The sequence below is a fragment of the Pinus tabuliformis genome, chromosome 5_2, assembly GCF_031772625.1.
Source record: "Pinus tabuliformis cultivar Carrire ecotype Pingquan chromosome 5_2, CPIR1, whole genome shotgun sequence".
Lineage (NCBI taxonomy): Eukaryota > Viridiplantae > Streptophyta > Pinopsida > Pinales > Pinaceae > Pinus > Pinus tabuliformis.
This window is the reverse complement of record NC_142306.1, coordinates 110,071,416-110,215,594: the sequence shown is the minus strand read 5'-3', so window position 1 is coordinate 110,215,594 and position 144,179 is coordinate 110,071,416. Positions and strand designations below refer to the sequence as shown.

The window sequence follows — 144,179 nt, the reverse complement described above, 5'->3', positions numbered from 1 at the left end:
TCATGGTGGCTTTCTTGAAAAAAAAGAATAGGAAACTGAATCTAAGCCTAATGAAGCAAGGTAAATCACATGAAGATTATCTCTCATCTAGAAGAGCAGATCCTTTGGCAGCCAAGGACATGGGAAAAGCAGTCATTGATATAGAGAAAAAGGAAGACATAAACCTTCAGAGACAACCAAGGAGACCTACGACAAGAACAATGGCATGACAAAGAGACATCTTCTCCTCAAGCACACAAAGACCCCAATGACCCCATAGCTGTTAGTTTTGAAGAGAATAGGGAGTATTAGCTTAAACGGGTGAATGAGCATTTAGAGAAGCTTTTGAAGAAGGCAAACAGAGATGTCACCATGCAGAGGAATATGGCTAGACATTATTATGCAAGGAACATGGTTTCTAGGGTTAAGGTCAAGAACATGAAGGGAAAACTCAAGAAAGCCCTTAAGAAGCTCAAGAAGAGGGAAAACCTTGACATTTTAGCTGATGCGTCCTTAGTGGCTTAAATGTAGCTTAGAAAACAAGAAAAAGCAACAAAAGTTTGAAATTTTGAAGAATTTTTGCACATAGTTAAAGGGTACTCTATAGAAACGCAGCATGTGCTCGTTGCGCTTTTTCCTAGAGGCTCCAAATGAAGATTGGAAAGCATGTGGTTGGGGTCCTAGGCCTCTCTACTTATACATCTGAAGTCTCCAACAACTTCATTAAAATTAGGGAGGCTAGCTCCCAAACTCGAGATAACTGGGTTCTTTGACTTTCACTTGCTCAACTACCTTCTAGTCCTCATGATTTGGCTATTTGCACTCCGAGTTGATGGAGGAATATCTGAATGGAGGGGTAGTAAATGAGGAGGATTTACCTCCTATAATTCCTCTCCCTTGTCCCCTTCGAGTTTTGAGCAAGGTATTTTCCAAAATTCCTTACTTTTATCCTTTAATCCCAATGATGAGGCTCATTAGTGAACAAGTCCCTAAATTATCTCCTCCTCCAACTCTTCATAATCTGTCCAATATTCTCATAATATTCCACAAAAATAAATAATATTAGGCACAAATATTCAATTATTCATAAACCTTCCTAATGAATATATTAAAGTTAAAAATAAATTATCTAATGCAAAAATAGAGGTTTAATGTGCTAAAGGATGGTCATATGACTTAAATTATGTTTTAAATTAGAGGCATGGGCCTTAATTTATGTCTAATTTAGATGCCCATCAGCTGGTCTATGGGAAAAAGGCCTTGTTGTCCATTGAATTTGAATATAACACATTAAGGATGGCAGCCCAACTAGATTTGGATCTTAGCAGTGCACAAAAAGAGAGATTGTTCCAATTGAATGGCTTGGATGAATTCAGAATGCAAGCCCTCCTACAGACAGAGGTAGTTCATCTTCAGAGGAAGATCTAGCATGATAAAAATATTAAGGAGAAGCAATTTCAAGAAGGTGATTGGGCATTGTTATATGATTCTAGGTATAAAGACTTCAAGGGCAAGTTAAGAACAAGATGGCTCAAACCTTATGTTGTAGAAAGATGCCATGATAATGGTTCAGTGAAAATTAGAACCATAGATGAAGAAGCCATTCCTTTGCTTGTTAATGGACACCGACTGAAAATGTACAAGAGACCTTTATCAAAACAAGAGTTCGTTGATGGTATCAATAAAACAATGATGATGGTGGAGCAAGTTCTAGCTCCTCTCTCCTCAAATCACTGAGAAAAAAGAAAAAGAATAAGTACTCAGGTGAAAACCTCCATGAGGCGCCTGAGTCCCATATTTGGGTTGAAAACCTCTTGAGGCAACCCAGTGATGAAAAAAAAAAAAAAAAGAGGAAAAAATAACAAAAATAAAAAGAGAATAAGAATATCCCTGGGTGAAAACCTTTCTGGAGGCACCCAGGGAAAACAGTTAGGGTGAAAACCTCTCTGACGCAACCTAGTTGTTTTTCAAAAAAATAAATAAATAAAATATTTATCATGAAATTTCCATTTGCAGGTGGGCGAGAAGGACAGTCAAGGAGAAAAAGAGGATGCCAAGGAGACCCATGCCTCTCACATATTCATTTTCTTCACTCCTTATCATGCATCTCTCCATCATTTTTGTCATTTTTCCACTCCATTCCTTCGATTTATGCAAGGACTATGTTTTCTACAGGATCCCATGTATTCCTACAGGATCCCCTGAAAACCTATAGGATGATCCTGTAGGAATTACAGTGACCCAGAAATCCTACAGGAAGCAATCCGAAGGCATATGATGGACTTGTCAGGCCCCTAAAATTCACTCTATTCATGATCTAGCACCTCACCTCATCCACCATCATCATCCCTGCACTCACCATTCAAAAAAAAAAAAAGCCAGTTTCAACAGTTTCTTCCAGTTTTCAAAAAAAAAAAAAGAGGAAACAGAGAGGAGTAAAGAGAATTACCTAAGTATCCTTTTCTCTCCACACTTCCACTCCTTCCTTCCATCCATGTCACCATCCTCACAGCCCGGCAAGCAAAATGATTAAATAATTCTGAGGGAGAAGCAGCTACAGGACATCCTGTAGGAAATCCTGTAGCAGCCTATCCCACAGAATACCAATCACACCAGCAACAAGTCTTCACCATGATGATCCTCGAGCTCCAAAGTAGCAGCATCAGATCTTCAACCACAAATACCTGCAAAAACAGAGAAGCCATTAGAAAATAGAAAGAGGAGGAAGAAGAATGGCATGCAACAAATATACACAACAGCACCTCTGGTCTTTGACAACTATAGCATAGCATTGAAACCACAGGTAAGTATCCCGCTCGCTCTCTCATCTACATCATGTAGTCAAAAATTGTAAGGGTTAAGACATAGTTGGTTTATAAGTGGAAAGGTGGCCAGTTAACTTGGCCACCTTCGTTCAGTCAGCACATGCACAACCGGGTGTCCTCTCACATATGGCTACAACCAACTCAAAGACATAGAAGGAGTAGGACAAAACGCGATTAAACTACGGATCTATGAGTTGGGAGTTGATTACGAGGAGTGGGAAATGATGAGGTGGTAGTGGGGACCAACGGTCCAAAAATGGCAATGTACCTTTGCTACCAGCACACCACCTCACCCTGAATCACCATAAGAGGAAATAAAACATCGTTGCCATGCATTCATGCATTTCAACTCCTCAAAACTCCCTCACTCAAGTCACTCTCATAACCCAGGCCACCCACCAGAAGCAAAGATCCATCGTTCACTACATAGGAATTCCTACAGGAGAATGCACAAGAATTCCTACAGGATACACAGAGACTGTCTACAGGATTGGCAGAGAAGAGTTCAGAAGGGATATCATGGGAGTTGGCCACTGCAACCAGTCTAAAGAGGTAGGCTCTAAAATTACATTCCCCTTTGCAAGTAAATGAACCAAGAATACTCTAAATTTGAGTGAATTTAGCAATTGTGTGAAGGTAATTAAATACACATTCAACTCTGTTTTGCTCCTGCATTTGAACATTTATTTTAACCTTCTCATTTTCTCCTCAAACTTCACCAGCAATATGATAGTAGGGTTTAATAGGAGAGAGCCCACAAACACCGTGAGAATCCAACAACACCCTCAAGTGCTTGAAATCTTCACAAGACATAATTGGATGGGGTTTTTTGAAAAAATCAGAGAGTATGATGATGAGGTGGCTGAAGAATTTGCTCTCTCCCTCACTCCACACACTAGAATCCATGCCACTATTGTAATAAGGGGCCTCATTATAGATCTCACCCTTGAGCTCATCAGCAAAGTCAACTTCTCCTAGGAATACCATGGAGAAAAGAAGAAAAAGGAGATAGCCAAGTTTCCAAAAGAAAATTCTTTTTAGAAGGTGAGGAACCCACTGAGGACAAAAATTGAGTAAGGGGGGAAAGTCTACCATATCCATGGAGTGAGGTAGGCTACCAACTAATCAAATACATCTCATGTGAGGGTAGATATAGTGTTGTCTATGGATATCTTTTCAGGATCCTTGAAGAATTAAGATTTGGAGTAGAAATACCCCCTCACCAAAGGCTCAGCATACCATATTTCTTGCTTCAATCACTCATTGACTCAAGCATCAAAGTGAAGGAGGGGAATTCCAAACAATTGGCTCACCATGGGTTGATTAGGATCCTCATTGAAGATGCCCTCCAAAACCTCAGAACCCCTATAACATGGTCAGTTTTCAGAGACATGCTAGCAGAGGATGACATCAAAGCTCTCACTTATGATGTTAGTCCTACTGTCAGTGAAGAGGAAGTAAAACAAGAAGAGGAAGATATAGAGCAAGATAAGGATGAGATGGATGAAGAAGGAGCTGACACAAAGGAACATGATGAAGATGAAGAAGAAGAGGGAGAAGAGAAGGGGGAGGATGAAGAAACATAGAAGGAAATTAAGAAGGAAACTAATAGAGATGATAAATATCTACAAGAAGAAGAAGACATCAAAAACAGAGAGGAAGAAGGAAATAAAATAAAGGGGACAAAACACAAGGAGGAGTCACCTAGGGTGTCTCCAGAGGCCACTGAGAGAGAGGCAGCAGTTTCCCTCACTACTCTTGGCACCCCACTCAAGCAAAAAGGAAAAAGGCAGAGGCAGACCCCACTATATTTTAGGACAAGAAAGAGCACAAGAATAAGACAGGGGAAGCCACAAACATCAATAAAAATTCCTATTGAGATTGAAGATTCCCCTACATAAAAAGACAAAATGCCTTCCCCTAAGTCCCCTATCACCTATGTAAGGAGGCCTGCTACTAGATCAACTTCCTCAAAGGGTAAGGCAATCCTACAAGATCCACAACAAAATCTACAGGAAGAAAAAATAGTCCTACAGGATACTCTATTGAATCTACAGGAGGCACAGAAATTGGAAAGAAAGGTAGGGGAGCAGCAAGAAGCTAAAGAGGAGGACCCAAAGATAAAGGAACCCAGCCCCCAACCTAACCTGGACTCCTATTACCGATTTATTGAAGGAGGCAGGGTCATACCTCAAAAATTTTCCATCCCATTGTTCTTCGAGCTTGAGAAGGAGAGGGCCAGAACTCACCAATGGATGCAGATCGCCAAATAAAAGGGGGTGGAAGACATTGGGCACATGGAGGAGAAACTCAAAGAAATGGGTAGAGAGCTAAGTGGCTTAAGGGACAGAGAAGCTATAATGAGAAATCAACTTGAGACAGAAAATGCATGGCTGAGGGGACAACTACAGGAAAGAGAGAACCAACTAGCATGTATGGCCAGCCTCTCCTTGGAGGCAATCCAGTGTAGGATGCCAGCTAAATCCTATGCTCTCTACCTCAAAGAACAATGGCTGCAGTTTCATATTAAGACACTAGCACAGAGGGGAACCATGCCATTTTAGGACTACAGGCAGTTTATTGATCTTTGTGATCAAAGTACACTAGAGGATAGGGCCAAAATGGCTGAGTTTTATTTGCACAACATCTCCCTCATAGACATGAATTTTTGGGACCCTAATGCCAATCTAGGAGATCTACAATTAATGGCTTTGCCATCATGGATGAACCATGAGGAGTCAAGAGCTGCAGAGATGAAAAGGATATTGGCCAGAGAGAAAACTGGACATCTATTGATCAGAGCTGAACAATCAAATCCCATGGCCCTCATCAGTACCCATAATTTGATTGCAAATGATCCTCAGCTGGCACCTAGATATCTTGCTACCCAAGAGCAATCAATTTCACATTTTGAGGACATGTTTAGGCTGCTAGCAGATGATAGTATACATGCTTGCCTAAGGAGATGGAACACACTTCCATACATCTTAAATATAAGAGAATATCAGTCCCCTAAAAGGTTGACAGAGGAACTCAACATGACACCTATGTATAAGAAATCTATGCAAAGGTTGAAGGTCAATTGGATAGGCCTAAAACTCAATCCACCACTACTCTTAGGGATGCTAGAAGGGAGAAAAGAAGAAGAATAAAAGAGGCAGTGGGAAGAGGTAGAAAAGAAAACAAGCTTCTATGAATAGGAAGAGGAGACCACAGCAGAGGCATGGGATGTCAGAGAGGCTACCAAAGCCATGAAGGATATGGATATTGACTAAGTTGCTCAGAGGATGAGCAACACTTTCAGTAGGGGGTGATGATGAGCCTTATCATTGGGTAATTATATGGGCCTTAAGTCTTGATGCAGAAAAACTGCATCTTTACATCATTCGCACATGGACCTATGGATTATGGGCCCACGTATACATCGGAAGCATTTCATCAGTGGACTTCATAGAAAAACCAGACCTATCACCATCAACTTCATGTCGTACAACTGGCGTATTCATTTCATCGTTTGACTTTTGTGTGCCCAAAATCTCCACCGTCGATATGTCCCATCTGATCCAACGACTATCGCGTAATAACTCGCACCCACTTGCCAGTTGATCCCCACTGTTGATCAATCCCGCTCAATCCAACGGCTATCGTGTCACCCGCTCGCCAACTAGCTTGGCCGAACTCCACCGTTGATCAATCCCGCTTGATCCAATGGCTATCGCGCAATCTCGCGCTCCAACTAGCATGACAGTTAATACTCTGAAAGCACGTGAGAAAAGTGGTTTTCCTTTTCCATTGTGTGCTACGTGTCACCTGCTAAGGGTAATCGCGTGAATTTTAGGAATTCCGCTTACCACCTTTATGGCACGCGAGATACCACTTCCTGCTTATCGAATACAACCTAGATGCTTAAATCAAAACCTTTAAGAAAGACGCTTAACCAAAGGTTTAGCGCTTAATATTAGTATTAACTCTTAATGCTAATGGACAACAATTAACAATAAAAGACATAAACAAAAATTAATACCCGATTAGGGTCTAGAATAGCGAAACACGATTATAAGAGAATTTCTGCACCAGAATAGTGCATCCACACCACACTTAAATTAATTATTCGATAAACTGGAAATTACAAAAAACTATTACATATGCCCCATGGAGTGGTGGCCCTCTACCAAGTCTTACATCGATCCTGGGCCTCCTCTACAAAATACACGAAGACTCTATTTTATAACAGTGGAGAAATAGAGGATTCAATCATTCCAGATCCGATATTCTCTCATAAACTCGCTAAGATCACTCGACCAAATTACAACAAACTCAATCAAATTTGAAGGAAATCTCATCCTCATGCCACACATTCTCCTTTGGAAGGTTCCAAAATTCGATTTTGACTTGGTCGTTGATGCTTCTGAATCAGACTCCTAAGGTACAAAAATTTATGACCTCCTGGTCATATTCTTCTCCATCCCTTAGCAATTCTACCCACATCCTCTGTGAAATTGTCTTTATGATATTTCTGTGAGCTGCAACAAAACCTCTGCAGTAACAAGTCCTCCCTACTCCACGATACCTCACCGAGCTTCTCTCCTCTGAGCTTAGTCTTTCAGCATCTCTCTAGTTCTCTCTTCTTTGGAACCATTTGAGCACTCCTGGCTCTAGGTTGTTGCAATCTTCTCACCTTCTTTTGTCGCTATCTATACGACAATATAAGACCATAAACTCACCAATCTTCAACATAACTGTACCTCCTTCTTTTGCACTCGAACTATTTCTCGCAAGAAACCTTTCCCTGCTCTGATACCACTTTGATGCAGCAAAACTGCATCTTTACATAATTCGTGTGTGGACCTATGGGTTATGGGCCCACGTATACATCAGAAGCATTTCATCAGCGGACTTCACAACAAAACTGGACCTATCACCGTCAACTGCATGTCACACAACTGGCGTATTCATTTCAACATTTGACTTTTATGCATGCCAAATCTCCACCATCAATTTGTCCCATCCAATCCAATGGCTATCGCGCAATAACTCGCACCCACTTACCGGCTGATCTCCACCGTTGATCAATCCTGCTTGATCTAACAGCTATCACGTCACTCGCTCGCCAACTAGCTTAGCCGATCTCCACCATTGATCAATCCCACTTGATCCAACGGCTATCACACAATCTCGCGCTCCAACTAACAAGATGATTAATACTCCAAAAGTACGCGAGAAAAGTGGTTTTCCTTTTCCATCGTGTGCTATGTGTCGCCTACTAAGGGTAATCGCGTGAATTTTAGGAATTCCGCTTACCACCTTTAGCGCGCGTGAGATACCACTTCCCACTTATTGAATACAACCCACGTGCTTAAATCAAAACCTTTAAGAAAGACACTTAACCAAAGATTTAGTGCTTAATCTCAGTATTAACTCTTAATGCTAATGGACAACGATTAATGACAAAACACATAAACAGACATTAATACCCGATTCGGGTCCAAAACGCTGAAACACAGTTACAAGAGAATTTCTGCACCAGAACAGTGCATCCACACCACAGTTAAATTAATTATTCGATAAACTGGAAATTACAGAAAACTATTACATATGCCCCATGGAGTGGTAGCCCTCTACCAGGTCTTACATCGATCCTGAGCATCCTATACAAAATACACGAAGACTCTATTTTATAACAGTGGAGAAATAGAGGATTGGATCATTCAAGATCCGATCTTCTCTCATAAAATCGCTAAGATCACTCAACCAAATTACAACAAACTCAATCAGATTTGAAGGAAATCTCATCCTCATGCCATGCATTCTCCTTTGTAAGGTTCCAAAATTTGATTTTGACTTGGTCATTGATGCTCCTACATCAATTCACCTCCTAGCTTAGTCAAACCAACTATTCTCATAACTTATTGCATACTTTTGATTATATTTTGTTTGTGAGATGAGTTAGAGTTGGATATTTTGCTTTGTGGTCTAATGTGCAATTAATGCAGGATTAAAAGATAAAAGAAAGGAAATTTTTCCAAAGACCAAGGTCAAAACTCAAATGGGACAAGGGAGAGAGATTATAGGAGGTAAATCCTCCTCATTTACTACCCTTCCATTCGAATATTCCTCCATCATCTCGAAGTGCAAACAGCCAAATCATGAGGACTAGAAGGCAGTCGAGCAAGTGAAAGACAAAGCACCAGTTTATCTCAAGTTTGGGAGCCAAACCTCCCTAATTTTAAGGAATTCATTGGAGACTTCAGATGTATAAGTAGAGAGGCCTAGGACCTCAGTAGGATTTGGATTTTTATTGTAAAAATCTACTCTATTTTCGAGTTGCAAGACTTGTGACAGTTTGTTGATGTAATCTATTTTTTTGGTAATAAGAATGAGTTTTGTTTTGAGCCAACACTGAGTTAACTCAAAGGGCTGAAGCTCTTAGGTTAGGGCCCAACTCTAGCAACCAAGGCTCCTCTTTATTGTACATGTATGCTAGTGTAGATTCATAGCTTAATTGTTCATTTGTTTAGTAGATGCATTTCCATTACAGCAGTGAAGATTAGATTAGTTGTGTGATAGTTTGCTTCCATTTGTGTCTTCTTTCAAGTAGCAGGTTAGAAAGGAGAAAAAGGATCACCACAAGGTTGTCAATAGGTGTCTCGGCCTCACTTCCTCCCTTTGGGACCATGACTTGAGTAAGGGACCCTTCAGCAACCCCAAAACACAGATTTCTAGTTCTTGTATGAGCTTTGGAGTTTGTTGTCTTTGATTCAATATTTGGTTAATGTTGCAAGGCAGATTTCATTGTCATCTTTTTCCATCTCCATTTCTGCAATAATATCTCACTCATGCTTTCATTCCCTTCAACAACTTTCTTCATGCATAATATAGGCAATTGATTCATGCTTTTCTAGTTTATGAAAATGTATCTTGTTGCATAGTTCTTGGAAGACACACATGTTTTAAGAAGAGCAGGTACATCAGGAGGATACCAAGACTTCATCACCACCAACCACCTTCCACTTCATCCACCTTAGCTATCCCTTGTTTCACCATCACCCTCACTAGTTTTTCATCATTTTTCATCGAAATTCCCCTTGATACATTGAGTGAATCTAGCCATCTCTTATCTTGGATATTGACTCCTGAGTGCTCCTAGACCTTCTAACACTCCATTCCACCCATCACACACCTTTCCCAAGCTTCCCAACACCTCACAATTAGCTCTCGTTGTATCCTGTAGGTTTCATGTAATTCCTACAGGATCATCCTGTAGGTTTCCTGTAATTCCTACAGGATCATCCTATAGGTTTCCTGTACATCTTGTAGGTTTTCCTGAAACAGCCTGTTTTGAGGCTGAATTGATGGGAAACCTCTAGGAAGTCACAAAAAGCCTCCTAGGACCCCTCCACACCATCCAACCACTTCATAAACCTTCTAGCCATCCTCAAACACCTTCTATCCACTTGTCAAATCCACAAGAACAATTAGTTTGCATACTTGATTTTTCCAAAAAAACCAAAAAAGTGAAAACAGATTTAGTTTTGTTTCTTTGCTTGCACATTAGTATTGTTTGATGCATTTTACTTATGCAACTTAGATAGTAGCATATTTTTAGTGTTGATTTAGCAATTCTGCTTAGCATAGTTGCTTAAATGGTTAATTAGGGTATGATGTGGTTTAGGATTACATGTTGGTTTTTTCCCATTACTGCAGTAGAGTAACTCTCTTAGAGTAGATTTTCCCTTCTTCTATTAGAGAATCAAGATTCTTCTGACTCTATAGAAGTCTGGCTTGGAACCCCAGTGGTCTCTTGTTGTAGGGAAAAGTATCCGACTCGGATGACCCTAACCCACTCTAAGGGTGACAGTTCCTTAGCAACAACTGTAAAACAAACTACTGAAAGTTTACTTCTTTATGAAAGCAAAAGAGAATGGAGGAAGCACTAACCGTTGCCTTGCGCTTAATGTCGAATCCAAACTCTCCTCTTTGGCCGCTTGCTCCTAGCTCTTTGTCTTTCTGCTCGCCCAGCTACAATGAGATCCTGCACAATGACAAAGAAGGAAACTACAAGAGGCATGCAATCATAACTGGTTCATGGATTAGTGTAAACCAAACATGCAATTATCACAATATATAATTGAACAAAAGCACATAGAAGAACCTCAATAGCTTTTATTAATGAAGAAATAAAGGTTCTGAGAGGATTACAACCATTGCAGGCTCCAACCCAGCAACACCTCCCAGCAGAAAGAATTGTTCTTCTTCACCTCTCTCAAACAATCACCCAATAACTCAAGAATGAAACCAACAGCATATCATTACTTTGCACAAAATTCCAGCCCCCTGAGCTCATAGGAGAGAGCTCAATATATAGATGAATTGAGAAAGGATGAGTCAGCTTGCAACTGATGAGTAGCTGCCTTGTGTCCTCTCTCTCTTCAGTTAATCTTCAGTTGATCTTCAGTTCTTGAGTCCACTTGGTGAACCTTGCTTCCACTTGGAGAAACAAAGCCTCTGACTCATCACAAGGCGAAATACCTGATCCAAGTGTCAATTTTGGAAGATTCCAAAGCTATGACTCACTCTGCCACATGTCCAAACTCGCCCAACGCAGGTGGGCTTTGTTCTGCCTGCTTTGCAACGCAGGTACACCATGGAGCAGCTGTGTTTCAGCGCAGAAACCCAGTGGAGCACCTGCTTTGATTTCAGGATTGCTTGTTTTTGAGTGTTTTCAGGTGGAGAACTGATCTGAGAGCTGTTGGCTTGCTGACCTTGTTCCTCTAGGGGTAGGAACATCATGTTTAGGGAACTTTGGATCCCTTGGATTATTGACGATTCATGCTTGCTGCTGCAAGGCACAAAATTGTCTATAACAGATGCCCCCTAAAGTATGAGGTCGTTTATCGGGTGAAATGCTTTATTGAGAGGATCCGAAGTTCATTCAATCTGCTGAGAAGTGTCCTGTAATAAGATACAATACAATACATTATTTTTCATACATTTTTCATGATCTAGCTGAGGCGGGCATTCCCATGCTCAGCTTTATAAATACATTTTGGTACATAGAACAGACGATCGTCTGATGCTAGACTGATAATTCTCTGCCGAATTTATCATCCTTCACTGATAATTCTCTGCCGAATTTATCATCTTTTGAGAAGGATAATCATCTGTTGCAATGATGTACATGTCTTTATGTCCTGAATATATATCGCAGCCCGGATGGATGAAACTAGATCCGGGGTCTTCAATCTCTTCCGATCTTCACTCGATGTACAAGTCGATCCATGTGAGAATTTCTTGAAGTCGAACATGGAAAGACATCGCTTGATTACCGGTCAATAATGTAAACCGTTAACAAGCGCGAGAGGAATCACCGATAAGGATGATGACCCTCAAGGTACAGCAGTACAATCTACATGGTGGGAATAAAGGACTTGGCGTCGACCACCATGCAAAATCTTCTGGTCGAAGGTCATTGATGTATACCTGTCGCCGGAAGTGAGAAACTTGCCATTGAGGCATGCAAGCTTCAAAGTACTGAGGGGGGTGTTCCTAGATCAACTCCTTGGATAATGAGCTGATGTCGACAAGGAGCGATCCGTCAAAGGAGGGCCTTAGTGAATCCCACATCAGTGACACGGAACGGAGCTAGTGATAATGATGAGGTGAAAACAAACTGTGATGTATGATTCAGGGTGGCGGTCATGAAGTGGATGAAGGATAATGTATGGCAGTGGGTGGAACAGGGTTGACTCTTTACAGAACCACATCTCTTGAACATATAACGACACTGATGTGATGGATTGGTAGCATTACCCCAATTGTGGATGGTGTGGCGAGGACCATGATTCTGCGATCGGTGAATGAAACAACCCAACCCGAAGCGGACGGAGGACAAAGTGTCATGTTCAAGAGCGACTTGCTACCATTAATACTGTGAGGTTCTCCCAATTTTTCCCCAGTCATTGCTGACCAGGACCTCTTTATTTTTGTCAAGCTTGAGGAGGATAACATATGCTTGTTCTATAACCTGCCCTTCGGGTAAGCCCATCGCTATGTTTTAACGAGCTTAGCGATAGGGAAACTCGTTCTCGTCTAAAGACAAGTTTGTCGCTATTTAATCATTTTAACGAGTCTAACGACAAGGAAAACTCGGTCCTTTTCATTTTTAGAGAGTCTGAAAAGGCACGAAAAGTTAACTCCAAAATTCCTTTTTCGTCATCTAATCCCTTAAGTCCGAAAAATTATAAAACAATACAGAAGGGATGAATTTTCGGTTGCTTTAACGAGCCGAACAAAACAAGCGCTCGATCTTTTTGTGCAATAATCCCTCAGGTCCAAAAAGATTTAAAATCTAGAGGAGGGATAGCTCTCCGGTCGCTTTAACGAGCTGGAAGGCCAAAACTCGGCAAACTTTTCATATTTTACGAGTCAGTGAAAAGAGCTCAAAGAAGACTCGTCTTTTGAGGAACGAGTGATGAACAGGGATCGCAGCAGATTCCAGGTACAGGTTGGAATTCTCCAATCACGGCAGTGTCACAAGGATGGCTAAGTGAAATCACTCTTCGCAGCTGTTCCTCAAAATGGGTAAACAAACATATGGAGGTGAACGATTGGCCAAATGAACAGATGGAGGTGATGGCATATAAACACGACCAAGGGCTTTTAATATGGCTTTCAAAGGTTACATTTCTCGAGGTTGTTTACCGGTTCATTTTTTATGCGTGAGCTTGAACTGCTAGGGAAAGATTGCTCACATTTTACGTTTATTTTTTAACGAGCATGAACTTCTGCACAAAAACTGCTCGATTCTTGCGTTTATTTTTTAACGAGCATGAACATTGCTAAAACTGCTCGATTTTGATGCCCCCAGCATAAAAATGCATACGAGGCATATATCCTTTAAACCTTAAGAGGACATTTCATTTTTTAATGAGGTTGACATCGTAAAAGAACTATCCTCATTTACTCCTTATTTCATTTTTTAAACGAGGTTGACTTGAAAAAAGGAACTATCCTCGAAACTTTTAGATCCATTAAAAATAGAAGGCTTCATATCCTGTTGCATCCAACTCCGCGAGATTACTTGGCGGTGGTGGGGTAAAAGTGCCCATTGAAGAAGAGCCTTTTGGGAAAATTACTCCGATATATTGGATAGAATGATTGCTTCCATGGATCGATGGAATGCTTCTTGTGTTGGATGGCGGCTCAACTTTGTCGAAGTTGTTGTCGAACTGCCTGGTCGACCTTTTCTTTCGCCATTCAACGGCTGCGGATTCCCACGGCTTTTGTTTAATGTTGAAATTAAAGCATCATCTTGGCGCTTAAAACTTGACAACATCATGACTTGTGATGGGGAAGCATTTCCACTGTCAACCAGATTCTGACTTGGGTCGGGAAACGGATCAGTTAATACGGCTGGAGTGTGCGGATTCTTTACGAATCTCTTAAACTCAGCTTTGTACGGACAATCTGCCGTCCGATGATCGTCGTCACATATGTGACACGGAGGCCGTTTCCTATTCCTAGGAGAGTTTGAAGAATTTTTCTTAGGGGATGACCCACCTTGTTTATTCTTCCTCCCTTTGTTTTGATTCTTCTTGCTTCCTGGTTGATTGATTTCTTTGCCCCTATCTGTCGATACGGCATTTATTTCCGAAGCAAGAACTTCTTCATGTGTATTTTGATTCGAATCCTTACGGGCCTTCTTTTGATTGGTCCTTTTCGGATTCGTGTTTGCTGTGCCAATCACGCCATCGCCGGCATGAGAGTCACTGTTTGATTTAGGAGGAGGAGGGATTGAAAATTCTGGTCTAGGGGCGTCTGGTATTTTGTCATAGAGCGTGCCGGACTGAGTATATACTAAATCCAAGTATTGTGCACGAGCGATAACTTGCTCTTCTGTTACGACTCCTCCCTTTGCTACATCTTCCGTTATAGCCGGAAGTAATGACTTTATAAACCACTCAGCTAAAAGCTGATCAGGAACATATGTTTTAACCATTCTTCGTCGACGTCGCCACTCATGTATATGATCTGATATATGAGTTGCGGTTGTCTGCTTGAAGTTAGTCAATATCTCTGTTCCTGTTTCATACCTTATTGGTAATTGAAAGTGGGTCAAAAATGTCGTGGCAAGGGAGCCAAAATTGTCGAACGAGGCTCTAGGCAATTCTATATACCATTTTGCCACTGGACCTGTCAATGTCCTCTGAAAGAGGCGAAGCCTTATCGAATCGTCATTCAAAGTGTTCGACGAACACCATAGATGAAATGTCATCACGTGATTCGACGGGTCTTCACCTGGATTTCCATTGAATTTAGGAATGTCGGATGGGAGTTTGTGTGGAATCACTGGCCACCAAGGGGCGTAAGCAATTGGATCGTTTGTTAACCGATGTAAATCAGGCAACTCTAAAGTCGCCACGAATGGTAATTGCTGATTCAAGTTAGGTGAAGCGTAACCAGGATACGATGGAATCGCCTGAACAGTCGGTCTTTGCATACCAGCATAATGGAGCTGATGTTGGTATGATGAATACGGTTGATGGACTTGACCACTATAAAGTGGTTGATTTTGACCATTTTGAATATATGGTTGTCCGGTATTCGCAAATATTTGTTGTTCAGAACCTTGGTACACTTGTTGGAATTGCGGCTGCTGGTATTGCATTATCCACAGTTGCGACACCATGGGTTGTTGCGCTACACTAACCATTGGACCAAGATGTGGGGTAGTTGTACCCAACTGTACTTGTGTTGTCCCACCAGTAGGTGATTGTGGTTGGGTCGCAGGGTCAAGTGGTTGTTGCATGAGAACCTGAGCAATCTGAGGTTGACACACAACAGGCATTGTTTGAACTTGCGACACGGTCACAATAGCCGGTGTAGTTGGGATGTTTGTCACAGGTACACACTGTTGCATAGAATATACAACTCTCGGTGGCTGGGATAGCACAGGTACCCAACTACTCGTTGCAATTCCGCCATAACTTGAATAAGGTTGAGAGCTCCCGTATGGATACTGCCCCCCATACGGTAGCAACCCAGAACTCGAGGAAACTGCCTGCCTTGGAGGACTGGATGGCCTAATTAGATTCCCAAAAGGGTCAATTTGATGAGCCTCACCATGAGAGTTACCAGACATTACTCCGGAACAAACAGGAACAGACCATACTGTCGAGATAGTCTCTTGCTGGACTCCTTCTAGCGACTGTGAGCTAGTTGGGACAGATGGTATGCCGGCGAACATTGTTGGATTTGCAGCAGGTAATTCTGTCGTCGCTGTGTCATTCGACACAGTCCTAGATGTCGACGGTTGTTCAGTCATTTTTAGTCTATCCAATTGATCACCTAGTGATTCTACAGGAACTTCCACTGGTGATGGACAAACTTCTGTTGTAGCAGGAAATAGAGCGACCCCTACTCCAAACTGCCTTGGAGTGGATACTTGCGGTTCTTCTATAATTTCCTCTATCGCAATCAAGCCAGGTGGAAGAGGAAGACCGTCAGGTCCGTAAAAGATTTCCGGTGCCGAAGAAGGGGTTGTATCGACCGCGACGGATGTTTGAGGAACAAAACTTTCTGGACCGGTTACAGATGGAACTGGTTCAGTCATACAAGTATTTTCCCCCAGACTAGGATCAGTATTACTGTCCCTTTGTGGCAATTGAACTTCTTCTATAGAGGCAGGGTTTCCGGAAATGTTTGGAGTGACCAGAATCTCAGATGTTGTTGGAACGCTTGTCCTAACTTTTAAACGAGATTTTGAACTGGTTCGACGAGCTCGCTTCGTCCGGATTGTTTTCGATTCCGGAGACAAAGACGGTTGACTCGCAAGCCTCCGAGAACGACAGATATTCAATTGGCTTTCTTCCACGATTGCGGATTACTCGATCAACTAAAATATAAAGGGGAAAATTTGTGTTTCCGATTTGAATGAATTTTATTAGACGCTTTTAAACATAACTTTGCTTTTTCATGTTTTAAGAGTCGAGAAAAAGCTAAAGATGACTCTAGTCACCTTCGATGTATTAACGAGCCCGAAGTGACAAATGCTCAGTTGGACCTTTTCAGTTATAGAGTTTGAAAAGGGCCAAAAGAAACTGCTCTGGAGATCTAGGCAGAGGGTGTGCCAAACCTTTCGCGAAACCACAGAATACGTTTTACGGTACGGGTGGTCGATCTTCGTGAATGTTGTGTTCACTGCATCGCGATCAGTAGGGCGATCGACACGGCTTCCTATGGATAAAGGATAATTGCCTATAGGGGTCTCCCAATATATACGCGACGGTACGTGGGAGCACAAGTCCGTATTAGTGCCACCGACTCTCAGGAGGAATCACCCACCTTCGTAGAGATCGACAGTCACTATGTTTAACGACACCGGAACACGTCTCTACCTAGACCTCTAGATGTTTGCGTTATGTTTCAAATGCGTTGTTAGGTTCATTCAGTATATTTTAAGTTGATCTTTTTAAAGTTTGCCTTTCAAGGTTCACCACGAGATGTATATGACAAATTCCTAAATGCAGCCTAAGATGAGAAGCAAGCTTTTTCAAATCTTTTTGACTGATGAAAATCTTAACTACTGGGGGAGAAGAAAAGCAAATTCTTTTCACACAGTTCATGCAGCACAAACTAATGCACTTTCTCCTAAATCATCATGCAAACTTTTTCAAATGCAAAATGCACAATGCATGTAATTTCTTTTCCCTTTCTTAATGTGGATGGATACAAAAAGAAAGTGGTTATATAACTTTGATTTCGATTTAAAGCGAAAGTAAACAAGTTTGTCCAAAATCAAAAGACACCTTAAGATTCACTTGCTTAATCACTGGAAATACATGAAATCAAACCAAACTAACGAAAGTAAAATGACTAATCAGCTATGGACAGCAAACAAGCTAACTCTTTAGACCAGCAAAACGCCTAAAACAGGTTCAGATCTAAGAGGCCAAAAGCATGACTAGTTTACTTTTCGTTATGGGAAATTGTAAATGAGCAAGAAATACAAAGAACAAGTACAATTTCGTTATATAACAGAGGCGGAATGATGGCAAGTAATATTGGTTTCAAACAAGGTACAAGACTGACACTTAGCAGCAAAACTAAGTGAAAACAGGCAAGAGAAAAGAGGAAACCCCAATTGTACTAAGCAAATTTGGGTCAACGCAGGCTCTGCATAGTCAAACTGGCTCTCAGCGCAGGTAGTCAGTTCGGGACCTGCGTTGCAAAGCAGGTAGCCTGTGTACTACCTGCTTTGGAAAACGAGAATTGCGTTTTCACAGTCTCCGGGTCATAATTTTCTCAAAAATGCACGGTTTTTGCTCAAATCAGAAGCATTCAGTCAAGCAAACTCAAAGGGATGATTTAGAAGGTGCAAAGCTATCACTAAGAGCTTACAAGGATCTTTGTAGATCAGCTCTTCAAATCATGAATCTGCTCAGAAAATGAACAAGAGTAGCTGCCCCTCTACTTCGCTTTTGATATAGTCAAAAGCTTTTCGATTTGGTACTCTTTTGTTCAGGAAATGAATAGCAAAGATACTACAAACACAATCAAATGGATACAATCCCCAGCGGAGTCGCCAGTTTGTTTTAGGGAAAAGTATCCGACTCGGATGACCCTAACCCACTCTAAGGGTGACAGTTCCTTAGCAACAACTGTAAAACAAACTACTGAAAGTTTACTTCTTTATGAAAGCAAAAGAGAATGGAGGAAGCACTAACCGTTGCCTTGCGCTTAATGTCGAATCCAAACTCTCCTCTTTGGCCGCTTGCTCCTAGCTCTTTGTCTTTCTGCTCGCCCAGCTACAATGAGATCCTGCACAATGACAAAGAAGGAAACTACAAGAGGCATGCAATCATAACTGGTTCATGGATTAGTGTAAACCAAACATGCAATTATCACAATATATAATTGAACAAAAGCACATAGAAGAACCTCAATAGCTTTTATTAATGAAGAAATAAAGGTTCTGAGAGGATTACAACCATTGCAGGCTCCAACCCAGCAACACCTCCCAGCAGAAAGAATTGCTCTTCTTCACCTCTCTCAAACAATCACCCAATAACTCAAGAATGAAACCAATAGCATATCATTACTTTGCACAAAATTCCAACCCCCTGAGCTCATAGGAGAGAGCTCAATATATAGATGAATTGAGAAAGGATGAGTCAGCTTGCAACTGATGAGTAGCTGCCTTGTGTCCTCTCTCTCTTCAGTTAATCTTCAGTTGATCTTCAGTTCTTGAGTCCACTTGGTGAACCTTGCTTCCACTTGGAGAAACAAAGCCTCTGACTCATCACAAGGCGAAATACCTGATCCAAGTGTCAATTTTGGAAGATTCCAAAGCTATGACTCACTCTGCCACATGTCCAAACTCGCCCAACGCAGGTGGGCTTTGTTTTGCCTGCTTTGCAACGCAGGTACACCATGGAGCAGTTGTGTTTCAGCGCAGAAACCTAGTGGAGCACCTGCTTTGATTTCAGGATTGCTTGTTTTTGAGTGTTTTCAGGTGGAGAACTGATCTGAGAGCTGTTGGCTTGCTGACCTTGTTCCTCTAGGGGTAGGAACATCATGTTTAGGGAACTTTGGATCCCTTGGATTATTGACGATTCATGCTTGCTGCTGCAAGGCACAAAATTGTCTATAACATCTCTCACTAGCTGAACAGTGACAACAGGTAGAACCATCACTTTTACTTGTGCATACGGAACTGTCACCTCCAAGTTTGTACGAACCTCGAGGTGATAAGTAAAGATGGTAGCCCAGGAGTTGCAACATCCTTGCTACAATACTGACGCACATCATTAGTCCCGAGGGAGACATGTGTCACTCTTTTCTCAGGGCATGTCAGGACCGAAAATGAGCAGAGGATAGTGGTTACAACTGAGGTAGTTTCCCAATATGTGTCTAGGCTCCAGACCTTATATTGGAACATTAGCGAGAGGGCGAATGGCAGACCTGGGGGAGATGGTTGGCAAGGATAGGAGGGATCCACATACCCTAAGTCGATTACGAGTATCAAATACCCATCTTTTGGTTTCATTCAGGGGGTAGCTCTTTAGCACACGTGGCTTCCAGCGATCATTGGTACTACATAGTGGCAGGCACAGGGCATATTAGCATGCATCAGATTAGCCCACGATATATGGAGCCTATATAGCGATCACATGCAGGGACTAGAGACGAGGGCCAAAGGGATTCCATCGGTTGACAAGGTTATGTCGCAGCAAGTCTGGCTATGGGATGCAGGGATTTATTTGATCCATAAATCACTCATGATGAGTAGAGTCGTGGCAGAGAGTGATATAGTTCGCTCTTGGGATGAAACATGGCGATTCACAGAGGGTTTCATCGTATGGGGAGGTAGACATTCTCTGTTGCTGCACAGGTTCAGAGTTAGATTTGGATGGGTAGGCCTGTGTGCCATGGATATGCCGAGGCAGGATGTGTCTCACCTCTTTCATTATTCCACGGTCATCGATTTCCAGGAGAGGAGGATATTGCTTGTGCATGATGGGGAGTATGAGATAGTCAGAGTAGCGCAACATTAGCATGGTGACACCACTCTGGGACTAGTAGGGAAGTGGGGCTTCACAACGCTTCACAACTCAATAACCTTTAGGGATGCACCGACTACTGTAGGGGGAGATCATACAGATCTTCCACTGGGCTTTAGCAAGTCACTGATGGAGCAGGGGACTTCTCGTACTTTCACTGGGAAGGATAGTGAGTGGAGTGAGGGGGAGATTCATGTTGGACAAGATTGCCTGGGATCCTGGTATTGAAGGATTCTTCCATATCACGACAGTGCAGAGGTCAGGCATGATCTAGTGGCACATCTAGTACCCTGGCACATTTTGCAGTCACTGTGGGAAGAAACCATTAGATAGGTTTCTTTCTCAGGCTTTGCTTGAGGGAAAGCAATTTTTGGTGCATTGGAAGAGATCACCGGATGAGGATGCCACCTGGGAGGGTGAGCACATTTTGGATCACCTAGATATGAGGTTGCTTGAGAGAAAGAAACATTTGGGAGGGGAGGAATTGCATGTCCCTTCTCAAACACATTTGTAACAAGGTGCTGCTACACAATTTTGTACAATTTTGGCTAATGAAGAGAACCCATAATTTTCGACTTAGGGACTTAGGAGGCAATTCAACTTTATTTGGTTGCTGGTGGAATGTGGGAGCCACCCACATGGGAGTTTGAATTGGCCCATTCAAATAGCTTTGAGGGAAAGTTGAATAGGTGGATCGAGGGGCCCACATGAGGCTAGGGAGGCCCAAGGAGTTATAAGGAGGGAGCAACTCTCATTTTGGATTCATCCTTATAGCTCACAATCAAAATTACTTGATTGTTCGCTCTGCTGTTTAGTTGAATCAACTGATTGTTTAGCCATGAATCTCTCAAGCAGAAGATTCAACCTGTGCTTTGGGTGACCATCCGTGCCCGCCCTAGAGAGGCAATTCCATAAGTATTTCAGGAGTTCCGGGAGTGTGTTATAGCACTACCATTCAGCCACAATAAGGAGTGTATATTTCTGGCTAGCTGGAGAATACGCAAGGGGAGTTTGAAGTTATCAGTGATCAAGAATTTTCCGGGAGAGTTAGAGGATTGGGAGAGAATCAAGGACCAGCCTTTCTTGCAAGTTTGGAGCTAGCAGAGCCAACATCCCAACTGTCCAATTTACAGTTGCTTGGGCCTACGCAAAGAGCTATCACTAGGCTCACGTGGGAGTTGGAGGAAGGAATTGTAGAGTTGGAGCTGGCCGAGAGAAGTAGGAGATCACTTGAAGGGACATTTGAGGAGGATTGCTAGAGCTAGGAGAGCAGGGATTGACAGGATCAATCACAACAACAGAATTCGAAATTGGAGGAGGGCCAAGTTGTGAAGGGTCAAATTTTGAAGGTTGGAACCAAGGGAAACCCTTTCTTGGTTATTTTGGATTTTGGGCAAGGATCACACTCCTAGATTTATAGAATTTTATGGGCAAATCTAAAGGGTCAAACATGGGTCCCAACTCAGCCAGCAACTAGAGGAGCTAAGGGGAATTTGGGCCAAAATTCTGAGGTAAAAATTTGGCCAATTCCTTCGTGGGTTTTTCTAGGTTTAGGCCAAGGAGAAAATAGATGAAATATCATAATTTTCTGAGCACAAGAAGCAGTGATTCCAGCCCTCCGAAGTCAATAGACAACAGTTTTTTGGGGCAGCGCAGTTCAGTTTGGTGCAGCAGTTGTAGCAACCTTCAGTTAAACATTTTCTCACCTGGGTTTTGTCATGCTTATCCATTGAGACAAGCCCAGGTGCACCATTCTATTTTACTATTGTATTTTCTCCTGAAGAAGTAATAAAATGGCTCAATAGTTCTATATTTTCAGTGTTTCCATGGGTGCTTAATGTATATTTCGTTTTTCTAATTGCTAGATTGTTTGCATGCTTTGTATATCACTTACATTCTTGTTTAGAACATTACATTCTTGATGCGATACTGAAGCTCATCATGTGGTACAATATTGCATGGTTTATTTTCCATGCAATATTGCATTACATGCATAAACATTTGTTTTCTCATGCAACAATGCACCACAATGGTTTTGGTATAATTGTATTTAACCTCAAACTTGTGACCCCAAATGGTCATTGTATTAAGAGTCAACTTCCACAGTGCAATATAAAATATATATGTAATTTCATCCTCAAAATCAAATTACTAAAAATAATAATAACAAAAAATATTTAAATATTGCCTTTAAATAAAAAATAATCAAGATAAGTCAACAACAACCTCACAATTTCAAAATAATAAATGTGAAACATCCTCTTTTATATATATATATATATATATATATATATATATATATATATATATATATATATATATAACGCGTACACTTATCTAAGAAGGTATTAATCCATTGAATAAATACAACTTTCTCTCATAATTGCCATGAAAATCTACCTAAATCTCAAGTGGATGTTCACATTGTTGATTTGATGTACTATTATTACATATAAAGCTGTGATAGAGTTGGAGTTGGCTTTTTCATGAAGAAAATTTATGGTTTGTTTTTATTTATTCATGTATTTTATTATTTATATAGTTTAAATGAGGCATGCTTGACAAAGTTGGCATTCATATTCATGTATATGAGAACAAAAGAAACCAAATTATTTATATAAGCAACATTGTGGTTGCATATCTCACATGTTGAAAAGTGAAAATATTACATTGTTATATATGAAACATAAAAACATTATAGTTCATATAGTACACATTCTAGAATGGTGGTGATAAGAAGTTGGAAAATGAAAAAAAAAACTTATTTTTATTAATGATTGAGACAATATATGAATTGTAAGATGTCTTGTTGTGCTTTTTTATTGACATGGTGTAAACCATTTACATAATTGAGAATCGTAGATAGAGTGCTCATGACAGAGATATATCAATGTGGTTTCAATTGTGAACCAATTTTTGACTGACTCAAATGATATTTTGCTTCTTATTCAATTCATCATTTCAAATAATAGGAATTGTTAACGTTTTTAAATTACTCACAATATTATACTACATTGTACCATATTACGTAATAGTTTTATATTCATGAGTAATGGAGAAATAATTCACACATTATGTATGCATAAAGATATAGTAAGTAATTTCCTTGGTGACTTTAAATGCTCTATTGCATAGTGAAAGTAAAAACAATACAACAATGTAACTCCATATTAGTTCTAAATCTATCAAGAGTTGAGAGGGATCAAGAACATGGAGTTGCAAACCTTTTTTTAGGAAGAAAAACTTAAGAGAGGTTTACACATCAATGGATGTGATCCCTTTCAGTGTTTAGTAGGTCTAGTTCAAATGTCATTAGTAGGTCTAGTTCAGATGGATCTATATAGGTTAAATTCATTTAAAATTCACCCTTTGTGTATGGTTACATACAAAATTAGCGGCTAGTGGGTGGGCTTTGTTGTCCCACATTTTATGGGTTTGGAGAATTGCATAATGATGTTTTACTTCATTTGTGATGATCATGTGAGTTATCTTAATTTAATTCATTCATTTATTTGGATATTGAAGATACTCACCATATCTTATGTCTTATGTTGTTCATGTGTCCTTTATGTGGGATGTGTGGGATTCTACTTTTTGAAAATCATTTATATTTAACTTCAACACATTTTTTCATACTAGTTTCTATGTTAGAAGGGTATAAGGTTCAATATTGACATAATAATACAAAAAATATATGTCATTGATAACTTTGAGGAGGGATAAGGTATCACAAACGTGCCTACAAGGTTTGAACCACTGGTTAGATGAGTAAACCCAACACTTACCAACTACCATGCTACTTGTGAATTATTTCAATTGATCTTACACTCTCGCATATATAACATTTAATGATAATTAATATTGAAGATATGATTAATAAAAGTCAAATCAATGATTTCAACATTATGTAAATAACATGTTTACATGATAAACTTTTGAATTTAAATATGTCATGAATAGAAGCTAAATCCATCTTTTGTAATTTCACACAAAAGTATTAAAACACTTTCTTATATTAATCAATACAATATAGGTTGTTTAGTAAAAGATTCCCATAAACATATAACACCTCAGAAATATAAACTTCCATTAATAGTCATAAAAGGAGTATGATAAGGATATTTCATTGCAATAAACTCTACTTGTATTATGAAAAAAGAATGGAGACAAGTACATGCTTTACATTTTTTCTCGGGCTCATAATAAAATCATCTTCAAATAATCACAAAAAATATGTAAATATTGAAAAATTGAATGACCACATTTCCTTTGAGACATATTCAGTGAGATTATTATAATTAATTGATTATTATTTTTTAAACTTTTACCTTCCTTCCTAATGAAAATTGAGCCTTAAACCTTCAAATAAGGATCAATCCAACATTCATCTTCATCAACTGCTTTGGCCCACCTTTGCTTGAAAATTTCCATTTCAATGTAGGAGCGTTTTCTAACCTACACAAAATTAGACAAACTCAACATTATATATTTCCATTACTCGCGTCATCCTCAACCTGATTGTAGGTTCTTATTATTAGAGCTTAAATGCAAAGCCAACCATTGATTTTGCACCCTCTAATGACTCAAATCTACAATCAGATTACAACAATGGAAATTACTCAAATGTGTCATGAAACAAAAATCTAGATACATACCTCCAATCTTGTATCACCTTGAACTCTAAAAGAAATCTGGATTAAGTACACATTCAAATAATTCAGCAATAATAAATATTTGATGATTGTGGGAGATTATCAATGTATTACTCGCTTGTCTCCATTAATACTTATCTCTAGTTTAACTCAAATATAGAACATTAATTCAATACCAACAGATTATGATTGTGATAATGAACTTACGACATTCATATTGTGTTTTCCTCCCAATGAAGGTATTCCCAAATGCAATATATATTCACTATCAATGATCCCAACTTTTTTGGTCCGATCACCCTATAAAATAAAACCTTTCAAACATATTAGATTTCAAGAACAATAATACAATGCTTATTTTTAAATCTATTTTATTTTGTGTACAATAAATTGTGGAAAAAATATTATTTTAATGAAAAATATATATTTATAGTTAAATAATTACTCTAAAATACCTGTGCACAATAACCAAGCTTCATATCCATACCCCAACCATGGACCAAGTCATTCTACACAAAACAGCAATATCAATGAGAAAATGTTATAGTCAAACCTATAATGTTCCATTTTGTACAACTTGCTAAAGGTTTACAATTTCAAAAATATGCTAATTTACATGTCCTTGTTGCGTAACTTGTTGAGGGTTTATATTTTGAAATAAGAGTCATCATACGTAACTTCTTAATAGTGTATAAAATGTGAAGAATAACTTGTTAGGTTAGTTAATATAACCACCACCAAGGCTTAAGTTTTACGGAGGATCGTGTTTATGTTCACACTTGTGGATGTGTGTTTGATATACATAATGTGGTTGAGGACAAGGGAAAGTCCTACGAAATTTTAGTGAAATAGTTATAGCCACTCAATACTACTCAGTAGAAAAAAGAAAAATAACCAAATCGAATGATACTTTGGATCTCTACATGTTAAATCTAAGCATGTTAACCTCATCATAAATACACTTCATTATACTATTAATGATGGTATTAAACGATTAAATTTTGATAAAACTCTGTTAACACTTACTAATTAATCATAAGTTCATACCCACAATTTAATAAAAGATTATAAAATGAACATAAATTCTTCATTTTTTATTTAATTTAAGTGGTTTATTAATTTCATTTTTTCCTTTTTAAGAAAAAGTTCATTTATATTATAAATTATGTTTCTTATGTTATACGACCCTTTGAAGAATAAAACTAGATAAGTAATGTACATCGCATTTATGTTCCTTTAAAAAAATAATCTTCAATGCTACTTGTTACATCATAAATTGTATAGGGTGTTCGAGGATTAGTTAATGATACTGTGCAGGAACACCCATGAGCTTTCTATGTTCTAGTTGTAGATATTGGGGCACTTTGTTTTACCCATGTTGTTTTGTGTTACCTTCATTACTTACCTTACCCTTGTTCAAACAAAGGAGAAGGTGGCATTGTCGCACGCTGACTTAGGTAGTATCATTTTCATGCTCTTTTGCTCACTTTTTCTTATAAGATTTATTAATAATATATTTTATTATTGGTGGGGTTTCTTCTGCACACATATATTCATTCATTTTACTGCATGCAATACTCCATGCTTGATCATTTAGTGCAGAAATCTCATATATCCTTACTTTGGGATCTTAACATTCTCATAATTATTTTGTCTTACGCATTTCATGGTCAGTCTATTTCTTTCTTAGTTGTGGTGTCCTCTAGCTTGGTTTTGTATTTCCTAGAAGTGCATTTAGATGCATGTCCCCTTTCATCATGTATTCATCACTTAACCTAGGCATCACTCATTATGTCATTACATTTACATTTTTCCTAGACAATTTTCATATGACACGCATATTCCATCATTTATCGACTCATAGAAGGTGCATGATGCATATCCACCCATTTTGGTATAGTTTTCCTTCTTAAATTAACTCTCATGTGTGAATATTGTTGACTATGTTGTCATTGATGTCAAGTTCAAGGGGATCTTGTTGCATATGTTGTCATTGTTGCAGTATTGAATGTACAGTGTCATGGCTTGATGAGTATAATTTCTACAAAAAATGTTCTAACCTAGGTCACAACTCCATGGACTCATCAAGCTAACAGTGTAATGGGCCATTGGAAGGCAAGTTTAAGAGTGATTACAGACTAAGTCACACACAACATGTGATGAGAACGTCATGAAGGGCCAACAATGTCAACGGACAAATCATTTATTGGACCATCGGACTATAGAAGCAGAGCTCTAGAGGGATTTCACCATAGGTTGAAATTGTGGAGTAGGTCAAGTACCGAGGAGGTGAAGCCTCCGGTCATCGCCCTCAATCATAAAGGACCATAGGCTAGCACCTGTGGGCTAAAAACTCATGAGGCCATCGAGTCATCGAGCTCAAACCAAGGAAATCAAAACTTTTAAAAACCTAGCATTCCATAATCCTGAGATGATGTGGATGCTAGGTGGCTTGGAAAATGTGGACACCGCATGGTAGGACCGCTGACATGACATCTTGAGGAGATGACATGTGGCACCCATTTTAGGCACTTTTGGAGGTGGTAGTTGACACATGGAAGGCCCCAAGACACATGGTAGTCCCAGGATACATGGAAGGTTTTGGTTTGTCGATGTAGGTGACATTGCAAACTACATGGAAGCAGAAGTGGCAGGTGACATGGCAAGGTGGGTCCCACATCAAGCTACAAGTCATTAGTATCAGAACTTTAGTCATAAAATTGCAAGCAATCTAGATTATGGCTAGTCAATCCTTCAATATCTAATAAGTCCTTGGCCACAACCCTAGGTCACGGAGGGCCAACAAGCTAAGCACTCATAGGCTAAGAGCCCACTGGGGATCATACCATCGAGCCCTAGGCTGCTTCTATAGCGTTAAACCAAACCGACAACTCAATATCCCAACACATGTGGCAGGACATGTGACACATCCACGTGGATGACACAATGGAGTATACATGGAAAACAAATGATGTAGCAACATATGGGAGTGACACATGGTAGGTGAATTTACTACTTTTGACAAGACAAATGAACTTTTGGCGAATGACACGTGAACAGTTAGAAATGTGGCAAGATCTTATTGCTAGCAGAAAATGGTGTATCAAACATGATGGCAGGTGATGTGGCAATGGATCCCACCTCAAGGAACTAGACCATTGGACCTCTGAATGCAGTTAACATTGGAAGGTGTTCCGAATACCTGATATCTGAGAAGCTTCAGAGCACGATCACAGCTCTCAATCCTGAATGTCCTAGCAGTAAGTTCCTAGGTGTTTATCAGTCTAGAGACTTTAGTCTCGAAACATTCCAAATCATGGTCAATAAGTTGATCCTCGAAGGGGCTTAAGCATGAGGTTATAGCCCCCAATCCTAAGTGCTAAGCATAAGCACCTTGGGGCTTATCAAACATCAATACTTAGGTCTCAGTTTATAATATATTTTTGTTTTGAAAAATCCACCACAATCTGATTCCTGATAAGCAATAAACACTTAGTCGGGCAAGCTATTGGTCATAGAACTTAGTCATGTGGAAGAGTAATGAAGATAAGATAAAGCACCTTGTTTGTTTAAGCCACTGGTTCTAGCACTCTGTCATATGCATCAACCAGTTTAGAAATCGAGTCCTGAGACCATAAATTTTTTGTTTTCAAGTGCTAACATTCAGTTAAAGGTTGGAATGATCAAAGTCTGAATTGGACAAGTCAGAGAGTTATGAATCTATAAATAAAACAAAATGAAGTGATAAGTAAGAGCTCCTCATGCAAATCCACATGTGTAAATTATGTGAATGCACAGAATGTCTAAGTAAGGAAGGAACAAAGAGAAAAAGGTGTGTTGCTATAGAGGATATGGATTTGAATGCCAAATCAAGCAGATCTAAGAGAGAGAAGATCGAGGTCTCTGATGCATAGGGTGTAACTGCGGTTTAGTTGAGATTTGAAGTTTTTGCATATTAGAGGAAGTGTAGATAAGAAGAACATGCATGCAAAACATTACAGATATGAGGTAGAGCGGGAAAGGAGGTGTTGTGCAGAGGCTGAGATATCATATTGGTTGAAAATTGTTGTTATATGAAAAAATAATTTAGATCTGAACTCTTGTGAAATTAATTGAGAAGTTTAAATATGAAATTGAATTATATTTAAGAATAAAGAGTATTGTAAGGGAATATTTTCATAAAATGTGCCATAGATCAGAGTTTGAGAATGTATGAAAGAGGATCTAAGTGGCTAAAGCAAGTTGGTGCTTGCAAATTAGGGGATCGGAGTCTTCTTCAGGTTGGTGCTTGTAAATATTAAGGGGTTGGTTCCTCTAGTAAGTTGGTGCATGTAAACAAATGCAAGTTAGTGCTTCCAACAAGTGGGTGCTTGCAAAGAAAAAATGGTTGGTGTCTACAATTCTAATGTAAACTAAAGTTGGTGCTTGCATTTACATTAGAACTAAAAGAATATTTGTGGTTTTCTCTCATATGGGTTTCCACGTAAACATCATATGTCAAGATTTATGTGATTGGTGCAACTTATGTGTTGTTGAGTGTGTTTGATTGGATAAATAATATATAAATCTATAAAATACTAATTGAACCCCCCTCTCAGTATTTTCCTAGTTTCCAACAAATATTGCCCAAGTGGTTTGGAATATTTAATTGTTGATTAATCACATCCAAACCTAAGGTTGAAGTGATACATTATTGACCTATTATATTGTTGGTTTTAAACCCTTAATCAAGGCCTTATTCCCTATGTTTTCCACCACTCCCGCCCCACTCCCAACCCCCTAAACCCCCCAACCCAGAAAATGAAAAATGATTTAAGGAATATGACTTGTTTTTCACAAGGAACACAACTTGAGGGTAGGGATCCCCTTTGCACACATGTTGAGGAAATACATAAAAATAAATAAAAAATAAAAATGATTTTCCTCGTGTTAAGTCAATTTGGTTATTTTATCCTTGTTCACACCCACATGTCACACTTAGATTGTCATTTAATTCATTTGGCACACATCTTGAGAAGTTCGTTAAGTCCACACCTAATTTGTGTGCCTACCTTTCATGACCACTTCCACTTCATTAAATCATATTTTTTACTATTGAAAGAGTGGTACGCTTCCCTTGGCTAACTACTGTTTGTAGGCATTGTATTGTAAAAAATGATTGTTTGACCTCTCTTGGAAAGCTCACTTGTTTAGGACCATTATTTTCATTCTAGAAATTAGTTACAACTACATAGCACAAATTCCTAGGGTGCACTTCTCTTTAACATGAGTTTGTTACTAATTAGAGATTCTCTCACATATCTTGTTCTTCCAATTCACATAGTATAAAACTTTGTGGCATTCTTTAGAGTCCTCAAGCCTAGAATAAATTTAATCCTCCTCAAAGGATTAGAGCAAATTCTATTAGCCCAAGTAAGTAGGTGGTAGTTTCTCCCTCTCTCATCCTTTTAATTTTTAATCTTTCAACTTGTTCCCTTATTGAACATTTAAAATTTTCTCTTTGGTACACCTTTAGTTGATATATGTTGTCTATCTTAGAGAATTTGTTGATTCCAGCCATAGTTTATCCTAAGAGATGCATTTCTAATTAAAATTAAGATACACTATAGTTATAACTTATTGTAAATTTCAATTTTCAATATCTATTTTAATTTTTGTGCAATCCAGCTTTGATTTCTAGCTAGTTTATTTGACCTAGGACCTCCATTTTAGACCATAAATTATATTAATCTCATATCATTGTGTGCTAAAAATTTTGACTCTAAATTTAGTTTATTTGACCTAGGACCTCCTTTTAGACCATAAATTATATTAATCTCATATCATTGTGTGCTGAAAATTCCGACTCTAAATTTCTGATTGCATTCTCAATAGCATTAATTGTTTTTCAAATTGAAAAATTATATTTCATTGCTTGTATTTTACTTAGAAAATCATATTTACACATCATAGATTAGGAAAAAAATTAACAGAATATTTTAGATTTTTTCTTTTTTTTTTTTTAATTTAATTTTTTTCCAATAAATAAATTATTCAAAAAATTAAATTCCCAAAACTATTTGAGATTTGACATTTGCATCATGGAACATTTTTCAACCTCTACTATTAAGGAGTTAATTTTGGAATTTTTGTTTAATGTTTAGCATTAGGAAATTATGCCTTTTGTATCATTTTCATTGTTGTGATTTATTTCCAAAATTTGGTTTTTGAAGCATTTTCTTCATATTTATATCATTTATTGCTCAACTCCTTAAATTCCACACATAAAATTGAAGCACTCTTTCAGTAAGACGCCACCAAGATTCAAATTTTAAATAAGTAACCGAAATTCACATATCATGACAAGTTTGGAACCATCACCTACAGATCAACTTGAGCATTGCTTCAATGATAATACAAACAAGCACTTTGGTCCAATCCAACCTCACTAATTAACCACAAGCCATTTTTCCATAGTCATCTACCTTAGGGATACCCTCATTGAGTTGGACAGTAACCAACCTAAGAGTGAGGTAGTGTTATTATGGCAGTAATGGGAAACCTTCCATACTTAAAGAAGAAAGCCTTTTGTACTTGGGACTATCACACATTTGCCACGCTAAATTGTGTTGTAACACTACCCTTTTTCTCTTTCTTAATTTTTAACCTCATGTCACCCTACTTAAGAAGGGAACACATTGACTAATTGTAATTCAAAAGGTGAATGGTCATGATTCATAGAGGGAACAAATTCCTTATGGGAATCAAAGGTATCAACTTTATGAAGTGTCTCCATTCCCCATTAATGGCTTCATGTATAACTACAAACCTTAATGAAGAATGGTTGGTATTCATGTCTTATTTTTTTATCCTCCAAAAGAGGAAAGGGTGAACCTCATTTTTGGAAAAACGATGTTTTCCATCTTGAAATCAATATTTCACTAATTGAGAATGATCTATGCATTACCATCTTTCAAAAAGGTTATTCACATGCTTGCCAACTTTTGGTTTAGATTTATGATTTTTTATTCCTTTTTGAAAAGTATGCGCTTGAATACAATTATCTTAGAGACACTTCATCTATTAACAAGGCCATTACCAAAAAATGGTATTCTCATAACCTAGAACCTAACTTATCTAAAATTGTTTTGCTATAAGATCATCTTGTCTGGAAGACCCTGGCTAATGTCAATCTTGACACATATTTTAGTATATGTTTAGAAACTCCACTAAACCTATTGTATTTTTATAATAAAATTAACTTTGTGAAAAACATAATGTGAATTTAATCCTTATGAGCCACCTAATTTGTTAATATGATATCTCTAAATATAACCTAGATACTTCCATTTAAAAAGAAACAAGTTCTATATACAATATACAAATTATGGCCAACTGGTTTGGAGAATTACCCATCTTCACTATCATACGACGAGTGTTCCCTTTAATTGTACCATAGCACTCTTTTACATTTTTTTGTTAACTACGAGAATCAATAATTCACTAAAGCGATCTAGACTAGGCTTATGATCAAACCTATTAGCTATCATTATAACCTAAGAGCATATCCAAGAGTTTGCAAGCTAGATATATTAATAACTTGTAACTTAGCAAGGTTTGAAGCATCCTAAGCTACATAGGAGTAGAAAAGGGTGTCGACCCTTCTAACCTTATCACAATAGGCCAAGACTCTTCACTGTTGGATTAATGTTCCTATTAATTTAGAAGTATAAAAAATAATACATAAATTAAAAATAGGTACCAACAATGTATTATGAAATGAAGGTTAATATTAATCGTCGTACATGATTATTAGGATTGTGAAAAAAAATGGGGGGAATGATTTAAGAGCTCTCTGTATCTGTATAGGGATTTTGTCCTAGCTGCACCACTGACTAAGCATAGATTCCATGGTCAATCCCTATGATCCACCCTAGCAAGTCGCATATTTATAATAGACTTCTTAACCTTTCGTCTGCTCCATCTCTAAATCCTAACTTAGATTTTGGACACCACCATATTATTCTCCACTGCATTTCAATGTGCATCGGTGCTCCACATCAAGCAGGTACAACGAAGTTAGCTTCTCGAACAGGAATATCAGCTTCAAATTCCTCTCCAACTCATCCAAAATTGAAATCTACAAGGCCCATCTAGGAGGCCTCTCTGTTGTCCCTCATTCTAACTCATGGTAAACTTTGGGACTCACCATGTATAATTCACTCCCATCCAAAACTACACAAATTCATTTTCCCCTAAAAAGGATATTGGAAATACCCTGGATAAATTTCATTTTCAGCTTGTAATTAAATATGTTTCAACTCGTGTAGACATAAACTTTCATAGAGTATTTCCGACATAAATCACATTGGTCACAAAAGAATACACTCGCACATAGCCACCCGATTATGAATAGTTCCCTCCCAATGTAAGACTTTCTTTGAAATTGACCACATCACTCATAGCCCATTACCTAGAATCCAATAGTCGACCAATAATAGGATGTAGAAAATGGTGACTAATAAACTTAGGCAAGAGAAGTAATGCTAATAGATCCTTAAGAAAAATATAAAATAAACATATATATTATTCAAGAGATTTAACATGGAAACCTTTAACCAATAAAATAATAAATATAAATTCACACAATTTTCTCATTGTATTAACATAACAATCCATAATAGGAATATTAGTTTACAATAAATTGAAACTCTGGCAAAAGAAACATAAAAAATGGTCTATTTTTTTCAATAGCTTCACCCTCAAACCCTTGGATGGTGGGGCAACTAGACCCCCATGTTTTCCCATATCTCCCTAATTATAGTGTGACACAATTTACCTACAAAAAACAACACATATTCAACATAGGATACCTCACAAAAAAATCCATCTAGTGGGTAAGAGCCAAGAAAGAACACCACCTAATCATGAAGGAACTTGTAGAACCCTTCATCTCACCCTAGAGATAGGATCCCTTGTCATCACAATCAAGAAGAAACTAAGTTGTATAGGTGCTCCCATAAGAGAATTTGTAGTCCTTGATGCAAAAATACCCCAAGGTTGATGGTTCCTCACTTGGACACAAAGAAAATAATGGAAACAAATCCAATATCTCCATTAAATAAAACATTAAATCATAATAATAATAATAATAATAACAAAATCTAGGGACAATGAAAAGAAACATTTATCCCCACATGCCCCTTCATATTAATCATGCCCTTTAATTTCCTACTAAACATTCATGAAAAAGATGGGTTCAAGCCAAAAAATGGTTGGACACCAAACATATTCCATTTAGGAGAGGAAGAGGAAAGCATAGCAAAGCTAGAAGTTGAGGAGTTGCAATACCCCGTAATTTTATTCTCAAAACATCATGATGAATGAGAATAATTTTCCAAGAATGAAAAGACTAAATTGCCTTCCAACCAAAAAATTGCATGATCTGAAGTCAGCATGGGAATTGATTAGATCTTATCCATGTAACATAGGAATTGACATAAACTTGTGGAGAGAGAAGAATCAATTCCTGGACATCTCTCATTGATCCATAAAAAGGCTATGGGATCTCCCTAATGTTATGAACCCATTTTGTTATTTTTACCTATTATTTGAATGGGTAAACCTATAGAATTTTTACTAATACAACTTAACCATTTCATTTAAAAAATATTAATCAATGCATGTTTGAATTTATAATGCACCATGTGCTATTGCATTTTCCCAAGAATGGAGGCGATGCACCATGGAGTAGTTTGAATCAACGCATGCCTCCTTCAGTTATCATTTAGAACCATTCCCTCTTCAAAATAGATGGAAGTCAAATTTTCTATGGTGATGAATTATCTTTCTCCTACTAGGAAATTTGTAGTGCATCCTCCATAAAGGAAGAGAGGTTCCACACAATTACCAATATAAGTGTATGTTTGTTGATGATTGATCCTCTATTAACCACTTTCACATATGGCATTTGGATTTTCATTCCTAACATAGTACATTTTGTTATCTCATTCTAGTCATGTGCAAGTGTGCAAGCATTGTGAAGAATTGTCGTTAAATTTAGCTAAATTTATGTCTTTCCTTCTTTATTAGAGACATGGCAGTCAATGATGGGAGGATTAAAATAAGCATTTTCCTTTATTTACAATAATCCAACCATAAATCCCCATGACAATGAAATTTTTTTTGCTAGGGTTTATTGAATCCAAACCACTCTTCCTTTTACTAATCAATGAATGGTCACCTCGGTCGAGGGTTCCAACCCCCTCCTTCAAAAACATTCTATTATAGAATACCTTAGGAGATATAGGCAAGAATGCTCCTCGGATAGGCTCATGTGAAATATATTTTGCAAAATCTCATAGATTGATTATATCTCTACAAACTAGGGATCACCAATTGGACCCACTGACTACTGCCCTTGAAATGGATTTCAATGTTAGTGACTAGCTGATATCTGACTCGTAGTGCTATAACAATGCCATGGAAACTAGGGAAATGTATTCCTCAAATGGAGGTAAGGCCAAAATATGTAATTAACATTGACTGAATAAATAACTACATTTAGTTCATGATAAAACATGAAATCATAGGTAAATTCTTGGATTTGTGGCCCTTGGAGGGAACTGTTTAAGCTAGGAGCATAAGGTTTCTTCACTACCTTTTTGAATTGTAAGAAGATCGGGAAAAAATATTTGAATCACCCCTACTTTTTCAGATTGGTTGGTTTATAATTCAAATATTAGAAAGAGAAATTCAATCCTAACAAAGAAGACTTCATGCATGCCCTGGTATAAATCATATTATACTCTCCCCCTCTTGAGTATTGGGATCCAGAAATTTTAGTAGGGATAGGCAATGATATAGGCTCTTTTGTAAATTTTGTGGAAGAAACTAAGCAAAGTCAATATAGTGCTTTCGCAGATAAATTTGTTTATATGAATGTCTCAATCCCCCTCCCAACAACCATTTAACTATCCTATAGGGAATATGACTAGATCCAAATGTTAGACTATGAGTACATTCCCTTTCAATATAATAAGGCCATAAAAAGAGTCATATTTTTAGGTGTTGTCCTCTCAAAAATACACCAAAACTTGTTTATTCCTAGGAGATAAGGATGTTGAAGGTTTTACGAAGATAACATCTCAATTTTTCCCCAATAAAAGGTAGGAAAATCCCCATCAAAAATAGTTATGTGACTCTAAATTCTCAGCTAAATGAAAAGAAACTAGAGGGTCAACCCTCTAAGAAGAATCCTTCTACTAAAGCGGTGATGATATCTCACCATATAGATGATTCAGAGGAAAACAAGAGAAATAAAGTTAACCCTCAACCTATGGCAATGGAAGAGCAAAACATGGAGTCCCTAATGGAAGATGATGATCAAGAGGAATTAGAAACGGGTGATGTGGACTTGGATGATATCAAAATAGGAGAACATATCCAAAAGATTCACCATGTTTTTCATTGCAAAGAAAAAAACCCTTATGGAGAATTGGGTAACTTCTTGTCAAGTCACGGGACTTGGAATCACCTTCAATAATGCAAAGGAAACCAAAAAGACTACAAAGGAAAATAAACAAAGAGGAATAAAAACCAAGGCAGTACTAATACAAAGAAATTAGAGATCTTTTGGTCAATAAGGGAAAAATTCCCTTAGCATGGATTCATTCTTCCCCACCCCTCATCATTTTTAACATAAGTTATCTCCTAGAACATCAAAGGAATAAATGCTAAGGGTATGCAATGACTCTTACATAGTAAAATCATTTTAGAATCTCTTGATATAATAATGATACTAGAGACCAAAATCCCAATGGATTTTCTAACAACCAAGTTGTAGGAAATTTTGGAGGGACAATCAAATGACAGCTCTAGATTCAAGAGGAATGGAAGGGGATTAGCCATGTTTTGGAATCCCAACATTTTTCTACTAGAAAAATTCTCCTCTTCTAAACATAGCCTAACTACTTATTTCAAACCCATAGGTTCATCAAAAGGAGGATTTATCCCAAATGTCTATGGGCCTCAGTGAATGATAGAAGAATGGATTTTCATTAAAATCTCTAACACTTACAACAAATCATTCAGCCAGATAATTAGATCCTAGGAGGAATCTTTAATTTGATCTCCTTCGTCTTAGAATAAAATGTGGAATGTGACATCCAAAAGATAATAGTAATGCATTTCGGTATTTCATCTAGAATCATAACTTTATAGATCTTCTTGAATGCTTCAGTCCTATAGTTATAGACTTATTACCAGTTATGTTTATCGTTATTTAGAGAATAAGAAGTATAAATACTCTCAAGTATATATAGCTTGGCTTGACAGACTTAGAATTTTGTGTTTGTGGATGACATATTTTGCACTTAGGTGGCCAACAGACCTGGTTTCCCACTGGGCAGGTTGAGGCCACATAACTCTCAAACATATGGATGTAACCTACTTTACTTCCAAAAATTAATAGAAAGGTGCCACCAAGCTTACAAAAAAAAAAACATCTTATATACCTTCAAACTATTAACACTATTTTTACATGGAACAACAAGAGGGAAGGATCTCATCAAATTGTTGGGTATGTGTTATATTTTTCCCACGACTACTTCTAAGCGCAGTAGGGGGATCATAGAGACCCCCTTACCAAGGGGTTTGCAAGTGGACAGTAGCCCCCCTACATGGGGTTTAGGGTAGTGCCTCAGGAAAAAAAAATTAGGTGGACCCAATAATAGTTGGGCGGATCTACCATTGGTTTTGTGCATGGTTTTCGCACATGGGTTTTTGGGCTTGATGATTTTTCCATGGTATTTTATAGATTCAGTCCAAGGAACTGCCATTATGTTCTAATCCAGTGTTAATGGATTGGGGTTTATGAATGTGCTTCAGCGTGTATATAATGTATGGTAATGTTGAAATGAATATAATGAAAAATAAATCTAGTTTTCCCAGTTTTGGGTTCCAAAATAAAATCTCTATGTATATTTTTTATGTTATCGCCATTGTATATTTTATTTTTTTAAGAATTCATTAGCAGATAATTTTTGTACAGGGTTAAAACCTACATTCGGTATCATAGTTGTTTTGGCTTTAAGGGTACACCTTTGCAGCTAAGATGTTTGTTGCTCGAGCTTGTGGTAGAACTTATTATAGTGGGAGATCTATGGGATCAATTCTTGCGGTGAAATGAGATGGAAAACAGTGGAAATATAAAGATCGAGAAATTCAATGGAAAGCATTTTGAGTTGTGGAAGCTCAAGATGGAAGATTTGTTGGGGGACAAAGATCAGTGGATTGATGCAGATCCAGGTACGACTCCAACAAGAATGTCGAAAAAATACTAGGCAAAGTTAGATCGAAAGGTGAAGAGCACAATAAGATTGTCTCTCTCAAATTTAGTATTGTTGAATGTATCAAGGGAAGCTACAACAAAGGATTTGTGGGACAAGTTAGGGACTTTGTATCAATCTAAGTGTTTGGTGAACACACTGTTCCTATGGGAAAAGTTATATAACCTGAGGATGAAGGATGGAGACTTGGTGACAAAGCATTTAAATGCCTTCAATACTATGGTAAGTTATTTGTTATTTGTTGATATTGAAATTCTAGACGAAGATGAGTGCATTAGTTTTTTTGTGTTCTCTACCAGACTTGTGAGATAGTTTAGTTGTTGCTATAGGTAGCAATACAACTACCTTGAAGTTTGATGAAATAATCTCATCCTTGTTGTTGGAGGAGATGAGACAGAAAAATATGGAGAGACCGAATGGAGATGCTTTGTTTGTAAGAGGATGGTCCCAAAACATAAACAAAAATAAGTCCTCAAATGGGAGATCTAAATCTCCAAGAAAATCTGTAAAGGTATGTTGGAAATGCAGAAAAGAAGAGCACTACAAAAAGGATTGTAGATCTAAAACTCTTGATAAAGGTAAGGGATCTAACAATGCTCCTTCTGCAGAGGTGAAATATACCTCAGATGAAGGTGGGGATGTGTACTTAGGTTCTTCTTTAAGTAGACACATAGATCACGAGGCATGGTTGATTGACTCAGGCGTTAAGAGGGCAAAGCAATATTAAATATTGTGCACAGTGATGTGTTATGTTATGAATATAATTCATAACAATTGAATAAATAAAATAAATATAAATATTAAATAATTAAATATTAATTAGGTTAAATAGTCATTAATTAAGTGAACTTGATGTCTAAAAGACATGCCCATTCACGAAAGGTCACCTGCTGAGGTAGAAAAGCAAGGCCTCATTGTAACATCTTATATCATCTCATACATTTTTATATATATTAATAAAATATTATTTAAATACTTCATGTATTTTTATATTAAAGTCTACAAGCTATCATTCTTCGTGCATCAACATAAGTTTTTATGCTACATTGGACCTATGTCAGTTCCATCACTGGATAAATATGTGTACTATGTCTCGTTTATAGATGAATTCTTGAGGAATACATGGATATATTTCCTTAGGAAGAAATATGAATTCTTTGACAGGTTTAAATAATTTAAGGCTCTGGTGGAAAATCAGACAGAGAAGAAGATTAAGGTGTTGATGAAAAATACCGATGGAGAGTTCTGCAAGAAGGAATCCAAAGAGTTATATAAGAAGTGCGGTATAGCATAACAAAATTATACTCCATACACACCTCAGAAAAATGGAGTTGCAAAAAGAATTAACAAGACGTTGATGGAAAAGGCAAGAAGCATGCTTAGTGGTGTTGGATTAGGGCAGGAATTCTAAGAAGAGGCAGTGGATACTGCATGTTACTTGTTTAACATGTCACCTTCATCAGCATTAGAGGATAGGACTCCACATCAGGTATGAACTAGTAAGAAACCCTCTCTCTCACATCTGAGGGTATTTGGATGTGATGCATATGTACATGTTCCAAAGGAGAAAAGAACCAAGTTGGATAGTAAATCTGAAATGTGTATCTTTATTGGGTATAAGGATGGTTTAAAAGGTTACAAGCTTTGGAACCCATAAACAAGGAAGGGTGTGTAAAGTTGAGATGTGATGTTTAGAGAAGTGAGAGATGTTATTAAACATGAAATCCTACCAAAGTAAAAGGAACCAAAGAAGATAAAGTTTAAATTGAAGGAGAAAGAATCAAACTCTAGAGAAGAACATGAACCAGAAGAGGAGGAACCACACACTTTGATTTTGAGGAGATCAATTCAAGAGAGAAGGCAACCAAAGAGCTATAGTACATCTTCTTTTTGTTCAATTTTTTCTTTATTTAATACTAATGATGATCCCATAACTATTAGGATGGAAAACCCTAGAAAAGGGCCATGATAGAAGAAATGGAAGCCTTGGACAAAAATAAGGCTTGGGATCTAGTGGAGTTATTGGCAGGAAGGAAAACCATTGGCAAAATATGGGTGTTTAAGAAGAAGATGAATGCAAAATGGAAGGCGGAGAAATAAAAAGCTCAATTGGTAGAAAAAGGTTATTCCCAGGTATTGGGAATTGATTTTGGTGATATTCTTTCTCTTGTTTCCAAGTTATCTTATATTAGATTAATTTTATCTGTTGTTGTTGCTTTTGATTTGAAGTAGAACAAATGGATGTGAAGATGGCATTCCTTATGGGGATTTGGAAGAAGAGATCTACATGAAGCAACCAAAAGGATTTGTAGTGAAGGGTAAGAAAGAACTAGTATACAAGTTAAAAAAGTATTTATATGGGTTAAAGTAGTCACCAAGGATGTGGTATCAAAAATTTGATACATATATACAGGGACTTGGCTTCACAACGAAAAAAGAAGATAACTATGTGTATTTTTAATTTATTGGTGACCGTGCTACTTATTTGGTCTTGTATGTGGATGATATGTTGTTGATTGGAAATGACAATGAAATTATCTAGGATTTGAAGACCCAATTGTCCTATAAATTCTACATGAAGGATCTTGGTGTTGCAAACTATATTTTAGGCATGGAAATTAAGTGAGATCATGCAAAGAGGAAGCTTTGGTTAAACCAAAGGAAGTGTATCAAGACAATATTACAGAGGTTAAATATGCAGGATAACAAACTGGTGAAGGTTCCTATTCTTGTTGCTACAAATTTATTTGTTTAACAGTGCCCCAAGACACAGGAAGAGGAAGAGGACATATCCCATGTCCCATATGTGAGTAAAAGTAGTAGCCTGATGTATGCAATAGTCTGTACCAAACTAGACCTTGCATATGCAGTGGGAGTATTGAGAAAGTTTATGTCAAAACTAGGGAAGGAGCATTGGACAACAGTAAAGCGGGTTTTTAGGTATTTGTGTGGCACTAGTGATTATGGTTTGTGCTACCAAATAAGACCAGGATTGGAAAAAGTGTTGGACATATGTGGACTTTTGATATAGATTGGGTTGGATATTTGGATCATAGAAGATCTACAAGTAAGTATGTGTTTAACCTATTTGGAGGAGAAATCAGTTGGATGAGAAAGAGTCAATCTATAATGAAACTTTCAACTACAGAGTTTGAATACATGGTAGCTACCAATGCAAGCAAGGAAGAAGTTTGGTTACAGATATTTTGTTCAAGTATGGGCTTGGTACAACGAGCTATAAGAATAGATTGTGACAAACAACGTGCACTTTTCTTGGCAAAGAACCCTGCTTATCATTGGAAGGCAAAGGATATTGATGTGCAGTATCACTCTATGAGGGATATGGTTGAATTAAAAAATGTGTTGTTGGTAAAGGTGGACACTTTTAGGAATGTTTCAAATGCACTGACAAAGTCTGTGAGCACTAAGAATTTTTCTTGGTGTAGAGAAGTAATGGGCATTACAGCCTTGGACCAATGACTATGCACTCTTGCGCTCCCATATGTGGAAATAAAACAACAAGTGGGAGAATGATGGGTATTTGTTATATTATTTCCATGATGAATTCCAAGGATGGTGAGCAGACCCAAGGATGGTTTTATGCATGGTTTTTGCGCATGGTTTTTTAGGCATGATGGTTTTTCCCATGGTATTTTGTAGATTCAGTCAAGGTAACTATGGTTATGTTATAATCCATGGTTAAAGGATTGGAGTTTATGAATGCTTTTACATGTATATAATGTATTGTAACATTGAAAGGAATATAAGGAAAAATCAATCTGGTTTTCTCGGTTTTGGGTTCCATTAGAAAATCTTTGTGTATATTTTTTATGTTCTCACCATTATATATATATTTTTGTTTTTAAAAATTCGTTTGTAGATAATTTATGTACAAGGTTAAAACGTACACAAATATCTAACCAACTTGACCATTATTTATTTCATAATTTGTTCTCCTTACTAGTCAGAGCATTGAAGCCTCACTTCTTCCAGAAACAAGATCTGAACACTACCCAGTCTCTTTGAACTTAGATAATGTGAGTCTCGTTCTTAAGAATCTCTTTTGATTTGAAAATTTTTTGTTGTCCAATCTTGACTTCCAAAATAAAATAGCAAATTTGTGAGCAAAGGAAAACAATACTAAGGGAAAACCCATGTACTTCTTCCAAAAAAGACTAAATAACCTCGAGTAGAAGCTCAAACATTGGAACAAAACTATTTTTGGAAACCTATTTCAAGTGCGGAAGGAGTTGGAGAAGAAAATGAAATAAATTCAACCTCAACTCATTAATAAAGGTAGAATAGAAGCTTTGGTTCATCGGGAGCAGCAAGTGGCCTTAGGACTAAAAGAAATATATGCTCAAGAGGAAATACTTTGGCACAAAAAATCAAGAATACAATGAATCAAGGAAGGTGAATACAACACCGACTTTTTCCACCATTTTATGATCCAAAGGTGACACTCCAACAAGATTACCAAGTTAAGTGATGAATAACTCCTCTCACATGTTGATATTCAATCTTAATTAACAAATTTCTTTCAGAACCTTCTCTTTGAACAAAAATCTGACAAATCTAAAGCTTCTCTAAAATTACCCATCATATCACTAATATGGTCTTGAATGAATAGAATGTCAATCTCCTTAGACCTATTACCCTTAAGGAGGTGGAAGCAACAATTTTGGAAATGTTGGTGGGTAAGTCACCAAGCCCAAACAGATTTACCTCTAACTTACACCATTATTATTGGTCCACTATCAAAAAGGATGTCTAGAAACTAGTAGAAGAGTCCTTCCTACCCTAGATGTCACCTTCCTCATCTCATTCCTAAGGAAGCTCATGTTATTGTCCCTAATAAATTTTGTCCCATTTCCCTTTGCAATGTCATATATAAATCCATCTCCAAATTCATTTCTAGTTGTCTCAAGCCCCTTCTCATTATCCTTAATTCTCTATAGCAAGCAGGTTATGTAGAGGGTAGACAAATCTTGGACTGCATAATCTTGGCACATGAAGTTATCCACTCCCTTAGAACTTCTCCCTTTCCTAACATGCTCATCAACCTCAAGATGTCAAAAGGCTTTGATGAATCAGCTCACAATACATCCAAACTATTCTAAAATATCTTGGTTTTAGTTCCTCCAAGGTTGTATAGATCTACAACTTAATCTTCTTATATTTCTTCTTAATTCTCCTTAATGGATCCCCTTCCCCCTTTTCTCCCCTTCTGTAGGAATCAAATAAGGGGACCCACTTTCTCCCTTCCTCTCCATCCTAATAGCTGAAGGGTTAGGAAGAATCATCAAAGAAATTGTCGCCTCTCAGCATCTAAGTGGGATCAACCTTGATGGACCTCCTAACCCTTTATATTAGAATCAATTTGTGAGTGACACCATGCTTATAAGCCTATCTTCAACCAAAGAAGATCATTCCTTCAAACGAATTCTAGATGATTTTATGGAATCCTTGGGTATTACCATTAATCGACAAAAATCCTAGCTCTTCTTCTTCAATACCCCTCTCCCTGTTCAGCATCACATCTCTCATATCCTTGGGTTTTCAAGAAACTCCGTTCTATCCAAATACCTTTGAATCCCCTTCATAGCTTCCACATCAAATAAAATAATTTGGGAATATCTTCTTACCAAACATAATTAAAAAATCTCTTCTTTGACCTACCAAACCCTTAATATTCCAAGTCATTTAGTTATTTTTTCTCAAATATGTCCTTTAAGCTCTCCATATCTATATTTTATCTTCCCTCATTACTCCTAAAAACATTATTAAGATGATATGCAATATTCAAAGAAATATTTTACAAAGGGGAACTCTAGAGAGCAAAAAATGGGTTATGGTAGTTTGGCCCACCTTATGTATCCCTAAGATCAAGATCATTTGGATCATAGAGACCTAGAAATTCTCAGTCATGTCCTCAAAGCCAAGACCTAGTGGAAATGGTTAAAAGGATAATGACATCCATTGAATTATATACTAAAACATAAAATTCTAACACTCAAGAACCCAATGAGTGGATTCAAACTGAAGCATTTCCCAATGGATTAATAATATATACATCAACATGTACAAACAGATCCACCATTCAAAAACATAGCTTTTGGGAGATCAAGGGTGGAAATTTAACCCTCTTTTGGAGATATTCATGGTAGCAACAATAGAGTTTGCAAGATACACCTCATTATGTTCCTATAAAGGATTTCTTCAAAACAAAGCAAGGAATCCATATTAAATTATATTAGAAAACCCATCAAGAAGATTAGAGTTAGTGTAATGAGACCCTTAATTAGGACCACTTTCCTCTGCTCTATAAAGCCAACCTTAAAAAGTTGATTACAGAACTTGAAAAATGGAAAATTTAATCCTCCCCTTAACGATACAAACTCAAATAAGGCTATACACCCAAAGTAATTTTAATATTAAAGAAGCCTAATCACTTGCAACAAACTACTTTGTGCTTCCAAAAAGATATATATGAAAGAAAATATGGAAATTTAATATTTGGCCAAAAATCTCAACCTTTCTCTAGCTTATTGCTCACCACAGGATCTTGGCATGGGAGCAAATTTGCAAAAGAGGTTTCGTTGGACCATCTTGATATATTTTATGTAAATAAGTAGGGGAATCCCTAATGCATCTTGGGACCATGGAGCTCAAACTTTCAGACAATTAGACAAATATCAAGCAAGTATCCACCACACTATTTCCAACCAAAGGACTTTTCCCTTCAAAAACTTGATTCTAAACCATGTTTGACATATATTTCTAGGCTTTATCCTATGGGATGTATGGAAGGAAGGAAATATGCATACCTTTAAAAACAAGGAACTCTCCCTCCCTTATATTTGGAAACAACTCTCTCATATTTTATTGAATCTCTAACAACATGTAAGAGAACTGAAGAGGATCTCCAATGCAACTCAATCGAACAACTCATTCTCAATAATTGTTGCATTCATACTTCTCTTTAATGTACTACATTGGATCCTCCTCAAAGGACCTACTCATCTCTAATATCATGGTCCCTTCCTTCTCCATATTGCTTGAATCCTAAATTCAATGGCGCATCTAAAGGCAACCCCCAACTAAGTGATTATGGGAGAGTACATAGGAACCCTCATGGCATTAGGGAAAATTTTAAGGATGTGAATTTATCCCAGCATTTAGAAACCTTGGTGAATCTTACAAGTCCCTAATATGCAAACTATAAAATGTTTGATGAAATTTTTGTAAAAATATTCAAATTTCTAATGATTTTATATAGTCTCTATAAAATTTTGGCAATTTTAAATATAAAATAATTTTATTCTATAAAATTTGGGCAAAGTTTAGGAAAAATGGAAATTGGTGAATCTTTTTTTAGAAAAAAACATGGAAAATTAGCCCATCTGCAAAATTTAGCCCCTAAAATTTTCCCTACTCAGAACCATCAATTTTATTTACTTTAGACATATTTGCACAACTTCAAATAACGGTTTTGAACTTTGGGCTCTCATTTATGCACTCCAAATTTCCAAGCAACAAAGCTTCACTCAATTGATAGTGGAAGGAGATTCTCAACTAATAATCTATATGCTCATCAAGCTCTAGAATGGATCATCTCCATGCAAAGTATCCACCTCTTGGAAACTATAGCCCCTCCTTGATATTCTTCACTCCCTCCTTCATAATCTATAGGGCATTGTCCCCTCACATGTTATAAGGAATGCCAACAAAGATGTTGATTTCCTAGCCAACAAAGGAGAAAATAATCCTACTATGAATTTCACCATAACCTTGATGCATTTGAATCACCACTCCATCTGATTTTCTTGCAAATATTTGGCATCTATATACCAAGGCCCATGTTGAGTAGCAAGAAGATACGAGAAGGACACAATAGTTGGAAGCAACCCCTCCAATTTTACCAACACACGCTAAAGTATAGGGTCTCAAGCTCTGCTCCCACCACCATACAAATCACAAGCAACAATCGTGTAAATATTCAAGGGGATCATACGGTTTGAGTGATTAGAAATGAAGATGTATAGATAATTTCAATGTGTGAGAAAGTTGAGGGAACTAACGAAAATGCTTGAAATCAAGGGGAGGAATGGCAAATGAGGGAACGCAGAGTAATGGATCAAGAAGGAATACCACCCACTCTCCATGATCATTTGGTAACATAGGTTAATTAATGCCTTAACAGGAGGAGTTAAGAAGGTTATTAAGGATTTCTACCATCATTTACCTCCTTACCTCCTCTATACATACTAATGTCAGCCAGTGTCAATCTCTCTCAAGCCCAAGTAGACAAGTGGATTTTCAATTTCATGGAACATACTTCAAGTTATAAAGGAAAAACTCTTTGCAATCCCCCTCAATGATGGACCAAGGAAAATACAAAATTTATGGATGCAAAGCAATCATTTCATTGCTCCACATTTCTAGGTAAATGTCATCAAGTGTAGTTATTAGAGGAAAAAGTATGAGGTTCAAGAGCTCTCTAAGATAAGGGAAAAATTCAGGCTAATATGCTACCCTCCATTGTAGACGCAGGCTCAACTAGAACTAAGGAAACCAAATATCAAAGGATTTTGAAGCTATATTAGCGCACATAAACTTTCATGGCCCAAACTCTATAGGCACAAGATAGATATTGTAGGAAACTTGTGTGTGTTTGGAGATGTTGTAGAAACATAATAACTTCCTAATCCCCTTGGTTTCGTGGTTGATTAAGAATAATAGAGGCAGAATAGTGGTGGAGGTGCTAGGATCTTCCCAGCACACCCCTATCATTCTCTAGTCATCCTCATATGAGGTAGGTCATATGACTCTTCTTTTATGTTTTTTTTAATGTTTTTTCCTTTGATAGATATTCTACTACTTTGGAGAACAATAGATAGCAAACTAAAGGAGCTTTTAGGCCCAAGTTCCTTCCAGGCATGCTTATAGGAGTTAAGACAAATGGTTTTTGTATTAGAAGACCTAGTTTCCTATTATGTGTAGGTCTTGACATTGTTTTGATTAGACCATGTTTCCCATCTTGGGAAGGCCTAGAAGGTTTGGTTTTCTTTGGGTATGCATGTACAAATTATGCTTATATGGTCTTTTTTTTAGGCATATCATACCATTTTGGAAAATGGTTGATTGGACATAAATCAAAACCTAACTTGTAATATTTTGTGATTTCCTAATGCAATAGAAAACTAACTTACCAAAAAAAAACATCCACCCATACTTTTGGATTTATTTAGAGCCATCTTAGTTTCATGCATATAAGGGGGGGGAGACCTTACATAATGACCTTCTTTGGAGGTTTGTGACTAGTGAATTTGTTCTTTCAAATAGAGTAAAGGAGGACTTTGACTTTTCTTTCTCTCTATTGATAAAGTATTCTTGACTTGTTGCATGGACGAGTTGGTATTCATTGTTTTAAAGAATATTTATTTAAGAAAATAATTTATGGGTAATTTATCGACATATCAAGTTGTAAATTGACACTGGTTGAAACTAATCTATAAGAGGTTTGAAACTATAATTGCATAAAAAAATTCTTGGGGCATGATTATGCTTCCATGATATAGGTGGTGGATATAAATGTCCACCCACCCTTTCCAACAACTCAGAATGGTTCCCCATCTTGGCAAATTTTCTATAGTTTTTCAAGTCCTAAACTTCCAATGCATTTTTAGGCCACAAACAATGTTCTATTGGCCTTGCAATGGCTTAGAGTTGTTGTAGGCTTACGAAAGCCTTCATTGAAATTATTCTTCTGATTGAGATCTTTACAAAAAGCTATTGTGTGCCCCAAATGAAGTTTTCATGTGTAATTTATGGCCTTAGGAAATTGAAATATCAATTAGACTCCTCAAGACCAATATTCCTTTTACCACTTCATCTCCTAGGATTAGGGTTTTGGATCTTTAGGGTTTTTTTCCTCTTAGAGCTTAACATTTTATGTTGAAAATTTCATTTTTACCTGTTGTAATGGTATCTTCATTAATTATAATAGTCAACACCTCCCTTTCTTCAAAGATAAACTGCCACCATTCTAACTAGTTTATGTTGGTTTTCATTTTACAATATTTTCCTATTTCATGAATAAAAGTTGAGTTTCATTGTATTATTTTACTCTCTACAATATCTCTATATGTGTGTTTCCATTCATATTTCTACCTTCCATTTCACACTATTATTATCCAAATTAGTGGTATCTATGCAATTTTCCCTTTTGTTGTTTATTAATTCATGTCAAATGACGACATGGTATAAAATGTTGGGTCTCAAACTAATTTCACTTAAGGAAGACTAGTGTCACTAGCCCAAGAAACCTCCCAAGATGGATGGAAGGAGAGATTACAAATCATGAGATCTTATCAAGTTTTCACTCAAAGAAGGCCTCATTAAACAAAGGAATGAGATCATGGATAGCTTCACCTAGATCCTTCGATAACTACCATTAGGGGAATTTTGAAGTCAAAATTAGGCCTCAATACAAAAATGTACTATCAAAATCAAATTTAAAAGAACCAATAGGAATCAAGATGATGAAGTAAACCCTAGGGGTTAATATTTTTGGAGGGAGAAGAAGAATATTTGACTCTTTTAAATACTATTTTTGACTTATAGTAAAAATACTAAAGTAAGACTTATGAATTTTTAAAGGAAAAGAAAGAAAACTACTTTTTAAATTACATTTTTCACTTATCTTCTTGTAGATTTACTCAAATGTCATGTTTAGGCACTCATTGGATGTGGAATTAAATTCCTCATACAATGAGCACCTACTCATCATGTTTTTGAGTAGGCACACACCAAGATAAATTGAAAATACATAAAAAATAAAAATAAAAATAAAAATGTATTTCTTCAAAGAAACATTTTTTTTTTCAAGTTATCTCAGTGACGGTTTACTCAAAAGAACACAAAGTGGGTACTCACTAGATGAAAATTTTAATTATCCATCCAATGAGTGCATACTCCTAACATTTGAGTAAACCTATAAAGAGATCATTTGAAAATATAATTAAAAACAACAGTTTTCTTTCTTTTCCTTTAAAATTCATAAATTTTATTTATTATTTCAAGTGTTGTTTTATTATTTACCTTAGGAGGCTGATTTTATAACTAAAATCTCCTTAGTGCAATGAAAATAGAGACATATTCAATAAGTAACCATTTTAGTGATAGCCTTCAATATACAACTTAAATTTGGCATTTCTTTATTTGAGGGTCAGATATATGTAGATGCTTTAGAAACATGAATAAATATGTTAGAGGGTTATTGTTCTATTCAAAAATCATATTTACAATGCTTTAATCCCTTCCCCATGTCAAATATTTGTGGGAGAGTTACCAGGAGAGACATGTCAAAGATGAGTTTATAACGTTTAGAATGGAACCCTCTTGGGAAAATTTTGATGATGCCTTTGAGGAGGAATTATACCCTTTCGAAAACTATAATGACTAGTATAGGAGATGGTTAACTTTACATTAGGACAGATACCAAATTTTGTTGGAGTACACAAACATATTTCATGCTTTTCACTCATTTATGGTTGCTAGAGACTCCATGTGACACCTAGTTTGAAGTACCACAATGTCATATATAGGTACATTCAAGCAAAGATGAAGCTCTAGGACATCTCCTCACCAAGAATTACTTATTAATATGATGTCAAAATTAAGAAAAAGAATGTGGGAGTTTGGTTTTACAAACCTAACATAATGGAAGCATGGTAAGGGTGGTGCTAAGCCACAGAAAAAAGGACAAAACAAGGATAGACAACCTCAAGAAAATCAATCCAAGCCATAGGAAAATAAGGGTCATGGGAAGTCAAAGAAGGAGATTGGAAAGTGGTGTGAGTTTCATAAAATCCGCTAGCACGAAACTAATTTGGATTATATAGAAAATGAAATGGAAGGTAGAAATATGAATAGAAACACAAATAAAGAGATATTTAGAGAAAACGATAATATAGTGAAACCCAATTTCTATTAAGAAATGAAACAGGAAAATATTGTAAAATGCAAAGCAATACAAACTAGCTAGAATGGTGATAGGTTATCTTTGAAGAGAGAAAGGTGTTAGTTATGCTCATTCATAAGAATACCATTACAAGAGGTTAAAATGGCATTTTTTAACATAGAGTACTAAACCCTAAGAGGCAGAAGCCCTAAATATCCAAAACATTAACCCTAGGAGATGAAGTAGAAAAAGTGATGTGGGCCCCAAGGAATCTAGTTGATACATCACATTATTGGGGATACAACTTCCACATGCAAACTTCATTCAGGGCACACAATACCCATTGGAAAGATATCAATGAGAAGAATACTTTTGGTGAAGTCTTAGGAAAGCTTATGGAAACCTTAAGCCATCACATAGCCAAAAGAATATTGTTTGGGGCTTAAAAATGTTCCATAACTCTAAGACCAAAAAATATATAGGAAAACTTCTAATATAGGGAATCATTCTAAATCAATGGAAAAGGTGAGTGGCCACTAATATACACTCAAATCATTTCACCCATAGAGGTGGTTTTGAGATATTCCCTTTAGCATTTTGGCTCTAATCTCAAGCTTGGATCTTCTAGATTAAGATCTTATGGATGGTTAATAAAATTTTGTGAAAACATCTTTAATGTCAATGTATTCAATTATTTATTGTGTGATTCATGACATTTTTTATTTTAATGCACTATGAGACTCCATAGGAAATGTCCAAACAAAAACGCGAACCCAATGGATCATTGAAATTGACTCTCTTATGTCCACTAGTTGTTGTTAGGGATTTTTTTGTGTCAAATACTATGACCACAACTATGTTAATAATAGCATCAATAATATGAATTTACTACATATGAACTAAAATATACCCACAAATGTCTACACAAATGTTGAGTTTAATGTATGTATTAATGGTTTGGAAAACTCCTTTATAGAAATGAAACTACAGCCAAATTTTAAGGTAGTACTCATTGGCAGTTCATAAGTAGAGACCTTGAAAGCATCCAACATGTCTCAATTCCAGGAAAAAAATCTCCCCTTAGCATCCATAATTACTTCCAATAGAGTATAAAACTAAATTGAATCATTGATTATATTTTTTGATGCCTTAAATTTTTAAGTGCTATCAACACTACCATATAAAAGATAAATAGCTAACTATATTTCAATGTATATCAAGTATAAAATATTTTGATTACAAAAACAAAACAAACAAAAATCTACCTCTAAACTACCAACCCATGACCCCTAAAATGTTAATCCCCAAACACATTTACCCCTAACACACTGACTCTTTAACCAATAAGACACTAATTTCTACCACAATAATCCTTAACCCATGACACACTAATTCATTAATCCTAAACCCACTAACTTATACCTTATATCATATGACTCATTAACCCTTAACCCATTAACCCATGGTCCTTAATCAACTAGCATCTTATGGTCTTTAACCCACTAACCATCAGTACCCAACACACAAACCACATAAACCCTAAAACAACAAACCATAAACCCAAAAACACTAACCCCAAACACATTAAATTTTTATATCCTAACCCACTAATCCATTAACCCACTCACCGCTACCAATAATGCTTATCCCCCAATCCTCAACCTATTGCCTCATAACCTAATAACCTTAACACTACTATCTCCTAACCCTTAATACATTGTCCCTATGACCCATAACCTTGAACATGCCACCACCTAACCACTAACTCATTTACCCTTATCCAATAACCCTCAATAACTATTCGACTAAAATTTAATCTACTCACCCTTAATTGATAACCACTAACCCCTAATCCATTAACCCACTCATTGGATCCTAACAACTAACTCATTAATCCTTCGCCAACATATTGATCCCTAACACACTAATACATAATCACTAAACTTGAAAAAAAACCTAACCAACTAAAATTGGAAAACCCTTAGCCCATTAGTGTTGAATAACCACTATCCCACTAACCCCTAAATCATTAACACAAAATTGTTAATATGCTAATGTTTAATACCTTCTAAATCCACTAACAATTAACCCATTAATTACTAAACCGCTATGCCTGCTACCCAATATCCATTAGCCACCTTCAATTTAGTTAAAAACATAAGTTTAGACATAATGATATGCATAAGCATGTCTACTATTATGTTGCATTAGTGTTTATATGTGTGTGTGTGTGAGAGAGAGAGTGTGTGTGTGTGGAATTTTTCCATTAAGATACTAGAAGAGAATAATAAAGGAAAGGAAAGAAGAGCCTCTGTGTAATAGAATATGAGAAGACAAGGCTAAAGATAACTATTAAGAATAAGATAGAAGATAAGAGTAAGAATAAAATTTGTTTGATATTTATAAAGTAAAAGTTTTATATAGATAAGTTATATCCAAAAAAAACATAGAAATGCAAATTTTAAATACGAATAAAATTATAAAAACAAAAAATACAAAATTTAACAATTTCTAAAACCTAAAACATATCTAATTAGATAATTATTTCATGTCAACCATATGAATGAAGAAACGGATGGAATGGGAGAAAAAATCAACCTAAAAAAACATTACAAAGTACATATATAAAGTTAACAAAACTTGTAGCCTTGCCATAAAATCTTAATTCTGTTTTGGTCTATGATTTTCATAGATGATATATTTACATGTTTAAGAGGTTTCAAGATGCATTAATCCCGTTAGTTTATCTTTTTGGTTAATGATCTGCGTCCCTGTATCATACATTTTCTTATTTTGATTTAATATTTTGGTAAACTTTCTCTTAATTTGATTTAATATTTTGGTTAAATTTCTTCTTAATTTGATTTAATATTTTGGTTAAAGATTAATAGTTATGTGTGAGAAGTTTCAACCTTAATTTCCCCTATTTGTTTAGTGTTTTCATTAATGATTCATATGCCTATACAATATTTATTAATTTTATTTTATATTTTGAAATTAATTTTATTTTATATTTTGAAAAAAAGTTTATTCATAAATAAGAAGTTTTAAATTCCTTTTACTATCATGGTTTTTGGACTTTTGAATAATGATCTATATGAAGTTTAAATTTTCATTTAAATATTTTTTTTAAAGTGAATATTTTTTAGAATGTCTCATATGGTTTGATATTTTGTGATAAAGATTTGTTTTGTAATGAAATATTTTTCTTAATTTTCATAAAATATGTGTTTTTTATTAAAATAATCATGACTAATATGTATTTGTTGAATTGAGGCTTCTGTGGTCTATATCATAGATCACGTTTATGAGAGATTTTTCGACATAAATCACATGATATTTTATTTGTGGACGCGTTTCGAACCAACTAGTGCCAACCATTGTGGTTCATCGTCATCGTCAGGACAAATTGAAGAATCAAATCTAGATTGCTAGTTAAATAGTGAGAGCAGAACATCCAACGGCTATAATATTTGACCAGGCAATGGCTATATTGACCAACTAACGGCTATTTGACTAGGAAACGGCTAGCTTGGACCAGACCCAGTGGAAAAAAGGGAAAAAAAGGGAAAGGCTTTGTTCGTTGATGTGTTGAGATATTTTGAGATATTTTGACAGCATTTTGTTTCTGATATTAGTTATATACTATTTAATTATAACTTAATTATTAAAAAAAAAAAAATTACTTTAATATGAAAATCAATCTATGATAATATGTTGTTATTAATTTATAATTATAATAAATAATTAAACAAATTAACAATTAAAATAATTAAACAAATTAATAATTAAATATTTTTTTAAAAAAATCCAATTCTAATAATTATAACTTAAGAAAATAAAATCAATTACTTTAATAAAAGAAAGAAAAGAAAATTAATTACTTTAATAAAAGGAAATTACTTAATTTAATATTGATACTAGGGATTAAATATATTAATAATTACTTAATTTAATATTGATACTAGGGATTAAATATATTTATTAATACTAAGGATTTATTCTTACTATATATTACTTAAATTAATTTACTTTTATATTTATAATAAAGAGAAAAATTAATATAATACTTTTTATATTCATATATCTTCCTTTTTTAACTTTTAATTTAATAATTATTTAAATCCTTAAATGGATTTATTTTAATTTTAATTTTTAAATATAGTTTTGCTCCACCCCTTTTTTCACTGGGTCTCGTTCAAGCTAGTCATTTCCTAGTCAAATATAGCCGTTGGTTGGTCAATATAGTCGTTGCCTGTCAAATATTATAGTCATTGGATGTTCTGGTCTCACTATTTAACTATCAAGCTAGTCATTTCCTAGTCAAATATAGCCGTTGGTTGGTCAATATAGTCGTTGCCTGTCAAATATTATAGTCATTGGATGTTCTGCTCTCACTATTTAACTAGCAATCTAGATCTAACTCTTCAACTTGTCCTGACGATGAACCACACTAGTTGGTTTGAAACGCGTCTACAAATGAAATATAATATCATGTAATTTATTCTGAAAAATCTCTTATAAACTTAATATGTATTTATAAAATAATAATAATTAACCACTCAATACCATAAATGGATTTTTAATCACCTTCCGATGTTTGATTTTTTTAGTAAATAAATTTCCTTTACATAGTCTTTGTATTTCAGGTGAGCCATTGAATAATGATCCATAAAAAGTTTAAATTTCCATTTAAATATCTTTTTAAAGTGAATAGAATAATGATCCATAGAAAGTTTAAATTTCCATTTAAATATCCTTTTTAAAGTGAATACCTTTTAGAAGGTCTCATTTGGTTTAATATTTTGAGATAAAGGCTTCTTTTGCAATGAAATTATTTTCCCAAATTTCATAAAATATTTGTTTTTCAATAAAATAATTATGACTAATATGTATTTATAAAATAATAATGAACAATTCGATACCATAGATAGATTTTTAATTACCTTGGGATGTTTGATCTTTTCCGAGATAGATAAATTTCCTTTACATAATCAAATTCTTTGTATGTGAGGTAAGCCATCCTTCCTTGCCTTCATAATTAAAGTGAACATGCTTTCTCACATGAAATTTTAGTAATGATTTGAAAATATATAAAACTTGTAAGATATTAATATATGATGGACAAGTCATTTTTAGACATAGAAATGTTTGGTATATTTTTCATGATTATTATGTTATATATTTTATATTGTTTATATTTTAGGAAAATTAGTGAAAATGGATATATAGAAATTATTTATTTCAAACAATTTTAATTAGATTTTTTAGTCTAAATTTAATTTTATTTGGTTACTTTTATCAAATCACTATTCTATAACTATTATTCTAATTCAAAATTGAATATCAATATTAATTCAAATTTAAAAAAATAAAAAGAACTCATTCTTCTTTTTAAGGACTGATTAATAACAAAGAGTATGGATTGATGGATGAAAAAAGAAAGCCTTGGATGACTCCCCAAATCTATGAGAAGAAAACAAGATCTATGTTGCATAGAATTACTCGATGAAATTCTCGAAATTAGAATGAAGGAATAAAAACACTGAACCATAAACAATGGAGGGAAACTTTGATTGAGTAAAAGAGGATTCAAATATTATGATAAAGGGGAAAAGGCATTCCAAAAATAGGCACAGAGGAACCAATCCAGTACACCTTCAAATTCTGATTAATTGACATCTTTATTCAGGATTTGATTACTAATTATCGTAATGGCCAGGCAGAGTGAACCAGTATCGGCTACTGTGCCGTGAAATTATTCCCCGTGACCATAAGGAAAAGGATGGAGGCAAAGAAAAATAAATATTGCATTTCATATCTGTGCCTGGCTGGTCTAGTAGCAACTGCTTTGCATGTTATGCTCAGAGAATATTTGGCCCAGAAATGACCATGCTTATCTCTGGCTGATTCTCTCTTAGATTTGTAAATATGACTTTTTAAATTTTTATGGGCTAAGAGAAAGTTGAAGAGACATAGGACTTTTTGTTCTCGGGGTAAAAAAATATTTACACATACATTTTAAACGACCAAGTTTTTTTCCTAGCATGGACCTTATGTTTTCAAGTGTGTTTTTTGAAATGAGGGGCATATGACTCAGTGGATTATGATCGTAATTTTTGATGGGATTTAAAATTGTTTATTTGAAAAAGTATTGTGTGTAAGTTATATCGTGGTATAGTATTTGTATATAGTGTGTATATATTATATTATGTGAATTTATATTAGGGGATATATATTGAGGAAAAAATGACATAATATATTGAGCATATAATAAGGGTGAAGGATTTTTATATTGGTATGTATAAAAAAATTGAACTCAAAGTTAATGATGTAAAAAGATATAAAAAATGGATACCTACCATATCTTGTGAAAGTAAGGGTTTTTTAAATTGAAAAAGTGTATTGGGTTTGTATTGGTAGGGGGTTAAATGATGTTATTTTAAAAGTATTTTCCAAATATGTAGTCAAATTAAGAATATTGTTTAGTATGTCATGAATGCACGTGATATGTGAGAAGTTAGTGAAGCCCCATGGCAGAATGATACCTATTAATTGAAGCACTTGAAATGAGAATGACACTTGTTTCTCTACATCTAAAATAGAGACACTTGTTTCTTTGTAGAGACTCGTGAAATTATACATCCCAGAATGGAAAAGTTAAAGGTAAAGTTGAAAGTAAATTCAGTTGATTTGTAGATAATTTTTGTGAGATTTAGTTTTCAAATCATTGATTCAAATCTCCAATTGATTTATATAGAGAAAATGAAAGCAACTTTAATTGATTTTTGTAAAGTTTAACTCAACCCAATCTCCCAAAATCTAGGTCATAACATCAACCCTATCCAGATTTAAACAAACAAACAAACAAAAAAAATTCTCCAACCACGATACTAAGACTACATGCCTAAAATAAGCCTGGGGAGGTGCTTCAAGGAAGCAGTGGTGCATCGGGATTGAGATAGCAGATACAAAATTTCGGTGAAGGATGCCAAAGGGATATCAGCGCCATGATTGTCTACCGCTCATCCTTCATGTCAATGTGAAACTCAATAACATGATTGTCTCCTGCTTATTCAAATGGAAAGCTCACGCTGAACTATTTTGGTGAGATGATTATGCTACTTTCTTCATTTCAAAATTTCTCCGTGTAACATTGTATTGGTAACATATATACCACTTCGTTGGTAAAATTTGTTTCCGCCCAAACACATTTTCAATACGCCCGCAAAACGAAACGCAATAGATTGGAATTTTCGTTTGGATGTCTCGTCACAAAACAAAAAGTAAGAGACTTGAATTCTTTTCATGTCTCGTCACAAAACAAAACGTAACATGTTATTTTATATATTACCCATCAATGAGACAATGTTTACTGATATTTTTGGTATTTCATGTTTTGGTATGTTTTTATAACAAGTGAACAGGTTGAAATTAACAAAATTGCATTTTAGGTGGGTAAATTGTTTTTCTATCTAACGTTGGACTATATTGGTCTTGACACAACCTAGTTTCCATAAATTGCATTTATAAAAATTGGTTTATATTGTGGGAATAAACCCAGTGATTGCATTTATGTATAGCCTTAATTGTGAAATCTAGAAATCTAAGTGACAAGAGTGAAGTTAAGTATTTGACTTTGACTCTTGATCTCCTATCTCTAATCAATTGTTTGGCTTGGCTCCTGTCCTCCTATCAGTGTTTGGAAATCTATAATCACTACAAATATGTTAGTTACCAATCAACTGTTTGGTTTGGCTCTTGTCCTCCTATCAATAACTAGGAGTCTATAATCACTACAAATGTCTATAATCACTACAAATATGTTAGTTATTCTAGGAGGTCTCTAGTATCATTTTTGACAAATGACCTTTTGTGAAGATTAAGTTCCATAGTTTTACACTCTCTATCCCAATCATAATCTCCCTATCCTTCCTACCCTAAAAGGCTTCCCTTTTGTCACCTCTTGGCTTGTTCTAACTAGTTGGGCAAACATGAGTATTTTCCATGTGTGATTTCATGGAGTTGACATATATCCCTTTTAAAATAAAAGTAAAACTCATTAACTTAAAAAGAATGTCATATATATATATATATATATATATATATATTCCTTCTTAATAAGAGTGATAAGAAAGATGTGTAATTCATTCAATTTTTAATATACTAGCATACATCTATTTTAACTTAAGATCTACAATAGGGATCAAATCTCTTTTCACTTTAAAAAATGTTTGCATCTCAAGAAATTTGATCCCTCTTAACACTTGGTAAACCCTGAATTAAGATGGATCTAGGCTCCTTTAATTATTAATTATAATTATTTATAATTATAATATAAATATAATTATTAATTTTATGTTTTTTATTTTACTTCTACAAGTCAAAATGTTAAAGATTACAACATCTCTACCATGCTAGGATCAACAATTTACATAGGAGTTAAGTTTACTTATGAACCTCAAATATAAAGAATTTTTTTAATAAAGAGTGAATTGGGTGAGGAGAAATCTTGGATAAGATATAATATTAGAATATTTATTACCACCCCATCCAATAAAAAGTGCCAATGGGGATAATCCTAATTAAAATGTAATATTATTACATTTTACCTAATATTTCCCATCACACCTGAGCCTAAATATTAGGTTTTACTCAATATCTCCCCTCACCCCCACTAATTATATAATTGAGTTTGTTTATTTCAAACTTAAAATATAAATCAATTTACAATAAAAAAATAGATTAATTGAGGGGAAATATAGGGTAAAATGTAATATTATAATATTATATTTTACCCACTAGAATCTAGTAAAAAGTGAATTGAGGTAGGCAAAAATATTAAATAAGATGTAATAATTACATTTTTCCTAATATTTCTCCACCTCTGAACATATCCAGACAAATGTCCAAGAACATACCAATAAAAAAGTTTTACCTTTACAGGTTACATGGATTCAACGCCAACATTTTCTATAGCTAATTATATAGCTAAATATAACATCAAACTAAGATGGATCTAGATACCATAGATTCTTAAAACCATGGGTCAGTGTGTTATTTTTTTTATTATTATTTAATTTTTATAAGGTTATTTTTATTTTGTTATTTTTATTTTATCTTCACCGAGTTAAAATGTTTATATTAAATTATGTTACACATTTAAGGAATTACATATACCCCTCACACTAAAAAATATTTATGGAATTACATATATCCCTCATGCTAAAAAATATTTATTTTTTATTTCAAATGTAAAAAAAAGATGAACATTGAAGTATTTTAGTTATAGCTGATATTGATTTATTGAATTTTTAAAGTAACGGTATTATTTTTTTTCACTGGTGGCAATCCTGAGGAGGGACACGTAGCAATGATCGTTTAACTCTTTCGTTTTCGTTTGGTATATGGTTTTAATGTGTTTTATGGTGTTCTGCTCGGCCTTTGTACTGGCCTTAGGCTTGCAACCACGGGTTATCACACTTGCCGAGGGTATTTGGAATTCATTCCTTCTTTGCTATGGTCTAGTTTGGCTCTATGGGTACTCAGTGCTTTCGCCTAGTTCTTGCGATGGTTGGTAAGTGTTGTGCCTTGCTTGTCCTGTATGGTGGTTTGTTAATGTTGTGCTTCGCTTGTTCCCTGTGGTGGTTTGTTGGTGTCGTGCCTCTGCTCGCTCTCTGTGGTGATTCACTTCTCTGGTTTTTGGAGGGTTTTAGGTCGCTTTCCCACCTGCAAGTCTATTTGTCTCTGTCATTTGGCTCATACTTTGTTTCTGCTCTATTTTGTGGTGATTTGTGTGTTTGATGTTGGTCTGATGATGATTCGGCTTTATAAACACAGATTCTCGCCTTGCTGCTGCACAGAACGGCTCAGCAAACTTGCTCTTAAGTAATCCTCTTGTTCCAGTTGCAATTTCACCTTTCATTTTTTAGGCTCTAATGTTCTGGCTCCTTGGTGAGCAGGCAGAACGCTCTCATGGAATTTATGTTGGGAGAAACCCTCTATTGCGGGTCTTGGCTCTCTTCCTCCATCGCGGAATCGGACCTCCTCCAGGTAAATCCTCACTCCTCTCTTGGTTTGATGTTCACTGTGCTTTGGTGTCGTGGCCCTACCTAACTACTACCCTGCTTTGTGGTGGTGTGTAGGTCCTTCTAATGGAACGCTGCTCCACGGATTCGTCCTTGGGACTGTTCACAGGCTTAGGGAAAACCCGGGTAGGGTCTTTCCGTGGCTATAACTTTCTCTTGCTTACTCTGTTGCTTGCTCTGTCTGTAATCAGGTATAACCCTTGGGGTTTCGATTCCTCCATGTATGTGTGTGGTTTCAGAGGTGTTCATGCCCTCGCTGTTTGATTAGTGTTTAGCCTGTGAACTGTAATGTTTTTGGTTTGCATGGGTTTTGGAACCCTCCACGATTTCAGGGTTATAGATTTTGTACAGTGAACTGTTAAATGGGAAACGAAAATGAAATGTATAGGAATGCTTGAATGTTGAATATAAAAGTACCTAGTTTTTTGTTGAGGAAAAAGAAAAGAAAAATGTATTGTATATGTTGGTTTACCTTTGTCTGGTTCCTGGTCTGAGATGCCTTCTGTTACAAGATTCTTGTCGATGCTATTCAGATTCTGAATGAGTTATTTCACTGTCTTGCTTTCATTACGATGCCTGAAACATTTATGCACAAGGGAAAAAAAAAAAACTATCCTGCTTTCATTTATGATAGGTTCTAGAATTGTTTGCTTTTATAGATGTTCAAAACAATTGTAAATTACAAATTTTGAGCTCTCTCTCCTCTCTGGATGGCAGCCCCTCCATGAGCTCTGGTTTTTCTTTTTCAATGCATTATTAGCAGTTTCTTTACAGTTGAGGAACTGTTCCTCAGTTACTTTTCAGTTGTCTAACAGTTTCTTTAAACAAGTCCCTAACTAATCCTATCTTGATCTGCTTGCCTAATTTTAAAGAACAATGGTTGAGTCAGCCTTAATTTTAAATGAAACAAAATAAAACAGAAACTCAAAATGTTTTTCTCTCTGTCCAGCAAAATAAAATAAAATAAAAAACATTTCCCAGCTGTCGCCTTTTCACTCAGATGCTCCTGCATCAGTAACATTACCCACAACATCTCTCCCATACACATATTAGAAACACACACACACAGAGATATATATATATATATATATATATATATATATATATATATATATATAATTTTAGGTGACAACATCTCCCTTACGTATTGGGTTGTAGAGGTCTCTAAACACAAAATATATAGATATTATATAAAGCGATTGTAAAATTAAATTCTTATTGTTATAGCATTTCAAGTATCATTATTTTACATTTATGTCTTTTTTAAAGGTTAATTTTGAATAGAGCAAAGATTTGTTGAAATTGTGTTTAAACTAAGTTCTTTACACAATCCAAAGAAAATTTCAAGAGGTTGAATCCATTTATAGATTTAAATCTTTAAAGTGCAAGTTTTTTTAAGTTTTGTACATCTCTAAAAACTTGTGAAATCCATTATTCAAATAATCCATACCAATCATATGTTATTAAAATGAAAAATAATGAACTATTTCCATGCGCACATGTATGGACTCCCATAATGAACTATTTCTCTATTCTTTTAGCAATATATCTAAAAAGAAGCCACATCATAATAATTAGGAGACTCCTCATAAATCATATGATACAAAAGCTGTGAAACATTTGGGGTGGGAGTTGTAATGCTTACAGTGTGATAAGCCTGCATATAAATTGTTTCATCCGCGCAAAAAATTGTATTGTCCTTATACTTAAATGTTGAGCCAAATGTTTGGGAGAGATTCCACAAATTGTCTTTGTGCAAATGTTGGAGAAAGATACCAAAAATCTTATGAATCCAAATTTTTCTTGAGATTCCAAAATGGCCCACATTTATAGGACAAATTTCCCGTTGAACGATGGAGCTTTCAATGAGACAATGATATGTGATATTGCATGAACGAAAAACAAACAAACAAAAAATTGTGACAGTGATATGCGATATTGCATGAACGAAAAACCAAAAAAAAAAATTGTGACACGTAACAGCATTGGAAAAGCCAATAAGATATCAATAAACACTGGTGAAAGATATGAAAAATATCAACTATTCAAATATAATATAATTTAATTGTGAATATAATTTAATGGTTAAAAGTTTTTAATTTCAGGTTAAGGTGGATAAGGATTGGTTGATTTTATTTTTTTATTTTTTAATTTAGGGTTTAGATTGATTCTTAAAGGAAAATGTTTTGTCTAAATGTTTATCAACACTGTAATGTGTTACAAAATTTGTTAGGTTGTATTAACTTTAAATAAATTTAAAAAATTAAATTTGTCAGGTGGCTCTCTACCCACCAATTATGTAGATATTTGAGATTGTTCCAATTCTAATAAGTTCATATTCTAATTAGAATATTTTTTATGAAGTCACATCTTTTGATAGTTTCTCCGCGTGGTCCCAATGAACTGAAGCCGACACACCTCTGTTTTTGGCCCCCACCTTTATCTGCCATGTGCCGAGATAACATTTCAGGCATGTGATGTCCATAGCCTTTATTGTTCCTATGACACCTGGAGATCGAAGAAGCTCTAGGTCACTATCCTTCTTCCAGAGCGGGTTTAGTGCTCCACGTGTCCGGATTTATGGGACACGAGTCTGGAAGACAAAGCCTCTCCTAATCTATGACAAAAGGGCGTGTTTTTTGTTTCTCACATTTTTCTTTTGATTCCTTCCTCTGGAAGGAGGCATATCTCTCTGTAATAGTCTACCTCTGTCACTGAATACATTTTTCGGGGATCTTCCATGGTCTATCACTTCTTTTCTTGTTTTTTTTGTGATCTCTTTCATTGTCGTGGAACTGTCTGTTCTGTGTCTGTGGGTGGTGTTTCGGCGTTGTCCGGTTCGCAATTCTGGTGGCTACAGTGGTTCCGGCGTTTCTTCCCTGGAGGCTTTGTGTGGGGTAAAAAAGGTATGTAAGCCTGTTGTTATGCTAATTAGTTCCAAATATCATTATATCCTGCTTCATCAAGTTTAAAATCTAAGTTGATACATCTCATTTCTCCCTATTTGGTTTTAACATGCTTTAGAAGTAGAATGTCTAGAGTATTGGTTGATTTGTTTATTTCCCGTGTCAAAATTATAGTAAAGGAGATCGTTTCATATAAGTTTACCTGTGTGCATACTTCAAATTTTTGTATTGTATCCCGCCCCTGTCTAGATTTTGGCTGCAGAATAAGCAAATGGTGGTGTAGGTGTAATGGATGCTTTTGCTGCTGTCTAGATTTGTTTTTCTTCCCTACAACTTTTCTACCTGGGCTCCATCCGAGTCTTTCCCATAGCATGCCTGTAGTATCCTTGAAGTTTTTTGTTTTCAAACTAGAAGCTTGTTTAGTCCTGGCTAAGCTCGGCTCTCTGGTTCTCGCCTGTTGACGAGTCTTTCCAGTGACAGAATCTTTTTCGGTTGCTCTGTCTGGGGTGCCAGAGGGAGGAAGGTGTTGAAATAAGGTTGATAGGACGTTTGGCATGTGAAACATGCTTTACCCACCGATGTTTTTCTATTCAATCTCTCATAAATTTTTGGTATAAGCAATATATTAATAAATAAATATATGGTTTCGTCAGTATATGTATTATTCGGAAGACTTTTATCCTTTTAAAATGGATTTCTCATAAGGTGGCATAGATTTTGTCAGTATCTCCCTTAAATAGATCTGTGTCGTATCCTCTGAATGCTTTTCCATATCAAGCTAGCGTACTTGTTATTTGCCTTCCCTTGCTTTATGTGTCTGGATTGTGATTCCACTTTTGGGTTATGTCGTAATCGGTCGTATTGTTGACGTCTCCTCTATCATTTTGCGGTATACATGGAGACACTTTCTGATGTGTCGGCCTCGTCAGCATTGGTGCGAGCCACCATTGAGGCAGAAAAGGCTTACGATGGCCTTTTTCGCCAGGGGGATGGCAGTCTATTTTGGCCAATTCTATTATTTCACCATCATCTCAGGCGACACGTGAAATTAAGTGTGGCGAATATGAAGTCCCACGTCGTAGGAAGAAGCAACATCCTATTAAGACCATTCCCCCACCCTCAGCGTGTAATCTTAATAGTATTTTCCTAGCGGATATAATTACAAGTCTCCAAAGAAAGCTCTTGTAGGTCGATAGTATTTTCCAGATATGGAGGATTCTTAGATGCGCTCATGGCTGGGAAAAAGATGGAAATTCCTTCCCGGATATATTCCCACTATAGTCAGACTAATGAAGAACTAGTATAGCTTCCACTTCCTTAGTGAGAAAGACCTAGAGATTATTCGTACTCTTCCTTGGGTCCATGGTAAGAGTTTTTTAGCTCTTCATCACTAGTACAAAGGATACAATCCTCTTAAAAGCACTCCATCAAACAACCTTATATGGGTAAAACTTTCGGGGATACCAATTGAATTATGGACAAAAGAGACTCTAACTAATATCAGGAATGCGAAAGGGAAATTTGTCTATGTGGATCCAAAGTGTCTGGGGGAAAAAGACAAGAGGGTGGCATGGATTCTTATTGAGAAAGAATATCATGGAGGTTTCGCTGCACATATCGATCTTCTATGGGGGGGAATTAAATGTGCAACAAAGATTAGACTTTTGGGGGCTTCCATTTCGCTGCTCTTCCTGTCACAAAACAAGTCACTTAAATGAGAATTGTCCATTCCATCAGGGGGATAGGCATAAAGACAAGAAATTTCGAAATAAAAATAATTCAAAATTCTCGAAAGCTAAGCAGAGGAATGCTGAAGGGGAAAGAAAGATATCGGATTGGAGGTCTTCACCCTCAAGTATGTCTAAATTTTCTTCTCCCCTACTATCTCCATTAATGAAGCCTAGTGGTCTCTCTCCAATGTATCCTCCCTCTGTTTCGTTTTCTCCTCCAAAATCTATTTCTTCCTATGGAAGGGAGAAGGATCCTCTAAATATTTCATATCCTCCTGAGCCTATACCATGTCGAGAAGTCCCTCATCCATCACCAATTCCCCATCCTATGGCAAATATCCCATCTTTGTCCCACATTACATACATTCCATCATCTTCACCTTCCCCGGTTAAATCTCATCACCTATCAAAAGGGAAGGAACCATGCTCTATAGTGTCTCCTCCAAATTGAAAAGGAAAGGATCCATGCTTTATAGTGACTCCCCCAAATTCTCCAGTCATTTCTCCTACAAATTCTGTAGGAAGTGACCTAGATATACTCCTGAAGAAGAAATCCCTGGAACTTTGCCCTCTTACTATCCATAAACCTTGTTCGGCCTCTTCTCCCCATATCAGTCCTAATTCGGCAAGTAATATAACTGTAAGGAGGAAGCAGAATAGAGGAACAAGGCATTTCCGTGGCAGAATGGAAAATCCTATTAACCTAAATATGGACCACTCTCTGATTGACATTCCTATTATTGATCTCTCTGACAAAGGGCCCCTTGGAGCAAGACAGGCCGGAGACAGGCCATCATGACTCACATCATTTCTATGAATATTAGGGGTCTAGGGGCAGACCACAAATTCTTAGCCCTGAAGGATTTATTTTCTACAGCTCAATCCAATATTATTCTCATACAGGAGACTATGCATGCTGTTGTTGTTTCTATTAGATATTTCAGGCGTATGTTCCCTTCTTGGCATATTGTTGCCACAGATGAAAATGGATTATCGGGGGGTTTAGCAATTTTATGGAATCCTCTCTGGATATCAGCAAAGGCGTTTAAATGTTTTGCAGGAATTCTCCTATTAGCAAATTTTCGGGGTTTAGCTGGTTCTATTCATGTCCTAAATGTATATGCCCCTTACAAGGATCGTTGTCCATTCTAGAACCGGTTCTTGTCCTCTGAATTTTGGGAAATAGACTCTCTCCTTATCGGGGGTGATTTGAATTGTACTTTGAGCAGTGATGAGGTTTGGGGGAGGGGCAAGAAGGATGATCCTTTAGCTGGACTCATCAAGGGGGCCATTCTCCATCATAATATGATTGATGTATATCCACAAATCATGGGTCCTACATGGGACAATGGCAGAACAAGAACTTCCTATCTTGCCAAAAGATTAGACCGCTTTTTGATAAATGACAAGCTTATGGACCATATGGGCAGGCCGTTATCTAATATTGTGAACTGTTTTATATCTGATCATAGGCCCATCTCTTTACAGTGGGGAAAAAGGAAGTACAGGAAGGGTTTCCCATTTAAATTTAATAGAGTATGGCTGGAAGATGTTGAATTCAATGATCTAGTTAAAAAATCATGGTCTTCATGCCTCCCTATGGAAAATTCTTCCCCATCCCAAGCCCTTCTAGATAATCTTCGTGCTCTAAAGGTTAAGGTAAAATCATGGCAGGAAAATAAGAAAAAATCCAACAGGAAGGCCTTGAAAGAGATTCAAGAGGAATTGGATGTTTTTGCTGAGAAGCTGAAAGAAAGTAATATCTCTCTTCAGATCCGAAGCCGTATAAAGGATTTGGAAAAAAAAAGACACAAACTGCTAGCTATCGAAGAAGCATCATGGAGGCTGAAGAGCAGAGCTTTATGGCTTAAGGAAGGAGATAGAAATACAAAATTCTATCATAGATTTGCAAATAGTAGGAGGGAAATTAACTCAATTTGGGAAATTAAAAGTGAAGGGGGTAGATTGCTACACTCCCAGGAGGAAATTTCAAAGGAGGCTGAGGCACATTTTGAAAAGTCATATAAAAAGAATGAGAACTGCAGGATGGAGGATATCTTATGGGGAATTGATCTCTTTCCTACTATGTTTGATGAAGAAAAGAATAATGCTCTATTACTGCCTGTTTCGGAAGAAGAACTTCTATCAGTTATGAAGACTTTCAAAAAAGACAAAAGTCCAGGTCCAGATGGGTGGACTATTGAGTTTTTCATACATTTTTTTGATTTGATCAAGAAGGACCTTCTAGCAATGGTGGAGGAATCGAGACAGAAGGGTAGTATTCATCAACATATTTCGTCTACATACATTGCTCTCATCCCTAAAAATAAAAAAGCATCTGTTTTCTTAGATTTTAGACCAATTTCTCTCTGTAACACAATTTACAAAATCATCTCAAAGATTATAGCAAGTAGAATCCGAGGGACTTTGTCAAAATTCATATCCCAGGAACAACATGGTTTTCTTCAGAACAGGAATATCATCGAGGCAGTGGCTAACACACAGGAGAGCTTACACTCATTACATACTAAAAAGTTGGATGCAGCAATCCTCCAATTAGATCTAAAGAAAGCCTATGATAGCCTTGATTAGGGATTTCTCAGATGTATTTTATGCAAAATTGGTCTAAACAATGCTTGCATAAGTTGGATTATGGCTTGTGTATAAAATGTCAAATTTTTCGTCCTTATCAATGGTTTTCCATCAAACCTTTTCCTGGCAGCCAGAGGTCTCAGACAGGGATGCTCCCTATCCCCTCTTCTGTTCATTCTTGCTATGGACTCATTGAGTTTACACATTAAAAGAGCTGTAATGGAAAAACAATGCAGGCCCATGATGATCTGTCAGGGAAATCACATATCCCACAGTTTATTCGTGGATGATATCATGATTTTTGGAATGCTCTGCCGGGTTACATGGAAATGCATACATGACATACTAAATAATTTCCAAAGAGCCTCTGGAATCCTAATAAACGAAGGAAAATCTTTTTTCTATTTTGATGAAGGAGATATGGATTCAATGGAATATCTGAGAGAACTGTTCAATATAGAAGTAAAACCCATAAAGGAAGGAATGAAATATCTAGGTTTTCATCTTAAACCAACGGGCTACACAAAAGATGATTGGATGTGGATTACTGATCATTTCTTTAAAAGAATAGCAGGGTGGGAATACAAGTGTCTCTCTATGGCAGGCAGAGTGGTACTGGCACAATCTGTTCTGGCTCAGATGACAATTTATTGGGCCCATCTATTTTATGTCCCCACAGGCATCATTTCTATGCTAAAAAGATTGATGGCAAATTTTATATGGGGAGGTCGTAAAGAAAGAAGAAAATATCATTTGCCTAATCTCAGGAACATTACTATTCCAAAAATTCTAGGAGGATGGGGAATCATGGACAAAAAAATTTGGGAAGGCTCTTCTATGTAAGTCCCTATGGAAAGGTATACATGGGGACATTTAATGGAGCATATCCATAAGGAAGAAGTACATGGGGAACAAAGACTTACTTTACTAGCACAGGAAATGGACTATTGGTTCCCCTCAAAGATATGCTATATGGTTGAGTTTCCGAAAAATTGAGGCTTTCTTCTTGCAAAACCTCCTTTGGAATCTTCAGAATGGCAGGAATGTTTATATCGAGTATGATCATATTATGGGTACGGGGGATAATTTCATTATACCACCAAATATCATAATGGCTCTTCATCGAAAGGGTATTTTCACATGGAGTCAAATCATTGTAGGGTGGCAGGGAGGCGCTCCTATTTGGGAGGATCCGCAGGAGTTGGGTCTAAGAGGAGATTTATCACAGCAATGGAACAATATTATGATGACTATGAGAAACTCAGGTATATGTAGAACGGAAGAAAATGATTCCCTTACCTGGAGAGGAAAAAGGGAGAGGGAAGAAGTACAAGTAAAGGAAATCTACCTAATTTTAGCTAAAGGAATCCCTTCCCCTTTTCTGAATATTTTCCTGATGTCTCTGTGGAAAACTAGGGCTCCCTATAAAATGATTCATTTCTCCTGGCTAGTTTTTCACAATAAAAACCTTACTTAGGAGAATCTTCAAAAACGAAACTGATCAGGTCCTGATATATGCCTAATGTGCAAAGAGGAGGGAGAAAACAACTGTCACAAGTTCCTAAATTGCAGTCTTACTCTTCAATTATGGAAGAATCTTGCATCCTATTTCGGTTTCAGTTTGGTGTTTCACTCATCCATGCAAGATGCACTGATTTGGTGGAGCACTCAAAAATCTACAATTAGATCCATTCCTCAACTTCTCCTTTGGTCAGTTTGGAAGTGGAGGAATAAGTTATTATTCCAAGATGGGAGGGATGATAAAAAACTGTGTTTGAAAAGATAATTTCTCTTCATAACTCTCTTCCAACTAAAATGATTCTACATAAAAACAAGAATTCCAAGGTTTAGAGGGGGGTCTAGATGAGTTTTCCGAGAGCTTTCTTTGATGGGGCAGCACAACATGGTATATGTGCTTGCAACTTTCTCATATCAATGAATGAAGACCAACATTTTTCCATTTATTGGAACGGAGGTAAAAGTACAAACAAAAAGGCTGAAGTTATGGCTCTTTCTGGTCTCCTACATTTAAGCACCTTCCTTAATATTCAAAATCTTCAGATCTACGGTGACTCTAAAATCATGATTGAGCATGTCACAGGGAAATTATCTATAAAGAACTCCATGTTAACAGGGTGGATGAATAGGATAAATGTATTATGGAACAGAAAAAAGGATTATTCTATCAACCATGTTGACAAAACCTTTAATACTCGTGTTGACGACCTGTCAAAGAAAGGACTCTCAATCCAGCCTGGTAGATGGAAAATGGAGATTCAAATGGGAACAAGCACATACCATATTGAAGATTTTTCCTTTCCGGGTACTTAATCCATTTTTATTTTTTGTCTCTTGCTCAAATTCCCTCTACCTCTTCCAAAAAAGCATGTTTGCCTATTACCTTCTTGATGTAGGAATTTACAGGGTAAGTTCCTCAGACAGAACACCAAAGGACACCGCTCACAACCAGATCGCAGATCAATACACCAGTATTTTTGACGTGGTTAAAACCCTCAAAGAGGGAAATAGTCCACGGCCTGAGCCAACGCGGCCACTTCAGGCAATTTATTAATAAAAGAATGAAAATTTACATAAGCTTCTCTCATAGACGGATTACACTACAAATGACCCTCCATGCGCTTTAAATAGAAATCATGGACCAATCGGGTTTCAAGCCACGGATCAAGTGTCGGTAATACCGAGGAGAGAATGAACCATCGGATCACTACATATCGTGACCGTCGGATTGTAAGTTACAAAATGTACAAGGTAAAGAAACACACTTTACCTAACTCTATACTAGACCAAGTTGTACTTAACTATTTCCTATGTGTCGGAATATCCTAACATCCCCCCTTAAGAACAACTTGGGATAGGATTGAAGGATTTACAAATATGAAACAATAGGAGAAGGAAGGAGGCACTAGAGCCTATCCCCCCTTAGTGACAACTTCCTGAACTCCAACCATAAATCGAAGTTTAGTGAACTTTGCCTCTGTGAGAGCCTTTATGAAGATGTCTGCAACCTGATCATCTGTTGAACAATATTGCACTTCAAGAACATGGTCGTGAATGAGCTTTCTGATGAAGTGCATGTGCAGTTCAATGTGTTTGCTGCGCTGATGTTGGACTGGATCTTTGCATAGTTGAATGGCACTTTGATTATCACACCAAAGTGTAGTCGGATGCTGTTGCTGAAAGCCAAACTCTGACAGGATCTGACGAAGCCACAAGGCTTCCTTGCTAGCTTCTACGGCACCACGATACTCTACTTCTGCTGATGAAAAAGAAATGGCACCTTGTTTCTTGCAAGCCCATGTAATAGGTCTTGAACCAAGAGTGAACACATAACCGGCAGTAGACTTCCGATCATCAGGGTCACCAGCCCAATCGGAATCAGTGAAGCCAACCAATAGAGGAGATGCTTCGGCACTGTAATGAATCCCAAACTGAATTGTACCTCAAACATAACGAAGTATTCTTTTAGCTGCTTTCCAATGACTTTCACGTGGGTTTTGCATAAACCGAGCAACAAGGCCAACGGCAAAGGAAAGGTCACGTCGAGTATGGGTTAGATACAGAAGTTTTCCTACAAGTTGATGGTATAAGGTAGCATCAACTTCAGGAGAAGTACAAGTGACTGAAAGTTTGACTCCAGACGGGGCTGGCTTACAGTCTTCCATGTGAAAATGGCGTAGAATATCACAGGCATACTTGGACTGGGAAAGGGAAATACCCTCCTTGGATTGTAAGACTTGAAGGCCGAGAAAATAATGTAAGTGTCCTAAGTCTGTCATTTCAAATTTCTTTTTAAGGCTGGACTTCACATGGTTTATAAGGTTGGGATCACTACTGGTAAGGATAAGATCATCAACATAAAGAACAAGAATGATAAGAGACTTGCACACTTTCTTGGTGTAGACAGTATTGTCAGAATGACACCTAGAAAAGCCAAATTCTAAAAGAAAGCTATCCATTTTGGCATACCAAGCTCGAGGAGCTTGCTTGAGACCATAAAGGGATTTCTTAAGCCGACATACAAGGCTGGAGTCTGTTTTTATGAAGCCAATGGGTTGTTCCATGTAGATTTCTTCATGCAAGTCCCCATGCAAGAAGACAGATTTAACATCCATCTGATGGACTTCCCATTTGAACGAGGCAGCAAGGGAAAGAACAAGGCGGATAGAGTTCATTTTGGCAACAGGGGAGAAGGTTTCAGTGTATTCAATGCCTTCAACCTGTGAAAAACCTTTAGCAACAAGACGATCTTTATGTTTATCAACTTTCCCATCTGGTCCATACTTGGTTCTGTAAACCCATTTGCATCTAACAAGTTTTCGTCCCTTTGGTAGAGGAACAAGATCCCATGTATCATTTGCCAATAATGAATGATATTCTTCATTCATAGCTGCTTCCCAATCTAGATGGCCTAAAGCTTCTGCAAAGGTGTCAGGATCATAATTTACTGGAGCTTGATCCAGTAAAGAAGAGGCTCTGTCAAACTGAGAACGTGTGCATCGCTGATCTGTAGGATCACCGGCAAGATCACCTGTTGCATCTCGAGTAGCACGAACCCATTTTGGAAGCTGAGGAGCTAAAGGAGGATCCTGAAATGGTGGGGGAGGATTTTCATCCTCACTTTCATCATCTGAAGAAGAAATGTTTTCAAAAGTAGAAGAGATAGGGAGAGGTGGCACATCCGCCGGACTAGGCTCGCAGGCCGATATATTTTCATCAAATTTTACATCTCTTCTAATGATAACATTTTTGGACTTAAATGGAATAAGTCTATAGCCTTTGACATCTTCAGAATATCCAACAAAAGTACATTTTTCACTCTTAGGTTCTAAAGCTTTATGTTTTTCATCTGGAATATGGGCCCACGCTTCACTTCCAAAAACACGAAAGTGACTTACATCTGGTTTGATTGAGCTCCATGCTTCTTCTGGAGTGATATTCTTTAAAGCCTTAGTAGGAGTGCGATTTATTATGTAATTTTCACAGTTAATTGCTTCTGCCCAAAAACTAAGACCAAGTCCTTTAGATTGTAGCATACAATTAGCCATTTCCTTTAAGGTGTGATTCTTCCTTTCAGCTACACCATTTTGTTGTGGAGTATATGGAACAATATGTTGCATTTGAATTCCATTCTCAGTGCAAAAGTTGATGAATGTGTTTTTAACATATTCTCCGCCATTATCAGATCTTAGATTAAGAATTTGATGTCCAGATTGTTTTTCAACAAAGGCCTTGAAGGCCAAAAATGTGTTAGATACTTCACTCTTAAGTTTTAAGAAGTATACCCAAGTGCGTCTGGAGAAATCATCAATGAAAGTTAAGAAATACTTGCAGCCAGAGAATGACACAACTGAAAGTGGACCACATAAATCACTATGCACTAGCTGTAAAGGGGCTGAGGCGTGCCAAGAGGCACGTTTTTCAAAACTGTCTCGATGATGTTTTCCGAGTACACATCCGGAACAAACACCATCTCTGCAAGATACCATAGGAAGACCTGTCACCATATTTTCTTTACATAGATGTTGAAGGGAGCGATAGTTTAAGTGACCAAATCGCTCATGCCAAAGTTTGCTCACTTCATCGTTATGAGCAACAAACACTGAGGGAAGATTTGATGACCCAAAGTTGTGAAACTTATACAACCTTGTAGAATCATCAGCAATGCCAGTAGCTAAAATCTTTTTAGGATCTCTTAGGTCCTTGATTACAACATCATGAGGTGAAAATTCAACGATTTTACCTTCACCTGAATGAGTTATCTGATATACAGATAGAAGGTTGGAACACATAATAGATCATTAAACTAACCATTGTCTAGATGAACAGTTCCAGTCCCTACAACACTAAGAGATCTATCATCACCAACATATATATTTTTGGTGTTACAATCATTTAAAGAAGAAAACATGGCTTTGTTTTTGGCCATGTGATAAGAAGCTCCAGAATCAACGAGCCACTCATGAGAATGAGAAGAAGAAGATACATTTAGCGCATAGCCAGACCGAGATGCTTGACAACCACATGCAGAAAGTGCCATTCCTGAAGATAAAGTTGAAGTTGAAGATTGCTCCAAATGGATGTTATGTTTCTTCATCGCTGCTTCCAAGGCTTCCATCTTCTTAAAGCATTTGGATTCTAAGTGGCCATCTTGATTACAAAAGTTGCAATGTCTATCAGTCTTCTTCCATTTGTTTTTATTTGTCTTATCATTTTGTTGAAATGATTTTTCATTTTGAGGCTGAGATTGCTTAGGACCCTTGTTTGGTTTAGGACCATTCTTTTTAGGATATGACTTCTTAGGATTCTTTGAATTTGGTTGCTGTTGGGCGGCTAATGCTTTCTTGGAAGAGTTTCCAAGATTAAGAAGACCAAGGTGTAAGATTTTTTCTTGTTCTCTTATTAAAGAATCACAAAAAGAGTCAAAGGAAGGGGACTTGTAGTCTGTTCCTTGAGAAATGAAGGCTTCTCTTGTAGAATGGAAGGTGGAAACAAACACAGAGTAGGCTGGTCCCAACTTAGTAAGAATAGAATAGATAAGGTTACTATCTTCTTTCTTAACTTTAACACCTTCCAAGAGATATCTAAGGGTCTTGAATTTGGACAAGAAATCTTCAATGCAAGAAAAATTATTAGGGTCCAATGTAAACAACTCATTTTCAAGTTGATGGGCTCTAAGTTCATTTTTAATCCCAAAAACTTTATTGATTTGTTTCATTGCTTCATCAGGAGTATCAAGTTCTGCAATATGGAATCTAACCTCTGGAGAAATAGACATCCCTATCAATCCACGTGCTTGATCTTGCCTATTTTCCCATTTAGCAGCCTTATCTTCATCCTTCAGTTTCTTTTCTTGGCCTGAGGCTATTCTGTATAGACCTTTACTTCTAAGTAAATCCTCAATGTAGGACAACCATTGGAAGTAGTTGGTGCTATCAAGGGTAACTTGGTACTGACTTTCCATTTCAACGGAAACTGAAGCTAAAGATGTTGAAACTAAGTGTTCCAATGGATAGATCTCGAAAAATTAGGCTAGTTTAAAAAAAAGGCTCTGAAAACAGCTTCCGGATGAAGAAGTTATGGCTTTTTTTTAAAAAACGTTGATGAAGTTGTCGACGAAGTGCGGGAATGTGCGGGAATGAAAAAGTCTGCCCCCACAAAATGGAGACTTGAACCCAAGACCTCTACTCTCTTAAAATAGCTTTGAACCAATTGAGCTATACAAAAAATTTGAGAGAGAGAGAGAGAGGGGGGGGGGGGTGATGCTTTGGGTTGCGTGCTTGCTTTGAGAAAGCTCTTTTTCCCTACAAAACAAAAAACACAAAACCTAATATAGACATGCAAAGAAAACGAACCTTACATCTCGAAGTTAGCTTTAGCCGAAAAACAAAATATTTTCAAAAATGAACCTTACGGCTCAAAGTTAGCTTTAGCCGGAAACTAAATATTTTTCTCAATGTTTCTGATTTTCCGAGATCACACTAAGGCGTAGGGAAAAGAGCATACGCATGAGAAAAATCCTTTCTTTCTGTTTCTGATTTGCCCAGATCGCACAGAGTCGCAGGGCAAAGAGCATACGCAGAAATGAAAGGTATAGATCCGGTAATAAAAAAAAGCTAAATAAACCGAAACCGAAATAAACAGAGAGAAAATAACTGTAAACTGCAAATAAACACTGTATACCTCCAGATCTTAAAAATGACACAGCTAGGGCTACCGGAAACCTTTTCGCGTGAAACGAAAGGGGTTCCTCACTGGAACAGATGCTCCCAACACAACAGAGCAGTCCTCTCGGCCCGAAAGCAGCCAGAAACAGTAGATCTAGGAAACGGCAATCAGATGCAGTTCTACCGGCTTCAGATTTGGATCACCAACAGACGCGACCCTCAAATAGCTCTGATACCATGTAGGAATTTACAGAGTAAGTTCCTCAGACAGAACACCAAAGGACACCGCTCACAACCAGATCGCAGATCAATACACCAATATTTTTGACGTGGTTAAAACCCTCAAAGAGAGAAACAGTCCACGGCATGAGCCAATGCAGCCACTTCAGGCAATTTATTAATAAAAGAATAAAAATTTACATAAGCTTCTCTCATAGACAGATTACACTACAAATGACCCTCCATGCGCTTTAAATAGAAATCATGGACCAATCGGGTGTCAAGCCACGGATCAAGTGTCGGTAATACCGAGGAGAGAATGAACCGTCGGATTGTAAGTTACAAAATGTACAAGGTAAAGAAAGACACTTTACCTAACTCTATACTAGACCAAGTTGTACTTAACTATTTCCTATGTGTCGGAATATCCTAACACTTGATTTTCTCAATGTGATGCGGTTGCTTTATCTATATGGACCTGAATGGTCATCCTGTGTCTATGGACGGATATAGTCTATTTTGCTACATATTTCCAATTTCATCTCTCCATGTAAGCTTTTTTCAAACTCAGCAATGCTCTAATCAGCACAGTCTTTTATCTTTTGCTTTAAGCATATCTCTGATTCTTTATGTAAATACACTTTATATAAATATAAATTCTGCTTTTTTTTTCGTACTGAAAATAAACAAATAAATAAATAAATCTAATTAGATGAGGAAATTAATATATAAGTAAATTTTATTTAGCAAAATGGTCCATTTTACAATAAGATGCATAATTCTTTTGTATTCTCAAGTTAAATTAGATTCGTACAAGGTGGCTCTCTGCAAACCAATTTTTTAGGGATTTGAGATTTTACCAATTCTAATAAATTCATATTCTAATTACATGGAGATTTTTTTTTATATATATATAATACTACCTAAGCATCCACGGGGATTTAAACCGGTGACCTATCACAAGGAATGCCTTAATAGTACACCCATTCACCGTCAATCCAAAGCCCCATGGGCTAATTAGATGGAGAAATTAATATATAAGCAACTTTTATTTAACAAAATAATCTATTTTACAATAAGATATGTAAATTTTTTTTTAAGTTAAAGTTGACCCATAACCTTTTTATACATGGGTAATTATCTAGTGTATATTAATAAAGCATTCTTTATATTACAATATTTTTTTTATATTTATAAATTTTTAGGCTATATCAAACACAAATATTTTTAATTTTTAATGTAAATGTAAATACTTTTAATATAGTTTTCAAAAAATTAATTAATTTGAGTATTAAAAAAAAAACTGAATATAAATTCAGACCAAAAGTAATAATTTAATGAGATTATTTCAAACATTAACTGATCCCGCCTTTAATAGAATAGACTGTGTAGTTATGAATTAAGATTCTTTCAAAACAGTGATTGGTATTGAATGGACTCTTGTGAATATAAATTCAGTCAAAAATAATTTAATTTAAGTGGTTATGAATTAAGATTTTATCAAAACATTAATGGATGGTCTTGAATGGACACTGTGAATATAAATTCAGTCAAAAATAATTCAAAGTGGTTATGAATTAAGATTTTATTCTTGAATGGACACTCTGAATATAAATTCAATCAAAAATAATTTAAGTGGTTATGAATTAAGATTCTATCAAAACATTAATTGATGGTCTTGAATGGACACTGAATATAAATTCAGTCAAAAATAATTTAAGTGGTTATGAATTAAGATTCTATCAAAACATTAATTGATGGTCTTGAATGGACACTGTGAATATAAATTCAGTCAAAAATAATTTAAGTGGTTATGAATTAAGATTCTTTCAAAACATTAATTGATGGTCTTGAATGGACTCTGTGAATATATATTCAGTCAAATAATTTAATGAGATTATTTCGACTCTTGAATAGACTAAATTGTGTGAATATAAATTAAGATTATTTCGTAACATTAATGGATTGAGTTTGAATAGACTGTGTGCATACATATTTAGTCCAAAATAATGGAATGAGATTATTTCACAACATTGATTTATTTAGTCCAAAATAATGGAATGAGATTATTTCACAACATTGATTGATCCATTTTTGAATAAACTATATGTATAAAAATTCATAGCAGATAACGGTATTATGAAATCATATTTATTAAAATTAAATTATTGTTTTATATTTCGTTTAAGTAAATTATATTTACTAAGATTAAATTATTATTTCATATTTCATTTATGGTATAAAAATATGTAAGGATGTAAATATTATATATATAGACAGAGAGAGGTGTACTCTAACTTACGAAATAATTTTTTTCAATATATTTATTCTGGTAATCAAAATCTGGTAGAGATTTTTAGAAACTTGAATTTAAGTTTTTTAATTTGTAAAATTTGAGTGCTCCAAAGGGTTTGTTAAGGGGCTAAATCTATTTATGCATTCAAAAATGTATTTTATAAAACAAAAAATCACATTCTTTCTTGAAAAAGTCCATTTTGTCTATAGGTTTAACTTACCAAATAGTTTTTTCCCAATATATTTTTTCTAGTTAATTTTAATCAAAATCCAGTAAAGATTTTTAAAAACTTGAGTTTAAGTTTTTAAATGTGTAGAATTGGAGTGTTCCAAGGGGTTTGTTAGGGGTCTAAATCCATTTATGCATTCATAAATGTATTTTAAAAAACAAAAAATCACATTCTTTCTTGAAAAAATATATTTTGTTGTATATTTTAAATTTATGACTTATCATCTCTCAATCTAATAAAAATCCACAAATAAATTTAAAAAGATGTTTATATAATAATTGCACTTTCTACCCTAGTATGTTAGAGATGTTGTAATGTAATGTTTAACATTTTGACTAAGTCAAATTACATAAAAATGAAAATGAAATACAATTTCAAAAATAAATTAAATGAAAAGATTAATGTAATGTCTAACATTTTAACTATGTTAAAATAAAATAAAATAAATAAAAAATAACCCTAAAAAAAAAAAAGAGAGAGGAAATTAAACAACGTAGATCCATCTTAGCTTTGTACCTAAAAATATAAAATTAAATAAAAAGATTAATGTAATGTAAACAAAAAAAAAAAAAAAAAAAAAAAACAAAATAAAAATAACCCTATAAAAATAAAAATAGCTCATGGTATTGACACATGGTATTCATGTGGAATATAGCTTATTTAAAGGGGTAGTTTAAACCAGCATAGATCCATCTTATGTAATGTAAATGTTTTTACCCCGTCAAACTAAAAAAAAAAAAAAAAATTAGCTCATGGCATTCACACATGGTATTCATGTGGAATATAGCCTATTTAAAAGGGTAAATTAAACCAGCATAGATACATCTTAGCTCGTGATCTACCAAGCACTGAGAGGGATCAAATCTCTTGATATGCAAACCTCTTTTAGAGTGAAAAGAGATTTGATCTCTCTCGGCCCTTAGGTAGATACCAAGCACTGAGAGGAATCAAATCTCTTGATATGCAAACCTCTTTTAGAGTGAAAAGAGATTTGATCTCTCTCGGCCCTTAGGTAGGGCCAGAGAAAAGATGGATCTATGCTAGTTAATAATAATATTCATTTATATAATTGAAATTGTAACAATATCTAAATATTAAGATGGAAAATTCATATAAAGATTTCATCTCTCTCCCTTAGGTAGATCTGGAGCTAAGATGGATCTATGCTAGTTAATAATAATGTTCATTTATATAACTGAAATTGTAACAATATCTAAATATTAGGATGAAAAAGTCATATAAAGATTTGATCTCTCTCCCCCTTTAGGTAGATCTAGAGCTAAGATAGATCTATGCTAGTTAATAATAATGTTCATTTATGTAATTGAAATTGTGACAATATCTAAATATTAAGATGGAAAATTCATATAAATTAATGACCGGTAAATGCCAATAGGCATGGCATGTCAGAATCTTTCGAATGAATTGTCTATGCTAGTTAATAATAATGTTCATTTATATAACTGAAATTGTAATAATATCTAAATATTAGGATGAAAAATTCATATAAATATTTGATCTCTCCCCCTTTAAGTAGATCTAGAGCTAAGATAGATCTATGCTAGTTAATAATAGTGTTCATTTATATAATTGAAATTGTGACAATATTTAAATATTAAGATGGAAAATTCATATAAATTAATGACCGGTAAATGCCAATAGGCATGGCATGTCAAAATCTTTCGGATGAATTGTATAGAAAGTTTCCCTGCACTCCACCCATTATCAGGGATATGGTAAGCATTTTTAGGGACAAGAAAGCAAGCATATACCTTGAAGTAATGAGAGGTTAAAGTAATGAGAGGTTAGAGACTGAGATAACTGTCACAAATATAAAATATTGAATTAAGAGAATTAACATGATTTAAAATCCAAGTGAGGTAAAAATGTGATAAAAAAAATTAATAATAGAATAAAATGTATGTTAGTAATTTATTTATTATTATTATTTTGATCCAACCTTGGACTAATAATATATTCTATTGTTAATATATAATCTTATTTTAAGATAAAATTAATATTAAAAATATAAATAATGAATAATGTTAATGTTAATTGGTTATATTTTATATAGAAATAATATTAATAATATTAAATGGTTACTAATTTAGATGATTTTATATTTATAAATTTTAAATATAACTCTCAAATTAATAGCATTCCCCCCTAAGATTCAATTTACTATGGAAATTGAATCCAACAAATCTCTTCCTTTATTAGATGTTCTTTTTAACTGCCTCCCCAATGGCTCCTTCTCACAAGTCTACAGAAAAAAGACTCATACTGACCGTTATCTCCACACCCTTTCTCATCACCACCCATCCCAAAAGGTTGGGGTTCTCAAAACCCTCTTCTCTAAAGCTTTAAATAGCTTTGCCCCCAGTCTCTCTCAGCTACAAAATCCCATCTAGTCAAGGCTTTCAAAGCCAATGGATATTCCTTTTCTTAGACATCGAAATCTCTCCGATCTGTTGCTCATCCTTAACCCAAAAAGTCAGAGCCCTCTTCCTCTTGTGGCCTTGTCACCCTCCCTTACATAAAAGGGACCAATAATCTTATTGCTAAGATTTTGGCTAAGAAAAGCATAAAAACCATATTTAAAGCCCACAAAACCCTCAAGTAAGCAATTGTTCTAATCAACAAAATATAAAACAGATCTCATGCTAGGATCAGGGGTTTATAAAATTCCTTGTTCTTGAGGTAAATCTTAAATTGGTCAAACAATTCATCCTTTTAAAGCCCGCCTTAATGAGCACATTGCTAACACCAACCATAACCATCTTTCAACCATCGCAGAGCATTCATATAAATCCAAGCACTTGATATCCTTCGATCAATCAAAAGTCATAGCATCTGCTCTATTCCACAACTCTCCTATTGTTCGAGAAGCCCTCAAAATCGAGAAGGACCCTAATAATTTTAATAGGGAGGATAGTTACGGACTCAAACATTCGTGGAAGCCTATCATCCACCATCTCACCCAATGACTCCTTTCCCGTCATACCTGTAAACCTGTCATCCACCAGCTCACCCAATGACTCATTTCGTGCCTCTAGTGTTTGTCACCCCTCCCTAAGCCCTCTTTTTAACATTTTTATCCTTCCCGGTCTTTTTTGGACTTCTTATAGCATTCTTAACTTTATCTAATATCAATCATTTCATATATGCTTCATCACTTGATTTGTTTTTATCATTAACTCCTCTTATTAAATTTATTTTATTTTTATTTTTGTCTCAATTCTTAGCATCTTTATTTCCTAGTCATTTTTATTGACCTTTGACTAAAAATTGAGAAAATCATTAATAATCCCCCATTTATTCTCTTTATGATCTACAATAAAATAGAGATAAATATGTTCATCATTAATCGGGACATGTTTATGAATTATTTCGTTCCAAAATCTTCAATTACTTTTTAATAGTTCATAATTCATAAAATTCTTACTTTTGAATTCCCAACTATATCATATACAATCCAATTTGTTTTTCAATTGTATAATAAATAAAAGAATCTAATTTCTATTTTTCCAATTATATAATAAATAAAAGTATCTAATTTATATTTTCACTATTAACCACTCCCCATTTAATTCTTATTATTTTATTAAAAATTGGTTGGTCATATTGTTTAAAAATTGTAATTGGTCAAATATAATTTATTTAAATAAAATTTGACCATTAATCCAACATTCAAAAATTTCCTATTAAAATTTGACAGTTAATCCAACATTCAAAAATTTCCTATAAAAAGGCTCTCCAGCACTCGTTTACTCTCAAGGCTCTATGTGGTCCCTAACGATGGATGGTCCTGATGATGGATGGAGTCACCATCTGAAACGTTAGATAGATCACACAAATAGAATGGAGTCTCTATCTGAAACGTTAGGCAGATCACACAGTTAGAATGGAGTCACCATCTGAAACGGTTAGAATGGAGTCATCATCTGAAACATTAGACAGACGGATCACACAGATATATCACAGATATTACATAGTTTTATTCCAGAAATCTCTACAATTAAGGATTTTACTATTTAAAAAAAAAAAATCAAAATCTTAAGAATATAATATATAATTCGAAATTTTAAATATTATTTTTAATTGTTGAAAATATGTTTATTTATTATTATTGTTTACTTTAGGTTTTAATAAATTTTATGTATGAATATATACATATTAGTAAAAAAATTATTAAATTATATAAAGGGTTGAAAAATAGGGAAGGTGGTTTATTTTATAAAGGAGATATGTTGTCTTTATATTGATATAGATTAATTTATTTATTATGGAAATAATAAAAAATGTTCTGAAAAGGAAAAAGAGGGGGAGGATTGAGAAGAAATGAGATGGATTATAGGCTTCCAAAAGTGGTTAAGTTTATCGTCATCTTCCCTATTGAAATTATTGGGGTGTTTTTCAATTTCTAAAGCTTCCTTGATGACACGAGAATTATGAAAAGGGATACAAGCTAGGGTTTGAACCTAGTCAAAGGAAAAAAGGTGCTTGGTGTTATAAGAGTGCTCAATAATTGTAAACTTAGCCACTATGTGAGGGTTCTTATCTGTAATGTGCTCCTTAAGGCATGCAATGAATGGACAACTTGTTTGGCAAATGTAAGATTTACCTCATGAACAAAGAATTTGGTAGACACCTGATCCTTGCATGGGATTCAACTTATCTTTGGCTAACCAAAATAACTTTCTAAGGTTCATATAGGGCTTGAAGACAATTTAAATGTTCATTTTGGAAAGAATCAATGATATCAGTGGTTCCTTTAATGTAAGAGAGAGTGACTTGGTTTCACCTTGGTTTACACGAAGGGAGGGATCAAAGGTGGCAATTTCGGGTGAGAGACAACTTGGAAAGATTTATAAATTTCATGATACATTATAAATTTTCCTTGTTAGAATACCACAAGCCAATGTCATGGCTTATCAATACCATATGCCTGAAAAACCATAACTAATTTTATATGACACTTGTTCATATGATATTTTTTAAAATTAATCAATTTAATTTAAAAGGCAAAAAAGGGCATAACTAATTTGGAGATAAATCACAACCTTTGATTCATGAATACTACTAAGAATATTCTAGAATATTCCATGGAGGTTAAATCCCTACCATCCACCTAATAATTATTGATAATTAAATTTGTAACATCACCCCATTTACCACATTGGGGTAGTTACCACTAATCCAATTCCTCTTGTGGTATTATAAAAATGCGATAATTTTTTTTCTCTCATATCTTCCTCTTCCCTTTCGAGAATTTGAATTGATTTAATTAAGTTTATGGCCCCTCCTTTTACATATGAGCCCAACAACTTAGAGCTTATTCACTTCATTTTAATTTGAATGGTTCTACAACATATATATATGTGCCCTATGCCCCATACCATGGTAGTAATAGCCCACACACACATACATATATATATTGGCGAACTTTACGTTGGCCTATTAGGTGCCACATTGCCTAAATGTGATAGGCCCAATGCCATATTCATATCCCTGGCACCTATAATCCTTGACCATGTCACACTTGACCCACGTCACATAAAAGAAGTGCAGCTTATGGGCAGATCCCAACACATTTGAATAATGAAGTCGTCATAAGCAACTTAGACGGGGTAAAGTGCACGAAGTTTATGAGGAATTCACCTCTCATAATGGGCAGAAAGACGAAATTATCGATCACCAGATCAACGACTCATATTCATTCTGTCAGGTCATGCCCATTTTTCAAAACTACCAAGGGTGCCCCTCGAAAGTGGTTTCCTGTTTCAATCAAACCACAATTGGTTTCTTACATGCACATGACATCAACCTAAGACCCATGTTCCATTCAAGCACCACCCATCATTGGTTCCTCCACGTTGTCTTGGTCTTACCACCCTAGCGATTCTCCTTACTTGCCCCCCTTTTCACCTCCGGGATGGGACCTCTTGGACACGTCATCCCGGTCTTGTCATCCTGATACTCTCCTTGACTTCTCCCGTTTTTCGGCTCTAGGATGGGACCTCTGTGACACGTTATACCGACGCTCTCCTTGACTTCTCCCCTTTTGCACCTCTAGAATGGGACCTCTTGATCAGATGATCAATATTTAGCTCAAAAATCAAAGCGCTTAGAATTGCTCAAAACCTGAACGACCGCATCCCTCTCCGCGATACGATCCCAGCGTATCTTGTTTCACTCAAAACCGAGCTCATATGAGGAAGATATCGCGTTCTGTACACTTTGCCAAACAGAGGATTTTTTTTTTAAAGTACAGTCACTGCACAGTCAATAGTCCGTACTACTAATGTGGTAGGTGACTTGGCAGGTCAACAGGATGGTCAACATCCAACCAGGTCTCACCAAGTGGCGCATTACTATTGGTTTTTGGTTTGGTGATTTGGTAGTTTCTTATTGGTCGGGGATGGACCAATGAGGAGGGGACATGTGGCAAGCCCAAACGTCGCCACGTGCCCCTCCCCAAAGGTCAGCTTTATCAGCGCACTACAACAAAATTATGTGCAAGTCAACGGAGTCAAACTCGTGACCTCGCCCATATAAATCTCATGCCTTACCGCTATACCATGATTTTGTTACTTAACTTATAACAGTTGTGGTTGTATTCATGGTGTTAACTATTGGCAATTAGGGGTAGGAAGGAGCCAGCCCCCTCCCATGTGACCGCTATATCAGAACCGATGGCCAGTGCAAACCCTGACCGTTAGCTTAACCATCGGATACGCCACCATGTGACCTACCACGAAGACCTTCAAGCTAACGGTTAATGGTTATCCAAAAAAGCGCGCCATTAAAACATGCTTAAAGCGCTAATCATGTTTAACCATAATTAATCCGAGTTTATCTGATAGTTAATGCGAAGTTTAGTATGGCGGAAAATTTGGCGATCCCCCCAAATTCAACGGTAACTCCAAATTTAGTGGAGTTAACTGGAGTTCCTCTAGTATTAGTGGAGAATTCCTAGGAGAAATTGATTTTGCCATAACTTTTGCAAAATTCGACCAAATTGGGATTAGAAAAATGCATTCCTAGATGATTTTTATGTTCTTAGCACATTAAAGAAGGTTTCCTGAGTTGTAGAGCATTGTAAACAACACTTTTTCCATTTTGAGCTAATACAGAGGCCCAAGCCATGGAAGTTGGACCAAGGAGATGTAGCCCAGGAGGGGTGAACTCCTTCATCAAAACACTGTGTTAAGTGTTCATTTTGATGGTTTGTTGTACATTATTTTGTTGTTATTCAACACTTTACTTTCATGCTATTTTTCTCATGAATTTGACATAAAACTTAACATAAATTTATCTGTTCATTCAAAAACACCATAAAGGAAACCTATGCACATGAAACAGATGATAAGCAGTTGTTTTTAATTCTAAAGTTGAAATTAGCACAACAAAACTAACATTCAACAACAGATTAAGTTGGTATCAAAGAAAAATGTTATTTGCTTGATTTCTTGAGTTTTATGCAAGTGGGGTTTTAATGGTTGCAAGTTTGTGATGCTTACAAGGTTAAAGTTATAGAGAGGAGAAGGGAAACTTTTGATTGCAAATCCTAAGGTAATGACCAGAAGAAGGAGAGCCACAAGGCCACAATCTCCACCCAAAATTTCAATCCCAGTTGCACTTGAAGCACCTCAAGTTTTACCTTCAATTGAGGAGGTACAAGAAGTACCAGAAGCTAAGCTTGAATCCAAAGCCATCATGTCTGGCGCAGGAGAGACTGAAGGTCTTTCAAAAGAGGAAGCATTCAAGAAAATTTTCTATGACTTAACTAACATGGTTAGAGTCCTCTATGAAGAGAGGAATACTAGAATGGTTGGAGAGAGTCTTAAGTCCCCACATGGAGAGGGAAGCTCAGGAGATAAAAAAAGATGAAAAGAAATATTCAAAGGGTAATGGAAGAAATCCTCCTCCATCTCCACCATCTTCATCATCTTCCTCATCATCCTCATCATCTCAAACAACATCATATTCCACTTCCACCACAAAAATTGTTCATACTCATTCAAAAATCCCAAAAGAAAAAACTCTCTTACTCAAATTGGACATTAAGTTTGAACTTCCCATGTACAATGGTGAGGTGAATGCAAAAAAGTTAGAAAATTGGACTCGACAATTGGAGGTTTATTGCAAAATTCATAACCCTCAAGAAGATGACATAAAGATCTAGTTGGCTTCATTGAGGCTAGAAGGCGCAACACTAGTTTGGTGGGAAGCAAAGACTCGAGAGGAAATGTGAATTCATGGTAAGATATCCATTTCTTGGGTTGAATTTGTTTCTGAAATTAAAAGACAATTTTATCCTTTAGCCTATATGCAAAAATCCATTATGAGTTGGGAAAATTTTAGGCAACTCAAGGGCCAAACAGTTTAAGACTATACCCAAGAGTTTCGTAAGAGGGCTTTGTTATTACAAGTAAACTTGAATTCCCAAGATACACTCTTGAAATATATTTGGGGTTTACATTCTTACTTAAAACATACTATCCTTATGTTCAATCCAAGCAACTTAGATGAGGTATGTGTGCAAGCCACGCACCTTGAAGCAAGAGGAAAGAACATTCAGGAAGAGGGTAGTAAGAAGAAGCCATTCAAGGGTAAGGAGAAAGAGAAGGGTGGAAAATGGAAAGGAAAGAAGAATGCAAGTGTGAAGAAAGAAGGGGAGAAAACTATATGCCAACATTGTTCCAAAGCGGGGCATGATGAAACCCACTGTTGGAAATTACATCCCAAACTAAGGCCTAAGAAACCAAACAATAAGGGAAAACAAAAGATGACAGCTACCACACAACATGATCTTGGATCAGATTCTGGTGATGAGACCAATATTTCAGCCATGGTCACAAAAGGAAAAGAAGCTATAGCAAGCACTAGTTCCTCACATAGTCACAACAACACTCCAAATGATGAATCAATGATAGAGTTGTTCCATGTTAGGGTAATTTCAAATCATACAAAGATTGATGCATTATTTGATAGTGGGTCATAATCAAATTTAATTTCAGAAGACTTGGTCAAAAAGCTTAACCTTGAAACTATACCTCATCATAAGCCATATCCCTTGGGTTGGATAGTCAATAATGAAAATTTACAGGTTATAAGGAAATCCTTATTCAGGTTTTAATTACTGAAAATTCATTGATGAAGTTGAGTTAGATGTAGTTCCACTTGACATCTTAGGAATCATTTTGGGAAGCCCATATTTGTATGATAGGAAAGCGACATTTTATCGCCATGAGAACAAATATCTATTGATTAAGGATGGAGTGGAGTACATTATGAGAGTTCATCGCAAAAAGTTAAACATTTCTTTGGTTAATGTAGGGCAGATGAAGAGACTAGTAAATGCAAGTAAAAATTTGGTGCTTCTCATGATCAAGAAAAAGAATGATATAGATTATGAATCTTTTGAAGGTTGCGATGATAAGCTAAAATCTGATTTGTTGGATGTGGTAAGCAAGCATGGTGAGATGTTTCAAGAACCAAAGGGGTTATCTCCCAAGAGGGGATTTTAGCTTGAGATACAGCTGTAGTAAGATGTTCCACTTCCAAACATTGGCATGTACCGCATGTCGATCATGGAGAGTATGGAAATCAAGAAGCAAATTCAATATTTGTTGAACAAAGGTATCATATGCCAATCTACTTTTCCATGTGGTTCACCCATTTTCTTGGTGACAAAGAAGGACAGGACTTGGCGGATGTGTGTGGACTTCCGTGCACTAAACAAAATAATGGTGAAGAATCATTATCCACTCCCAAGAATTGATGATTTGCTTGATTGATTGAAGTATGAAAAGTATTTCACTAAGCTAGACTTACAATTGGTTATCATCAAGTTAGAATGGCTGAAGAGGACATTTGGAAAACCGCATTTAAAACTAAACAAGGATTGTTTGAGTGGCCTATTATGCCTTTAGGTCTTACAAATTCTCCAGCTACTTCCATGAGACTTATGAATGACGTATTGAGACCATTTCTATATGAATTTGTCATTGTTTACTTAGATGATATTCTCATATTTAGCAAATCCAAAGAACATGTTATGCATGTGAACAAAGTACTTAATGTCTTGAGAAAAGAATAGTTGTTTTTAAAGATGTCAAAGTGTGAATTTGGCAAGACTTCTTTAGTGTATTTGGGAAACATTGTTGGAGGAGGTGAGTTGAAGATAGACCTCTCTAAGGTTGAGGTCATTCTGAATTGGCCCAAGCCCAATACAGTTACAGATGTAATAAGATTTTTAGGGGCAGCACAACATTGGAGGAAATTTATTGCTAATTTTTCTTCCATTGCAACACCATTACATGCATTGACTAGTGTCAAGAAAGTTTTCCATTAGGGAGATGTATAGCAGAAAGCATTTGATGCTTTAAAACAAAAGATCAGTTCAACACCGGTATTGGCTCTTCCGGATCTTAGACAGCCATTTGAGATTCAAACGAATGCTAGTGATTATGCCATGGGAGCAGGTTTATGCAACATGGTAAGCCCATTTCATTTCATTTTGAAATTTTTAATGGTGTTGTGACTAACTATCCCACTTATGACAAAGAACTTTACACATTGGTACAAAGTGTTAAAAAATGGAAACACTACTTGATGGGGAAGGAGACCATTATCCATACCGACCATCAACCATTGTAGTACTTACAGTCACAGTCAAAGTTGTAGCAATCACGACACTTCAAATGGATGGGTTTTCTACAACAGTTTCATTTGGTTATCAAGTACAAAAAGGGAATCTACAATAAGGTAGTTGATATGCTTTCTAGGCCTATTGTAAATTCATCTATTTTACTCGAGCACAATTATGTTTTACATGAAAGTTACATTGAACAATATGCATATGATAATGAATTTCAAGATGTGTATGCAAGCTTGAAGCAACGAAACCAAATTGAAGAGTTAGATTACCATGTACATAACAGTTTTTTGTATCACTTGGGCAAGTTATGTATTCCACAGGGAGAAGGAAACATTACCATAAGGGAAGCACACACTTCATTGATTGTTGGACACTTTGGTGTAGGCAACACAGTAGCGAATCTCCAAAGGTATTGTTATTGACCACACATGTTTGATAATATATCTCGTTTCATTAGAGGATGTTCTTTGTGTGCAACAAGTAAGCCTAGCAATAGCAAACTAGGATTGTACACTCCACTTCCGATACCTTCACATCCATGTGAGAGTATCTCAATGCATTTTGTAGGAGGTCTTCCATTGTCAAGGAAAGGTCATGATTACTTGTATGTAGTTGTAGACAGGATCAACAAGATGTGTATTCTAACAACATGTAAAAAGAAAATTACAGTTGAACAAACAACTCATCTTTTCTTTCAAAATATTTGGGTTCATTTTGGTCTTCCTACTTCCATTGTAAGTGATCAAGATTCTCGATTTGTTGGGAAATTTTGGTCAAATTTGTGGGACATGATGGACACTAAGTTGAAGAAGAGTACAGCCTTTCATCCGCAAACAGATGGACAAACCGAGGTGGTCAACAGGACAATCATTCATCTTCTTAGAGGATATTGCAGCAAACATCCCAAGTTGTGGGATGAACAGTTGCATTACATACAGCATGCATACAACAGGGCAAAGCATTCTTCCACAAACACATCGCCATTTGAGGCATGTTTTGGGTACTTGCCAAGATCGCCATTGGACTTCATCTTTGAGAAAGATGTTGCCATCAATGGTCATAGTGACATCGATAAGGCAAGGAAGTTCATTGAGAAAATTCAGTTGATACATCACATAGTGTAAGAACAACTTGAAAAGAGTCAGAGAAGCTACAAGGCAAGGCATGACAAACACCGTGTCGATCATAAATTTCAAGTTGGAGACGAAGTTTGGTTATATATTAGCAAAGAGAGACTTCAAGGGGAAGGTAAAAAGCTTAAGCCAATCTGTTATGGTCCTTTTAAAATTCTGGAAAAGATTGGTAACAATGCATTTAAGCTAGATTTGCCTCCTTATATGCAAATATACTCTGTTGTTAATGTTGATAATTTGAGATTGTTTGAGCCTCCTTTGATTGATGATTAAGGAGAGCATGTTCAGCTGCCATCAATAGATGATTTCTCGCTAGAATATCTTGATGAGCTTCAACAAGATCTCATACTTGACAGAAGAACCAGAACTTCAAAGAGAGGGAATGTCGAATACCTTCGAGTGGGACTGAAGGGACAAAATCCTTCTAAGGCCAAATGGTTGCAAATCAAGAAGGTGAGGGAGTTGTACCCTCACCTGCTGAAAAATTGATAGTATCTTTTGGGATCCAGAAGGCTTCCAATGGGGAGGAATGATCAGATGATCAGTATTTAGCTCAAAAATAAAAGTGCTCAGAATTGCTCAAAACCTGAATGACTGCACCTGTCTCGACGATACAATCCCAACGCAACTCATTTCACTCAAAACCGAGCTCATATGAGGAACATACCACGTTCTATCTGCTTTACGAAACAGAGGAATTTTTTTAAAAAGTACAATCACTGCACAATCAGCAGTTCATTCTGCTGATGTGGCAAGTGACTGGGCAAGTCAATGGGACGGTCAACAGCAAACCAAGTCTCATCAAGTGGCACATTACTATTTGTTTTTGGTTTGGTGTTTTGGCAGTTTCTTATTGGTCGGGGATGGACCAATGAGGAGGGGACATGTGGCAAGCCCGGAGGATGCCATGTGTCCCTCCCCAAAGGTCGGCTTTATCGGCATGTTGTACCAAAATTATGGGCAGGTCAGCGGAGTCGAACCCAGGACCTTGCCTGTATAAACCTCATGCCTTACTGTTATACCATGACTTTGTTGCTTAACTTATAACGGTTGCGGTTTGTATTCATGGTGTTAACTGTTGGCGATTGGGGGTAGGAGGGAGCTAGCCCCCTCCCATGTGCCCGATATATCAGAACCGGTGGCCAGTGCAAACCCTCACTGTTAGCTTAACCATTGGATACACCACCATGTGACCTACCACGAAGACCGCCAGGCTAACAGTTAATGGTTATAAAAAAAATGTGCTTAAAGCGCTAATCACGTTGAACCATAATTAATCTGAGTTTATCCGATAGTTCATGCAAAGTTTAGTATGGCGTAAAATTTGGCGGTCCCCCCAAATTTGGCGGTAACTCCAAATTTAGTGGAGTTAACTAGAGTTCCTCCAGTTTTAGTGGAGAATTCCTAGGAGAAATTGATTTTGCCATAAATTTTGCAAAATTCGACCAAATTGGGATTAGAAAAAGGCATTCCTAGATGATTTTGATGTTCTGAGCACATTGAAGCAGGTTTTAGGAGCAATAGAGCATTGTAAACATTACTTTTTCCATTTTGAGCTAATATAGAGGCCCAAGCCATGGAAGCTGGACCAAAGAGATGTAGCCTAGGAGGGGTGAACTCCTTCATCAAAACATTGTGTTAAGTGTTCATTTTGATGGTTTGATGTACATTAGTTTATTGTTTTTCAGAACCTTATTTTCATGCTATTTTTCTCATGAATTTGACATAAAACTTGACATAAATTTATCTGTTCATTCACAAACACCATAAAGGAAACTTATGCACATGAAGCAAATGATAAGCAGTTGTTTTTAATTCTGAAGTTGAAATTAGCACAACAAAACTAACAGTCAACAACAGACCACCTCTGGGACATCTTGAGTAGAGAAAATACTCCAGAAGGTCTAGTTTGGCATAATTACACTCCCATGATCCATGTTCTTGTGCTCTTTCTTATTGTGATCATAGTTTTCATTGTTTCAGTTCAACAATTAAGTTAAGAGTGTAGTTACTCGACGAGGGTTAAAATGCCCTCACCTGTGCTTGCTCACATTTCCTTCATAATTATATACATTCGGTGCCAACAAAATTAATATTAATACACACCTCCCTACATACAGGACCTTAGAGCAAAATCACAGTCACAAGAACCATTTAACAGGGTCTCTTTCTTTTCAGATTATCACTGTAAATTACACACATTTCAAGCAATCAATGTAGCTTAAATTTCACATTCAAAGCATATACAAATACATCCAATGGTATAAGACACATGTACATGGATTTATCACAAATTGAAAATAGAAGTATGGCCAACTAAGTTTGGGACAAGGACTCTCCACCCAACCATAGACATTTGCTGCCAGTCCTCACTTGTAGTTTTCACCCCTGAGCCAGATTCCAAAGACCGAGGGGTCTTTCTCAAGGGAATAAAACATCAATTGTGAGCTGAAATAGGGACTCTGGAAGCCTCCTTCCTCCACCCATCAGCTACTCAACAATTAGCAAATGTACAGGGAATCTAGAGTCCAATAGCCTCCACCCTCCAACTATCCAATGGTAGCCAATTAAAACACAAAGGGAATCCAGAGGCTTGTTTCCCCCACCCAATAATGTCAAGGGAGTCCAGAGAAACAAGTCTCCGCCCTTCAAACAAAACACAGTGGTTCCACCCACCTTGGGAAATCCAGAGTCAAAGGAACAACCCTCCACCCCAGCCATTAATGGAATCCATAGAAAGACCATCTCCACCCTCTTGCTATACAGGGAATCGAGAGGCCATTTTTCCTCATCTAGGAGAGATCTTCTTCCTGTCAATCTTGCCACTCGAACTGATATATTTATCTTTCTTTTCTTCCTGCAAGTCTCCTTTATTATTCCTCCTTCTCTACTATTGAATTTTCAATGATGATCGAATTCATGTTCAAATGCATCAAGGATCCTCGAACTGCCTTCAGAGGTTGACTTTTTTTCCTTTTCCCATAGTTGTCTACATAGTCTCCAAGCTCCATAAATTTCTTGTCCTTTCTGCCTTGTAAGTGTTTCCCAATGCAGCATGGCCCTGCGTACTTCTCTTGCATCCTAATTTAATTCAAATATCATTCCATTAAAAACAAACCAACTAGCCTTTAATGGTAGTCCAAATAGTTCATATTTCTTGCAACAAAGAAACCTTGAATATCCCAAGCAAGCAAACTATGAGGTATAAACTAGTTGGTTTGAGTGTGGTTTAGTCCCCTCTAGGTCTTAAGTTTCTCTAATCAAGCTCAATCCAAATTCACACTATCCTAGTGATAACATCCCACTAGTGGGTAATGAAGGTTTTAACCCTATACAAAAATTACTTTCAAACGAGTTCTTTATAAAAAAAGAGAAAATATACAATGGCGAGATTTTTCTCCAAGAACCCAAAACCGGGAAAACCAGATTGATTTTTCATTATGTTCCTTTCAATGTTACAATACATTATATACATGTTGAAGCATTCATAAACCCCCAATCCGTTAACCCTAGATAAAACATAGTCGTAGTTCCATTGATCGGATCTGGAAAATACTATGGAAAAAATCATTATGCCCAAAACCATGCGTGGGTCCGCCCACCATACTTGGGTCCACCCCCCTCATTTGTGCTCGACACAACGTAACAACACTTGCAACTAATCGTGAAAAGAACATAACACATACCCAATAGGTAGAACATTATTCCATCCAATAGATGGGTGGGTCATGGCATAAACTCAACCTAGTTACAAAAAATAAAAATAAAAAACTTTTGATAATCAAGCTTAAGGTTATGGCTTTCTCTAAGGGTTTATCCGAGCTAGGGCTTGAGGATTCTCATCATTATTAATTGTTGGAGATTTAAAAATCATCATAGATGATATTCTCAAAGGTACTTTGTGTGTCAATTATTGAAGATAAATCACTTCAGCTAGGGCAACCTAATTACAAAAAAAAATAAACTTTGTTAATCAAGCTTAAGCTTATGGACTTCTCCAAGGGTTTGTCCTAGCTAGGGCTTGAGGATTCTCATCATTATTATTTTTTGGAGATTTGGAAATCATTATATATCATATTCAGAAAGGCACATCGTGGGTCGATTATCAAAGGTAAGTAATTTCCATATCCTTTGACATAATAATCTAATTGGATATTTCAAAATCGTCATAGATCATATTCAGAAAGGCACTTTGTGGGTCATTTATCAAAGGTAAGTCATTTCCATATCCTCCAACATAATAATCTAATAACATATCAAATGGAAAATAAGGCTACACCTTTCGAGCTAGGTTTGTTGTTAATAAATGAGCATCCTTTCTATTCCCTTATTCCAAGAATACCAAGGCACATGAAAAAAACATGTTTTGCCACACCTTTAAAGGTTAATATGGTGATCACAATCATGGTATATGGTGGGAGGTTCGTTGTCCCCATCCCCTTGTTCATGACATCCACATGCCTACTTCTTGGATGTCCTCCTAGGTGGCCATACCATAAATCTTTGTTATCAATGATGAGACAACATTACATCCTCGAAAGTAAATTTAGGAATGAATGCAAGAAGAAGATTTGATGGGTCGAAATGAAAGTACATAGGCTTGCATGTAATTCTTTTGTCCTAGCCTTGTCGCAAATGGAATCAACAATTGGTTGGCATGAATTTTCCTTAATGGGATTATGGAATGGTGAGAACTTGAAGCCTGAAATGTCATTTAGGAAACATGGAAGGTTGTGCATTAAGCAACTTATTGCAATTCTCTAGATTTTCATGCAGCTTTTCCCATTGTGGCCCCTATGGGATTAACCTCGTTTGATGATTCTTCGTGTTATATTATTTAGTTATATTCTATCAACACTTCTTTCTCTCAATTCCTCAATGGTTCCTTCTATATTAAGGATGTGGAACTTCTATGGAGCTCAATATGGTATGTTAATTACTTAACTCATTGGCTAGATGCATTTAAGACCCACCTCGAGTTCTCCCTGTGTGGAATTAGTTATTTTTCTTGGGTCTGAGCTTCTTGGGGCGAATTCCATTAGTATTTGAGCATGCAGCCTCTAAGTATTCTCCAATTATCTCTCCTCATTTTAGCCCCTATCTATTTGAGGGTATTGTAGGAATATTTCTCTTGTGTGTGTTAGCATCTCTATGTCTTTTTGTACCTGGCCATCTTCTAGGCATTGGGTTTTCTATTTATTTGGGATTGCCCTTATGTTCTTCTTTTATTCATGCCTTATCCACTAGTGTAAAATTCAAGAATTTGGGTTGTCCAGCTTCAGAATAGTCCTCGGTAGCTTCCTTTTGTGACGTCATCATGCTCGCTTAGTATACAATTGTCTAAAATATAAAATCATGGCATGACATGAGAATGAGAAAGATAATCATTGTCCATGGGTGGAGGAACACTCTAATATTCAAGAGGGTTTCTTCAACATGCAAATCCAACATAATCAAAGAGTCCAAACGCATGGCATTGAAGATGAATTCACATCTCTTTGTCAACAAGTGGTGGATCTCCAAGTCTCTTTGATCCAAATGCAACTCAATAACCCCTTCTCTGAGGTTTCTCTTAGTCCTATTTGCTCTATGTTATCCTATTTAAATGTAATGGTCTCTCCTATGGAAGATTGAGTCATGGGTCAAAAGGATATCTCATTAGATGAGCCTAAAAAAGTCCATGAAATTTTCATGTAATTTCCATGTCTTAATATTTAAACCAATGAAAAACCTTAAAATTTAAAAATAGGTGCATGTTTAAATAATTTTAAATTGTTTAATTTGGGTATCCATGAAATATTTTATTATTAATTTGGGTATAGGTAAAATATTTTATTATAATTTGGGTATTTGTGAAATATTTTATTAATGTTATTTACCTACCTTACCCATATGAATTAGAATATCAAAAAAGTTATTAATGCAATGTAATTCTTGATATTAGTAAAAAAAAAATATAAATAAAAAATGCAGGTCATTTGACATTAATAACCATGCCAAAAAAACACCACAAAAAATAGGTCATTTGACATTAATAACCATGCCAAAAAACACCACAAAAAATAGTTAATTAGTACAACCACATTAAAAATATTAATGTGGTTGATATAGCCGAAGGCTTCATAAATATAACCAAAAAAAATTAATGCAACATGAAGAATGTTTTATTAATGCACACATTTCCCTAATTAGCCATGTATATTAACCATGCATAAAAAAGTTATGGGTCAACTCTAACTTAAAAAATAAAAAAAGAATTATAAATGAATGTTATAAATAATAATTAGGAACTTATCATGGAGGAACTTATTAAAATTGGAATAATCTCAAATCCCTAGGAAATTGGTGGGTGGGTGGAGAGTTACGTGGCACAAATTTAACTTTTTTGAATTTTTTGAAAGTAATGGATCATTTTGTTAAATAAAATTTGTTCATATATAAATGAATGTTATAAATAATAATGAAGAACTTATCATGGAAGAACTTATTAGAATTGGAATAATATCAAATCCCTAGGAAATTGGTGGGCTGGGAGCCACATCTAATTTTTTTAATTTCTTAAAAGTCAATACAACCTAACAAACTCTTTAATTAAGACTAAGCATATGTTGAGCATATTCAATCAATTTAGGCCCTCAATTAGAAAAAAATCAACAGATCCTCATCAACCTTTAAGTTGAAATGTCACATTTAAGTTGAAATAAAAAGCCTTTGGCAAATATAAAATATATATAGATAGTTAAATATAAAATATAAATATAGATAGTTATAGTTATAGTTAAATATAAAATATAGTTATAGCGAAATTAAAATAGTTGAATGGTTTAAAAAAACATTTTCCAGAAAGGACAAATTACTCGTCAAAAACATAAATTATAGTTAATAATAAAATGGTTAAATAGCTAAATATAAAATAGTTGAAAAATGTATTCCAAAAAGACAAATTACAGGGCCAAAAATATATAATATATATAAATGTATTAAAAAATGATGCCAAAATATAGAATATATAGTTAAATAAAAAATAGTCATACAATTAAATATAATTAAATATAAACTAGATAGATAGCTAAAAAATAGTTAAATACTTCAAAAAAAATGTATCCAGGAAAGGACAAGTTACCACATTCAAGTTAAAAAAATATGTTTTGGGTGAAATTGTGGTTTTAGTATGGTTTTAGTAGACAATGTGGTTAGAAAAACTCAAAAAATATATTTAGTTAAATTTAAATATAAAATATATATAGACAGTTATTTTAATAAAAGTGTCATATATTGAAGGATTTCAATCAAATTAAACTAGCAATTGCCCCCAAAGGTGCAAAGATACACCCAAGGAATAGAACATGCATATGATGTTATTGCAAAAATGTTGCAGCTAAGGAAAGATAACCCAAAGGGAGGAGGATGGAGAGGAGGAGGAAATGCGTTAGTCTCGATAACCCAAAGGGTGGAGGATGGAGGGGAGAAAATGTGTTCAGGCTTGCAACAGTCTCACACTTGTGCTGATGCATGTCTGAGAGATCTTGCTCGAACCATTGTTCCTGACTAAATCATTTTTTTCAAATCATACCACTATGTCAAAATCTTATATACATATTATATCCAAGCTACAACATGCAGAGTAATGAGGAGAAACATTACTATAGGTCTTGGTTGGCACTGGCGCACAAAAAATGTGGTTACACGGAGGAAATGACTAAAGTTTGTGTGTGTTGATAATGGGATTAAATCAAGAGCGTCTTTCACTTGAGTGACCTTCAGATTCTAGGATATTCTTCAATCGACATAAAGAAGGGGGTTTGTTTTAGAATTTTAGCTACCTCTTTTTAAAAATTTAAATTAATTCAGAGTTATTTTCCTGGACCCATTAATTCTAGTTTTAAATTTAAATTTAAATTTTGTCTAGCAAAGATTTGTTGGAATTGCAAATTTATGTGGTGTAGTTTACACAATCCAAGTGTCCAAGTAAACTTTCAAGGAATTGTATCCATTTATGCATTCATAAATACAGTTGTTAAAATGAAAAGTTACACTTGCTATATGCATATATAGAACCAATATAGATCCATTTTGAAGAGGATTAAATCTCTTGAGGTGCATACTTTTTTTAAAGTTTTTCACCCTAAAAGAGGTTCACATATCAAGAGAATGGATCTTAAACAATGTCTAGCCTGACCAATTTCAAAAAAGGACACCTTCGGTGTAAATATTGCCCAGCGCCCTTAGGATTGGGGGGGATTTATTACTGTAATGATCTTTATGTGCGTCATCATCTTCTAGGAAAACATTTAAAGATATCATAAGTTGGATTTTACCTATATTTCATTTCTAGCAGCCTGGAATTAGAAGAGGAAGTATTAGCCTACAAAAAGAGTAATGTCTGCACTAAGCATTGTTCCCATCTTGGTTGTAATGGTGTTTCTTGGCATTTTATCCAATGTGGATTGTCTCATGATTTTGACATTCATCACGAGCATGGACTTGTTTGCTATGTACTCATACGAATATATTACTCTGCAGAATTTGATGTTGGATGAGGTTTTTTCACACGGGGCTATTCTAGTGATCAATTCCCTTGGAAACAACATAGATAGATGTTATATCTCACATTTCTGTTGGCATTATGACACAGGTTTGGCACTATGACACAGGTGTTGTCCTTAATGGCAATTCACTCAGATGACAGATCACAGTTCAGACTCACAGAATGAAGAAAGAAAGGTATACACAGGTTCACTATATACCAAGTCGCGTATATACCCAGGTTCACTATATACCAAGTCGTGTACACACACAGGTTCACTATATACCAAGTCGCGTATATACGCAGGTTCACTATATACCAAGTAGTGTATACACACGGGCTCATTATTTACAAAGGCACGTATAACGTACACACGCACTTTCACAAAAGCAAAGGCGCGTACATGTCGGAAAACTAAGTTTTGCTCCATGGTATTTTGGTATTTGGTCCAAGGTATTAACCCCAGGTATTGGGTCCAAGGTATTGGTCCTACGTGGTTTTGGACCATGGTGTTGAGAGAGGCCTAAACCTATATAAGGAGAAGAAGATCATTAGGCCAAGGAGCAAGTATTCAAAGTCTTGAATATCTTATGAAGTGTGAGATCCAATATGCAAGTTATGGGTTTATGATGTTGTGCTTGATCTGAGCCAAGAAGGAATCTCAACGGTTGATGGAGGACAAGATCTAATGATGGATCAGGATCTTATGGCTTGGAATGAATCATCTCTATATGGTTTGACCATGCTTATTCTAGATCTGTATACTAAAGCATGTAATGTTCTGTAAATATTATAATCTTGGTATAACTGAAGTCTGGAATATCTGTAAATTATGAATGAATATTTACAGATGTATACACTGGTTGAATTTTGAAAAAGCGCGTGTACACGCAGTTTCTACACATTGAAGTAGCATATACCTTGTGAACTATGATGTTTGAAGTTACAATTGATTCTTGCTATTGATACAAAGTTCTGGGTTTTTGCTTTATGTTCTAGTGACTGCATTCTGGTAACAGTGTTCAGATTGATTGATTTGCTTCAGTGAAGATGGATGAGATCTAATAATGGATCAGAATCATAATGATTTATCTTTATGTGATCTGATGGACTAGATCTAGTTGCTAACACATGTATTATCCTTCTTGTATGTAATGATCTGGGTATGTTTGAAGTTAGGAAGAGCAGCGAAGTTATAAGTAAGCATTTGATGGCATATATGTTGGTTCGCTTTGGTGATGTTGCGTATACACACTGGTTCAGCTCTTCCAAGTAGCGTATTCACTCTGATGCATGGTTTTTGAGGATACAGTTGGCTCTGAATGTTGTTGCAAAGTTCTTGGTTTTGCCTTGTGTTCTGGTGACTGTGTTATGATGATAGTATTCTGATTGGTTGATTCAGTTGTGGGTGATTCAGAGATTGATGATGCAGATGTGGTTGATGGTTGTATTGTAGTGGTGATTGATTTTGTGTTTCAATGTTGTTGATGGGTCCAGTATGAAAATTGGATGAAATGTGGCCTTCAAATTATGGTGTTGTGTTCCAAGAGTATCCAGCGTGAAAACTTATGAAACATGGTACCTGGAGGAAGAAAGAAGGTCATAGCCTTCTATAGGTTGGCACCTACGTACTAGTAAATATATCGGATAGTACAAGAGCTAGGGGGTTGTAGCTCCTTTCCAGTAGAAGCTGGAAAACGAAAGAAAGTTGTAGCCTTCTGCAGGTAGAAGCCTGCGTACTAGTACGAGTCTGCACCAGTACATTGTTGTAAACAGATTTTCTTATTATTAAAATAAGACAGAGATGACAGCAGTAGGTGGTTTTTACCCGCATTGGGTTTCCACCTTACATCTTGGTGTTCATGTGTGCTGCTTATGTGTGATGGTTCTTTCTGTCATTAACTGCACATGGTTATTGTTTAATGTTTAATAAAGTACTGATACTCAGATTAAATATCACAGATGATGAATTAACAGAATCATTAGTTTGTTGGATATACGCTCATTTCCTTAATCACAATTGTGTACACACGCGGGTTGCCTTCATTGAAGTAGCTTATATGAAATTGAGTAAGAAAAGAAAAAGATTATTGACTTGACTAATACTGATTGACCCCCCCGCCCCCCCCCCCCCCCCCTCCCCCCGTCAGTATTATTTCCAACAATTGGTATCAGAGCAGGTCCTTTGGTAGAAGCTTGATCACTTGAAGGAGATCCGTAGAACAATGGGAAAGAAGCTAAAGAAGAAAGCACCTCAGAAGAAGAAGACATCTCAGATGAACTATGACAGTGGGAGAATCGATTGGGGAATATGTGGAAGCAACACTTCATATTCAGAATCACCTCAGAATGAAGATGAACAAGCAAAAGAACTGTAAAGTATGAATTTTTTATCCTCTGGTGATACATTTCTCCATATGTTTGAAGATGATGAAAGTGATAGCAAAACAACTGAATTTTCTCTTATGGGTGAGGAAGAAAGGTATCAAATAGAGGCAGAATTTAAAAGGCTTACGGACAAAATTAGAAATCAACAAGATCTATTGGACAAAAGGGAATGTGCCTCCAAAGAAGAAGCTACCAAACTAAAAGCTCAACTAGAGGAAGGAAACAATTCAAGGAAAAGGAAGATCAATGTCAGAAGCTACAGGATGAAGTGACATCATTAAGAAAAGAAGTAAATGAAAGAAGAAAAGCAATCAAGAAACTCAAAGATAGATCCAGATACTATGAAAGTCTTGAAGCTAAGATCCTCTCGCTAAAAGAAGATCTTGAAGAATCAAATAAGCATAATAAAAAACTACTCCAAGCTCTTGAAAAACAAGAAAATGAAGTTATTGAATTAAGACATCAGTTTGGAAGAAGGAAGAAAAGTTGAAGGAATCATGAAGAAGCAGTATCTTGAAAAGGAAGAGCAACATCAGGTTGAGGTAAATATTCTAAAAGATAAATTAAAAGAAAAGGATAAGCTCTTACAATTACAAGATAATACTAAGATCTTGGATGATATTCTTAGTAGTCAAAGGTCTCCTGCTATCAAAACTGGTCTTGGTTTCCATGAATCTATTGAAGGTGAATCTATTTCACAAAACAAGACAATGAACTCTAATGCAAAATCTGAAATGCTCAACAAGTAGATGAGAGGTCAATCCCATCAAAAACCAAGGAAAGAAATTCTTCAAAGAAAATCTTTTACTCCCAACTATGAAAGTGATAGTTGGTTATTTCCTCAAATGAATAATGTTAAATGTTATGAATGTCATAATATTGGACATTTTGCAGCCAGATGCAGAAGTAAAATGGTTCAAGGCCATCACACATAAAGATCATCACGTTCCAGGTACTTTAAGGGATATTGTTTTTCTTGCAATATGTTTGGTCACAAAGCCATTGACTGTTATAGAAGGAATATGAAGCATATGAGATGTTATGCATGTAACAAGTTTGAACATATAGCAAAGGAATGCAGGATCAAAATACGGGCACCATACCCAAAGGAGAAAACATCATCACACTCGAAGATATGGAAGAACAAGGAATTACAGACAGAAAAATGTGGCATGGCACAGTGTACAGACATAACAGACTCAGGGGGAGCTGAAAGTGTGAAACTTCAATGTTCTAACTCTCATACGCAAGTTTCATGAAGACAAGTCACATATATACGTGAGTTCAAAGTTGCACAGTCACGTATATGTGGTTTGAGAAAAATGCAGTAGGACAGACTCAGAAAATCTAATTTGATATGATTCAGACAATCATCAGTTATCCTTTCTGTCGTGATGATAGATGACTAGAGTCTGTGGATGTTATTTAGAAGTTTTCTTTTATCTTCACAAGCTGTTGATAACTTGATGTATATATGATTGATGATGATGCCTTTATATTTCTTACTAATATATGCAATGATAAGATCTGATAGTGAACAGGTGGAACAAATTTAGGGGGAGAACATGCTATGCTTCTAATAAAGCATTGTTGGCATTATGTTTAGAAGTCTTTGGTACCTAATCAATGATGAGGATGTTTATCTTGCTATGTTACAGTTATGAGTTGCCCATCTCATATGATACTTGGGGGTCACATAGTTGGTTTTTCAGATCAGATTCATGAATGGTTTTGGATGATTCTTTGATGATGCATATAGTCATATATATTGCTTACATGATGATCTTCATAAGGACAAGGAGAAGTACAAATATTGAGTACATAACTTCATTATTTAAATGATGAGCCACTCATTTCTTTCATGTTGTTGTCATCATGCCTTCTAAAGATCATATGGTACAGTTATGATGCAGGATTCCTATGGTTCTTGGTTCTCACATGGTTGAGGATTGTTGTTGTTGATGATATCAAGAAGTCTTGACAAATGACCATGAGCTCATGGTTTGCTAGATACATAGTGCTATATACAGTATGTTGGATACATGGATGATTACTCAAAGTTGCATTGTTGGTTGGCCAAGATAATGGTGTTATTGCAGGTCACATAAAGACATAGCTATTTGAAGACATGATGATGATGAGTTCTTACCTATATGATGATAGGTTGATACTCACATATGTTGATTGATGCTTATCAGATGTGGGATGTTCCCTAGTAATGATACATGGATGATATATTGACTATGATGTTTTTCACATATGATATAATGTGAATGATTTTGTATGACATATGCAGAGTTGATTCATGGAAGGTTATGATAATGCACAAGATCAAAAGGATGAGTTGATATATATATGCAGACATACCTTGTCACAGGTTGATGATATCTACACTAATGGACATATACAGGTTTCTGGTCTGGATGCTGTTGACAGATGCTTATGGAGCAGATCATACATTGTGTATGATAGTTGCTGACGACTATCATGGTCTTGTTTAGAAATATTTTAAATGTCATATATACCATTCGATGTAAAAGACATATAAAGACCCATGATTTGTCTTTGTCTTTTGATGAGTCCCTAATGTAATTTATAATCCCACTATGCATGGGAAGGATGATGTAATAATGTCTATTTCAGTCATGTATAAACATTTGGTATATCCCCACTTGGTTGGGTGGATGAGTAAATCTTGGTATATCCCCACTTGGTTGGGAGATGGATGTATGTATGAGTCTTTGGTGATAGGAAGGTCATTTATGATGTATAGAGTCATGTTCTTCTTGTAGAACATCTTTTTGCAGACCTTTCTTACAAGTCAGGGGGAGCATGAACAGCTCACTTTAGCATATCAGAGAATTCAGTATGTACTCAAGGGAGCATAACCCTTTGCCCTTGATGACAAAGGGGGAGAGTGACTTGGGGTTGCCATCAAGTCCAAAGGGGGAGATTGTTGGCATTATGACACAGGTTTGGCACTATGACAAAGGTGTTGTCCTTGATGGCAACTCACTCAGATGATAGATCACAGTTCAGACTCACAGAATGAAGAAAGAAAGGTATACGCAGGTTCACTATATACCAAGTCATGTATATACACAGGTTCACTATGTACACACGTAGGTTCACTATATACCAAGTCGCGTATATACGCAGGTTCACTATATACCAAGTAGTGTATACACGCAGGCTCACTATTTACAAAGGCGCATATAATGTACACACGCACTTTCACAGAAGGAAAGGCACATACATGTCGGAAAACTAAGTTTTGCTCCATGGTATTTTGGTATTTGGTCCGAGGTATTGACCCCAGGTATTGGGTCCAAGGTATTGGTCCTACGTGGTTTTGGACCATGGTATTGAGAGAGGCCTAAACCTATATAAGGAGAAGAAGATCATTAGGCCAAGGAGCAAGTATTCAAAGTCTCGAATATCTGATGAAGTGTGAGATCCAGTATGCAGGTTATGGGTTTATGATGTTGTGCTTGATCTGAGCCAAGGAGGAATCTCAGCGGTTGATGGAGGACAAGATCTAATGATGGATCGGGATCTTATGGCTTGGAATGAATCATCTCTATATGGTTTGATCATGCTTATTCTAGATCTGTATACTGACGCATGTAATGTTCTATAAATATTATAATCTGGGTATAACTGAAGTCTGGAATAGCTGCAAATTATGAATGAATATTTACAGATGTATATGCTAGTTGACTTTTGAACTATGATGTTTGAAGTTACAATTGATTCTTGCTATTAATACAGAGTTTTGGGTTTTTGCTTTATGTTCTGGTGATTGCATTCTGGTAACAGTGTTCAGATTGATTGATTTGCTTCAGTGAAGATGGATGAGATCTAATAATGGATCAGAATCATAATGACTTATCTTTATGTGATATGATGGACTAGATCTGGTTGCTAACACATGTATTATCCTTCTTGTATGTAATGATCTAGGTATGTCTGAAGTCAGGAAGTGCAGCGAAGTTATAAGTAAGCATTTGATGACATATACATTGGTTTGCTTTGGTGATGTTGCGTATACACACTGGTTCGGCTCTTCCAAGTAGCATATGCACTCTGATGCATGGTTTTTGAGGATACAGTTGGCTCTGAATGTTGTTGCAAAGTTTTGGGTTTTGCTCTGTGTTCTGGTGATTGTGTTATGATGACAGTATTCTGATTGGTTGATTCAGTTGTGGGTGATTCAGAGATTGATGATGCAGATGTGGTTGATGGTTGTATTGTAGTGGTGATTGATTTTGTGTTTTAATGTTGTTGATGGGTCCAGTATGAAGATTGGAGGAAACGTGGCCTTCAGATTATGGTGTTGTGTTCCAAGAATATCCAACCTGAAAATTTATGAAACGTGGTACCTGGAGGAAGAAAGAAGGTCGTAACCTTCTGTAGGTCGGCACCTACATACTAGTAAATATATCAGCTAGTACAAGAGCTAGGGGGTTGTAGCTCCTTTCCAGTAGAAGCTGGAAAACGAAAGAAGGTTATAGCCTTTTGCAGGTAGAAGCCTACGTACTGGTATGAGTCTGCACCAGTACATTGTTGTACACAGATTTTCTTATTATTAAAAGAAGACAGAGACGACAGCAGTAGGTGGTTTTTACCCACATTGGGTTTCGACCTTACATCTTGGTGTTCATGTGTGATGGTTCTTTCTGTTATTAACTACACATGGTTACTATTTAATGTTTAATAAAGTACAAATACTCAAATTAAAGATCACATATGATGAATTAATAAAATCATTAGTTTGCTGGATATACATTCGTTTCCTTAATCACAGTTGCATACACAAGCGAGTTTCCTTCATTAAAGTAGCGTATATGAAATTGAGTAAGAAAAGAAAAAGATTATTGACTTGACTAATACTGATTCACCCCCCCTAGTATTATTTCCAACAATCTCATGTCCTCTAGGATCATCGTTCAAGGTGGTCACGAGACACTCATCAATAATTCCTTTCTTAGACAACACATTACCGCGGGTAGAAACCCCATTGAGAGGCAATTCAGTGGCGTTGCCATAAATCTCATGGGAAACGAAAATGTTGTAACAGATGTCATCATTTTCTCAGCTGTTGTGGGGATTTTGATGAGCGGTCAATCTGATGTAATACCAAAGTCCATTGCTATAATAAGGCCACGGGCTTCGGAGGAGTTGGAATCAAACTACATCTCGGTGGATCAACTCTGACTAGCATTCTCGGTGCTTATATGGACTACACAAGCATTGTTGCAGAAGATCTCGTGCTACTTGATATTGGTAATAGTTTCTTTTTAGGTGTCGCCTACATATTGCTGAAATCGTCCGAGAGGAAAATGATATCAGGTGTCAACATTGTAAACAATATGTTTAGCGGCTTTGGGAAGGGTGTGAACATTGTTCAATTGGAAGGACAATTTCAATCCATAGATCATATCATTATTGACGGGAACAATGTATTCAGAATGGCGCTTAAATCGACAGTGGCTCGAGGCACAATGAAGGGTAATGGAACCACATGGACCAGGATTTTAATCTCGTCCTGCTCTTCCCTAACCATATCCATCATGTTCATTCTCTTTTTATACATTTGATCCATCATTTCCCAAGCATGCTCTCAAAAATGTTTCTCACAACAAAGTGGTGATCGAGGCGGATACCCAAGTATCTATAATAGTGGCAATATAGATAGACCAAAGTGCCACTTTTGTTCAGGGCAGTGCGATTTATTCCTAAGAGATGAATCCTCTAGATTACTCCATAGAGATTTTTCTAGATATGATTGCAGGGAAAAAAATCCCAATGAATTTAATTCCTTTCTTTCTTATACTTTTTTCCCTTTTTTTCCCTTCTGAGGCGTCGATAGAATGAGGCTCCAAATTCATGAGGGTGATTCAGAATAAGTTTTGGGGAGATTGTAGGATTCATCAATCAATCCATAACCAGCGAATGATCAATTTCCCCAATACATGATCGAAGCCCAAGAGGAAGCCTCTAGCCCCAAGGATGATGGAATTGAAGAAACACCTCACAATCAAATTAATTAATTAGAGGGACTAGGCGGATTTAACGCTCCAAGTAGATAATTAAATGAAATAAAGGGCGAGCGAGCAGTCGGTGGTGGAGATGCTCATTCAGGGCATTTTCCCGCATAGCCCACTCTACTCGAGTTTCATCTGGAGAGATTCTTATGTGCCTACATGGACATTGTAGACTTACAGTAACCTGGTTGTCAGTTATGATTACCTTCAGTGCGCAAATTTTAATGGGAAAAACGACATGCATATGTCAAAGGGAGATGAAAAAGGTAGACAATACCTAGCCTGACCAATTTCGAAAAGGGACACCTTCATTGTAAAAATTAGACATAATATATATATATATATATATATATATATATTATTAAATATCGTGCTAATAGATATTGTGGAACATAGATAAAAGTAAAATCATATAAACAAAATGGACCTACATGGCATATTTTATTAATTTCTTGATTTTTCCTTAGCAGACCACTTTTAGGCTGAAATTTCGTCTAAAGCTCATTCTAAATTCTAGCCAATATGAATTACAAGAACATAAATATTTTGGTTATTTTCTAGGGAATCTATATAATCAATCCAGTGTTTTTTTTATGTTATATGTTATAGGCATGTGTAGAATTTTGTTATCTTTTGGGCAATACTTTTTTGGAAACTACAAAAACATGAGCTTCCATTTTTGGATTTTTAATATATATTTTTGTTGTTATGGTTAAAAAAACATAAACCTAATTTATGGCATCAATATTCTCACAAACTCAAAGATTTATTTAACAAATGATTTGGACAATAATAAAACCACAATCTTAGTCATTTATATGGTTACAAATGCTAATATTAGAGTAAAGACCATTTAGTCTAGAATTTAATGGGGTCATATTCATGGTCATAGCCTTTGTTGCAATTCTTGCATATAAAATGTGTCACTTAATAATTTAATTTACCACCTAAATTGCCACATAATGTGATTAAGTATAAAACAATATAAATTTATGTTAATCTTGGATCTATCCAGGAGTAAGAGGGATCATCACACCTCTTAAGCTGCAAACCTTTTTGAAAGAAAAAACTTGAAGAAAAGTTTACACCTCTAGATATTTGATCCCTCTTGCAATTTTAATCAACTACTTTATCTTTTTACTTAAACACTCAAATATTTTATTTATAGTTAACATTAAACTATTTTTTATTAAACTATACATTTTTTAGTACTACATATAAGTTGAATACATCGAAGAAATCATGACTTACGTCTCCTTGTTGGATTTTAATATTAATATTATTTTTAGAGTGTAAATTCCATATTGAGAAATGAAGGAAGATGAAATTTTACTTTCAAATATATTATTGAGCCCGGTCTACACCCCATTATGATGTGTCATCAAAATTGAGATGAAAAAAAACTACACAAAATATTTAAATAATATGGGTTCATAAAAAAAATTGAACATGAATAAAAAAAACCTATACAAAATATTTAAATAATATGGGTTCATAAAAAAATTTGAACGTGAATAAATTAGATCCTTCTCGGCTCATGTTAGATTTGTATAGATCTGTATTTAAGATGGATCTATGCTGGTTTTTCTATATAAAATTGATGTAAAATTTAGGTGGAAATTGAAATATTATGGTCAACATTGAAAACTTTTTTGTTATCACAATTTTTTAATTTGTTAAAAAAAATATTATTACTATTTTTAATTTGTTAATGTAAGTACTATTTTATTATTTTTAATGTAATATTATGGAATAAATCTCCCCATACTTTTATTACATTTTATTTTATATTATTAATTTTTAATTAGGTCTAACATCAACACACTTGATTAGAGTATCTCTCAACCCAAAGATAACAAATTCAAAATATGAAATTCATATGAATTTCTGTACTCTTTGTCTAAAATGAATTTATGTACTCTTTGTCTAAAATGAATTCTGGTACTCTTTGTCTAAATTAGAAATTAAGATTGGTTAATCTTGTAATTAAAAGAAATTAAAAAAATTATTATCTTCCACTTAACATAATTAGTTCTCTTTCGCCCATGAGATGTGATTATGTATAAGGAATTATGTAGAGGTGGGCTTGCTCCATCTCCCATAGCTTATGATAGTTCCCTCTTTATAATTTTTGCTTCTTATATTGTAGTTTGTATGGATCTAATCTCGCCCATGAGATATGATTATGTATAAGGAATTATGTAGAGGTGGGCTTGCTCCATCTCCCATAGCATATGATAGTTCCCTCCTTATAATTTTTGCTTCTTATAGTGAAGTTTGTCTGGATCTAATCTCGCCCATGAGATGTGATTATGTATAAGGAATTATATAGAGGTTGGCTTGCTCCATCTCCCATAGAATATGATAGTTCCCTCTTTATAATTTTTGCTTCTTATATTGTAGTTTGTTTGGATCTAATCTCGCCCATGAGATGTGATTATGTATAAGGAATTATGTAGAGGTGGGCTTGCTCCATCTCCCATAGCATATGATAGTTCCCTCTTTATAATTTTTGCTTCTTATATTGTTGTTTGTCTGGATCTAATCTCGCCCATGAGATGTGATTATGTATAAGGAATTATGTAGAGGTGGGCTTCCTGTAGTTAATGGAGGTTACATAACAAGAAAGAAATGAAACCGAAAGAAAACTGAATGCAACCACACAAGTAATAACTCAGGATTTACATGGTAAAACCCTAATGGAGTGTCAAAGAAACATCCACGGGGCAAGGGATTGGAATCTCTATTCAATCAATAAATGATTCTCCTTACAATAGTTCAGGCATTCATCAATTTTATATATGAGCCTCTGTTACATAACTGTTGATTCGGTATGAAACTAACTTGTCAATAACTAATACAATTTACCCAAATTTACATTAATTAGTTGTCAACTACCAACAAACTCCATCTTGACAACAATTTTCCTTATCCCTTGCCCATGCCCATTCATCATCTTTTCTACAAGCCAAGAGAAGCTAAACACCATCGCAGCTTCTCTACTATAACTGGCTTTGTGAATATGTCTACACAATTCTCTCGTGTATGGACCTTTTGAAGAGCTACTTTTCCACCATCAATCACATGTCTCAGAAAATGATACCTTACATCAATGTGCTTGGTTCTGCTGTGATAAGCAGGATTTGTAGCCAAGTGAATAGCACTTTGACTGTGACAAAGTACATTCACTTTCTCCTTCCAATCTCATCAAGTAGACCCTTTAACCAGATTGCTTCTTTACTGGCATCTGAAGCAGCTATATATTCTGCTTCGGTAGTGGACAATGCAACTGTTTCTTGAAGCTTTGACATCCAACTAATTGCTCCCTGTAAGAGTAAAGACATAACCTGTAGTAGATCTTCTTTTGTCCAAATCACCTGCATAATCAGCATCTACATATCCGCAGAATGATCCTTCACTACCATTAAAGATGATGCAATGGTCATTTGTGCCTCTTAGATATCGAAGCACCCATTTCACTACTCGCCAATGTTCTTCACCTGGATTTGCAATGAACCTGCTGAAAACTCCAACTGCATGTGAAATGTCAGGTCTTGTAGATACCATCGCATACATTAAGTTGCCTACAGCATTTGCATATGGTACATGAGACATATACTGCTTTTCTTCATTAGTTCTAGGACTCAAAACCGAAGAAAGCTTAAAATGGGAAGCTAATGGAACATTAACAGGTTTCACATTGTTCATACAAAACTTTTCAAGTACTTTCTCCACATACTTCTGCTGTGATAACCAAAGCTTACCATTTTTCCTGTCTCTGTGTATCTCCATGCCCAAGATATGTTTTGCTGCTCCAAGATCCTTCATATCAAACGTCTTAGAGAGCTGAGCCTTTAAACTGTTGATCTCTTCCATGCTTTTTCTTGCAATAAGAATATCGTCAACATACAAAGCTAAGATAATGAATATGCCATTGAAACTTTTGAAGTATACACAATGATCATACTCACTTCTAATAAAGTTCTGACTCACCATGAAGGAGTCAAACTTCTTGTACCAATGTCTGGAAGACTGCCTCAGACCATACAATGATTTCCTAAGCTTGCAAACTAATCTTCTACTGTGACCTTGTACAAAACCTTCTAGTTTTTCCATATATAACTCTTCATTCAAATCACCATGTAGAAAAGTTGTTTTAACATCTAACTGTTCTAACTCAAGGTTAAGTAATGCAGTTAGTGCCAACATAGTACGAATAGAAACAAGTTTTATAACCGGTGAAAAAATCTCTTGAAAGTCGATACCTTCAACCTGAGAATACCCTTTTGCTACCAATCTCAGCTTATACCTTTCGATACTTCCATCAACTTTCTGTTTCAGTTTGAAGACCCATTTGCATCCAACAACACTTCTCCCTTCAGGAAGTTCTACAAGATCCCAGGTATTTTTCTTGGCTAAGGAATCCATTTCTTCTTCCATAGCCATTTTCCACTTTTCGCTATCCGTATCATCTACTGCTTCCTGATAACAAGAAGGTTCCCCATCTTCAGTAATCAAAGCAAAAGATGAAGCAGAATCTTCATACCTTTTGGGAGTTTTTCTTTCCCTTGTAGACCTTCTTAGAGTGACTGGTTGCTGAACTGGTTCAAAAACTTGAACTGGTTCAGAAACTTCAACAGCTTCCTTTGTATCTTCAACACCTTTTTCTCCAGAAGCCTCTTCTTCCTTTTGACTGTCACCAAAAAATCTAGCCTCCAACTGAACTTGTTGATTTGGCGATACCTGTTCCTGTTCAATTCTTTCAACATTTGATTTTAAAAGAGAAGATTCATCAAATGTTACATCTTTACTAATGACTATCTTCCGCCATGTAGGCTCCTACAACCTGTATCCTTTCACTGCATAGTCATACCCAACAAAGACATAACATTTCGATTTTGGATCTAATTTTGAACGTTGATTTTTAGGAATAAGAGAATAAGCATCACAGCCAAATATCCTTAAATGTGAATAATCACAAGACTGACCTGTCCAAACTTCTTCAGGAATTTTACAATTAATTGCTACTGAAGGTGATCTGTTAACTAAATAACAAGCAGTGGATATTGCTTCTACCCACAACTCCTTTTGCAAGTTAGCATTGCTAATCATGCTTCTGGCTCTTTCCATAAAAGTCTGATTCATACGTTCATCAACACCATTTTGCTGGGGAGTATAAATAGCAGTTTTGTGTCTAACAATTCCTTCATCCTTACAGTATTGTTCAAATTCTATTGAAGTGAATTCACCACCATTGTCAGTTCTTAAACATTTAATTGATTTGTCTGTTCTTTTCTCTACCGTTGCTTTAAATTGCTTAAAGATATTGAATACATCAGCTTTCTTTTTCAGCATAAAGACCCAAACTTTACAGGAGAAATCATCAATAAACGTTAAAATATATAGAGCACCTCCATATGATACAACAGGAGATGGTCCCCACAGATCAGAATGAATATAGTCTAAAATATCTTTACTATTATGATTTCCAGTTTTAAATATCTGTTTACACTATTTTCCATACACACAATGTTTACAGAAATCCAACTTCAAATATTTCAAATCGGGAAGAGATTTACGTTTCATCAGTATCTGAAGACCTTTCTCGCTCATGTGACCCAATCACTGATGCCATAGGCGAGTACCTGCTTCTTCTTTTTCTGACATAATCATTGCTTCATTGATCTGAGTACTTCCTTTGAGTTTGTAAAGATTTCCGACCTTTTCTGCTTTCATAACAACTAGGGCGCCTTTAAAGACGTTCAACACTCCATTCTGACCTGTCAACTTATAACCATCTGAATCCAACACTCCCAAAGAAATCAAATTTTTCTTCAAATTAGGCACATGTCTAACACTAGTTAATGTTATAACTGTGTTATCATACATTTTAATCCTGATGTTTCCCATCCCAACAGTCTCACATGATACATTATTACCCATAAACACAGAACTACCATTTACATTTTCATATGAAGTAAACCAATTTCTGTGTGGACACATGTGATGAGACGCACCAGAGTCTAACAGCCAGCTTTCTAAACCCTAAGAGACATTACATACAGGTGAAGTTTCATCCATCATACATAATTCTTCAGCAGATAAAACTTCATCTATCATACCTGAATCAAGCTAATTTTCTTCCTTGTTCAGGTTATCAGACTCTTGTCGTTTCCAACAATCTTTCTTCAGGTGTCCAATTTTATTGCAGTGCCAACATTTTTCCTTACACTTCTTTCCCTTTGATTTAGATCTAGAAGACCCCCTTGTTTTTTCTCCTCTTTCCTTTGACCGTCCTCTAGCTATCATGGCTTCTGATGCAGCTGTTTCAGTACTGGATTTCCTTCGTACTTCTTCAGACAAGAGAGCTCCCACAACTAATTCAAATTTCAAAGAATCAGCAGTGCTCAAACTGATTGAAGTTACGAAGTGATCCCATTATTCGGCAGAGAACACAGTAAGGTTATAGCTTTGTCTTCTCCCTGAATTTTAACTTCCATCTCTATTAATTGGCATATAAGTGTATTAAAAACATTCAAATGTTCTACAACTTTTGAACCCTCCTTCATTCGAAGACTGTACAGTTGTCTTTCAAATAAATTCTATTGGTTAACGACTTTGTCATATATAGTTTTTCCAGTTTTTCCCATAAACCTAAAGCTGTACTCTCTTCAACAATGTTGAAGAGAACTTCATCCACCAGGCATAACCTGATGGCACTGAGAGCTCGGGCATCCAAGTCCTCCCAGTCCGAATCAGTCATGCTTGCAGATTTCTTATTTGCCCCGTCCAATGCCTTGTGCAACCCTTGTTGCACCAACAATCCCTAACTTTTAGTTTCCAAAGAGCAAAGTTGCTCTTGCTTGTGAATTTCTCCACCTCGAACTTTGCATTCAACATCTTGGCCATTTCTTTCTAATTTGCTTATAAACTGTACTTCTAGGGTTGAATTTCACCACAATCTACTAGCAACTAGGGTTTCTTTCTTTTCAACAAGAAACCTAAACATTTGCCCCCTTTTTAAACCCTGACTGTTGTCTTCAACTAGGGTTAAAAACTTAATTTTGTATTTATTTCCCAGAATTTCTTTTACAGATATTGATTTCTTCATGAAACAATTCAACTTCCAGAAAAAATTACTTCAACCCCAAAACAAAAAACAAAAAAATTCAACTTCACCGGAGTCTTAGCAACAAAAAATTCTTATTTCTGTTGTTTTTTTTAAATACCCGGACTTATTCTGCTGATCGAATTCCTCTGGCGACAAGCAAGCCAGGCTCTGGGGTCCCTCCTCAACAGCTCTGGCAACACGCAGAGGCAGCACACTTCCTTGTCGGCTCTGGCAGCACCTCTGGCAGCATGCAGGCTCCCTCCTCGATGGCTCTTCCTCTCCGCAACACCGCAGCAGTGTTGCCCTCCAGCACGCAGAGGTCAAGGCTCTCCTCGATGCACGTAGAGACTGGACAGAGCAACGGTTAGGTTCTGGGCCTCCACGACAGCTCTGGTCCACGCAGAGACGTGGTATTGATTTTGCTACGCAGAGAGCAGAGACACAGGTTCTTCTAGCAGCAAGAACTTCCTTGACGGTCTCGGCAGCAACCTCCTTAACAACTCTGGCAGCGGTGGACAGGGCCAGCAACCACTTGCTCCACGCATACGCAGAGACCAAGAGAAATGAGCCTCTAGTATGCAACACGACTGAGTCTATGCAGAAAAACAATGGTCCACGTAGCGTCTCAGCAGTGGCTCTTCAACAGTGGTCCACGCAACTCTGGTCTTTACCACATGCAGGCAGTCCAACAATGACATAGACGCAGAGTGTTGCCTTCACACGCAGGCAGGCTCTTTCAACAATGACGCAGCCTTCAAAAAATAATTATAAACTGCAAACGCTCAAACGCCTCCAAAAAATGATCACGCAGGACTCAACTCAACTCATTTGCTCTAATACCAATTGTAGTTAATGGAGGTTACACAACAAGAAAGAAATGAAACCAAAAGAAAACTGAATGCAACCACACAAGTAATAACTCAGGATTTACGTGGTAAAACCCTGACAGAGTGTCAAGGAAACATCCACGGGGCAAGGGATTGGAATCTCTATTCAATCAATAAATGATTCTCCTTACAATAGTTCGGGCATTCATCAGTTTTATATATGAGCCTCCATTACATAATTGTTGATTCGGTATGAAACTAACTTGTCAATAACTAATACAATTTACCCAAATTTACATTAATTAGTTGTCAACTACCAACACTTGCTCCATCTCCCATAGCATATGATAGTTCCCTCTTTATAATTTTTGCTTCTTATATTGTAGTTTGTCTAATCTTACATGAGGCTTATCACACTATGTTTGGACATAAAATATTTTTGTTAGTTTTCAGTATAGCTCAGAGGTTAACATGCAACTCACAATTAGGAGCATCTCTAATGTTTTTAATATAAAATCAGTGTGTTTTTTTCTAAAAAAAAAAAAAAAAAAACAAAACAAAAAAATTGGTTAGGCATAAAATATGAGAAAATCAAAATGAATTATTCTACTCCCGATCTAAATTAGAAATTTGGGATCCACTATAAAATTAAAAAAAACCAAACAAACATACTTATTTTCCACTTAATTAGTTTTAGTACTTGAATATGTATAAGGGTTGGTGTAGCTTTTTGGCTTATATGTGAAGGGAAAAATGTGAATATATCTGTAATCAATTTAATTGGTTATAATTCCATCTAATTTTAGAGAATATGGGAAGGAGCTGAGAATAAGGACCATCTACATCTCACTGGCTAGAGGCCTTTCTAGACTGTAATAAAAAGAAAATATATATGAAGATGTCTGTAAATTATTCATGCGTAAAAGAAAATATCTTTGAAGCTAACATATCAGGTGTTCTTGGCCAAAACGTACACAAGCTGTAATGTATTTCCCTTGGGCTACATTTTTAATCAAAAGCATAATTAAGGATGTTCGATTTGCAGAACCATCTTTATAAACGAAAAGAGTCTCTAATTGCAGAAGGCAAGAATGTGTACCTGGATCATCCCCCATGCACACCGCCATGCAGCACGTGAGAATACAGGAGCCATCATCTCTACCCATCTATATGAAGAAACAACCATTCCAAGCACTGGTATAAATTTAATCTTTTAACCAACAAAAGCAATAGTGTAAGAAAGTACTCCCTAAGATTTTGAATGAAATCTATACATAATATCCGTACCCTGTACAAGGAGGTGCAGTGCTATTTTCTAAGCATGGATGTGCCCCTCGGTTTTTGTACGTCCTTCTGCATATCAAAACAACAAAATCTTGATTTGGAGTGGTTCTCATCATATATTATCTTACTTCTTGAAACCGAGGATTATAAATCATTGGTTAAGAGTGAATACTATTTATTTGGGCTAAGTATTGAATTTCATCAAAGAGATTCTTGCCTGTGAACCCTTGTGTGCGGATTGCGCTTTGTGATTCCGTAATGCACATCAGCATGAGATGTGTCCAACGCTGGCTGTGAAATTTCTAATCCTTCTTCCTCCATAATAGCCAAGTATCTGAGAAATATTAGGCAAGCCAAGTATCTGAGAAATATTATGCATTGCCTTAAACAACATTACCAATAAAAGCAACATAAAAGGAAAATCTCTGCATAAGTTGCTGAAACATACTGAGGTTTAATTTTAAGATTTAGAAAAGGAAAAGGAAAAGCAATGTGATAGAGATTATTTTCAGACATTTGGAACCAATTGAGCTTGCATATACCAAATATAACTACAGTTCATGTAATCTGAGAACCTAGAGGACTACTGCCACACAATGTATTTGACACAATGTTTTTAATAGGAAGTAACAGGATCCAGATATATCAATATCACAACAACTATTGCCAAACAAGGTGGACACTAAGTAAGCATTTTTTTCTCTGTAGTTAAGCCCCTCTTTTTGGATGGGAGAGTGTACAAAACTTCATGTAATATACCCTTTACAGTCAAGCTACCCTTGGCTAAGGGTAGGGATTAAGGGGCACCTATTCTGTTGAATTCAACCCTAATTTGCACCTGGCCTCAACCCCATGGAAGATTCTTGGCACAGGGACAGAGTAGGACAGCAAGTCAATGTTACTTGTAATAATTCCTCGCGCAGCCCAACAGGCTAGGACACCAAGTTGATGTTACTTCTAATAGTTGCTCGAGATATCAAAGTCTGATACCTTGTTAAGAGTCAAGATCTCTTCATTTTCACACCAATCAATCCTTAATGTGAAAAGTAGAGGGTAAAGTAGTAATGAAACTGCAGTAACTTTATTGTACCAGGCTTCTGTCTACAATCACGTCTGACATGTGAATGATGTTTGTCCAGCCCCAAATCTCAGAAAGTAAATATTCCAGGTAAAAGTGATCAGTTGTTATTCCATTTGATATAGGAAAGTATCAAGATGTGGTATCAATGGATGTACTGAGCCTTGAGATTGTAGGCCTAGGGGCTATCAATTACAGGGCTAATAACAGAAAAAAATGAAATAAAAAATAAATAATAATAATAACAACAACTAATGTGAAATGTTACGGCACAGGCAGCACAATAGTACACAGTTTTTTTTTATGCTTATATGTGGATACAGGGAATCTGAACATGACTATTATGACGAACTATCTTTGTTGTATAATTTTTGGTTTTTAATCTGGACAGTATGACTCTATGTGACATCATCTGACAGAAACATTATATTTTGTTCATATTATGACAGATATCAGATTTACATCTGCTTCTTCAAAGACAGATACACGTGTTGATGCATCTACTACATGTAATTTTCATATTTACTTTAATGGAAATTACGATTTTTCCTTGGGGAAAAAAACTAATGTGAAATGTTCCCTGATGGGGTGACATCAAATGTGAATGGAGGAGAGCGAGGGGCATTTAATCCCCTGCCCATGCATTACGAGCATTGATGAAGCGTGTCTGGCAAGCGCCTTGGGACAGGCAGCAAAAGATGATTCCAGAATTCGGAGGCATTACAAGAATTCAAGGCGATCCTTTGGAGTGAAATCTGTTGTGCAGGGTGATCGGAGTTTGGGCGGCAGGTGGAATAGTTGCTTCGGATGTGCAGGGTGGTCTTCGGCCTAGGCCATCCGTAAGCTTTCAAGCTGTGACGAGCAGAAGCAAAATTGCACTTGGCTCGAAAGCAACTGATCTGGGCACAGAGGGGGACTAGAGCAGGAAAAATTGGGACCCAAGCTCGTGGTTGTGTGCACTGCCTTCAAGCTCAAGCTTTGAAGCTTGGCTAGGGAGGGAACACCTAAGCCAAGAATTCAAGGAGTCTCTACCAGAACTGTTAGCTCTTCCCAAATTCTGGTAATTTTCCTCCTTTTAACTGTCATTTTGGTCTCCAATGGCAATGTCAAAAAGTCTGTTGATTTACCCGTTAAGGTAGCAACGTGGTTCTTGGTGATTATGTCTATCTTTGTCATGGATACTATGAAGAGAGGACTAAACCCCTCTCAAGATGTGCGGGAAAGTACTATGGTTAAACCGTGGGGAATTTACAACTTTGTAGCTACAATTGTCACTGTGTCTCCCCACCTGTTTATGAATTGTGGCCTTCCATCTGGGCAAAGTTTTGTCTTCACAAAGTTCTAGGTGATTTGGAGTGACATACATTGGCGTCTTCTTTTCTATTTTTAACATTTCAATTTCGTGGGGACCCACGGTCTCTCCAGACTAGGGGTGGGTGGTTGTGGTCTCACAATTGGACAAACATCCGGGGAAGGGTTCGCCTCAATTTGTCCCTCTCAGTCTATCTCGTAGTGTTGTCGCTGTTGTGGTCTTGGGTTCACCCGCTAGGGGTGGAATGATTGGGAGAACAAGAACTAGGGGGTTGGATGCAGGTTGGATATTGGAAAAGTGCCATAAGTAACCGGATTCGTTATATAGGGGCCACGTGTCTGAATCCGGCGTGTCGGACACGATTCGCCCGAAAAACGTGTCCAAAAAACATGACACGTCGAATCCTATCAGGACACGTCGAATCCCAAGCGTGTCATGAAATTCACCAGCGTGTCCCGATTTTTGACAGCGTGTACAGGATTCGTTTGGCGGAAAAGTGACCTGTGTTTGTCCGGACCATCTTTTGGAAGATATTTGCTGGTTGCATTCCCTTTATTTCTAGCAAGATATAGTGTAACACGGTTAGATGTATACTGGAAATCCTAAATGTATAGTGGAAGTCGGATTTGAGTAAATATTCAGGATGTACTTATTAAGGTTTTGTTCATGATGATGTCAATCAAGTAAGTTATTTGAACGAGAAGTTTTGATTGAGGAATCTTTCAACTATAGGATCACAAGATAGCCATTTTATTTGTAAGTCATTAATGGTGGTTTCTATTTTTCCTTTTCTACATGTATCATCCAAATTTTCAATAGGATGTTTCACATTCTCTTTGATTGGACTTGGTTTTCTTGTTTCCATATCTTTTCTAGGTGCAACTATGCACAAAGTTGCAGCGTGTGTATGGTTTACAACTTTTATGTGAAATAACATGCTATTGAGGCTCGCCCCACATTGCAAAATCTGGGGTAATTTAAATCCTTTTATCCCAAGTCATTAATTAGAAACATAAAGAAAATCGACCTAATGCCTCCACAATCACATTTTGCTCCGGCATAGATTGTGAATTTCCACTTGATACCATGCTCTCTGCAAAATGAGTCAATCTCATTAGTGTTGTACTCTCCACCAATATTAGATTTCAATGCCTCGAGATATTTATCACTTTGCTTTAAACAGAAATGTGTTGTCAGTGTGTTTATCTTACTATCTTGTAGTTGTAAGTTGTCTTTCAGTTATGAATTATGAATCATGATTTATGTGACCAGTACCACTGACATGTATTTGAATTTTGTATGTACTATGCATGCTATAGATGAATATCTATGTTTGAAATCAATAAATTTGTATCATTAATTAAAATTTGTGTAAGAAATATCTAATTTTTAATATATATATATATATTTAATAAAATAATATATAACGAATCCTACATGTCCTGCTCTGGGAGGTCAACGTGTCCAAATCCGACACCACGAATCCCGAATCCCCATGTTAGGTGACTTAGGTGCCACCCCAGACGCCATGCAACATCAAAGAAGCCACGCACGCCGAGGTGGTGGAGCTAGGGGACCTGTGGCAGAGAACAGGGCAAAACTAAGAGATTTAGGCAAAGAGCTAGACCAACAAGTTGTACATTCTCTGGGCAGAATCGAGTTGCCTCCACCATTCGATAGGCTGGAAAGCCACCTTCACCAAGATACTCAACAATTGGAACAAATTGCTCGAGACTTCCATGACGACCGGAATGAGATCATCGGCTTCACGGATGATCTTCAACATAACCAGTGTCATATGATGGATCGCTTGGTTGCCTTGTGTCAGGGTCTAGAAAAGAATTACAGAGAGGATGAAAAGAATTATAGAGAGGATGAACCACATTCGATGGTTCGAAATGTCGACCAACAACTTATGATGTGATTAATACAAAAGACTTTATCAAAATTACAGAGAGGTTGGATCACTTGGAAGGTAAGATGGACCATATTAAGGGACACGTGCACGAGACTTTTCATGTGCATCCACCACTAGCAAACAACCCGGATGATCCATGGCCAAGGAACCCTGCAGTTCAAGGATGAAAATGGGTTGTCTATATGTTCTTAGGACTTTTTGGTTGTATTGGTCAATCTGTATGTGGTTTGGTAGTTTTTGTTTGTTGATGACTATGTTTTTCCGATATTACCTTTTGGCCAATAAGTCTGGTAGGAATGAGGCTGAAAAGTTTTTGGTTAAAAACCCATCACAATGTACCAATGTCTTGAATTAATAGAAAAGCTAGATTTAGCAAAAAAAAGATTAACTAATGTGAAATGTAGTTGATGTAAAACAGCAATCCATTAAAAATATATATTATTTTGATCTTGGAGGCAATTCAAGCAACCAGTATACATATTTTGATCAATATGCTAAAGATAATTCATGTGAGACCAGAGCAAGCTGAGAAGGTTTAGGGAGCATGTATTATGTTTCCTTATTTCGAGATGGCATCATGGATCAAAATATTTAGAAATGGCGTCATCATGATTTTAGCCTCTGTTTTAACATACTTTCAAGAAGAAAAGTATCTCCTAACCTTGAAAATGGTACAAGTTGTATATGGATGTGCAAAACATGAGGATCAGACAAACAGTTCCATTTCATGTATATTTTTTATAGGTAAATGTCCAAACATTATAACAACTACAAAAGCCATGTAGATTCAATTTCTCAAGACCTATTATTAATATATCTTATATAGGGAGGAAGATTAATATAGCCAATGCATACCTGTTCGCATGGAAATGGTCAACTCCAAGATCCTCATCCCAAATGAAAATATAGTTGTAAAGAGCAACTATATCTGGATGCAAAAATCGCTTTGCAAACCACCTTGAATGGGAAAGCATACCAATAATCAGAATCTTACAAATATTCTCATTACAACCTGACTAGAATGTAACTAAAAAAACTTTCACATAGCTTTCTGCATAAGAATTTGCCAATAAAGAAAAAGGTCCCAAAAAGGCTTCCCATGGCTTCATTGACACCATTACCACTTGGTTTGATTGATTGCATCAACATGAATAGCTCTTTCAACCCATTTGAACTCAATCCATTTATCTATTACCCCATCATAATGGAACGACATCACTGTAAAGTTGTCTGCAGGGAACTAGCAAAAGAATTGTGATGAACTATCATAGATTAGTAAACAATAACTGAAACCTGAACAATTGATTTTTATGTTGTACTTGTAGTTCAGGAACACTGGATAATTCCATTAATTAAACAACCCAAGGTATACCTTCTGAATCATTTTATTGACATTGTCCTTCTGTTTTATTCCTACTGGAATTGTAAGCAAGTTGTGTGGGGTTCTCCTTTGTCCCTGTCATGAAGGTAATGACACTATAATTCATGATATGTCCCAACAAATAAGGTGAAAATGCCAAAAGAACACAAAACCCTATGAAAAAATCGGCTCTATTTAGAAAATGAACCAGACTTAGGACATTTCGAATTATACGGGCAGGTCGAATAAAGAAACTACGAAACAAAATCAATCGAGAAAAGTTGATCAACCCTTAGAAGGTTTGGAATAACCTTGCTTTAGTAGAGGTCAGGTAAGACCATCCACGACCTTGCCTTGCCCATTGGCTGAAAGGATCAACCCAACCTTGTAAGACCTTTAGAGTTGACCTTTCAATCAGGACCAAACCGATAAGGCCTTTCAGACCGATTCTTATAAGGGTGGACCAGTCAGGGCTAACCCTTTATGACAGAAGGGAAGAAGGGCTTAATGTAGAGAGCTGCATACTTTTTCTAAATATTGAACAAACGTAACTTACTAGCCACTATGTAGAGAACTTAATGCTTTTCCTAAACCTCCAAATCCGAGTTGTGTATGTTCATAGGTCTAGTTCAACTAACCTCCTTAATTGGATTGCCCCATAATGATCGCATCTCCAGGTCTGAACTTCCCTGCACCAATCCTTTTGGCAAGGCTCCACTTCCGTGACGGCAGAGCTCTCCATGCTTATCCTGAGGAACTGACGCTTAGTGACAGAGCAGAAGCTATTTCTGAGTCTGTCTATTATCATGAAAAATTAGAACAGAGTAGCATACCATACCAGACTCTGCATAGGAACAGGGGTAGGTCGGTGCATAGGACTAGGGATGGCCGTCTCAATATAATTTGAAGCAGGGCTTTTGGCAGGAATTGATAACCGCTTCCCTATAACATTCGGTATTTCCCATTTTGACACCTGTTCATACATCTCACAGGCAACATCATTTAGCAATTACAAAAAAACATTTTATGAGAGTGGTTATCCAAAATTAAATATCATAGCCATCCTTAGATGCAGGCCGTTCCAGGAACCTATGAAAAATACTTGATAGTAGTAAACGCTAAGGGAGAATGTTCTGTGCCTGAACAAGCAAATATTTCACAAAATTAGCCAAGTTTGAAATCTACCAAGAACTAAGCACGAATTATCATACTTCGTTATAGTTGTCGTAGATTACAAAGCCAGCAAGGAAGAAAGCCAGTAGCAGAACCACCGAAGCCAGAAAACTATTGTGCCAACAGCTAAACTTCTCGCATGTTCCATCTGGTCTTTCAGCCTGCCAAGTAATCAATATGACAAATAGATGTAAGACATAAAATTAATTCACAACTTGGCTTCCATCTCTTCCATAAGGACCGATTAATGCTTCTAATTCTGCTATTCAATGGCTAATTTCTCTATTTTCACAGTGAACTTCTAAGTTAATGTGTTCAATGACTGTAGTGAACAGGCAGTAGCTTGAATGTTGACTGATACAAGTTCTATGAAGAGATTTTAAAGTAGTAGAGAATATTAAAAGACATCAATTATGACATATGGCATTCATCCATAAAAATACATCTCATAAAGAAGGGATTGAAACATATTATTTTTTTCTCAAATCAATCAAGTATTAAGAAGCCCACTACACTATGGAAACCCATTGACATAGGGAGGGAAACTAAATATGCTAAGACACTTACATATTGCAGTGGCCCAGACCTCACCACCATTGTGAAAGCTCATAACATGGGTTGGATTTGTGGAAGTTATAGAATCCACAGCAATTGAATTGAGTGAAGAAATTTAATGGGGTTAACTGGGTTTGATATCCAGACACAGCAATACACAATTACTCTTAGAGACAAAGATACCCACAAGATGATGGACGGACCATTATCAACTGAACAGTAACTAAAATTTAATGCAATGCAGACAGAGAACTATGAACAATTGGCACGGAATTTATCCTCTGTTCTCGATCATTGAATTTCCAACGGTTTCACATAAAACGAAAACCGATCCACAACTCAGACGACACGTGATCACACCGTCCACCTGAATTAAAACAAACTATTCAATTTTCTTGTCTGCGATTCTTTTTGACAAATGAGTTTCAAGAAACTAAAAATTGCTCACATTTTGGTTACATCTGCATATTCCTATAATTTTTTTGCAGCAAAATGCCATGGCACCCATTGTCCCTCAGATCAATTGTGCACGGGGAATCTCAATTGCTGAACCTGTGTATGCCATGAGAAGTTCTCTGCATTTGCGATTTCTCCATTAAACATACAAATCCCAAATTTTGAAAATTGCAACAGAATGAATCATAATTCAAATGCCCTTGCGGGGGAGAAAGCTCACTCGTAACCAGAGGAGATCTCAGACTTCATTTAAATTGATTTTCGATTTATATATAAGATGCAGAGAGACAGATAATGTTTGAAGGTGTGAATTTTCTGCGGTGGATAAGCAGAAATGGGTAAAAGTTAAGGTTCGTCAACCCACAAGACGACATGAGCATAAGCTTCTTGAGCCAGCGCGGGAGTGGGAGCAAGATACGTCACGCCTATCGTGGCCCAGCGAGGAGATCAATTAAATTTCATGCACATTAATTGAAATAACTTGGACAAGGATTAAATTCCATAAAAATTTACAGAAAAAAGAGTCGCAGAGGTGTGGTCACGTGCGAGATCTGAGGTGGACAACCTAGAATGTTCCACGTAAATTCATTTGGTCTGTGGGTGGGAGGAATAATGTGCATGTGACTGGCAGCACCGAATTCTAAAATTCGGGCAGGCTGTCTCCATGCCACCGCAAGTCAACTGCAACACCAACAACTGAGAAAGGCGGTTCCAAGGCGGTTCCAATAACCAGACCAAAACTAACTCTGGAACTTACTGCAGAGTTAGTACCGTTTGATACCTCCCCAGTTACTGATTTCTCAACATAAATCTCCACATTCAATCACAATCACAAAAATGGACTTCCCACCAGACCTTTTGGTCACTAGTATCTACAATTCTACACCCTAAAGATATATCTAAGAATGGTCAAAGCAAAATGGAGACACAGACCCTTCGCTTGCTTGGAAAGTAGTTAAAGAATATATATATATATATATGATTTTTATTGAATTGGTTTTGGGTTTATCTTACTATTATATCTTATTTTCATTCTCATATTATATTTTTAATTTTTATTTATTTTAATGTAGAGTCATAAAGAAAAGTTAAAACACACATATCATACATTCCAGTTATATTAAACTATTGAGTATAAGGTACAAAGCATTTTCCCTTGTACCCGTTTGTTGGCTAGAATGTAGGTTTCTTGGAGGATTAGAATCTTCTTCAACTTCCATGTGTTGTTTATATTAAATTTATCAGGGATAGTTATTATGTTTTTGACATGTCACAAGATGTGGGCATATTTTGATGGCACTTTCAATGAAACCCTTCTATTTGTAACAGTTATTATGTTTTTGACATGTCACTGTGAATGAAACCCTTCCCGTTGTAACATTTTGTGAAGTAATTCATTTAAATGTTAATTTATTTATTTAAATTCAAGTCTATTTTTGTTGGAGTTATAAACCATTACACTTTCAACCACATTTGGTTTTTATTTTTTTAATAAAAGGATTATTAAAATTTCGATTTTTGATGATTTTGTGGTGTTAATAAATTAGATGCTAAGGCAATAATTTTTTGGATATATATATATATATATACTTTATGAAATAAAGCTTAATTATATCTATATTTAATTTATTTTTTTCACTACATTTTACACAAAACAAAACATGAAAATTATGTGAAGAACCTATACAAGTTAGGTGTGGAGGATTGTGTTGCATTGAGCACAAAGGCAGAGAAGGTGTAGAGTTGTGATGTCGGTGAACTTTGGCATATAAGACTTGGTCATTTGCATCATGGCGCTTTGAAGATCATGCAGCAAATCACCACAGACCTCCCCAAAGGAGCACTTGAGTAGCAGGATGTATGCAAAGGATGTACTTTGGGGAAGTACAAAAAATCCACATTCCATGATCAGGACATGAAAGCACATGTAGTCCTGGAAAGTATCCAATCTGATGTTTGTGGACCTTTCTTGACAAGCTCCACTGCTAGGCACAAATATTTTGTCATTTGTAGTGTTGACTTTGTCATGGAAGTGTTGGATCTTCTGCACACAAATGAAGGATGAGACATTCTCCAAGTTCATAGAATTCAATGCACTAGTTGAGAAAGAAACGATAAAGAAGGTGAAGGTTCTAAGGAGTGATAATGGAAGTGAGTACATGTCGAATGAATTTAAAAATTCTTGTGCAAAAGAAGGCATTTGAGGAGAGTTGACAACACTCCACAACCCATAGCAGAATGAGGTGGCTAAGAGAAAGAACTGTAGCATTGTGGTAGCGGCGAAGGTGATTTTACATGACCAAGGCCTACCTCTGCATTTGTGGTTCAAGGCATGCAACACAACAGTCTATTTGCAGAACCGGAGTCCTCATCAGATTTTGGGCATGATTACACTGGAGGAGGCATTCTCGGGGAGAAAGTCATATGTGTCGCAATTTAAGATTTTTGGAGTCTTTATTTACTGCCATGTCTCCAAAGAAACAAGGAAGAAGATAGAGCCGACAACATAATTGGAGGTATTTGTGGGTTACAAAGAAACTCCCCACAAATACCATGTGTACTTGTCATTCCTCGGAATGACAGTTGTGTGAACGAATGTAAATGTTGATGAAGATAAAATGATGCAGTGCTCTCTTGAGAGGGATCTGAAGGGATCTTCAGATCCCGGCAAAAGAGGAGCTTTTAGCTCCAAAGGAGGAGCCTCAGGAAGTTGTGAAGCAACCACAAATTAAGGAGCAAAGAATGGAAACATCCACTCAAGCATAACCATCTAGAGAAGGCAGAAAAAGGACCAAGGAAGTTGAGAGACTTGTGTAGGATGCGAGGGAGAATGTGGGTGCTCCTTCAAATCAGCGCAGGCAGAGAAGGTCACTAGATTAGTACACTGGCTACATGGCTCTAATGACTAAGCTTGTAGAGACTGAGCCATCCTCTTTCGAGGAAGCAGTAGAAAAACCTGTATGGGTTGATGCAATGGTGGAGGAATATGAATCCATTGTAAAGAATAGTGTTTGGGAAGTGGTCCCAAGACCAGTAGACAAATCAGTTGTGGGTTCGATGTGGAACTTCAAGGTAAATCATGTAGTAGACGGAAGCATAGAAAAGTACAAGGTCAGATTTGTGGCTAAGGGGTACTCTCAAGTTGAGGGGATTGACTATGAGGAGACCTTTGCTCTTGTAGCAAGGTACTCATCCATTAGATCAATTATTTCTTTGGTTGCACATATGGGGTGGAAGATCCACCAGATGGATGTAAAAACAACATTCCTCAATGGAGTTATTGAGGAGGAGGTGTATATCAAGCAACCAAAAGGCTTCAAGAATTTTGATCAGGAGTCTCATATGTGCAGACTCAAGCAAGCGTTGTATGGTCTCAAGCAAGCACCATGTGCTTGGTACACCGGGATCGATAGCTATCTCACTGGTTTGGGCTTCACCAAAAGTGAAGCGAATGCAAACCTCTATCATATCTTGGTAGAAGGTAAATTGTTGATGATTGTCTTATATGTTAATGATTTAATTTGAATTAGTGATGAAGGACATGGATCTCATGCACTACTTCCTTAGATTGGAAGTATGGCGAGGCGATGGCGAACTATATGTCTCTAGGGCAAGTATGCCAACAAGATACTTCAAACATTCTACATGGACAGTTGCAAACCCATGGAGACACCTCTAGAAACCAACTGGAGTAAAAAGGATACCACTTCAGGTGAGGAAGTGGATGCTACTGTTTACTGTCAATTGGTGGGTTCACTAATGTATCTTGTGAAAACACGATCAAATATCGACCATGCAATCAACCAGCTGAGCCAAGCTATGATTAGGCCAACCAAATTATTTCGGAAGGCAGTTAAGCATGTTCTACAGTACCTTAGAGGAACTACCCAGTTTGGACTATGGTACAGACGGACAGAGGGAATGAAGTTATGTGGCTTCACAGATGCAGCTTGGGCGGGGAGTGCATCAGACCGAAAGAGTACATCAGGTGGAATTTTTAGTGTTGGGCCCGCAATTGTTTCTTAGTACAGCAGGAAGCAAAGATCTATGGCACTCATCTCGTTAGAAGAAGAATACATGGCTTCCATTCAAGCAACATGTGAGGAGATTTGGATGAGAAAGATACTTCTTGGATTGTTTAGTTAGATGATGGATCCAACTATGATCTACTGTGATAATCATGTTACATCAAGCTCTCTGAGAATCCTGTTTTTCACAATCGATCCAAGCATATAGATGTTTGGTATCACCATTTACGGGTTTGTGTGTAGAGGCAGATAATGTTGTTGTAATACATTCCGATAGAGGAACAACATGTTGAAATTTTGATAAATTCCTTGTCAAGAGGTAAGTTCAAGTTCCATAAGTGCAAGATAGGGGTGGTTGATAATCCCTTTCTTGCTAAGAGGGAGTGTTGAAAAATTCAGCAAGAAATTCTCAATTTGATTTTTCCTTGATTAAATTGAGAAAAATCAATTTCAACATCAGGAAACAACTTTGATGATGTTAACTTGTGTGACATGGCTTGTGTCACCAATTTTACTCAGTAAATTTGAGTTGGATGAGTTAGAGTTCAATTCAACATTGTGATTGCTAATTTGCGGCAAACAAGGTTAGTTATCTTAGGTTGTTTTCAGTGAAACTAGCTCCAACTTTTGGAGGAACTAGTGGAAGGTCATTAAAGCAATGGGACTTCAGTCAAACTTAGTGATCATCCAGTTAACTGATCAATCAACCTAAAATAGCTAGTGCATGCAAATAATTTGAGTTACCTAGTTGAGGTGGAGATTCCAAGGCGATGTAACATCAGTTGTAGATTAGTCTTGAGTGTACAGGTGTTGCATGAAGTCAAATGATCAACCTAAGGAATTGCACAATTCAGTTTGACGAATTTCCTAAATAATAGGGGACTAATTACACAAGGAACAACGCAAGGAAATAAAAGCTCAAGCAGAGGAAAAATTTGACTAAGTCAGGGTCAGAGGCCTTTAGTGAGTAGAGAGATAGGTTATGCATTTGCAGGGTGTTCTCAGTTGAGCAAAGAAATTGTAATACATCTCTATTTATTTGATTAATGTTGGAAGACATTGGGGTTTTTAGCAGATTGCTTTCCCCAGATAAAAGTACTTGTTGCATGTGTGTTATTTCTTCTTGCATGTCTGAGATTTTTGTTCTAAATTGTGAATTAATGTTCGCAGAGCAATAAAGTAGGTATGTGTCTTGTGATTTTTATTAAAACTTCATGAGAAGTTGCAAATATATAGCCTAATTTCTACACTTTCCCCTCCTATTACAATGTCACCTCTGGCCATGCCAAACTAGGAAACCCATCTGACCATGAACCGCTATGACACCCGACTAGTGAGATACAAGGTGAGGGATTGAAGCACCTTAGTTCATCCTTGGAACCTTTAGTTGATGTAGCCTAGCAAGCCTGCATACCTAGCCACTACTTTCCCAAAGTTGCTAAAGACCCCAAATTTGAGATTAAATTCACGAATATTAGGCAATATATCCAGTTTATGCAAGATCATGTCCTCATCAGAAAGTTCCTCGATTTCTAGCCAATAGAAAAAGTGCTTATTATTTGGATCCAAAATAAATGGAAACCTAAGGGCTAGATCACTTTGGAGCTCGAGGCCAAAGGTTTCTCCACAGTGATTTTTCTAATTTGGAGGATAAAATTAGGGTCTTTGACAGAGGCCCATACTTCTTCAACTCAACAAGGTTATATCTTTGGTTCTAAATGGAAGATCCGACCATGATAAGGAAAAATTTACAACAACTCTTGTTTGGATCCATCTCTATTCCCTCCCTAGGGAATTTTTGGGAAGAATAAAACCTCAAAGGATTGGAAATGTGCTTGGGAATTATGTTAAAAATTCAGAGGTCCAAAAACGGGGGTTTACACCTCGTATGCTCTTACCTATATATATATATATATATATATATATATATATATATATATATGGAAATTTCTCAGCCTCTCCCAACATCTATTGATATATATTACATGGAAAATCTATGCCAAGAACCAATGGATTATGAGCATGTACCTTTCCATTGTAGGTGGCATCATGAATATGGGCATCTCTACAAGGATTTTCCCCTGTAGCAGTCATATCCTCCTCTGAGATGAGAACCCTTCAAAGAAAAAAAAGGCTTTGTTTAGGTAAACTCAAGATGCAAACACTTGTGTCTCAATTCTCCAAACATGTCGATCAAGGTTTCTCCACTCAAAACAAATTTGAAACCCTAGCTGAGCCCTCAACAAAAGACCTACAAGAAAACCCAAAAAGATACCAAAGTGACCTTTCTACGACTCTAAACAAGAGGCACAAAGAGGATTCTTCAATCCCATTGCAATTCTTAACATTATCATCACAACCGATTTCTAATCTAGCCATGAACAACGAAGTTGTAGTGACCAAATTCTCATCATAGAAGGCACCAAATGGATTACAACAAATGGAATCAGGCTCTCTTGATCTCAAAGCAATGGCAATAGAATGGAAAAGAAAGGATCCCACATCCATACTGGAACACCAACTTCAAATCCTTAAGAGAGCTCTAATCAAATCCAATACTAGGCTACCTCTAGATCCAGCAATTGTAACCCCCTCTCCCTCTAACATTGGAATTAATCTAGAGAATCCCAAAGAACAACCTAAACTAGCTAAAGAAGACACGCACAAAGGATGTCGAAGCAATAAGAAGTTCATTAAGGAGCTAGGAGAGATCCACGTGAACTCAAGAAGAATTACTCTAATGACAAATGAATTTCCCTCAGCCACTCCTTCTCATTGAAAAACATATGAGACCTCAATTTCAAAGGAAAATAGAGGCTCCTTAAAAGTAGAACCCATCAAGATCAACCTAATAATATGTTTATCCAAGAAACTAAATGATCCAATGAGAGATTCTAAACCCTTGTTTCAAAATGATAGAAAAAGGCTCATTATACTTCCATTGATGCCAACGGGTAAGTGAGAGGCCATCCATTCATTGCAATCCCAAAGAAATCAATCTCTCATATTTTTGGGAAGCCCTAAAACTCTTTACAGCCAAGTTCATGCCCATACACTTGGATGAGGATGGTTTCGTTTCCAATATTCGTTAGTTGCACATCCTAGGAGAAAAACTAAGCTCCCTGTCTATGTTTGGGGGACTTCGCCTTCTAATGGATGGATTTCCATGGGTTGTCAGTGGGGACTTCAACCTGATTAAATTCCTTGAAGAGAAAAGAGGGGGAATTCGATGATTAGATTAGGATGTATCAATTCAAAGAAATTTTGTGAATTCTAAAGTTGGTGGATATAGAGATAATCAATGTAGTTTGCACTTTAAACAACTGACATAAAGGAACTTAAAAGGTTGCCTCTCGTTTGGATCACTTTTTGATCTTTGAATTCCTAATGCAAAATGATCTATTCCTAGAGGATTTCATTTTCCCTTGTAAAGGATATGATCACTAGTCGATATGTATTACAATGCATACCAAGACTTTACCAAAGAGTAAGTCATTCTACTTCAAAAGCTCTTGGATCCTAGATGTCTCTTTCATTATCAAAGAAAAAACTTGTTGGCTAGCCAACTCGAATGCGAGATCATTCATGCAACTATTATAAAAAAAGTTAAAACATTGCATCAAAAAGTGGAACATGATAGAATTTGATAATATATTTCAGGCACAAAGAAATATAGAAGAGCGCATGAGTACTTTGCAACAATAAATTATTTTGGAAGGAATATTAGAATCTTTATTTAACGAAGAAGAAAACCTCATCGATTAATTGGAAGATTGTTTTCAAGTAGGAGGAAATCTTATGGATTCAAAAATCAAGGGTACCATGCCTCAAAGAAAGTGAGAAATATACTAAGTTTTTTCATAAATCTATGATTAATCATCATATTAGGAATAAGATCTCTTCACTCAAAGGACCAGATGGGACCGAACTCTTAAAACATAAGGAAATTGAATAACAACTAGTCAGATACTACAAGACCCTCCTATTGAAGCCACATCAAAACTGCAATGAAACCATATCTATGATTACTAGTTGCATTTTGTCCCTAGTTGGTCCCTAACAAAATGAAGCCCTGATGTGGACAATCACTATAGAAGAGATGGAAAGGGGAGTTTTTTGTATGTATGAGAATAAAGCACCCAACCCCGATCAATTCACCTATGATTTTTACTGATATTGTTGGTCTCTTTTGAATCAAGATATTTAGGAGGTTGTTGAAGAATTTAAAAAAATATAATATGTTCCCCTAACTCTCAATGCCACTTTCCTATATTTGGAACCAAAAAAAGGATGGACCGAAGATCCCAATGGATTTTGTCCTATTGCTCTTTGCAATGCTATCTACAAAATTATTTCCAAAGTGATATCTAACAAACTTAAGCTAAATCTTCCATCTCTTATCTCGAAAGATAAATCAAGCTATGTTGAAGGCAAGAAAATCTTGGATAGCATTGTTGTAGCACACAAGGTTGTTCATTTACTCTATCAAACAAACAAGACATATATTATTATAAATTTGGATCTATATAAATCATTTAACAAGCTTAGTTGGTAATATATTCACAAAATCTTTCTGGCTTTTAGATTCGCCTTTGATCGGTCCTCTTGGATCCTTGCCTCAATCTCTTCCATCTTCTTCTCCATTCTGCTATATTTTTCTCCTTCTTCCACTTCCGATCCCTCTAGAGGCATTAGACAAGGTGATCCTCTCTCACATTTCATTTACATTCTAACAACAAAAGGATTAGGATTATCTTTTAAAGCAGTGGTGGTTGATAAGAAAATAAAATGAATTCACTTGTCTAGCTCAATGGGACCAACTTCACATCAATAGTTTGTAGAAGATAATATGTTAATAGGAACAAACACTGTCAAAGAGGCTTGAGCTTTTTGAAATGTACTCGAAGAATGCATGATTGCATTAGGTACAAAGCTCAAAACTATTAAATTTGAGATAAGCTTCCTAAAAACTCCTCTGACTACTCAAGGTCATATGATAAGGCTTATTAGTTTTTATAAATGTGCTCTCCCTTCAAAATATCTAGGTGCCCCTCTAACCTCCAACTCTTTTCAAGCTAAGGCATGGACAAATCTAATTTAGAAAATTTCTAACATACTAGATAGTTGGACCTTTCATTCCTTAAATATTGCAAGAAAGCTCGTGCTTCTTAAATTTATTCTATAATCTCTTCCTCTATATTTCTTCTTGGCCTTAGTAGAACATAAATTTGTGATAAGTCAAATCCACTCTCTTCAATGATAATTATTATGGGGGGGCTCCAAAAGGGAAAGGAAATGGGACATTAGGGGAATTTTGAGGTCTAAAATGGGCCTCCTAAGAAAAATGTACAACCAAAATAAACTTTATAAGAACCAATAGGATTGAAGATGATGATGTCAACCATGGGGGATGATTCACCATTTTTGGAGTAAAAAAGTAAAAAGATTAAAAAATAATAAAATAATAAAACTACTTTTTCAACTCGTATTTTCAACTTATCTCCCTAAGGTTTTACTCAAATTTCGAGAGGGAGTACTCGTTGGATGAAAAAAATAATTCCTCATCTAAGGAGTACCCATGTTGCATACTTTCGATGGACCCTGCTACATGAAAAATGAGAAATACATGAAAAATCGTGATTGCAATAATGTTTTTCATGTATTTCTCATTTTTCATGTAGCAGGGTCCATCGAAAGTATGCAACATGGGTACTCCTTGGATGAAGAATCAACTTTTTCATCCAACAAGTGTTTCCCCTCGGAATTTGAGTAAACCCAGAGAGAGATAAGTTGAAAAAACGAGTTGAAAATATAGTTTTTTCTTTTTTTCCCTCTAAAATTTGATGATGTAATCTAATATTATTTTATTATTTCCACTATTATTCTATAAATTCCTTAGGAGGCCCATTTTAGACCTCAGAATTCCCCTAATGATTAGTCTCTTGGGAAGGGTTATATCTCCCTAAAAGTAAAGGCGACATTGGTATTTGTGACAGGGAGCGATTAAGTATAGTTTTAGGTGCCAAATTATGGTGGATATGGTTGCAAATTGGGAGTAATCTATGAAGAAATATTTGGTGTAGCAAATATCGTAGTCATGTCCTTGATCGAAAATGCATCTGAGTTCAACAATTCCCTACTAGATCATCTATTTGGAATTTATCATGTAAAGGCAAATACCTAGTGCAACCATTGCTTCTAAGAAGTCAAATATGGTAAAACAACTCGATTTTGGGATGATTTGTGGCATCATTTTCCCAAATTATCTCCCCAGCAATACCTCCAAGATATTTAGGATGTCATGGCCTCCCAATAAAAAATGTATTTGTCAAATTACTAGACTGGCACCTCACTGGACACCAAATTGTGAATGAGGAAAATCCACGACTCCTGAGAATTCCTCCCTCCTCCTCTAGATTGATACAAGATAGAGGAGGTAATTCAACAATTCCATATACATTATTTAGATTAACTAGACCAATTGCGATGGGGATAACCCAAGAGGTGCTTTCTCTATCAAAAAGGCATATTACAATACAACAAAGGCACATCTAGTATTAGGTTTTGGGACAAAAACCCTAGCCCAAGGTTCCTATAGAACCTCACTCATAATAAAACTTTAACTTAGGATGGAGTTGAATCCATATGTTTTGAAGGATAATTTCTCTACTTCCTATTTCATGAAAACCAAGAAACAAGTGAACATATCTTCAATATATCTTCCCTCACAGTAGGGCTCTACACAAATCAATGACTCTCTTTCGTCAACCAAACAAGACAAGGACTAGCATTGTCAATACTCTTTCACAGTGGGTCCCTTATCCTTTTTCTAGTCCCATCATCAATAGATTATGGAATCTCATATCAGGATTCTTACTATGGATCATCTAGAAAGAATGTAATCACCAAATTTTCCATAGCTCTCAATATCAAGAGCTAGATATTTGGAATATTCTACTTTAAAATATTAGGGAGGCCATACTCATCTCCAAATGGTCAGATTTAGATTGGGAATTTAAGGACTCAGAGAATTAAATCTTCAAATATATTCAACTCCCTTAAACTTATTGCATTTATTCTCCCTCGGTTCCTCATCTAGTGTCCTCTTCCCTATTGCATTCGTCTTTCCCTCCTTTTGGTTTTGTTAAGCTCGATTTCGACGAAGCCTCCAAAGGTAATCCTAACCTAGTAGGATTTGCTGGAGTATTTAGATATGAATATTGAGCTATACTTCATGTGTTCGCAAGTTCTATGGTCCACAATGATAATAAGTCCATAGAGTTATTCACTCCTGATTTCAGGTGTCGACAAGCTATCTACAAGAATCGTACCATGCTTTCCTTTGAAGGGGTATCATTTTGTTACTAAGAAATATTATGAATGGCTCCTCTTCATTACAATTTTCTCGTAGTTGGAGGTTGGAAATATTATTTTCTTGTATTGAACACATTCGTCTTCATATTATAGTGGTTCTCCCCCTCATATTAGAAGGCAAGGAAATAAATTAGCTGAAAATATTTCCAATTAAGGACATAGCAACCAATTTCCTCTATGTAATTCCCCTTGGTATTCTCCCCCCTCATCCATGCTAAAGGAGAATTATTCAGATATAGCCATCCAGGATCTAGCTACCTTGATGTGGGCATCATGATCAGTTTAATATTTGCATGGGATGACATGACGAGGCCTCCTACACCCCCCTGACTACATGCCACCACTCATGCCAATGTTAAATGTGCCTCATATACTAAGGAGGATGGTAGGGAACACTAAAAGATTCGTAACTCTCTCCCAAGTAGAGGTATCCATATCCTTCACTATTATGTTAATCTTGCAGGGTGATTTCCTAGATTTTATGCTACTCCTCCATTACATCCTCATGTTGTTTCCTATTCATACTATGAACTTTAGATGGGGCACTTTATCTAGGGAATTGATGAATTCTCTCCCTCCACTAGCTTTCCTATCAACATTGCTAGCGTTTTTAGATGGAGAAGGTTTAGTTAAAACCACATATGTTTCATCATCCTCCTATCAAACATATCCATCTTCCTTAGCTTGATACTACTTCATTCCCATATCCTAAAAACTTTTTAGTATAGCCTATGTTTTTCTGCCTCCAACAACCATGACTCAACAACCAACTCGTATCCATAGAGGAGGTGTAGTTCATGGCATTATGGGTGGCTCCAGGGTGTTTTTTCAAGCCAAGTCCTCTACCCAAAATTACCAAGCTCGAACTTCGCCAAAGTTCTAGTTTGAAATTTAGGACACGGAAGAAGAGATTCACTAGGATAGGAAAGAGATTCTTGATTCTGAGGTAATTGAATGGGTAACTCCATGGCTTATGGATACTAGAAATTCATGTGGGAATCATAATCATTACCTCCACACTATCAATCTCTACTAACATGTGAAGTTGCTTCTTGGTAAAGTCTTGGTGGACAGGAACCAAACTTAGGACAATCTACTACATAAACTAGACGAGATGAAATTTTACTACCAGATATGGAAGCTCGTTTAGCCAAACTCAAGATGGGTTCACCTCCTATTTCTCCTATCCCTATGTCATGCAAAGTTGAGGAGAAACCTATCGACCTAGATACCTCTTTGTCATCTTAATGTGAATGTTTTTCTTATTGTTCATGATGTTTAGTTTTTATAATGTTATGTTAGTTTTCATTGGGAGTCACCCCCCTATCCCTGGAACAATATTTGGTTTTTCTAGTATTATTCAAACCTTCTTTGGTCTACAACCTTATGAGACCGCCTTTATAGTTGTACTTAATTGTTGGCTTCCTCATCTATGGGGAAATAGATATTATCATTATTTTCTAGTTTTCTTATTTTTTTTTCTTTATGATTTTGGGTTGTTGCAATCTATACTTTTCTATCTTTGCTCTAGTTTCCTCAATGACAAGCTAGAGATAAATAATATCATAGGAGTAATGCAAATTTCTGAATTATCAATGAAACCTTCAACTTATAAAAAATTAGTAATGAAGTTATAAGTAGAATTAAATCTCACATAAATAATGCTAATTTGAGGCCTTTATCATAACTTATATAATAAATCTCTCATGAATGACTAATATCAACAAACTAATCATTAAGGGTTATCAAAACTAATAATTACAAAACACTAACTAAAAGCAAAAAATATGATGCAAATAGAAAGCAAAATAAACTCTTAAATGTTTCAAAATCCGAACTTTAGAAAAAAAGGATATGAATTCTAGACGGATAGAGTTAAATAAAATAATGCAAATGTTCACGAGATTGGAATTTGTACCTTAAGAAACTTTATGAATCCCCTAATTAGTCATGCAACATTCAGGCCCTTGTTACAAAGTAAGATATTTTTATATTGGGTGTTATTCACAGTAGGGTTAAGCATGTAGCAAAAGAGAAAGCTAAGGATATTAAAGGTTATTTCAAAGAAATCCTAAAAATTGGAGGCTTCATTCCTATTACTCGTATTCATAGACATTTTAATATAGTAGTTGAATGAGTTTTCCTAAAATGAAAGTCTTATTGTTCTTATTACAAAACGTTATAACAAAAATAACCCCTATATTATAGGACCAATTTGAATAGTCCTCTTTTAGCCAAGTTATATGTTGTCATTCAAGGAAAAAAAAGCTCATAAGTAGAAAGTCTTGAAAAAACAACTAAAGGTTAATTTGGATTTAGAAGTTATCATTCAACTATGGACAACTTAATTACTCTTACGAATATTTCAAAGGTTTGTCTAAATAATAAAACAAATCTTCTTTTTTGCTTTGTTGACTTTGGGAAGATTTTGATATGGTGTTTACAAATAATCTAAAGAATAAACAAAAGATATAAAGATTCGTTTTGGGTTGGAGTTGCTACCATAAGGTCACGCAAGGAAGTAATTACTAAAATTAAGAATAATGAGGATTTTAGTCCAAAAATCTAATTATTATATAAAGGTTAAATAAACGGTTGTCCTTTGTCCCCACCCTTTCTATATTTATATTGACAAATTATATGTATGTTTAGAAGAAGTGAGTTGTGCTAGCACTACTTCAGTTATAATAGTTATCATCTTTAAGGAACAAGAAAAAATCGTAAAATATGATTTATCTCTTTAAAGATCCTTTACTACAAGCATAACCATAAACATGCCCACCTCATTTTCCAACTATAATGGCGTAGAAGTTGGTCATTGCATGTTGGAGATTGAAGTGACATAAAAAATATGTTAGATTGCTTCAATCATTTGAGTTAATACCTACAAAAAAATACTAGTAATACTACCTAAATGGGTGAATTCTTGATGTATCTCACTTGGATGAACTTTATTATTATCATTATATCTGCCAATGCAATCAAAAACAAAAGAAACATCGAGTTTTGCAAAGGCTTAACTAGGTATGTTGAACCTAGTTATATTATGGTTTCCCTATGACCTTTTAGGTTTAAGATACCTACGCTTCTTGATAACTTAATAGAAATGAGGCTATCTTATAACGGTTTGGGGTAATTTTTTTGGGGTGTCACTTTTTGGGGTGTAGTCTTTATTTATTTATTTGTTGAAGGTTTTTTAATTCTAGAATTTAAAAGTGCATTACATAGGGCACACATGAGCAATAAAAACATTTGTTTCATGGACATCACAGACCTTTTATCAAGTCATGATTTTTTGGCTTGAATCCTTAGTTGAAGATATATTTCATAAGCTTTGATTTAGGTGAGATTACCCTCTTGAATGTAAGGACACCTAATAGTAATGATTTAGAAATATTTGTTTCCCTCGACCTAAGAATACGAATGTTGTATTCTAAATTTATGTGTAGATATTCATTTATGCAAATTTGAGCAAAGACCTTTGAAATTAAAATATACTCACATACAAATAGTACTTAATCACATTAACTAAACTATAAATATGTTACTTTCATTGAAAGCTTTATTTTACACCTAATCAGATGCTCACTTTTATTTGACAACAAAAAATTCTCAAACTTTTATTTAACAACAAAAAATTCCCAAACTCATATATAAAGAAAAAACTAATAATAATAAAAATCCAAAAAAAACTTATAATTTTTTTTATTTTTTTTTAATTTTTAACTTAAAAAATTTCAAACACTCTTAAACTTATAACTTTTACAAAATATCCTACTCCATTTACTAAAAACAACTATATAAATTAACTTTTACAAAATATCTTACTCCATTTATTAAAAGTTACCATATAAATTCAAAGATCATTATAATTTAACTTTTACAAAATATTTTACTCCATTTATTAAAAGTCACACTATAAATTAAAGATCATTATAATTTAAGAATAAATTCAAACATAATTATTTTTTAGAAATTAAATCTTATTAATAATGAAAAATGTAAATTCAAACATAATTATGATTAAGGAATAGAGTGCGAAATGTAAATTCAAACACAATTGTAATTTAGAAATATAATCTTATTAATAGGGAGAAATGTAAAATCAAACATAGTCAAATGATTAAAGCAACTAAAGTTATTGAAATCTCTACAGTTTTCGATATTATGTGAGTTGGACTAAACAATAAATAAACATAAAAAGCAACCTTCAATATCCACCTGTCGAAGATGAACCTCGAAAAGCCATGAAGAACATGCATGCAAAGAATGTATTTTGAAAAAATAGTAAAATTGCTTTACATGCCGAAGGGTTTGATTACTTACATCACAAGCGTGTCAATATCGTTCAAGTTTTGGCAAATTATGATTATATTTTGCCGGGACACTTAAATATAATTAATTTATTTTCCCTGGTCAACTTCAGCGGTTCATGGGTTGGCACCATGACATTAAAAAACAACATTGATTGGGTGTATTTCCATTTAATTAGTTTTAAATATGTAATTTAAAAGTCTCTACAACCTCAAAATCTCTTTCTTTATTAAGAAAATCCCAATACTTCCCACGAATAACAAAAGAAATTGAAAATATCTGAATATGGAAGGTGATCATGGGCATTATTCCATGAGAAAGAGATGATAGTCACATGGCCATGGAACGTGGAACGTGAGAGTGGTTAGACAAATGCATCCAAAACGTTGAATTTAATTGATCCTCACGTTATTTAAGGCTCGTGATTTCATATCATATATTTGAACATGGAGGATTATTTCAAAAGCATCTTCACAAAATTGAAGCAGCGCTTTTAAAAATCGACCTTAAGAAAGCGTACCATTGTGTCAATTGGGGTTTTATCCGATGCTTACTGGCTAGGATTGGCCTGGATATTAAGTGTATCAGCTGGATCATGCCCTGTGTGGTAGACGTTAGATATGCTGTCTTAATTAATGGAGTCCCTACTTCTTTTTTCAAGGCTGCCAGGGGCCTCCGACAGGGTTGTTCCCTTTCTCCTCTCCTTTTCATACTTGTAATGGAATCTCCGAGTCTTCACATAAAGAGAGCTATCCTCCAAGACAGAATCAAGCCTCTCCCCATCTGCAGGGATATCCACATGTCGCACAACCTATTTGTCGACGATATCCTTCTGTCAGCTTTACTCTGCAGAACTATGTGGATATGCGTCCATGAAATCTTGGTAAATTTCCATAAAGCCACCGGCATGTGCATCAATGATACTAAATCATCCTTTTATGTCGAAAATGTAAATGGAGATATTATTTCTTTTATCGTAGAGCTCTTCAACATCAATGTTTTTCCTATCAAGAGAGGTTTCAAATATCTGGGCTTCAATTTGAAACCTGCGGGCTACAGACTGGCTGATTGGGCCTGGATTACGGATCGGTTCTACAAGCGTATATCTGCATGGGAATTCAAGTGCTTATCCATGGGAGGCCGTGCCATTCTCACGCAATCTGTGTTGGCCCAAATCATGGTTTATTGGGCGCTCCTTTTCTACATCCCATCATCCATTATCAAATGTTTAAACCACATGATAGCCAACTTTATATGGGGTGGACAGAAAGACAGGAAGAAATATCATCTGTGCAGACTTTCGAAGCTGTCACGACCAAAAAAACTTGGTGGATGGGGTATACTGGACCTTCACTCCTTCAGAAGAGCACTATTATGCAAATCTATGTGGAAAGCGATTATGGGTGAGTCCTATTGGAGCAAGACCATAAGAGCCAAATACATGAAGAATCTAGACATGACATATTGGTACAGACAGCAAAACACAAGATCATCCACCGGTTCATATATATGGAGAGGTTTTCGAAGATTGGAACCTTTCTTCAGAGAAAACTTGATTTGGAATTTCCAATCCGGTTCCAATATCATCATTGGAATAGATACTTTTGCAAGAGCAGGAGAAAGGATACATATTCCTCCACTGCTCTTGAGAAATTTACACTACAGGGGATATTTCTATTGGGCCAGCGTGATACAAAAATGGGATGGTCCGATTCCAATCTGGAAATCAGCCTCAGAATTGCAATTTCATGGTGCTTTGGAATCCCAATGGAACGCCATAATCGCTTCCATAAAATCGTCTGGTTTGTTCTGCACATCGGACAGGGATAGTCTTTCTTGGAAAGGTCTTGGTGGCTCATCGATTGTTCAAGCGAAGCACATATATCTTCAAATTCTATTATCTGAATCAGACTCAAGTGGTAACATCTTTCCGCCTGTTTTTTGGAAGTCAGGATGCCCTTTAAAAATCATTATTTTTGCCTGGCTAGTTTTTCATGACAGGAACCTCACCTGGTTGAACCTCCAGAAGCGCAATTGGCATGGACCTGCCATTTGCTCCCTTTGCAGAACAAATTCTGAAAACAATTTTCATCTTTTTCTACAATGCCCTCAGGTCCAGTTGATTTGGCAAACCTTGTCTGCTCATTATGGTTTCATATTTGTCAGTGCCCCTTCTATCTATGAAGCATTTATAGCATGGAGCAAAATGCATTGCAAGTGGAGACCCATCCCATTACTAACAATCTGGGCCATATGGAAATGGCGGAACCGGACGATCTTTGATTCTAAAAAAGAACCGAGTTCTATTATTTTTGAATCAATCCTCTGTTTATACGAGAAGCTTGATCAGCCACGTCAATCTGTTCTCAGACATGGTAGGAACAAACAACCCTGCAAATTCTATGGATACCCCTGCGCTTTTTTTGATGGTGCTGCTCTGCAAAATTCTTGTGCCTGTGGAGTTTCCATTTTCCCTATAGATGGTCAGTCTATTGACATCTATTGGAATGGTGGTCCGGGAACAAATAACAAAGCAGAAATTATGGCCCTGGCTGGACTTCTCTCTATCTCTGCCTTCCTTGGTCTTCAAAACCTTCATATTTTTGGAGACTCGAAAATCACCATCGACCATGTGCTGTCTAAACATATTATAAAAAATATACATCTCTCCGGATGGTTGAATAGACTTGGGGCATTGTGGTCCAGCAGCAAAGATTTCTCAATTTCCCATATTGTCAGGGACAAAAATCGGAGAGCGGATGCTTTATCTAAGATGGGTTTATCACTGCCTCAAGGTTCTTGGCGGATGCAGGTTACTGTGGACAGCGTCTGCCACCTGATCCAGGACTTTTCCATGCCTGGTATATAGCTTTTCATTTTGGTGCTGCCAATCCGGTATGTATTTTCCTCAATACATTCCTCATTTCCTGTCTTATTTCTCCACACATATTTCTTGGCACAGTTCCCTTTTTGTTTCTGATCTGCCTCGGCTCTATTTCTTTATCTCTCTATGCGGATATGCCGCCCTTCTTTTTTCCACGTAATCAATGTGATAAAAGTGTTTGAAGCACTAAGTTCATATATGTAAATAATAATGAGAATTTTATTTATTTTTTTATTTTTGTAAATCCACACTTGGTTTATAGCAAATACATTAGGAAATATATATTATTAGAATTTTAAATTTTCCATATTGATTGTATTTATTTATTTCAAATTAAATTGTGTTTTAGAAATACATTATTTATATAGATAAAGTGGAGGTTTTTGCAGGTGAATGTTTTTCAATAGAATCTCATAATAAAACAAAATTTACAGTTCATATATTCTTAGTTTATGGTTTAATTTGATATTGTATGATTATTATGATTGGAAATATTACTAAAGGATAAAAGATGGACTAAATTGGCCATTAATCATCAATTCACTAAATTTTAGATTGCATTTCAGATTGGCACATACATCTACTTCCTTATTATTATCTCGTAGTATATGCTTATAACTCATAATAATATATCTTTCGCTGAGTTTTTGAAATGTTTTGTTCGATGACTTTAATATTCAGTGAAAATTTTGAAAATAAAATTCAATATTAAATTTTGCAGACTAAAAAATTTAAAAATTATAATATATATATTGCTAAAATGTTGTTGTAACTCTTTTATATATATGTATATTCAATTTTTACACATTATTGAAATATTATACTTCCATTATAATTGTTTATAAATATATAAATTTAATTTAAGTTTATATGATTTAAATAAAAAAATAACATATATGGTGATAATGATTAAATTTTCTATTAAGATCAATGTGGTCTATTGGGTTTTAAAAAGAAAAAAGACTATATAAGATTTTTTAACATTTTATTTTTATACTCGAAAAGAAGCTAGAGAAGTTTTCCCAAATCACCACAGTTATGCTGACTTAACAAGTCAAGAAGTTTGGTAGTGTGAGTAAAGGTTGGACAATCCAAGATAAAGTGTTTTTCATCTTCATCCCTCTTAGTAGTGCATAGGTAATAGATTCTTTCATCCAATGACGTTTTCGGAATTGACTAACGCCCAGTTTCACTTTGAAGTTCATGAGAATTAGTTCTTATGTTAACAATGCTCATTTTCTTCTTAACACTAGTCAAGATAGACAGATAATTCTGGTTTTCAATATTGGGGTTGATCACCTCCTTATAATATCTTAGTTTCCTTTTTCCCTCTATCACGACACAACTTATCCTTAAACTTGGAATTAATAATATTTTTAATATTATCCTTATTCTTCAAGATGATCTCCTCATTTATCCCCCAATGGTCTAGCCAAGACTAGGCATCCTCATGCCATCCTCGCTTGAGCTAGAAGCAATTTTAGGAAACCTTTTGGCTTCCATGTTGAATAATTTATTCTTATATGTGACATACCTAGTCATAGTCGTGCTTTCAATGGGGAAAAGATAGCTTCAATCACGAGGATATGTTAGGGAATATTTATTTTAATCTTGTGGTTGTATGTTATAAATTGTTTTTGAATTTGTTCAATCTTCCTCCACAACCATACAGAATAACATCACCTCTGC

General features: G+C 36.0%; 1 protein-coding gene and 1 pseudogene across 1 annotated transcript; one reads left to right on the top strand and one right to left on the bottom strand.

Annotated features, from left to right (window-relative positions):
- Window positions 1–24,486: 24,486 nt before the first annotated feature.
- LOC149157747 (uncharacterized) lies at window positions 24,487–124,554 on the bottom strand. Its single transcript, XM_089437656.1, has 14 exons — window positions 123,883–124,554; window positions 122,918–123,040; window positions 122,545–122,679; window positions 122,345–122,455; window positions 121,719–121,802; window positions 121,468–121,586; window positions 121,202–121,303; window positions 116,256–116,372; window positions 116,042–116,107; window positions 115,854–115,920; window positions 25,473–25,526; window positions 25,225–25,317; window positions 25,021–25,056; window positions 24,487–24,820 (listed from the first exon to the last, which is right to left on the bottom strand). Exons 1-14 carry the CDS (start codon window positions 123,940–123,942, stop codon window positions 24,719–24,721), a joined length of 1,269 nt encoding a protein of 422 aa, XP_089293782.1. The 5' UTR covers window positions 123,943–124,554; the 3' UTR covers window positions 24,487–24,718.
- LOC149157748 (polygalacturonase QRT3-like) lies at window positions 105,699–114,627 on the top strand (annotated as a pseudogene).
- Window positions 124,555–144,179: the final 19,625 nt, after the last annotated feature.

Bases quoted from the DNA above. Each gene is read 5' to 3' on its own strand.
- LOC149157747 (XM_089437656.1), bottom strand. From the start codon at position 123,942: ATGGGTGCCATGGCATTTTGCTGCAAAAAAATTATAGGAATATGCAGA. The intron at 121,587-121,718 runs GTATACCTTGGG...TTCTTTTGCTAG, and splicing joins TCAATAAAATGATTCAGAAG to TTCCCTGCAGACAACTTTAC. The intron at 25,318-25,472 runs GTATTTTAGAGT...TTTATTTTATAG, and splicing joins AGCTTGGTTATTGTGCACAG to GGTGATCGGACCAAAAAAGT.